Here is a 144179-nt window from a genome sequence, read left to right as displayed (position 1 = left end):
GTCCCAACACATGCAGTGTCGAGGTTCGGGGCGATCGCGGTATGGCGGCAGAGCAACGTCGTGCTGTGGAAAACGGTCATTGCACCTTTGTAACGCGCGGGCAGCGCCTCTTCGGTGGCGGATATCCCCACCATGGTCTCGCCGACCATGTATGAAAGGCCGGGGGATCTCCTCTTAGCCGCCCAAGCGTTGCGAGTGGAGCGATAACCCTTATCAACGTCGTCCGAGAAACAGGGGCCATCCGGCTCGGGATCGCGCGGCGCCTCCAATTTAGACAGCCTGAACTCGAAGCTGTCAAATCGAGCCAAAATCGTCTCCAACCCGGTGGAGGAAATCCCTGCTGTGCCGGTAGCGTCTTGCGGCTGCTCGTCAGTCTCCGGAAAATCCTGCCGCGGGAAGCGCGGCTGGTCATCGCCGCGTGGAGCGCTCGCTGACGTGCGGCGTGAAGAACCGCCAATCACCATCTGTGCATTGCCACCGGTGAGGAGCCCCGACGACGGTATACGATTGTATGATCCAGTTATGAGTAATCAATGAAGGCACCAGTTATTAAGGATCTTGATCCTCAACGTCGAATTTCCCACACAATCAAGAAACGATTGTCGTCGTTGTCGAGTGCCTAAGTTTGGGTCGGCGACAAAGACGGCAAAGGGAAGCGGCTGAGCGCGAGAAGTTCTTGCCGGCAGCCTTGAAGGTTTGTTTCTTGATGCAAAAGCAATTGAGCCAAAGTATGTTATTTCATAGATAGCGATCGAATGATATAGTGGCTCTATTTATGCTAAAACCCTAGGGTTGGTTCGACCTAATCCTAATTCATTCGGGAAAGAACCAACAAAGAAAACCCAAACGGGGCTTATAAATATCCCGACTCAATAATACTAAAAATAACATCCAAAAATAAGGAAATAAAAAAGGATTAAAAATAAGCAAAAGAAAACTAATAACTAATAAGTCGTTGCTAACGACTTTAAGACGCAAACTTTCTCGGCGGTTTGAGCCGATCTCTCGGCCTAAACTTCCTCCCCGACGCTGCTGTCGTACGCAGTGAATGTTGCAAGGCCGTGATCTCCACGTCCTCGGGGGTCTCCGTGCTCTCGACTTACGCCTAGACGTCCTCGGCGGTTCCATCGTGGGCGGTGATAGGCTCGCTCGTATCAGTTTGATGCATTTCTTAGGATAGTTGTCAGCGACGGAACTACGTACCGAACCCCAACCCCGCCTTATTCCTCCGTGCTCCGACCGATCTCCGCCCCTGATTAAGCCCTGCACTCCAACCGTCCAGACTCCACAGAATCCGCCGCCGCCGCTGCTGATTCTGCGAAATTGAAAAATTGTTGGAGAAGATGAGACTTGGGCTTATAAGTTTTGGGTCATTTATATAATTGTAGGGTTGCTTTTAATTTTTAGATATAATAAACTAATGATGCCCTTGACATAATTAGCCGATTCAGATAAAAATTTGATATGTAAATGTATATAAATTTATCAAATAAAATATCCTTAAGTGCATTGTGCAATACTTTTCATGTTTTTTATAAATTTTGTTTGCCCCCAAACCTCCTAATTTACTTGGTACTTGGATTCAGATCACTTGGTGGTTTGGTAGAATTAGAATTAGTAGTAGAATTTACTTGGTCCTTAGGACCCGTTCACTTTACTAGTTTGGTTATGGCCAAGATATAATTCTTGGGCAGAAATTAGAGGTGGGACCCACCATTAGAGAATTGATTACGTGTGTTCACTTAACAAGTTTTGGCCACCTGTTTTAGAAAAGGACGGCGCTTTTTTTAGTGTATTGACCAAAAAGCCATCACTCTTTCATCTCCATCTCACTGTGCCCATTTGTCATGCGGGGGTATATTTGTAACTAAGTCCCCATTTCTTGGGTTGATTATTTGTCCCAGATATAATTTCCACCTCATGCGGCAGATTTGTTTCTAGCATTTTTGGTATGAACAGTGCGGGCCTTGACAAAATTCTCGGGCTTGAAAAAATAAAGCTGAGAAACTGAACAACAGATATTGCCCCTAATTAAACTCAAATCTGGGCATTTCAAGTAAAGTGAACGGGTCCTAAAATTATTTGCAAGTGTTATACAAGTAGTAGTTAATAAATTTATTAGTAAGTGAAACTTATTTATGATATTTTTGTAAAATAGACCACTTGGTGGTTTGGTAGAATTAGAATTCGTAGTATAAAATTATTTGCAAGTGTTATGCAAATAGTTGTTAATAAATTTATTAGTATGTGAAACTTATTTAAGATATATTTCTAAAATAGAATGGGAGATGAATGAACTAATAATATATTAGTTGTATACATTGAGGAATATTTTTTTAAAAAAATTAGAATGAGACTATTCTTAGGCGATTTCAAGACATAGCGATTTACCGAAAACAGTTACTCATCCGCGAATAGGAGTCTCGTTTTTCCATTTTGGTCCGTCCGCGAATAGGAGTCCCGGTTCATTATTACTATAAATGGAAAAGAGGCATACATTCCACTAACTCAATCCACTCACATTTCATTTAAAACTACTAATATATAAAAATGAGACTCATATTCCACGAACTTTCTTCCACCCACTTTTCTTAACATTTCTTAAAACCCGTGCCGGAAGAAATGAGACTCCTACTCGCGGACGGAGGAATGTCACCTAGTGTGTCGTAAAAGCTGCACAAACATTACATGTAAAGTTAAATATTTTAATATTATTATTATTTTAAATATTTCAGCCCCGGCTTATTTAATTTCCTAGTCCCGGCACTAGTTGTTTTGAATGATTCCATTATTCTATATATATGTTTGTTCGGTTGAATTACGACTATAGTTAGCAACTTTAGAAAATTATGATATAGTGCAATTCTAAAATTGTTGTAACCAATGATTATAAAAAATGAGAAATGATGATATGTTATAGGTTAGAATTTGGTCTAATTACATTCTTAGAGAATGTAATTGTTCCCACAATTACGAGATACTTCTTCCGTCCCAAGGTAGTTGGAGCATTTCTTTTGGGCACGAGAATTAAGAAATGGAGGTGTTAAAGGCTAAATAGGAAAGAGTAAAGTAAAATAGAGAATAAAGTATGAATGTTTGGATCCTCCATAAAAAAATGTTTGGATCCGCCAAACTAGTATTGAATATCATATGTAAATCAAAATATCTGTGGTAGAAGGTTATAAAGATGACTAAAGTCACATTTTGGTCCTTAACATATAGCGTTTTTTTTATTTTGGTCCAAAACATTATCTTTTGAATTTTTCGGTCCCTCACAAATAAAAACGGGTCACATTTGGTCCATTTTGGACGGTTCCGTCAAATTTTTGACTGTTTTAATTACTGGGTCACAAATCCGTCACTAATTGGGAGAAACTGAGAAAATCGCCGACATCCGCCCCGGTGCCGCCCCGAAGTACCACCTCATCCCGTCGACCAGGATCACATCCCAATTTCGACACCAGGTACGCGCGAGAACACGATGAGGTCGTTGTGGTTGAGGGAATTCCACAGTAGGGTTTCGTGGCTAAGCCCGAAGACTAGGAGGTTGCAGGAGGCGGCACTGCGGCAGAGCATGGCGGCGACGGTGTTCAGCTCGTCGGCGGACATGCGGCCGATGAAGGAGGCGTTGAAGGCGGCGTAGTGGAGAAGTGCGTCGAAGACGGAGTTGGGGAGGCTGGATTTGGAATTCTAGGTTGGCGGCGTCCCTGGTGGTGAAGAGGGTGAAGGCAAAGGTGAAGATGAAGAAGAGGACGAAGACGAAGAGCCACGCACTGTGGGAAGGCCCCGGCGGCGCTCCGTGGTGGAGAACGATGAACTCCTACAAAAATTTGCCGTAGTGATGCCGCGGAGAAAGAGGGGCGGCGCGGCGGAGACGCACGTGTTTGTGCACGAATTCGATCGGGAGGTGGAGAGGGTTTGCAGCGAGGAATTCCTGTGTGGGGAGAATTTGGTGGAAACGAAAGATTTGTTGGGGCATTTCGTTATCGGAAAATTTGAGGATAATAGAAATAGGGTTAAATTCTACTCAGTTTCTCCCAATTAGTGACGGATTAGTGACGGATTTGTAACCCGGCAATTAAAACTGTCAAAAAATTGACGGAACCATCCAAAATGGACCAAATATGACCCGTTTGTATTTGTGAGGGACCGAATGATTCAAAAGATAATGTTTTGAACCAAAATAAAAAAAAACGATATATGTTAAGGACCAAAATGAGACTTTAATCTATAAAGATAAAGCAAATACAACAATCATACATAAAGTCATAAACACATCCACATAGATAAATTTGTCTCAAACAAAATAAAAAATACTATACTCAATGTTTATTAGGCGAGAATATCTTGGTAATTCTTGCGGTCCGAATTAACACGTTCAAGCCGGAATCTCTCCTGAACGGTGGATATATACTTGGCCGCCTTCGCGTCGATACCTTTTCGGCCGCGGCGGCATAGTAATTCTCCGTCCGGTCGCGATTCCTCTCCGCCACGATGAACGAGACTTTAGGCACTGGCTATGGAAAAGTGTTTAGTACAAACCATCCGATATCGAGAGCCTGAGAGGAAGTTGGAAGGAGTATATAATTCATGTACAACCTCAATCAGTTTGGGCTTGACCTAAAGCGGGAAATATCAAATTGTTGGTGCAGTCGACAATCCGAACAAGTGGTATCAGATCCAGGTCGAGTGAGGCCCAGGATGACTCAAGTTCAAGTCGGGCCTGTAATGTCTCGATGTGTCGACTGCGTCTGTCTGTTCCCGATCACAACAAAAAAACGCAAATTAGTGACAACAGCAGAATTTCATGAATTAATTACGGATAAGTGACTGAAAAGCATCAGTCACAAATTTGTGACAGAATAGTCCGCCACTGATCCGAATTTACCATGGCGACTACTTTTGATTTCCGTCATTGTAACTTTAGTGAATGATATGTCTGTCACTAATATTTTTTAATGACAAGCTTTGTATTGACTGATCTGTCAATACTTAATCTGTCACTAAATCTGTGAGGTGCCTAAATTTCGTTGATTAGTGAAGGATATCCTTCACTAAATTGTGAGTTTTTTTGTAGTGGATGTGATCTGGTTTGAGGGGAAGGTTTGTTGAGTACAAAATCATTCCACATCGGTAGTCTGAGTGAAGTTGGAAGGTATATATAATTTCTGTCCAATCCCAATCAATATGAGGCATTTTGGGATTGACCCAAAAACATATCCGTGTGGGCTTGCGGACAATATCAAACTACTGTTGCAGTCGATAATAAAATATGAATGAAATGATTTAGTGAAATGAGAAGTCTATTTACCAAATATAATAAAAGCGAAATGAGATTTTTATTGACTTATAGACGTAAAAAAATGATACGCAGACGGACAAATTTTTTTATTATAATGAAGTTGGGTAAATTTGATAATTTGTTTGAAATGTACAACTAATCATTTCTTAATTCCTACATTGGAGTGGCTGGTAATATAGAAACAAATAACACTAGTAATTAAACAAATTGGATCGATCCCTAAAGATAAGCATGCCAACTAGCCTCTTACGTTCAAAACCAATAAAAAGTTTTTAAAAAGACCACTATAATATTACTAAGTCAATGGATGCTTACGACAGATTAATTAAGTCTATGAAATTAATTTTCACTTGAAAATAATGAATTAGTTTATGTTATGGATATATAATGACACTTCTATAAAGATTAATACTCTCTTAGTCCCATGTTTACGTTTCAATACGTCCTAAATTATTTGTATTATTTCTGTTTGTATAAGAATTAAAGTATTCAGTTAAGATATTATAATTGATTAAGTATTTCTTTATCAATTTTTTCCTTATTACCCTTAAAATACTAATTTAATTATATTAATTAATCAATCTTTAATAAATAGCTTAGAAATAAAAGTGTGAATAGCATCAGACGGATCAAGTATAAATTATGAATCCATAAAATTAGTCTTTGTAGTTTGCCTCTGACATTCACACACATAAAATGGAGAAAAAATGAACGTATATTAATCTGATAAAATAGGAATTACTAACTTACTTTGCACATTCATATTTACACTTACCGTTGGATATGATACATCAATAGACTAATTAAAAGTGACTAGTCCTATAATGACTTATATCGTGACTCTAAGATAATGTTCGATTTCCTAAATAAAACAGTACTAAGATATAATCTAGGATTGAGTTGTGAGATTATTTTAGTCACAAGGGGTTAGCTATGATTAATTATCTCATTATTATCCATATTGGATTGAGTTATGAGGTTGAATCTCATGAACCAAACAGCTACATATTTAATCATGGGATACAATCTTGCAAACCGATACCTCCTTAGCTGAAAATAATGGTTTAATTATATTTATATATCGAAGGCTAATTACGCTTCTATTATAATCAATAATTATGGGATTGGTTGAGATAAATTAAACTGAATAACAAGCTTGACCTAATTCACGTAGTAGGTTATGAGTAACATCAATATGGTTTCATATAAATAAAATAATATCAACTTGCTTGCCATTTAATATTGTTTCACATTCAACAACTACTTGTAGTTGTGAAATCAAAATAATAACTATTCAATTGATATTGTTTCACCATCGAAATAATTCATTATGTATATAGGAATTCTAGAAATTTTATTAGAAAAATGTACTACTGTTATCAAACAAATGTTTGTTCTTTATATATATTAGCCATCAAATATGACCTCATGTTCATAACAAAAAAAAGGTCAATTGCAGCTCACTGATTCTAACAACCTTCTTGATTCTAAATAAACAATTCTAACAACTTCATAATTTCATAACTATTCAACAAATTGTTTATCCTCTCATAATATTTTCTTAGTATATTTGTTTTCGAGTCGTCGTCGCTTATTCAATGTAATTAATACGATGCTTATGAGAATAATAAGACTTTACACCTTCACATATAACTACCCAAATAAGAATCCAGTTCTAGTATTAAATGTATAGAATACAATACAAGTAAACATATTACCACCAGCAAAAGGTTTCAGGATTCAAAACATCACACGATCTGTTGATGTGATTATGATATGCCCATGACTTGTTCTCATATGTCCAAATCCAATCACAATCAATAGAAAAAATTGAATAGAAATTTTGTAGCTCAGCTTAGAAGATTTTGATTAATGATCTTAATTTCAGAGACCAATAAAATCAAATCGGTCAGAATTGGAGCACCAAGAGATGAAAATTGATCTTCTTTACTATTAATTTTTTAACAATAATTTCTTTACTAATATGGTAATTTTTTTAACAATAATTTGCATACGTTAGGATACAACTATAGAAAAATTCAAAAGTATTTTTTTTATTTTAGTGAAGATGAGTAAAACCGATAAATTATTTGAAATGTACAACTAATATATAAAACTCTTTCCATTTCTTATTTGCTAGTATAGTAGCTGGCAATATAAAAACAAATCAAACTTGTTATTAAACAAATTGGATCGATCACTAAAGATTAGTATGCCAGCTAGTCTCTGAGATTCATAAAGTCAACAGATTTAGAATATTATAGAACATTATAGATCTAGAAAAAAGTTAGCTAGAACAGATCTCAACTAATTAAATGAAGGCCAAATTCATCATCATTTTTGGCTTGTTTGTATACTCAAGTGTGAGCCTGGCGATGATTGAACCAGAGATAAGTACCAATACTGCGAAAAAAGGTATTTCCTATTAAATAAATTTAATCCATGTCACTATCAAGTTATTATCAGATAGTTGATTTTGAAGATCCATTGCTCCATACAATTTTATTCGAGTAGAAGTACAACTAGGAATTAGGATTCTGTTATTATTCTGTCATATTTTTACATTTTGATCTTTTCGAATTTGACTGTATATATAGCTTTGTGAATTTGTAGTTTGAAATCCCTTTTAACTTTGTGTTATCTTGAAAGATAAAGCAAGATTGAACCGGAAAATCAACCAAAACGATCCAAAGATAAAGAAGAAAATCCACAAAACTGAAGGTATTTTTTCCTTCGCAACATTTTAATAGGCCCCAAATCATTTCGATGCCCAAATAAATTACGATCTTCATAAATACATGTTGTGAATCGACGACTTGGTTATTTCGCAATATATGGTTGCATCCAAGATTTTAATTTTAACTTTATGTTATGGTATTTCATTTCTTTAAACGTTAATTTTTGTTATAAATAATTATTTTGACGGATTATTTTGCACAAATATATTTTCTTATGGCTATTTGTTTCTATCTTACTAAGTTTAAATGATACTAGTATTTCCTTCTTTACATCATAGTTGATGCATTTCTTTTTTCTGCACTGAGATTATGAAAAAGATATAATATTTATTAGATTAAAGGCCCAATTTGGTACTTAACATATTGAGATTTTACGATTTTTGTCCAAAACATTATCTTTTGAATTATTCGGTCCCTAACAAATAAAAACGGGTCACATTTGGTCCGAATTTGACGGAACTATTAAAATTTAACAATCAATGAATTTTAACAACATTTTGACCGGATTAAGTTAATAAATATATTTTATTAATGTCTAATATCTAATTAACCCAAAACTAAAATAAAAAAGATTGCCTCGCTCCAGGGGGGAAGGATTTCCAGGGGGTGATGTTGAAGACGCAGGAGAGGATGGTGCGGACGTCGGAGGGGGGGGAGGGGGGCGGCGCATGGGGCGGGGAAGGAGTTGTGCTCGAGGACGTCGCTGGCGGTGCTGGAGAGGAGGGGGTGTGGGAGAGGTAGCCAAGGGCGAAGGCGAGGACGAGGATGACATATGCCCTGGGTTTGGATGCGGTGGTTTTGAGGCATTTCTGGTAGGGGTTCTTCCGCCGCGGGTGGTGGTGGTGGAGGCTGCCGCCTTGCGGCGGCGGAGGTAATTGCTGCTCGCGATCTTCCAAATTCATTCCGGTTAATTGTGATTGTGAGAGAGGGGAACAGAGATATGAAATGTAGAAGCAGGGGAGCGATGAGAGTGGAGAGACGGTTGAACTGAATCCATTTTCTTTCTTTTTTTTATGTTATTAGTTTTGGGTTAATTAGATATTAGACATTAATAAAACATATTTATTAACTTAATCAGGTCAAAATGTAATTAAAATCCGTTGACTGTTAAATTTTAACAGTTCCGTCAAATTCGGATCAAATGTGACCCGTTTTTATTTGTGAGGGACTGAATAATTCAAAAGATAATGTTTTGGACCAAAATCGTAAAATCTCCCTTATACTTTTTTCCTCTTTTTCTCCTCCTTCTCATACTTTATCCACTTTTCTCCACATTTCTCTTACTTTATCTATTTTTCTCTCTTTTTCTTTTACTTTACCAATTTCTCATTAAAACTCGTGCTGTCCATAATTGAGACTATTTTTTGTGGACCGCGGGAGTATGTTTTAAATGAAAGGATCGTGAAAAGCTGGTGAAAATTGATTAGATACATGGTTTTTTGTGAAATTTATAACCATAGAAATTGATATATGGTTTTACTAGATAAAAAAAACTACTTATATTCTCTAGTCTAAAATGACAGAATTATATATTGGGTATCATGAAATAAACGTCAACTTCGTCATAAAAATTTAGGCCATTAAGCCTTTATGTACGTCAAGTTTTATAGTCTTGTTCAACTTTGCTTTGAGTTTGAATGATATCACAGTCATCTTATCAAATCACATATGCCGATAGGAAAATTTCATAACAACAATTTCATCTCCTTCTTCGTAGATTTGAATAGTTTTTAAATTCATGTGATTATGATGTTCAATCCCAAATCAGTTTTTCTTTACTAATAATGTATCGAATTATATCTAGGTCATTGTTATTTTTTAGCTACGAGTGCAGTTTGCAGATTAAGCAAGCAGAAATATGGTAGAAGCAGTCATTTTATCGTTGATGCAAAAGCTCAACAAATATCAAGAGGAAAGAACAGATAAGGCCAGGAAATATGAAATTGAACAAATGGAAAGGATAATTAAAGAGGTGAGAGAGATTGTAGATATAGTTAGAGATAAGAAATTTGGAGAGGGAAGAAGACTCAGATTTTTGGTATCTGATCTGGTCCACATGGCCCAGGATGCCCTCTACCTCTACAAACATCGCAAAACTCATGTGATAGAGTACAACTATAATTGGATTGGAGAGATCAAAATGCGGATGCTTAAACTGGGAGCTGATGGGGCTGAGACAGAGTCCAACTCAGAAAATGTTGATGAACATCATGTGGTGGTAGGCTTGGATAAACACATTGAAATGGTGCTCCGCACAATGATTTTTCATGAAACAGAATATCGTTCATGGGTGGTTATCAAAGGCATGTCTGGTATTGGAAAGACGACTCTAGCTAGAGAGATATACAACCATGCAGATGTCATTGATCGATTCAAGTATCGTGCTTGGGTATGTGTTTCTAATGTCTTCACTCTTAAAGAGATATTTATCAAACTACTTCTGCAAGTAGTAGTAGATGGTGAAAATCTTCACACATCTTCATCATTGGAGGAAATGGACAACCAAACCCTCCTATATATGCTTCACCAGCACCTGCAAGGACTGCCATATTTGATAGTTCTCGACGACTTGCCCAAACAAATACCCTTAGAACCTCTCTGGGAAGCTCTTGAACAACAAGGTAAGTATAATCTTATTATGATGGTAACTTAGGTTCCAACATATATAAATGAATATTGTGCTAATTCTAAATGAAGCAATTCTAAACATAAAATTACTAAAATACTTTTTCTTTTCTTTTTTTTTAAATAAAAAACACCCATAATGGGCTTACTAAAATACTTTTTACATAATGTAAAATTTGTTTGGCCCCCCCACCTCAGAATGTAGCTCCACCCTCCACTGTTTCAATTCTCTACCCTTTAGTTCTTCCCAATCCCACCATCACCTGTGCTTATACTAGTTTCAGAGACAGAGAAGAGCTGGTTTGAGAGTTGCCCTCTTTGACCGCCACGCTCTTCTCTCCCGTAAATAAGTACTCTCCCGTCTCACCGCAATTGATTAATTTCTTTTATTAAAACTTTGTTGATATTTACTTTTTTCAAAAAGGCTGGAATTGACTACTTCATAATTTATTTGATAATATTTTTTAAATATGAAATTTTGTTATTAAAGTTTCTAAAGAGATTTAAAAAGTATTCGGAATTTTAATAAATTGCAAACACTACTTAGTTAGTAGTATTACTTTTAAAAGTTATATATACCACATCTTGTAACAATTAAAATTTCCCTTCTGATTTTTCCTTGTGTGTTTGTTCTCATGTAAGAATACGGCGGAAGTAAATTGGTGGTTACAAGTCACATGACGCATCAATTTATAAAAACACGATGGCATGATGTTCATAAGATGGAACCTTTGGACCCTATTATGAGCTGGCAATTGTTTTATAAAACAATAAACAGTGGGAATAAATTGAGGAGTGAGCAGAAATTCCCAAAGGAGTTGGAGTACCAAGGAAAACTAATGCTAAGAAAATGTGGCGGTCTGCCATTAGCTATTAAAGAGGTGGCAAATCAGCTAGCCCGAAAGAAAGCCTCTACTGGAACTGAATGGGAACATCTTCTTGAGTCTGTTGATTTTGGATCAACACTGGAGTTATTGGAACCGTATTATCAAAAATTGGACCCCAAATTGTTGCCATATTTCATGTGTATGGCCTTGTTTAAGGAAAATACAACTTTGAGGGCGAATAAGTTGTTGCAGATTTGGAATGTAGCAGGAGGATCGTATTATAGTCATTCATATTTAGATGGTTTAGTTAATGAATCTGTTATTGATGAAGTCCAGGGCAAGCGCACACGGTATTGCATGAATCCCGTGCTACACAGATTGTCCATTAAAAAAGCAGAGGAGGGAATAGGTTTTGAGATCCTTGGAAGTACTCGACTCAACAGAAATCCACGCCATCGTGTGATCATTTGTAGCAGAGACAACAATTTCAGCTACTCAACGAATCAAGATGAATATCTTGTTTCTCTCTTCTTCCATGGAGGTGGTTATTTCAATGCTAGTCCATCCTATTGGAAAGGCTTTGAAAAACTTAAGATAATTGACTTGGAAGATTTTGGGTTGAAGATTTTACCTGAAGCCATCGGCACATTGACGAAATTAAGATACTTGGGATTGAGAAATAATTACATAAAAGAGCTCCCAAAATCAGTGGGGTGCTTGGAAAAGCTTGAGGTTCTTGACATAGCTCAAAACTTTATGGTGCAAGTACCAGATATTCTATGGGAAATGGGTAGCCTTTTCCATGTCTACATGTCTGATGTTATTTCCGAGAAGCCTTTCACGATAGATGTGCTGCAGCGGCTGAAGACCTTAACCTCGGTCTCATTTGATGATCTGATATATGATGATCATGATGAGCTCTTAGGGTTGACTTCGCTGGAGAAATTGAGTGTACATGATTTGGATGGAAACACAACTGTAAGCAAGCTCTTTGGGTTATTGTCCAACTTGGGATATCTTTTCCACCTAGTCTTAAGAGGGTACCGTTTTAGAAGCATGCCTTGTTTGGATGAGCTTGGTTCTTTACAAAATCTCAGAACACTTAAATTGGATGGACGCCTAGATAGGTTGCCAAATAGTTTCCCTTACATGCTGACTTCCTTGACGTTGGCTAATAGCTGTCTTAATAAAGATCCCATGTCACTACTAGGGAAGCTAACTAAGCTACATACGCTCATATTGCGGAATGCATATACAGGTCAACAAATGGGTATTCCTAAATTCGGTTTTAAAGCTCTTAAAGTCTTGTGCATCGAAAATTTATTGAATCTGAGGAATCTACAAATTGGAAAAGGTGCACTAGAACTTCTTAGGAAATTAGAAATCCGCAATTGTCCATGTCTGGACACCCTCCCCAAAGAGCTTCAGTCAAATCCTGTTTCTCTGGGAGAGTTCGAGATGGTGACAACCAAAACCATTTCAACAAAGATCAGGAATTCAAGCTCAATCTCCAAAATAAGGTTTGTGAATATCAATCCATAATAGTAGGCTCTATTCTTGTTGTATTGTATCAAGTTATTTTATAGCTGCAAATGCATTTTCATGATTATATATGCTGTTTGTTATACTTATAATGGAGGCTAGTTGGATTCTCCCTCCTCCATGCTTGCTAGTTTTACCTGCTTTGGGTATTAATTTGTCATGAATTGCCTTTATCCAATGAACTATGTATCATAAATTCGTCAAGGTAAATTGGTTACGAAAGCAAGAGGATTAGTGGCTTACCCAGCTACCATAATAACATAAAGTCATAATAAACACAGCCACATAGATAAATTAGTCTCAAACAAAATAAAAAATACTATACTCTATTTTTATTAGACAAGAATATCTTGGTAATTTTTGCGCTCCGAATTAACACGTTCAAGCCGGAATCTCTCCTGCACGGTGGATATATACTTGGCCGCCTTCGCGTCGACGCCTTCGTCGGCCGCGCCGGCATAGAAATTCTCCTTCCGGCCGCGGTTCCTCTCCGCCACGACGAACGAGACTTTAGGCGCCGGCTGCGGAAAAGCCTGCTCCTGGTTGACGATGATGAAGCCGACGGCTGGAGAAGGAGCCGGATTTGCGACACCGAATTCGTATGGACTTGGAGCCGGCGAGGAATTGGCCGCGCCGGTGGAAGGCTTCGCGGCGCGGTAGAGCGACTTGATTAGCTTCGATTTGGAGAAGCTCCGCCGCTTGCCACGGTTGGAATCCATCGCCTTAATTGGGATTTATCTAAATGAAGAAAGTGGGAAAATATGGATATGGTTTGTGGGGAGCAAATGATATTTTGTTGGGTATTTATATGCATCAGCGGGGGCATCGGCCAAGCCCCCGCTGAAGCGGTGGCTTGGCCTAGGCTATCTCCGTCCCTGCTTGCTAGCTCCTCTGTTGTAAATAGTACTTATATGGGATCTTCTATTCAAAATATCCAAAAAAATAAAGAATTTAAGATGCGAAATAATACCTTATCTTAACATAAGTACTACTAATATCTTATCAACTTAAATCGCTCTTAAAGACTAAAATAACTAATTACTATATTAATTACAAGTATATATAATTAAATCACCAATGTGCATGGACGTGTATGTCATAAATAATACTCATATAATTAAATCACCAATATGCATGGACGCGAAGTGAAATACACGTTGTCATAAGTATTTGATATAGTTTATTAGGTACTACTACTAGTTATGATATCAATGCTTAATTAAATCACCAATGCCACAATGTGCATATATGGACGTGAAGTGAATTTCAAGTTTTGATGGCTTTATCTTATAGATCTTTTTCCAATTGAAAGGTAAGTTCACTAGCTTCCTTTTGGAGACTAAATGTTCCACATCAGATTAATATCCTAACTAATCAAATATATTTTAATTAATTGAAGAATATTTGGTTTAATATATTTTGAAAGCTCGTCAAATGATTCTTTAATCATTAACTAGATAGAATAGTCTTTGTTTAAGTAGAATAACGTATCAAGTTATAGAACAGTCGACGATAGATGTGGCAAAAAACAAATCAAAGTACTAATTGTTAGTAAGTACTCCATTCCTTTTATAATAGATGTCACGCTTTCCTTTTTAGTTTGTCCCCATAAAAGATATCACATTTCATTTTTTAGAAAAAGTTCTCTCTTACATTAATATAAATATGTTGTTTTCTCTCTCCATCTAACACATAAAACAAAATCTCCTAAAATCTCGTGTCATTTCTCAAATGTGTCATTTACTTTGGGACGGAGGGAGTATGTTTTTATGGTTGAAACCTTCAATTCAGTAATTTATTGGTTTTGATAATAAATATCGTCTGAATCATACATATTTTACCAAATTTGTCATTTTACTCCTGCACGACTTTCAAAACATTTTGATTGCACCACATCTGGAAATAGGCCATTATATATCATCTTTTAACAACAAAAAGTAAATGTTGGTTCATCAGTAAACTATGCTGTTAATTTTACAGAAATAAATATACGCGGATTATATATACAACATCTATTCCACTGAATCATTCAAGCAATAATTCTTCATATATATTGTTTGATACTAATAAATAGAAGTATTAATTTGTCTTTAAAAAGAAACACAACTGAACTATCTCTCACTCCTAATCTGCATGGCATCAAAATCTATCAGATGCATATACAGTATTGTACTATTGTGGTATCAAGTGAATGGATAAGAACAACTTCATTTTCAGGATATATTCTTTGTTGAAACAATATTAATGGGTATATAACGAAATATTTTTTTATTGAAAAATGCCAGTGTTAATTCTACTCTCCGATTTCACTATTTTTCAAAAAAAAACTGAAAATTAATTATGAATCCTAATTGTAAATAATATAAACTTACTGCATGTGTCCCGCGCGTGTCCAACTTTTCTATTTTAGAACGTCTCATACTATTAAACATCTCATATTAGTTTTACTATTTTTATAAATAGACCTTACATTCCACTCATTACACTCACATACATGTTATTATAAAATTACTATGGTAAAAATAAGAATTAAAGTGAATCAACTTTTCCACTCATTTTATTTATAGTATTGATAAACTTATATTGGATCAAAGTGAGACAAGATGGGTACTAATTTAAATTTAGTGGACGACAAGAAATAAACGGGACATCGAAGAAGTATGATAGCTTTCAATGATGAAAGGATACAAAAATATATGAGATGCGGTTTGCTTTTTGAGACATGTACTGGACATTATAAAGTTTGAATGCATGTTTCCTATTGATGTAAGATAAGATATATATTCTGTGATTATTGATTTATAGTATATATATCTCACTTATTGAACCTTTTTTTCTTCCTTTTTCTCCCTCGAGATTCTAAGGAAACGTATCACCTATTTTTTCTTCTCCTTTTCCAATTCATTCCTCCTGTTGAGAAGATTCTATCATGTAAATCTACCTAAATTTAAAGAAAGTATTCGAGTACTCTAGTCTTTACAGTTTTTCCAGTCGTTTTATTTTTTACATTAGTTTTTTTTAATTTCTGCATTTTATTTTCTACTATCATATTGAGTGTGGCAATACTCTGGTGGGCGACTTAACTTTGTTCATTAATACATGGATAGTTCTATATAAGAAGTACTCTCCCTCCCTCCGTGAAATAATGTTCCATTTTGCTATTTTGAGATATCTGTGATTTAAAGTTCCATTTGTTTTTTTCATTTTAGGTAAAGGGACGGTCATTCACCTAACTTATTACACTCGCATTCTATTATAAAACCACAATACAAAAAAAATTAGCTTTTAGGGACATCAAAATTGAGACGCTGAGTTTTAAAAAATAACAACAATTTAGGATGCAAAAGAAAGTGTGTCTAAATTAAGGACAAATTAACTTAATTTTTTGTTTTTTTGGATGCTTCTATTTGCGTACTCTAATTTTAGTTGGGACACCAACAATAAGGACGTTTTTTGAAGCGTTGGTGGTATATTTAGAAACACAAGTTAGTGACTTTAATTGTATTAAAAATGTCCTTAACGGTTTTTTTTTGTGTAGTGCCAATGTATAAAAGTGGCGTGGTCCACTTTCCACTACTCCTTTCTCCATTTTTCGTTATAAAGTTAAACAATTTTCTTAAAATCCGTCGAATCAAAATGAGACTATAATTGGCGGGCGGAGGGAGTGTATTCAATCTATTGAGTTCTCTTCGTCTGGATTTGATAATCACTAAGCCAAAGCTGGTAAAAAAACAAAATTTTAAAATGCATGAGAATATGCAAATGCATATCCTTACATTACATGCATACGTATCTTTCTTGGCCACCATCAACTTTATATTTTCAAAATTTCACATATTTTCATTTTGCATTTAAAAATTACACATATTACTTGAAATTCAGTTTCATATTTTGGTTAACAAAGATTAAAATGCATCTGTACTTATGGAATCCTACGAATACAAAGAACTAACGTATCTTTTGAAAATATGTGACTACAACAAAAAGAACTGCTAAAGACATCTTTTGATGTTATTAAGGATGCTAGTTTACATTTCTAATTATATCACCAACATTTTCTAAAGTGTTCTCATTATTGGTGTTGCAACTAAAACTACGGGACACAAATAGAAGCGTCCTAAAAAATTAGGAGTTAAAAATTAAGATAATTTATCCTCGACACTTTCTTTTGAGGCAATTGTGATTATTTTATAGTATCACTCGACGAAATGATTATTTTTTGCCGATTTTAAATCATTTCATTTTTACATAGTATGTGTATGCATTCCACTTGTACAATGTCTTAAATTGAAAGAAATCAAACATGAGGATCCATTCCATCAACTCGAGAAAAATCAAAGATGAGGATCCATCAACACAAGATAAAAGAAAAAGATAATGATGATCCATTAAAAAGAGCTAAATAAATAAGGCATAGTGACCCAACATAAAGTAACCCATTATATATATGGGCCTGGCCCAAATTGATTCCATCCAAACTTCATATCCGCTTCCAAATTTCTGCTCCTCCAACAAATTTCATTCATCCAAAACCCTTGAAATCGAATTGATTTATGATATGACGACACGATTGATTCAATCTTTTGTGATCACCATTCAGTGGAATTAATCGAATCGTAAAGAGGAAATGGCGTTGACGAATTTCATACTGACTGTGGCCGGAGTGAGCGCCGTCGTGTTGCTGCTACGGAGCGATGTGAAGCAGTCCGCCACCATCTTCCGTCGCAACGTCCGCCAAATCCGAAACTGGCTCGAGGAAGAATCCGCCTCCGCCGCTAAGTATGCACCGCATAATTGCTTTATTTTCTACGAATTATTTCTGTAGTTATTTTGAGAATTGGTTTGCAATATTATGCCGTGTTTGAGAGCTGGAGCCTCCGTTTGCTATTTTGATCTCTGTTTAGCGTAATCTGTGTAGTGTGAATGAAGAAATTACTGATTTTTGTCGGATATTAAGTTGAATGAAGAATATAGTATATGAATTCTGATATTTTTATTTGGTTATTAATTTTTTGTATTGATGCAGTGAGATGCTAATTGAATTTTCTGAACAATCTAAGGGCTATTTTTTGGGAATTGATGTTGATTATCACAATTTTGTATTCTTTTTTGTTCATATTAAGCAATTATGTTGAAATACTGTTTGATATTCTGGAATACAAGTGTTAGAATTCGGTTAGTCTTTTTATCAATTTCAGTTGCAATTTGGTAACATGGAACTGATATGCTACTAGCTGTTTTTTTCTAAGCCGAAGCAAACTTTGTTTTGATCTTATTGCAGGGAAATAGAGAAGAAGGCAAAACCCAAGGAAATATCAGAGAAAGATATACCCAAGAAAGACTAAGCACTAGGTTCAGTTTATGCCTAGCAAAGGCATGTGTTTGATGTTTTTTAATGTTCCTATGTAGTTTCATGTGAAATCTTGATAAGTTTTATGTTGATTCATTTCATGTGAAATCCCAATAAATCTTTATCTTCAGTTTCAAAGAAACGTTTTGATCTGGTTCTTGCATCCTGTTCTTAATGTCTTTTTTTCCTAAGGTAGGATTATCCGCAGTGATATATTTAAAAGGGCTTTTACTGAAGAAAAACTGATATATGGTGGTAATATATTGCAGCTCCCATCTTTTTCTGATATTTGGCATCACGATTTAAGTTAGCTTTTGTGTAGAATCTCAGGCAGAGGAAGTGGAGATTTGATGTTGAGAAATGCAATTTTTTTTCCAAGTTGGTTGAGTTTTGGTGTGTTACTGTGACTTTGAACTGAGTTGATCAATATAAGTGCTTTTATTTTGGCCTTGTACCTATCTATGTCCATGCATCTCAGGATTGTCACGGCTCTTTGTGATCGTCACTTGCTTGTAGTTGTGTTTATCGGTGTTATGGTTGTGTACACTGGCATGGGTTTTAAATCGGATTTGATGATCGACTATTGGCAAGCTGACAATGATGATGAATTCATTTGCGGAACTACCAAAATTGGAGCTTGTTGAGATGGTCTGAATTTGAAAAGAGTTATGATGAGTTAAGCAGAGCAGCAGGAGTTGGATTTTCATGGTGAATAGTGGCATGCAAGGATGTTCATCATTCTTCTTTTCCATATTTTGCCTCAGTAGTTTTACATATGGTTATAGTTACTCATATTGGTATATAAAGTGGCAACACAAATTTTTGACCAACACGAGCGCCTGTGTTGAAAGTCTGTTACATAAAGTTGAGAATACTTTTCTAACCATAAATAAAAATGCATGGCATCCTCTAGAAAAGTATGAAAAGGAATAATGATTTATGTACGGACAAATCAAATTATACCAGCTACAAGTCCACATATGCATGATTATTATTGTCTTCAAATCATAATGAATAATGCAAGAACATCCTGCAAATCTGTATTATCTTCAAATAAGAATGATAAGACTATGTTCCGCCCATGGATTTTTACCCAGTCGCACCGAACGTTCCTATACCACTGTAATTTCATGACAATCGAGTATATACAAGTAATATTAATGGCTATATTTCCCCCCCTCAAAATTAAAAAATCAAAATCTTGACTAATTATCTAAAACTTGGAATAAATTAATCAATCAAGAATGTCTTCATAACAGAAATGAGAATTATCTACAACTACAAGAACTGCTTGAGAGAAAGAGAGAACTATTTCTGGTTGAAATATATAATAGACGCACTACACATATTTAATCTACATACAATATTCTTCTAGGATCTTATCACATGATATATATATGTATACTAACTAGAGTTTTACAATTATAGTTCAAAGAGGAGGATAAATCTGCATCTGGCTGAGAATTTGTTCGAAATTGTCACTTGGTTTTTCCACCGGATGAGTGTGGTTCCCTTCATATGTGGTAACAACGATGCTCTCGTCTCTCGATAGTCTTTGCACTTGCTTCTTCACGTTGCACCCCTCACGACTGCATCGGTAGTAACTTCTGCCAACAATAACACAATTTCTCCCTTTTATAATTCCTCACTTTCTTCCCTTTCTATCATAGGGTTGAGTTACGGTAAACACTTAAAATCACTATATTCACATTGACATGAATAGCAATCAGAGCATAACTAAATAAATGAAATTTTCAGCTCTCATGAGATTTAATATGGTATTACAGTCATCCAACATGAAGATGCATACTGTAAATATTCCGATAAAAAGGGTGATAATAGTTCTCCGTTCTCACTTCTCACAATAAAAACGGCTATGTGTAGTGTGCGCTTGTGATATATGTAACAAAAACAATTTATTATTGTGAGAGCAAACAACCATTTAAATACAGTACATCACATTGGATTGAATTTCACGAAGGGCGAATATTTCTATCTTTTTAACACAATTAATTTCACAATAAACTGCAATGACCGTCTACGTTCAGTACATGTTCTCGCATTCTAGAAAAGCATACATGAGCGCCTGTGAAACCTTATAATACCCTTTCAAAGAATACTACTAATGGCATTAGCTTTGTTGCATGTTTTGATGAACAATCCAGACAATTCCATTTCCAAACTATAAACAAGCAAATACAATCAAATCCTTACCTCAATTTAAGCAGCATCTATACTTTTAAAATCACTGATTTTACTAATTAGTTATAGTAGAAAACTTATTTTTATGACAACGATAAAAAAAAATAAAAAAAGAACACATATATACCTAGGAAATTTGTTGTTTTTGACTCTTTCTGGCCATACTTCCGCCAACGATAACCATCATCAAGAATATCAACTTGGCTTCTTGTCTGAAACGCAAATCTTGGCTTCCTCACTTTCTTCTCACCCTTCATCTTCTTCATCTTCTTTGCGGATATGTTCATCCCATCGTCGTTGTTTTCCTCAGACAAGAACCTCCCTGCTGCCGTGTTAGGTTTCTCAACCTCGTGGGATCTCGTCTGAGATGCACTAAAATCAACACTATAATTCTGTCTCTTAGACCCAATATGGAAACCCTGAGATGGATCAGATGTATTGAGAAAGAGTTTAGAAGCGTGGTCTTCCATTTTGTAGAGAGAGAGAGAGGAGAGGAATAATGAAGGTTGAGAGGGAAAAATATATGGAAGATCGAAGGTGTGGTCCAAATATAGGAAAATAGGGCGGCTTGAAATATATAGGAGCATGGAATTTAGTAGAACTGTGCGTGAATGTAATAGTATATATAGGGGGTGTCTCACTACAGTTATGATGGATTGTTATGTATCGTCTACCAATTTAATTATATCATCATTCTCCTATCACCTGATGTTACCCTCCACATTAATTGACCGATTTAGGATTGATACGAGTTTTACAATTTAGGATTGATACGAGTTTTACGAAATATAAAGTAAGTGTTTAGAAAAACAGCGTCTTATTTATGATTGATACGAGTTTTACGAAATAGAGTATAAAGTAGTGTTTCGAAGGAGAGTGTAGAATATGGGACTCACTAGCTTCTACAAATTTTACATTCCGTGTATTATTTCTCGACCTGAATAAGATGTTTTCAATGAAAATTTATTCTACATGGGCAATCGTAAAACGTTTAGATCATTTTTAAAGTTCGTGGCTAGTAGGATAAAAAGGCACACAAAAATTCACATTGATTTAGTTGCGGCAAGTAGGATATAAAAATGCACATGCACCAAATTTGATATGGCAGTTAACCCGTTAGGAGAAATAACGCAAGAAAAGTAAAGTTTGTGACTTTTTTTGGCTATTTTTAAAACTCGTGAAAGTACCATAATTAGATTATAGTTTGTGATTTTAGGTAATCGTATCCCAATATTAAATAGGTCGTGTGTGACAGATATTTTGAATTTTGAAATATAATAAAATGGGGCACTGAATGACGACTAACAAAAAATTTATGTATCTATAGTGAACAGTGAACTAATGGAAAAAATGATAAAAATTACTATACAATTAATTTAGAAGGATTAAAAGTTAACACGAATGAAGGCCGTGTTGAACTGTTGATTATGCAAACAAAGTCGATCTCAATTAAATAATCATACATCGAGGCTGGCAGCTGCGGCACAGCTTAATTTGAAACGTCGTTAAAGTGGAACACGTGAGATAAGACCAACTAAATTAAGGTAATAAAAAGTTACATACATAAAATAACAGAGTATAGTCTAGATACATGAGAAAAGTTTGTGGCGGCTTAATTGTGTCAATTACCACCATTATCTGATTTACTTTGACATACTGGACCATGCATAGAGGGAGAGAATTTTTATTTGTCTTTTCTTTTTTCTCAAGAATCATATAGTAGTATATGTTTGACTATGATGTTTTAAATTTTTTGTAAGTACTATATGTTTGAAAATGAGTACCATATTTGATTGTGTTGGATCCAATATTTTTGAATTGGGTGCGAGTTTTACTATAAATAATTTTAGTGGATACATTATAGTCTAGATACCACTAGTTTTATAGAAAGTTTAAATTAATATTTTATACTTTCTACATCCGGCATTAGCCATTAAGAGTCCTATTTGAAACTGAGACGGAATTTAAGAAATATAAATAAAAGTGAATAAAAAAAATAATTGAACACGAAACCTATTTTTATTAGTTTTATAATAATATGTGAATATAAAATACGAGTAGAATGAGTTAGTTGAATATGAAGTTTATCTACCCTTTAAAGCGAAAATGAACCGAAACTCTTCATCACAGAAGGACTAAAATGATAAACGGAAACTCCTAATGGCGGACAGTATAACCACGAAACAAAATATTGAAAAATCCAAACTAATACCAAATCATTAAAAATATTAATTATAGGAATAAAACAAACTGCCTAACTTGGATTAGATGATTAACAAAACAAATTGCAAGATTGGTCGCTGACCACAAGACAACCAATGTTTTTTTGATATATTGCCTTAATTGGATTTTAAGTGCTCCCTTAATCCCTTAAAAATATACGATATTTATCTCTTGGGATGTCCTTTAAAAATAAATCAATACTATTTCTATTTAAGGTAACTTTATCTTCACTAACAATACTCGAATGATTTTGTCTTTCTATCTCTATCATACTTACCATTAAAATTCATGTCATTTTAAACGTTGTCTACGTAATAATAACAAATAATAATAATAATAATAAAATAAATACTACATCTGTCCCATTAAAAATGAAACGTTTTCCTTTTTGAATTGTCCCATTATGAAACATTTCCTAAAATGAAAATATTTATATCTCATTTTTTTCATCTCTCTTACTTTACTTTCTCTTCATAAACTTACAAAATAATACTATATAAAAACCCGCGCTCATTTTCAAGTGTTACTTATTTAATGGGACGGAGGGAGTACATTAATGTTGCTTTTCAAAATGGGCTGCCAGGTGGTTGAGCTATAGCCTGGTAAAGTAGAGATGTTTAGTGATTTTTCATTCGATTGTCTATTCCTAATGTCGTTACATTTTTCAATGTACAATTCTTACACAAAAATTGCATTGTTTTTATTAATTTCCGGATAAATTTGTAATATCCGAGATCTTGTGGTTTTTGGTTCTTTAATTTAATGAATGTCTTTTGTTTTGTGTTTAATATATGGTGTGGAAATATTATTTGATTTATACTATTGTTGCGGATGGGGTGTTTTTTTACCTAGCATTAAAAGTGATTAACTAATTAAGCTAGAATTAAAATCCTAAATAACAAATTAATTTCCTCCCTCCCTAATTCTCTCGGCTTTTCAAAAAAAAAGAAACCCCTCCCCCTCTCCCCACTAATTTCTCAACCTCCCCCACTCCCTCTTAACCGATACATCATTCCCTTTCCAATCTCTCCCCACATCGTTTTCTCTCTTTTCTCTCTTGCAATTGCTCTCAACACCGGTAAGCTCCCTCTCTCCTTCTCCCTCTCGGTTCTCATCTTTTTCATTCACTCCCTCTCATCATCGTCTTGAATTCCTCAAGGTGATACCCTCCTTCGTCGTGAATCGGAGTCGGAAAAGGAAGTAAAGCTTTTGCGTTTCGTTTGAACCATCCGGGGAAGGTAACCCCTAACCCTTGTTTAATTCGAAAACTCATGCATATAGGACGTTTTTGGATGGGTTAGATGTTGAGTAGGATTTGTGGCTATGTGCTTGTGTTGAACATGTTTTTGATAGTAACTGGCAGTGGGTTCCGACCCCTTTTTAACTAAGCAAACGATCTCCGTTGGGTACGAATTTTGAACTGTGTAAAGGTTAATGTGTCTTTTGTGTGGTGTGTAAATTTCAGCTTCATTGGATGTCGTATGTTTTTACTATGATTTTTACAAGTAAACTGCGCAGTTCTGCGTGTGGTGTGTTCTGGGTGATGTTTTCATGTGCAATGGTTGGGTTTCTGAGTGTTATGTTTTTGTGTTGAATGTGGGTGTGTTTGGCCAAGAGATGGCTCGGAGAAATCAGTGTTTGGTTCGAGAGTTTTCGTGTGTGTTGGCCGAGAGTGTTGGGTTCAGCCTAGGGCAGATTTGTGGAGAGTCTAGAAGGGATGATCCCAGGTGTTTGGGTGTGTTTTGGGACGTAGAATGCGTGGTGGGAATGTCGTATAGGGTTTGAGAATCGGAAGTTGAAGGAAAGTGAGTGTACACGGAACCAGCGGCCGAGGTGCCGAACAGATGGCCGAGGTGCCGAACAGACGGCCGAGGTGCCGAGCATAAGATGCCGAGGTGCCGAGCAGGCGGCCGGGACGGTCGATCGAGGTGCCGAGCCGGACGGCCGAGATGGTCGGCCGAGGTGCCGAACAGGCGGCCGAGACGGTCGGCCGAGGTGCCTAGCCGGACGGCCGAGATGGTCGGCCGAGGTGCCGAGCTGTGCCGAGATAGGTGCCGAGCTATGCCGAGACAGGTGCCGAGCTATGCCGAGACAGGTGCCGAGCTGTGCCGAGATAGGTGCCGAGCTATGCCGAGACAAGTGCCGAGCTGTGCCGAGACAGGTGCCGAGCTGTGCCGAGACAGGCGGCCGAGGTGCCGAGCCAGGCGGCCGAGACGGTCGGCCGAGGTGCCGAGCCAGGCGGCCGAGACGGTCGGCCGAGGTGCCGAGCCAGGCGGCCGAGGTGCCGAGCCAGGCGGCCGAGATGGTCGGCCGAGGTGCCGAGCCAGGCGGCCGAGACGGTCGGCCGAGGTGCCGAGCCAGGCGGCCGAGACACCGAGCCAGGCCGAGACGCCGATCCTTTTTCCGAGCTTTTTCCGAACCTTTTCCGAGCCAAGTGAGCCGTTTGCACAGTAAGGGTATGCCAGGACTTGGAGTGCTGTGTTCGTGTGTCGTGTGCGCGTTTTGGGTACGTCGTTTGCGTGCGGGGTGTGTTTCGAACGTGTGACTTTGTGTGGTTGTTTTGTAATATGTTGTTAAGTGTATGTACGTGTAACGTGCTAGATGTTGAAGTCGTCCACGTAGGAATCATGCATTGTCGTTTAAAGTCTCGTCTCTTCTGACTCTAATCATGATATTATTTATCTTTCAAAAGGGTGATCTTTTTCGAGGAAAGTGTGGTTGAAGGGAACTGTTTTAAAAGCTAAGCAATCGAGGTGGGCTTTTCTACCCTACTTTTATGTGGGTTATCGTTAAATACGGACTTTGTTCCGGAAATGTTTATGGAGGTGAACTGTTTGTCTTGCCAATTTTTCGTTTTGAAACCTATCTGAAGTGGTTTACCACATATGTTTAATCGAATTCGGGTCTGTTGGGCTGCGAACCCTCAGGCTAGTGTACACGAGACTGGGTGCCATCTGAGAGCAAGTTGGCCGGTCTAGATGACCTGGGGTGTGGCCACGCCCCTTGTCATGGTTTGGATCAGATAGTGTATGATTGAGGGAATAAGGGTGGCAATATCGGAAAATGACTGCGCAGTCGAATTTATGAAATGTATTTTGTGTACTTGGGTTATTTTCATTATACTCAAAACCCCAATGTTACACTGTTATGGCATGACAAACTATGTTTTTGGCGTGTGTCCACTGAGTGCATAAGTACTCAGCCCTGCATGTTGTTTTCTTAATGTGCAGGTTGAGCGACGATGGGGATGACGGATGTTGAGCAGCCAAAGCTGAAATAGTATTTTTATTTGGTCTTTTGGATGGTGTCGTGTCGTCATACATGGCATCATCTGTCTTTTGATCTTTTCCGCTGCTTGTAAACCGTCGCGATGTTTTCATTTAAAACTCTGAATACTTTAACTTTTGTAATGTCGTCTTAAGTACAATGTTTAAAAGTGAACTTCCTTTTTAAATGTTTTGGGTCAAATATTCTTGTTACCCCATTTCTTCCCCGCTTCTTTATTCCTCCCCTAGTCGCGGTCCACCGTACTTCCTATCCTTAGGAAATGCGGGCGTGACAGAGTGGTATCAGAGCCAGGTTTTCTCTTTCTGCTCTGGACCCAAAAAAAAAAAAAAAAAAAAAAAATTCTTTTTCTGACTGGAGTAAGTTTTCAAAAGTGTCATTGGCTCAACATCCGACTCATCGCACTCAACCTGAAATGAGGTAATGAAAATTTCGAAATTTTGGAAAGTATATGGAAGTGGAGGAAATTGTGATTTTGGTGTTGAAAATGTTTTATGTAAAGTTTAAGTAAATGTTGAGACTTGTGGAAGGGTACAACGTGATGTGGAAAAGTTGGAAATTATTTGAGTTATGAACTGTTATGGTGTTATGAACTGTTGATGTATGATGAATTTATATGAAAGCATGTGGCTGATGTGTGATGATTTGATGACGTGAATGTTGATGTGAGCTTTTATGTGAGTATGTGTTGGCCTTTTGAATGTTTGAACTTAGACGTGATAGAATTTCACTAGTGCTTCTTGGACCTATGATAGATAAGAGCTTTTGGCCTTTGAACACCAGCGGGTTTGGGTTAGAACAGCGATACGTGCATACACTCTCTCTCTCTCTCTTCTTCGGTTATGTACTCTGTTTTTATACGCGAGGCGGTTGTTTCTGTTTTTTTCTATAGATGGCGCGTATGTTCCGAACCCCGCGACGGAGTGATCGCGATAGACTTAGGGCACAGAGGGTGCTCAGAGATTATAGAGTGTACCGGAAGAAGGATCATGTACCGTTGATCGAGTTCGTGGCACACTTCGACACCCTCTGGAGGGCAGCTCAGGAGTTCGGAGTGACAGAGCATGACGGCATTGAGAAGCTAATAGATTTGCTTCCCGATAGCTGGAAGGAGTGGGCCGAAAGAACGGCGATGAGGTACACGTGGCATGAGCCCGCTACCGATGACATGGTGGGTGACATGGCTGGCTTTCGGAAAGCCGTGTATTGTGCACTGGTGGACTCTCGAGAGGAGCAGCCCCCACAGGAGGTGGAAGAGAGGGTCGTGTATCAGGACAAGTATGTGAGCATGTACGAGGGTGAACAAGGGTATGAAGATGTTTATGAGGAGGCTCTGCCAGGGAACTCCGAGGAGGACGACGACGAAGACCCGGAGGAAGGGCCTATGGATGAGGATGATAGAGTCGTAGTCTAGAATTAGAATAGTTCGTTGTCTTTTCAGTTTTTGCTTTCAGTACGATCTACTCTTGGGAACAATGTTGGCCTTCTTTCTTTTAATGAGAATTTTGATTTTGGTTTATATCCTATGTGTTGCATCTTATACTACATGAAGGTTTTATAAGAAAATTTTGAGAAAGTGGTAATTTTGGATGAGAATTGTAGTAACACTTTTTGGATATTGAATCAGAATGCCGCCAAGACGTGCACGCCAGCCACGACAAGGACCCCACGTGGAGGCACCACCGCCACCACCACCTCCACCCCCGCCTCAACAAGAAAGATTCATAGTTACGTTCTCAAGGCAGAATCCCCCGAAATTTGACGGACAGGGAGACCCATCCAAAGCGGAAGAGTGGATACGCGGCCTCGAGCGTATCTTCAGGGTCATGGAGTGCACAGATAGGGAGCGCATTGCTGGTGCTACCTTTCAACTGTTAGGTGCTGCCGATTACTGGTGGGAGACTCGGCAGAGAACTATGGATCCTGCACGCCTGGAGGCGCTAACATGGGAGGAGTTTAAAGTAGAGATCGATAACAAGTATGTTCCCAAGACGTACAGACGGGCCAAGGTGGTAGAGTTCCACACACTAAGCCAAGGCCGAATGACTGTAACCGAGTATGACCGAGCCCTCGCGCAGATGGCACGATATGCGCCCGAGTTGATGGACACCGATGAGAAATGGGCGGTGAAGTTCCGGGCCGGGCTCAGAGATGAGATAAAGGCCGCATTGGCCTGTCGAGGAGAACTCTCCTACTCGGAGATCTTGACTTGTGCACTGGACGTGGAAGATGCACTCCCTAAGCCAAGAGTTGTGGCAACAACAAACGCGACACCTCTACAAGCTCAGCCGGGCCACCAAGAGAAGCGGAGGTGGGATGGTGACCAGGCTCAGTATGGTGGTAAGAGGCCACAACACATGAGGAACCCACCCTACAATGGCGGGAGACAGAATACTTTCCAACCGAGGGCAAACTTTCCGCCGAGGAACCCTCAATGTGGAAGGTGCTTCAAGTACCACGCCGGGGAGTGTCGAGACCCTAGGTGCTTCAACTGTGGTGGGAGTGGCCACTACATCCGAAATTGCCCAAACAAGCACATGGGAACGGGAACGAGACAGAACCAGCTAGGTTTCCGTCCACAATCCCAGGCACTACCTGCACCTCCACCGCAACAACGCCGCCAAGGATTACCATCGCAAGCAAGGGCCTACGCCTTGAGGGGGAAGCAGCCGGCAAACGGGAAAGAAACCTTTGGGCAAGGAAACTTGGCAGGTATGGGCACACTTCTCAATATGCCTATAGTTGTCTTGTTTGATACGGGTGCGTCGCATTCCTTTATATCAACGTCTTGTGTGGATACTTTGGAATTACCTACTGTTAAGACCGAACCCACTATGAGTGTGACCTCACCGGTAGGCGGGACTATAGATATATCCCGATCTTGTGCATGTGTGAACTTTGGAATAGGTGAACTCAGTTTAGTGGCTTATAATTTGCAAGTAATGACAATGGGTAGCGTAGACATAATCTTGGGTATGGATTGGTTAGCGGAGAACCACGTTACCCTTCATTGTAGAGATAGGGAAATCTCGTTTGAAACCCCCGGAAAAGAACCGATGAAGTTTCACGGAGTCCCAATGAGCCGACGCAAGTCCATTATCTCTGCGCTGCAAGCCACTACAATGATGAGGAAGGGATGTCCAGCGTACCTTGTGTATTTGAATGGGGAGGAGAAGAAAGACAGGAAGATAGAAGATGTGGCGATAGTGAGTGAATATCCCGATGTCTTCCCCGATGCATTGCCGGGACCCCCACCCGACAGGCAAGTAGAATTCACGATCGATCTGGAGCCCGGATCGGCACCAATATCAAAAGCACCTTATAGAATGGCACCAAAAGAGTTGGAGGAGCTTAAGGTGCAACTGCAAGAGCTATTGGAATTGGGATTCATTAGACCTAGCGTGTCACCATGGGGAGCACCAGTGTTGTTCGTAAAGAAGAAGGATGGAACGATGAGGATGTGCATCGACTACCGGGAGCTAAACAAACTAACGCTGAAGAACAAGTATCCACTACCAAGGATAGACGACTTGTTTGACCAACTTCGAGGGGCAGGAGTCTTCTCTAAGATGGATTTGAGGTCTGGGTACCATCAGCTGAGGGTTCGGCGAGAAGATGTACCCAAGACAGCTTTTCGAACAAGATATGGTCATTATGAGTTCGTTGTAATGCCTTTTGGACTGACGAACGCCCCGGCAGTGTTCATGGACCTTATGAACCGCGTGTTCCATCCATTTCTGGATCGGTTTGTCCTGGTTTTCATCGATGACGTGCTTGTTTACTCAAAGAACGAGGAGGAGCACAAAGAGCACTTGAGAACCGTCCTAGCAACTCTAAGGGACGAGAAACTATATGCCAAGTTCAGTAAATGCGAGTTTTGGCTCAAGGAAGTAAATTTTCTTGGACATGTAGTAACTTCAGATGGAATTCGTGTAGATCCGGCCAAGGTAGAAGCGGTGCAGGAGTGGAAGTCACCCTCTACACAAAACGAAATCCGAAGCTTTTTAGGACTGGCGGGCTATTATCGAAGATTCATCGAGGGATTCTCGAAGATAGCAAGGCCAATGACGCAACAACTGAAAAAGGGAGTCAAGATGATTTGGACGCCAGAATGTGAGGCGAGCTTTCAGTTGTTGAAGGAGAAATTGACCACCGCACCAATCCTAACTGTGCCGGAGCCAGAGACTGACTATGCGGTATATACGGATGCGTCGAAGGTGGGACTGGGATGTGTGCTTATGCAGAAGGGGAAAGTGATTGCATATGCATCGAGACAATTGAAGCCCCATGAACTGAATTATCCGACGCATGACTTGGAACTGGCAGCTGTGGTACATGCTTTGAAGATCTGGAGACATCATCTTTATGGAGTCCGTTGTGAGATATACACGGACCATAAGAGTCTAAAGTACTTCTTTGAGCAAAAGGAGTTGAACATGCGCCAACGTAGGTGGCTCGAGTTGGTAAAGGACTACGATTGTGGTATAAATTACCATCCGGGAAAAGCAAACGTAGTGGCCGATGCTCTTAGTAGGAAGTCTCAATCTCAGCTGGCCACCTTTCTTACTATCGAGGAGAGTTTAATCCAAGAGTTCAGTAAGATGCGGTTGGAAGTGGTGAGAATGCCCGAGACTGTGGAAGGGATAGTAGCCACGTTGGTGATGGAACCCGACTTAAGAGCCAGAATTGTAGAAGCTCAACGGCGAGATACGTTACTAGAAAAGATTCGCTCAGAAGTGAGGACGGGTGAACTCGGAAATTTTCGTGAGGCAGCGGATAATGGTCTCACATACAAGGGAAGGTTGTGTGTGCCTAAGGATGAAGGCCTGAGGATGGAAATCATGAGAGAAGCACATGAAACCCCATACGCTGCTCATCCAGGGAGCACCAAAATGTATCAAGACTTGAAAAGACAGTTTTGGTGGAACGGTATGAAAAAGCATGTTGCGGCATTTGTGGAGAGATGCCTAGCATGTCAACAAGTAAAGGCGCTACACCAGCGGCCCTATGGGAAATTGCAACCCCTCGAGATTCCGGAATGGAAGTGGGAACATATTGCAATGGACTTTGTGGTAGGACTGCCAAAATCCCAGCGAGGGAACACGGTGATTTGGGTGATTATAGATCGCCTCACCAAATCTGCCCATTTTGTGCCGGTTCGTGCCACTTATGGATCCGATCAGTTGGCTAAGGTATATGTACGGGAAATTATACGCTTGCATGGAGTCCCAGCGACAATCACATCTGATCGTGATGCTAAATTCACTTCTAGATTTTGGACAAGCCTGCAGCGCGAGTTGGGGACTAAGTTGAATTTCAGTACAGCGTTCCACCCGCAAACCGACGGGCAGTCGGAGAGAACGATACAAGCATTGGAGGACATGCTACGAGCCGTGGTGCTAGATCGAGGCGTAGGTTGGGAAGAAGTGTTGCCCGTGGTAGAGTTCGCTTACAATAATAGTTACCAGGCGACTATCAAGATGGCCCCATATGAGGCCTTGTATGGAAAGAAGTGTAGATCGCCACTTTATTGGGATGAAGTGGGTGAGAGAAGAATTCTCGGACCAGACTCTGTAGAAGAAATGGTAGAGATTGTCCGACAAATCCGTGGGAGGATCAAGGAGGCACAAGATCGACAGAAATCTTATGCGGATGTTCGAAGGACCGAGTTACAGTTCGAGGTCGGGGAAAAGGTCTTTCTGAAAGTTTCCCCTTCTAAGGGAATAACTCGTTTTGGAGTGAGGGGAAAGCTGAGACCCCGATTTATCGGTCCATACGAGATTTTGGATAGAGTCGGCGCGGTAGCATACAGATTGGCCCTACCACCAAGCTTCGGAAATGTGCACAACGTCTTCCATGTGTCACAATTGAGGAAGTATGTGTATGACCCCACACACATCGTTCACCAAGAAGAAATGATGGTCCTAAATCCCGATCTAAGCTATGAGGAGAAGCCCGAGGCCATTGTGGATCGAAGAGTGCAAGAATTGAGGAATAAGTCAATCGCTTCGGTGAAAGTACGGTGGAGGAATCATGGAATCGAAGAAGCAACATGGGAATTAGAAGATAAGATGAGAGAGAGGTTTCCAGAGCTGTTTGAGTGATCTAACAAATTTCGGGACGAAATTTTGTTAAGGTGGGAGGAATGTAATATCCGAGATCTTGTGGTTTTTGGTTCTTTAATTTAATGAATGTCTTTTGTTTTGTGTTTAATATATGGTGTGGAAATATTATTTGATTTATACTATTGTTGCGGATGGGGTGTTTTTTTACCTAGCATTAAAAGTGATTAACTAATTAAGCTAGAATTAAAATCCTAAATAACAAATTAATTTCCTCCCTCCCTAATTCTCTCGGCTTTTCAAAAAAAAAGAAACCCCTCCCCCTCTCCCCACTAATTTCTCAACCTCCCCCACTCCCTCTTAACCGATACATCATTCCCTTTCCAATCTCTCCCCACATCGTTTTCTCTCTTTTCTCTCTTGCAATTGCTCTCAACACCGGTAAGCTCCCTCTCTCCTTCTCCCTCTCGGTTCTCATCTTTTTCATTCACTCCCTCTCATCATCGTCTTGAATTCCTCAAGGTGATACCCTCCTTCGTCGTGAATCGGAGTCGGAAAAGGAAGTAAAGCTTTTGCGTTTCGTTTGAACCATCCGGGGAAGGTAACCCCTAACCCTTGTTTAATTCGAAAACTCATGCATATAGGACGTTTTTGGATGGGTTAGATGTTGAGTAGGATTTGTGGCTATGTGCTTGTGTTGAACATGTTTTTGATAGTAACTGGCAGTGGGTTCCGACCCCTTTTTAACTAAGCAAACGATCTCCGTTGGGTACGAATTTTGAACTGTGTAAAGGTTAATGTGTCTTTTGTGTGGTGTGTAAATTTCAGCTTCATTGGATGTCGTATGTTTTTACTATGATTTTTACAAGTAAACTGCGCAGTTCTGCGTGTGGTGTGTTCTGGGTGATGTTTTCATGTGCAATGGTTGGGTTTCTGAGTGTTATGTTTTTGTGTTGAATGTGGGTGTGTTTGGCCAAGAGATGGCTCGGAGAAATCAGTGTTTGGTTCGAGAGTTTTCGTGTGTGTTGGCCGAGAGTGTTGGGTTCAGCCTAGGGCAGATTTGTGGAGAGTCTAGAAGGGATGATCCCAGGTGTTTGGGTGTGTTTTGGGACGTAGAATGCGTGGTGGGAATGTCGTATAGGGTTTGAGAATCGGAAGTTGAAGGAAAGTGAGTGTACACGGAACCAGCGGCCGAGGTGCCGAACAGATGGCCGAGGTGCCGAACAGACGGCCGAGGTGCCGAGCATAAGATGCCGAGGTGCCGAGCAGGCGGCCGGGACGGTCGATCGAGGTGCCGAGCCGGACGGCCGAGATGGTCGGCCGAGGTGCCGAACAGGCGGCCGAGACGGTCGGCCGAGGTGCCTAGCCGGACGGCCGAGATGGTCGGCCGAGGTGCCGAGCTGTGCCGAGATAGGTGCCGAGCTATGCCGAGACAGGTGCCGAGCTATGCCGAGACAGGTGCCGAGCTGTGCCGAGATAGGTGCCGAGCTATGCCGAGACAAGTGCCGAGCTGTGCCGAGACAGGTGCCGAGCTGTGCCGAGACAGGCGGCCGAGGTGCCGAGCCAGGCGGCCGAGACGGTCGGCCGAGGTGCCGAGCCAGGCGGCCGAGACGGTCGGCCGAGGTGCCGAGCCAGGCGGCCGAGGTACCGAGCCAGGCGGCCGAGATGGTCGGCCGAGGTGCCGAGCCAGGCGGCCGAGACGGTCGGCCGAGGTGCCGAGCCAGGCGGCCGAGACACCGAGCCAGGCCGAGACGCCGATCCTTTTTCCGAGCTTTTTCCGAACCTTTTCCGAGCCAAGTGAGCCGTTTGCACAGTAAGGGTATGCCAGGACTTGGAGTGCTGTGTTCGTGTGTCGTGTGCGCGTTTTGGGTACGTCGTTTGCGTGCGGGGTGTGTTTCGAACGTGTGACTTTGTGTGGTTGTTTTGTAATATGTTGTTAAGTGTATGTACGTGTAACGTGCTAGATGTTGAAGTCGTCCACGTAGGAATCATGCATTGTCGTTTAAAGTCTCGTCTCTTCTGACTCTAATCATGATATTATTTATCTTTCAAAAGGGTGATCTTTTTCGAGGAAAGTGTGGTTGAAGGGAACTGTTTTAAAAGCTAAGCAATCGAGGTGGGCTTTTCTACCCTACTTTTATGTGGGTTATCGTTAAATACGGACTTTGTTCCGGAAATGTTTATGGAGGTGAACTGTTTGTCTTGCCAATTTTTCGTTTTGAAACCTATCTGAAGTGGTTTACCACATATGTTTAATCGAATTCGGGTCTGTTGGGCTGCGAACCCTCAGGCTAGTGTACACGAGGCTGGGTGCCATCTGAGAGCAAGTTGGCCGGTCTAGATGACCTGGGGTGTGGCCACGCCCCTTGTCATGGTTTGGATCAGATAGTGTATGATTGAGGGAATAAGGGTGGCAATATCGGAAAATGACTGCGCAGTCGAATTTATGAAATGTATTTTGTGTACTTGGGTTATTTTCATTATACTCAAAACCCCAATGTTACACTGTTATGGCATGACAAACTATGTTTTTGGCGTGTGTCCACTGAGTGCATAAGTACTCAGCCCTGCATGTTGTTTTCTTAATGTGCAGGTTGAGCGACGATGGGGATGACGGATGTTGAGCAGCCAAAGCTGAAATAGTATTTTTATTTGGTCTTTTGGATGGTGTCGTGTCGTCATACATGGCATCATCTGTCTTTTGATCTTTTCCGCTGCTTGTAAACCGTCGCGATGTTTTCATTTAAAACTCTGAATACTTTAACTTTTGTAATGTCGTCTTAAGTACAATGTTTAAAAGTGAACTTCCTTTTTAAATGTTTTGGGTCAAATATTCTTGTTACCCCTTTCTTCCCCGCTTCTTTATTCCTCCCCTAGTCGCGGTCCACCGTACTTCCTATCCTTAGGAAATGCGGGCGTGACAAAATTTCTTCAGTTTTTGATCGGGTAATTATTAATTAGTTTAAACTATTTTGAGTTAATAGAAAAACATAATGCTCCGTACTTCGTCAATCCACCAGCTGAAAATCAGTTGTCAAAATCAAATTTTCGCACCTCTCTGATACCGAACCTACGGTCTTCCTCATCGTCTCTGCTTGCTTCGAAACCGCCGATTAACAGATCGTCAACTGCGTTCTCATCTCCGCTTTGCTTCAGGTTTATATACATTATTTTTGCTTCAATTTATGGAAGATTAAACTCATGGCATAAAATTAGCATTTCAATTCTGTGAATTATCACCTGCTTCTAATTTTATTTTATTCGCATTGTTTTGTGCTTTCAATTTGCAGCTTAAATTCGAATAGAATTGGAGAGCGCAGAATTGCATGCGATTACCCCTGCTTCCAAATGAGTACGGAATTTCCTTGTATTGATGCTATGCTAGTGAAATGTGTTTCTGGGTTTTGTTTCAACTTCTAATGATAGTGATTGATTTAGGCAATAACTTTTTGATTTCATGATGTGAGTTCGGTTTTCATGATAAAATAAGGAGTTTACTATGTTTTACCTCCTTTTTTTCATTCAATAAATTCAATATCACACGAATTTGTACAAGTTCTAAATAAAAACGTTTTGGTGTGTGCTTTGTGTATACGTGCCTACAGGAAAGATTTATTTAACACTCCCAGTCAGTTGCATTCAATCAATTTTCACCTATTAGTTGTCCAGGATAGGCCAACAATTTAACGGAGATCTTGAGTTTTTCTGGATTTGTTATCATTGATTTCTCGTGTTCTTGTGTTGCAAGAATGCGACCTTTTAATCGGTGTGTCCATTTTTCACTGCGTAATTTGGCCATGTCTTGTGTAGTGGATCTTGAGTCTTTTGTTGATTCCTCTATTTCAGTTATCTGTATTCTTCATATTTCTATTTATCTTCATTTATTGGCTGGTTGTTTACTGTTATATGCAAAGGTACAACTTTAATGAAATATTACAATTCCCCTTTCCCGTCTCAGATAAAGGGTGTCACTTGTTGACCTCCGGGAACTGTGCTCACATGTAAAAGATGATAGCAACCAGACACCTTTTATTGTAAAAAATGGATGTGGTTCGTGTTGAAATCAATACAATTGATCGAGCAAGAACAAGCTATACTTTGAGAGAACAATATTGAAGAAGGTTTGGAGAGAATTGTATAGAATCTTTATTGAACTCAAGAAGAAACAAAATGGATCACGCACTCTACTACTTATACACATCAAGAAAACAAAGTAAGTGAGCAAGAGCTTCACTTCTTGATCAGTTACAACCGCCAAGAACTAATCTTCAAACGGCTACTAGCCGTTGGAATCTTAACTAACTTTTGAATTCTCCATCTTGATTGCGTGTTGTGCATTCCACCTTCACTTCTCATGCACATGCATTCTTCAACTAGTTAATCCTTACAACAGTTCGAATGGTTGAGTATGTAAGGTAACTGAGGTTGTGTGCTCATTTGAATATGACACTTGTATCATAAGAAATTATATAACTTTCTCTTATATTTTTACACTTGCAGATTGTTAGCCCTTTTTAGTTTTTTTTAAGTTATTGAAAATATCTGATATATTTGATTCCAATAAGAACTACCTAATGGATAACATGCAATTCTGAGAACCATGCATAAATTTAGAATTCAAGAGGTTTTTTATTGCTTTATGTTTTTTGGGCATTGTTGAGTGGTCATCATTCATAGTAATTTATGCGATTGTTGCCAATGATTTTTAGTGTCCCCTCTTAATTCCTCAACTGTAAATTGAAGTTCCTGTCATTGTAAACTGTTGAAATGATTATCACTTGGCAAATTTCCTTTGGCAGATTGCAAAAGGGAGCTACTTATACAAAAGAGGCATTATAACTATGCTCAACAGTAACACTAATCCTTCATTTTAGATCTTTGCATCTTTAATCTAGTTGACTGCTATCCATTTTCAGGTGAAGAGATAATGAATAATGCATTGAAATGAATGTTTGCTTGTCAAGCATTACCCTGATAGTGTATAATTGTGTTTGATCCAACCTTGATTCTTGTTATGCATCTCCATAGTTGGCACCTCTGGTAGATCAGTCTGAAGGGAGCATTAAGGAGAGAATCCCTGCCTATTTGATTATGTGTCTTCCCTTTCCAATAAACTAATGCTTCTGTAATTAAGGTATGAGATGGAGATTCTAATTCTGTACAGTAGTCTGCTGCGAATTGTGAAATTCATATCATAGTCTCATTTCAAGCATATTCAATTAAGCTGGAAGCCTGGAAAATAAGATGTGCAACTAATTGCAGCTAGGACAAAGTGATCTTCGTGTTAATTTCCATGATGATAGCCTCACAACAATCAACAAACGGGAACCTGTTTGAAACCTTTGACATGCAGCTGACAAAAGTTACAAAGACCTCAAATATGATACTATTCTAAGCTTTCTGTGCAATGTAATAGTCATACAAGCACTCAATGCATTGAACATAATACTAGCTTTTAGTACAAACATTGCATTGTTTTCGATAACTGAGTTTTACTTGTAAAGAAGAACGAGATACAACCATACAGATAGCATTACCATCCACTACCATAGCACTTCACAGTAGATAGCACTGGCTAGGAGAAACTCCTAGTTTATTTCTTGCTAACCTATTCAGTTCTGACTTCACTACTGGATAAATTCACAAACACACATACCCGAGCAAACTCCACCCATGGAAGTCGAATTAAACTTGGATGCCCGCCTTGCTTTTATTGTTTCGGTCCCTACAACTCCAGGACCAAGTCTTTTAATTTAGATACCCGAGACAGGAAAAGAAAAAATGATTTAGACAAGTGTATGTAATCAAGAACAGAATGCATGTTATTCACATTGTCTTGTAATTTAGATACCCGAGACAGGAAAAGAAAAAATGATTTAGACAAGTTTATGTAATCAAGAACAGAATGCATGTTATTTCACATTTTAACTTACAATCAGAATCTGTCTTAATCCAGTGCCCTCCATTAGTTGTTGAAGAACCTTTGCAGATATCATCTGAAGATAATTTCTTACTGTTTTCCTTCGTTTTGCTGGGAGCTGGACCAACCATCTTATTTCCATAATCTACTTTGGTCGTAAAGACATCTTGATGGGGAATGTGTTTACCAGTCATATCCTCAGGGTGAACCTTTCTTTGCAGCATTTTAAGAACCTGCATCCAAATCCGGTATTGGAAACTTAATCTACTATAAAGTTTAAAAACTTATGCTCGGAAATTTCATTTATTTCTCAATTGAGCCCTCAGCCTGAGCAAGTAAATGTGTTGTACATGTTTAATTTATGGTCATAAAGATTACTTAAATCAACTGCTGGTATTTGTAGTAGCTGCAAATCTAGAACTATAGATGATTACCTAAAATCCACAGGAACCAACTTTTATGCTGGATGTTTAATCAACATGTTGCCTGTTATTTTTTGAGTGCAGAATATCTTCTCCTATGTATTGTTTAAGCAGTAGCTAAAATAAATATAATGTAACGTATTTGGTTCCAGTTCGCTGATGCTTGTAAGTGCCTCAGATGTGCTTATGAACAACAAACCTTCAGTTATATACAGCATGAAAATTGTTGTTTTACATCTATATATCCCCTTTACTGCAATGATTATGCTATGAAATAGTAGTATTAAATTCAACTATATGTGCAAGATTGTTTACTGATCCCCCAAGAGACACTTCATGAGTCAGAATATAAAATATTTAAACTATCATGACATAATGAGAGCTTATTTCATCTTCAATCATTATAGTAATTATTCTGCTTAATTCAAACAAGAATAAGTAAATTAGTTTAACAGGAAAGGTACCAGCAATTCTTTTAGAGGTATGAGTGTAAACTAAGAATGTCAAATCATCTCAGATTAATTTGGAAAGTACTAGGATTATTTAAGCTGAGGAACTTCGAAATGGTTCTATTCATATTTGAAATAAGAAAAAAAAGGATAAATTATTAAAAATACTACCTCCGTCCACAAAAATAGAGTAAGTTGTAAATGACATGGGTTTTAATGCACAGTTAGTTAAGTAAGAGAGAGATGAAGAAAAGATAGTGTAAGTAGGGTTAGTGGATTGTGGGTCCATATTATTAATTGTATTAAATTGTTTAAAACTTTCTATATTTTGAAATTGGTCTAATTTTGATGGACCCCCCAAAATGGTAAAACTAGTCTATTTTTTTTTAGACGAGGTAGTAGTATACAACTTGACAACCTGCAGTTCTAATAAATTAGCATGTTTTCTAGTGGTGACCTTTGTAAATGATTAATAGTTTATGGTTTTTCCTATTGAAGTGGTGAAAACAGTAACAGAAAGTAGAAGTTGATATTTAGTAGTACTCCTTATCTTTAGGCTGATTAGCAGGGGTAAGCTAACCTTAGAGAGCTTTTTCTTCATTGAGATGGGCACAGTATCTCCATCCTTAGAAGTAGCTGATGAGCTGCTGGATGAAGAATGGAACTTCTTTACCACTTTTTTCATGAAACAAGTGACATTTCTTTTCCTCGAGCGCTGTTCTGCTCCTTTGAACTCCCTTGCTGGATCATTGTGGGCTATGCTGTTCCTCCTAAAGAGATCTTCAAGGGATGTCTTTTCTTTCCCTGTCTCATTATATGTCTCCGCAACTTCAATTGAATTGGCTAACAGATAACTTTGGAGAGGAAAATCTGTGAAGAAAGTCTGACCATCAGAATCTTCTCCCTCTATCGGCTTATTGCTGAGGGTTATTATGCTTGCTTGACTACTCCGTCCAGATGTCTCATTAGCTAACTCTCTATCCTCAGCTTCAAGAAACTTCTCTAGCTCATAGTTTATTAGCTGAAGATCGTTTTCCATTATCTCTATCCGATAATTGGTCAAATCTTCGGAAGGCATTGGCAGTGTTGGTGTTGGGGGATCTGTACCTTGTAATTCCATGCCGAAGGTTCCAATTGCAAGAAATTCAAAAGGCTCAAACAGTTCCTCTTGGAACAGCTGTTCAACTTCATCAGTTTCAAACCTGTTTGAAGACTTGTGATAGTTGTTTTTTGAGAGACAAATTCTTAGTTGGTTCTACATGATAGTTTTTCTCGTTAAAATATGTCTGCACTGAAAAACAGGCACAATGGTTTCCTGAAATCATAATAAAACTGCCAGTCCTGTTAGTAAAACCAATCTTTTACTATTGCATTCTCTTGCATGGGTGTCACTTGTGTTAAAACGGAAACAGGCTACTAGATAACATTTCCAACCAATGTATTCAAGGGTAGGAGTTTCCTTAATTATAACACATATATGCAAATTATTCAGCTCGAGCTGTTGGCATGTTGAAACTCTTATAATCTATTCTGCATTTTATTAAATAGGAATATCTGATGCCGCTTAAGTTACCTATTATGGAATTCTTCATTGGCTCCATACTGTTCTGCGTCAACTTACGATGCATCCAACTCAGGAACTGTAACAAATGACAAAAGTTTAACATTATTTCATTCTAGGCTTCTTGTCATTCCATCAAGACATAGGACTCCAGTGCTTACCGTCATATTGAGCTTTCCTATGAAAGCTGGACCAACTCGAGATTGAATAAGGCTGTGGATATTGAATAGATGAATCTTTTTTTAAAGAGGATATTTAGAAGACGCTATATAGAGAGGGACATATTGAGTTCATTTTCGTCATCTTATTTTAAATGGGAAGTGTAGACTTCCTAGAAGGATTCTAAGTTGGTTTCAGCAGAGAGGGAACATTGGCAAGATTCCAAGACTATGGTTGGATATCCTCTATCAACATTGTATAATGGGCCTCAAGACCCACAAGTTGTTGCTCTATTTTCCACGAGCATATGTAATTTCTCAGAGTTGGTGGCATGGCAACTAATAATGTCAATTTAAATAGTCATTTTTGTACGTGACTACGGTTTTTTTTATCATGATGATTTGATTTATATTGTGTATTTACCTAAATGCACATCCATGGTTGCCATATGAATAATAGGATTGGCCGTGGGGAATTGCTTATCGCATACTCTTTGCCAATCACTTCATTCTGAAGTTGTAGTTGGTAGGGCTACACAGGAGGATTAGATACTCATACCAAAAGTAGTTGATAGATATTTCTACACTAGGGCCATGTAAGGGACTCATGCTCACTGACAAATTGGCTTGGCAATCAACGTCAATAAATTTTTATTGAGCTCTTTGTTTTACACTTATTAGCACCTTTCCCTTACTTTTTTTTGGGGTGATGTAATGCTATCAGATATTTTTGTCCAACTTCTCGAGCTATTTCCTCATCTTCGGCTGAGGCATTGAGATGTATGTTATGGGATGGTGCAAGTATCACCAATTTGGATTTCTAGATTGCAGCAAAACTTGTGTGAGATCGTCCCTAACATGGTATCCTTACTTGGATTCAGACGCATTATGCGGTATATTTGTATGTGTGTTTGGATCCGGGCTCGCCCTTCTGATTGTGTTTTGTGGAACCCAAATTAATGGTATACTTATGTTACATAGAAAATAGATTGTAAATGTGCACCGAAACTCAATAGTCGTCCATGTATCAACACTTCTCAAAAACACTTGTTTGCGCAGGGACAGGAACAGAAGCATGTAGTAGAAATTCTTGGCCACATGGATAGTGCTGAAGAGTCTGGTTTAATTAAGAAGTCATTTTTGAAATTACCTGCTGAAGAGAGTGTGTCACACTAGACAGCTGTGTGCAATTTAAATTACTGTTATGTTACATGACAAAAATATTTTTTGGCTGCTAACTACAACCATGCACTGCCCATGCTCAATGTATAAAAGGTGCATATCCTTAGTTGCTGCTATTGCCCTATCTTTGATTCCTTGTATGAAATTTAATCAGATTTCCTTATATAAAGTTACTACTTGAGAATTGTTATCTTCAGAGTTTGATTATAGAAGGTTCCCTCAGCTGACTGTGCTGTCTTGCTTGCAACTAGTGTTCTATCAGAGTTCTCAAACTAAATGCCCTAGTCTGCCCCTAGGATATGATGTTAAACACTCTATATTCTTTTTTTCTTTCTATAGTTGATCTCAGTTATTAGATCTATACCGAATCAGAGTGGCATATTATATGCTTTACCTTATTTTAAATGGCAATCTCTGAAGCTTGGATTATGACAATTTGATTTAATCCCATTACTGAGTGCTGATGCTTTTGGACTTTTTTGCTTGTCCATACTCTGACACCTTATTGTGAATGCTATCTTACAAATATTAATTGTTATCAGGAAGTTGGGTAGTCATATCATGTTGTGATATCATTGTGGAATATCTGGCTTAATGCTCTCTCTCCAACACTCACACACAAACACGAGCGCTTGTTGTGCTCGTATGAACTACATATCATGACAGGTTTGCTATACCTCGTCCATTCAAGTGTCGACCATTTCTAGACACTCACCTCTGTCATGTTGTGCCTGCTAATAGATGCTACTCACCCCATTTCCCCTGCTCAGGGTAATCCTAGTTAACGAGCCAGGTGTATGACATGTAGTTAGTCGATAATATACCACGTAATACGAATCCCACATCGGTTCCACGTGAAAGCGTGGAATGTCATATAAATGGGAGTCAACTATTTACCTTCGACTATGATTTAGTTATGGCTCCTTAGCTTGTATGCTTAGTAGTTATTACCACCATGCAGGTTCCATCTAGTTTGGAGCACAGTTGAAGCAGCAGCAACTTGTTGTGTTATAGCTGGATAGCGACTCCACGGGTAAGCAAACGAAAGTCGATTCATGTTGTTGCTCAACGTGTTTCTGTATAGTATACGTGTTATAGGTCCATTATTGCAGTTATGGAACTGGTGAGACAAATATTAGCTAAAATAATAAGGCATGGGGGATCCTCGTTTTGAGCTAAGCTACAAAAGGCTAAGAAACAGAAAATGTTGCCTTTTTGGTTGGACAAGAATGAGTAGGAGTAGGGGAGTATGGGGTGATGAACAAATCCATACGAACACTAGCCTCCACCATAGCTGGGATTGTGAACTCACTAGAACTTTACCGAGAGAAGAAGAGAGTGGCTGTGGTTCCCACATTGTGTTGCTAGTATGGATATTTTATTAGATTATGATGCACTTAACATCTCTCTAGGTCTGATTTAGCCTATTTTTGTTGAGTTTGAGTTTAGTGATCGTCTTCTTTTGTCGAACTTGATAAGGAGTCAGTGTCTAAGCTGACCAGACCAGATTGCTTTATCGCACCGTGCTACACCTAGTTATACAAGTACTGAAGTACCGCTAGCTACGAACACGCTCCATCCCCGTAACAAGTGTTGTATTTGAAAATAATAATAATAACTGCTCTATTTCAAAATTTTATGGAAAATTAATGTCAAACTTTCCGTTTTATATGCAAATCCTTTATTATTTTTTATGGTACGATAGCATTTGCATCTGTGATGTGTCAACATGGTACACAAAAATTTAGACTTTTTAGTATAACTGAAACTTTTAATAAAAACAATTCAGACTTGTCTTCACAAAAGAGGACATGTATTCGTGTGTATCTGGATCTAGCAAATATGACCAGTTTCTGATATTTGGATTGATAGGCTTAAACTGTCTCATAAAGTGAATATAACTGATTGCTGCTGGCTTTATATGCCAAGAATTGCATGACCAGCAACTGGCTCAAAAATCAAAATTGGTCAAAGCCCATTGATTGATCTTGAACTTGAGACCTAAGGGCACCCGCAACGCTGTGCCGTTGCGGTTCCTATGCCGTTCCGGCGGAACGGTTCCGCGGCGGCACGCGTTGCGGGGTGCGTTCCGTCGCCGTTCCGTGCCGTCGCCATTCCTATGCCGTGCCGCGTTCCGTTCCGGAGGAACGCGGAACGGAACGTTCCGCCACGCGCCGAGGCGACGTGGCGGCCTCCCATTCGACGCGTGAAGCCCACTCGCTGCCCCGCGAGTGGGCTTCGTCCGGTGACACAATAATTAATTTTTTTTTTAAATTCGAATTTAATAATTTTTTTTTTGCAACGGTAATGAGACCGTTTTTTTTATATCTGTTTTTTATTTTTTTTAAAATTTTTATTTTATTTATTTACTCTATAAATACTCCTATTTCATACTCATTTCAATCACAAACACACATCTATTCCTCTCTATTTCCACCCCAATTTTCATCTCAAATCAAATTTTGGCGGATGAAATTATTAAAATTGTGTACTTTTATTTTTTTAGGATTTTAATTGTGTGCTTTTTATTTTTTTAAGTTTAAGTTGTAATTTTTTTTAATGTTGTGTGTTTTTTAATAAAGTGTGTTTATTTTTTAATAAAGTGTGTTTATTTAAATTGAATTGGGTTGGAAATAAAATAAAATAAAATTGAATGAATAGTAATTTAAGGAACGGTTAAGGAACGGAGGGTTGCAGGTTCCGTTCCTTAGTTAAGGAATGGAGTAAAAAAGTACAACGGGGCCCTCAAATAGTGGTTTAAGGAACGGTATAAGAACGGTATAGGAACAGCGTTGTGGATGGCCTAAGCCTTAAGCCTTCTACTTTTCACACTATATATTAAAGGGCGATTCTGTTTCTCTACATGGCTTCCATTTTAATCTTTTTTCAATAACTATTATGAATTCCCCACTTTTTCTGATTCTTAATTATATTGAGCTGCCAAAACTACGACCAAAGCTACGTAAACTCATCTAGTAATCCAATTGTTTAGCTCCCAAACAACTCAAAGACAAAATCATATAAAATCATGAAGTGAAAACAACAAGAATGGAAACCAAAACAATCCCGGATTTTGAGGCTATCGGACAAGAATGAGCACTTGCAGGAAACCAAAACAATCCCGACGGTGACCCACTTTCCTTTTTCGTCCGTACCAACCAAGATGAACCCCTTTCTTATTTAGGAAATATTTAAAATACTCAACTATCTTTTTTCTTCCTTACTTTATTCATCTCTCCTACTTTTAAACTCCCAACAACCTTTTTTCTCATTTACTTTTTGCATCTCTCCTACTTTTAAACATCAACAACATTTTATCTCTCTTACTTTATTTATCTCTCATACTTTTAAACTCCCAACAACTTTCCCTCTCCCTTTTTAAATACTACTCCCTCCGTCCCGGGCTACTCGCTCCTTTCCTTTTCGGCACGGAGATTAAGGAATGAGTGTATAGGAAAGTCAAAAATTACGGCTGTAGGTGAAAATTTTTACTAAAAATGGAAAGAGTGCAAGTAACTTGGGACGCCCAAAAAGGAAATAAGTGCGAGTAGTGCGGGACGGAGGGAGTATAAAATTAGCATGCATAAAATCCCGTGCCGTCCCAAGAAGGGGTCATCTTCCTTGGGACGGAGGGAGTATTTCATTATTAACCATCTCATCACCTTCACCCCAACTACTTTAATTCCAACAAACATCATTTTGATTTAACGTATATTGTAATTTGTCATTATTATATTGTCTAATGAACCGAACGCCATACCTATGGATACTATTTGAAAATTATAGCAAAAACAAAACCGCCAACTGTTCATTTATCATGGATTTATTATTTTAGTTTTGTTTGTGTTTTAGAGCAAACCTTTTTACATTTGAAATGTCCTTTATTTTAAATATATTAGAATAAACCCAATAACATTTTCAGAATAGCATAACTGGAGCTTATAATGAATTAGATGGAGTATATATTTGGAATATTATGCTATGTTTGAAGATGTGGGTCCTCAATTGGTTGTCAATGCATGTAAGGGCGTTTTTGCAACTCCCGCTTCAACTGTATTTGTCGAGCAAGTGACGCAAGCACAGATGTTCGAGGTTAAGTGCAGCGCCATCGCCTGGGAACTGAAATGGAGAGGTAGACACTCCCACCTGGCGGCCAGGTGAGTTATGGCACCACTCCACCCGGTCAGATGATGCACGATTTTTGCTTTTTTTTTTTTTAAATCCTAGTTTCATATTTCCCTTTTTCGCATATGTATAAATATTCCTCCCTTTTCCTTGCACTTAGTTTTTGATGTTTTGAATTGTAGCTTCATAGTGATTGTTCTCCCCTATTTGGTTATGTTTATCCTTGGAATTCGATGGCTATGGTTGCATTATTGACTTAGCCACTTTTTATGAATATTAATCCCGCGCTACAACTTTTGGGCTAACTATGTATATGAAGATTCACACTAGCAAGTTTTTAACATATACTCCCTCCGTCCGCGAATAGAAGTTCCGGTTTTTCATTTTAATCCGCCCGCGAATAGGAGTTCCGGTTCATTTTTACCATAAATGTTAGAGTGAACTACACTAATAGCCTCTGATCTTGTCGAAAAATGCACCAATGGTCCCTAAATAAATTTTATAGACTATTTGGTCCCTAAAAATTACATTTTTGGTACTTGTCAGTCTTTTATACCCCTCTGTATTCGAAAAATCTCCTAAATGCCATTGAGGGCATTTTCGGTATCTGAAAATTAAAATTTTGGTACCTCTTCAATCATGCAATTATTTTGGACATATATAAAAACACCTTTTACAACAAAAAAATATTTTATTTTGAATTAATTCACTTAAATTTTTTAAATAATTACTTGAATAACGTATAGATTAAGCTTTATAATAAAAAATAACTATAAGTCACTTTAATATTTTTAGTAAAAAATGTTACTGGCAAGAATTCGCTTTAACTTACGTTAGATATAATTCACTTAAATTTTAATTATTATATTAAAAAATATTTTTCACTATACTATATTTTAATTAACATAATTAAAATATTTATTTTTCACTTAAGTACAGTAATATTTAAATATTTAAGTAACATTTTTTAAATAAAAAATTACTATAGTTCAGTATAATATTTTTTCTTCTCAAATAAGAAAAATCTAAGTAAAATTTTTAAGTAAAAATAAACCCCACAAAGAATTTTCTATAATTCACTTGAATATTTATATTAAAAAATGTTACTATTAAATATAATTTTTTCCTTCGCAAACATACAGATTAAGCTGTATAATAAATAATATTTAATTTTAAAATAAATAAGGTATAATTAAAATTAAAACATTTGGTTTCTTATTTAAATTTTTGAAATCATAAAGCATCAAATATTATTTAAAGGAAAGTATAATTGAGTTTATAAAAGAAAATGGTGATGGAAGAAAAAATGAAAAAAATTAAAGGGAGAATAGAAAGGTTTAAAATGCCCTAGAACTTTAATATTCACACTAGTGGTGTGTAGGGTTACTTTAGTCTTATCGTACTAAAAAAGATATAAAAAAATTTTAGGGGCCATTGGTGCATTTTTCAACAAGATCAAGGACTATTAGTGTAGTTCACTCTAAATGTTAATAGGGTCTCATATTCCACTAACTCATTTCACTCACATTTCATTTAAAACTAATATATACAAGTGGGTAGGGATGTCAATCCAACCCGAAACCCATGGGTCGGCGCGAATAGCCCGATAAAACTAGTAGGTTAGGGCTATAATTTTGTAACCCAAATACAAAACGGGCTAAACGGGTTAGCCCTAATGGGTTGGCGGGTTAAACGGGTTGACCCGAATGGGTTGCATCTTTCAATTAAAAAATATTAAATTTTAGGGGGTTTTGCATTTTTGAATTTCATGTGGCACTTAGTAGTCTTCTTGAATCATCATTTTACATTTTTCCATTCGATACTCACACTATCAACTTAACCCGATGGGTTAGCCCGAAACCCGGCAGGTTAGGGTTGAATATTTATGACCTGAAAAATTCATAACCGAATAGCCCGCACCCAAATAGCTCGAAAACTTGAGTGGGTTGGCAGTTAGCCTGATTGACATCCCTACAAGTGAGATTAATATTCCACTAACTTTTTTCCACCCACCTTTCTTAACATTTCTTAAAACCCGTGCCGCCAAGAAATTAGACTCCTAATGGCGGATGGAGGGAGTAGTGTTTATACTCCATTGTAAACTTGTAATTGTAATTTATATAATTATTTTCGTTATGAGTTTGTTTATTATTTAAACTTGCAATATGTAAACATTATTCTTTTCATTTATTACTTCTTATTCTATATTTAATTTTCATATCATGTTGTGTTGATTTATTAAATAAATAAAAAAATTTATGAAAATTAAAGAAATTGTTGATTTTGAATGAAATTAGTGAAAACCCGGTAAAATAATGATTTTAAATTGGAATCGGAGCCATCGGTTTGGTTCAAAACTGGGACTATCGTTGAAACTACCTTTTTTTTTCTTTTTTTTTAAACACCATAACGGTGGAGGGTTCGTGGGTCCCTCATCCCTGTATTAAAGACAAAATGTTGTACAAGACATAGCCGCGCCCAAAAGTGGCACCCTACACCAATCAAGAGTAGTACACGGTCCGCAACAATAAGTCCCAGAACTCATCCTACTCCATACAAAATTCACAATTACATGACTTCCCATGACCTTCGAATGCGACCTATCGAGGAGACCAAGAATACTAACCATATTACCCCTTTCGCTTACCGGGTTACTCTTAATCGTCATCACAAATTCGAACATAGGGTGTTCCAATCCGTTCGAGGAGAATGGTGGCCCTGAGTAGCCTTGGTGCTGATCTTTCCTTGAAGTCTTGAGCCATCGGAGCATCGCATACCATATGAGCTAGGAGGTCCGCTGCCTTGTTGCCATCTTGGTGAACAAAGGAGGCTCGGCATCTACATTCGCGCTGAATGAGCCGAATCTTAGTAAGGATTTGCCGGATACTTGCCGGGCCCCAAGCCCCTGATTTGATCAAGGCTGCCGCCTGGTGTGAATTTGTCTCGATCCAAATAGGAACATTACATTCCCGTGCTCGGGTGAGGCCCTGAAGAATGGCCTCCATCTCGGCCTCTAGATCGGATAGAACAATGGCTGGTGCGAGGAAAACCGACACCATTCGGCCCCGGTGATCACGGAGAACTCCTCCACATTCTCCTCGATTTGCGGATGGGCTAAAGATACCCTTGGTGTTGAGTTTGATACCAGGCTGACTATGGTTTCAACTTTCGTTAATTCGGAATTGTCTCATCGAAAATACCTCAAACTTTGTTAGGTTGGTTTTAAACTAAATCACATAATACAAACTGCGAGTGTTTTAGGGCTATACATAGTAGTAGTAGTAGTAATTTTACTAATTTAAATTAGAATTTATAGGAGTACAATGGAGTATTAGTATATTAAATACTCCCTCCGTCTGCTATTAAGAGTCTCATTTTACGGATTTTAAGAAATGTTACAAAAAGTGGGTGGAAAAAAATTAGTGGAATAGAGGCCCCACTTATATATATTAGTGTTAAATGAAATGTGAGTAGAATGAGTTAGTGGAAGTTGGACCCTATTACCATTTATGGTAAAAGTGAACCGTGACTCTTATTCGCAGACGGACTAAAATGAAAAAACGGGACTCCTATCCGCGGACAGAGGGAGTAATTTCTTAATTGTTTTATTAAATGAGTGGTTATAATAGTAAAATGAGACGTATAAATATAAGTGATATTGGCCCTAATATCATCCTCTTAGAACTTTTAAAAAATTAATTTTTTTCCACGAACTTTCAATTTGACAAATAATATTACGAATTTTATCTGTTGTTATTTTTTACAGCGATAGACGATAGATTCCGGCTATATTAAAATGACATGAATGATGAGTTTTAATATAGCCGGAATCCGTAATCCATGAAAAATAACAAATAATAAAATTTATGATATTATTTGCCAATTTAAAAATTCATGAAAAAAATAATTTTTAAAAAATTTCATAATATTAAGGGTTCAATATTCGTAAATAGTAGTACTATAAATATCGTTGTGTGCACTTCTACGCACAGGATTCTGCATTAATTATTGTGGAGAATTGTTAAGAGTTCTAATTATTTAATGCTGGTTATAATTTAAACGTACTTCATAAGTAGATTACAACTGCGAAGCTCTTATCCTAAAAAAAATTGGTGCATCTTCCCAGAGTTATGGGCCAAATCCATATATAGCAATATGGCAGTCTATGTCGATAATAAATAAATAACTTCGATAAAATCAAAAATTTATCCTCTCAATTTGTTTAATGGAATCATACACATTCCCTGTAGGCTGCAGTTGCCATCCTGCAGTGACCCCTCCTAACTCGTTCCTGCAATATCTCAATCAATAATCATTTTTCCCTTATCAAATTTTAAAAGTTCTTAATATTCCCTCACCCTCTGCCGCCATTAAATATTAACCTTCAATTCAATACGGATTTTAAAAAATGCTATTAAAATTTGAGCTCTATTTGTACGATCATTTCGTCTCGTACTTTTTATTTTCAATCATCTCATAAAAATATGTCATTTTCATTTATGAAAAATTATCCTCTAACATATTATACATACTCCTATATTAATTTATTTATAAATTATACCACTATGACTCATCATTATAGCTCATTAAACACTAATATAATAATATAAGTCTTGTTATTCACTATTATTTTAACTACTATGGAATATAATAAAAAAAATTATAAGAGGAATGAGTCGGGTAAAATATGAGGCTATTAGAGCATCTCCAAGGGGAAAGGTATATTTCTTTTTCACATTCTCAAAAAGGTTGTTATACATTCTTAAAAAGTAATGGACTCCAAGAAAAGAGGGTAAATTAAAAAGGTAAACAAAAATAACTAACTTTTTACATTTTCTATTAAGAAGAGGTAAAAATATCTTCTCAAAATGAAAGAAGATATAATACCTACTCAAATACCCTTTCTATTGGAGCAAAAAATTTTATAACAAAAAAAAGACAAATATGATAGTTATTTGTATTTACCTCTTCATTTATCCTTTTTCTTGGAGATGCTCTTATCTCGGAAGTAAATGAGACAAGTATTAAGGGAAGGTAAAAAAGCAAACTAGTACTCCTACTACTGATTATCGAAGAAAACCGCAGCGTGCAAACTGGAGAGAAAGTCCCCCCCGCATCCCAATTCCCAATGAAATGGAGAAAACGACAAGAAAACGAAAGTGAGATAGTGATATATGATATATGTAACCAACCCCTTTCTTTCCTTTCATCCATTTCTCAACTACCAAAAACAACACACCCATTTCTTCACTCTCGATTCTGTAATTTTGACTCAATAATGGGAACGGCGGCTGCGGCGGTGGAGATATCCGAGCCTCTGCTACAGCAGGATGAGGCTGCCCCCGTCGATTTGGACGAGCCAATTCCCGACTGGAAAGAGCAGATTACCATCAGAGGACTAGTTGTGAGCGCCGTCTTGGGCGCTCTCTTCTGCATAATCACGCACAAGCTCAATCTCACGGTCGGGATCATTCCGTCGCTCAACGTCGCCGCCGGTTTGCTCGGTTTCTTCTCCGTCAAATCCTGGACCAGCTTTTTGACCAAATTGGGATTCTCCACTAGGCCATTTACCCGCCAAGAGAATACCGTTATTCAAACTTGCGTTGTGGCTTGCTATGGACTCGCCTTTAGTGGTAAATTTTCATTTTTTTATTTAATTTTTTTTTAAAAAAAGTCACTTACAATTGGTATTCACTATCTTTTAAATTTATTCCTAATATAGCTGCGAGTTACGGAATAGTTATGTGATTGTTTAGGAGTTTATAGTTTCAGAATTGTTAATGAATCAATACTAACTATTAGGGGAATTTGGCTTTGTGTTGTGTTATTGGATGGGTTGAGGACTGTTGTGACTACTGTTGGCAGGGGGATTTGGATCTTACTTGCTGTCTATGGATGAGAAAACGTATAAATTGATTGGTGAAGATTATCCGGGTAATCGTGCGGAGGATGTGAAGAACCCTGGGTTGTTGTGGATGATGGGCTTCATCTTTGTTGTTAGTTTTCTGGGGCTGTTCAGTCTCGTCCCTCTTCGAAAGGTAACCTTTCGACATAGTCTGACTGATGCAAGAATGAGTTGATATGGGAGATAGTAACAATTTGAACCTTGCTAGTTAACACTGGAATCTACTTCTGAGATTGAAACATCATGGCTAACTGGAGTAGCCATGATGCTGTGTAGCTGATATTTTCCTGTTTATCTTACTTTAATTGATAAAATTGGCTGCAATCTGAGCTGCACATAGGCTTGTTAATGCTTGTTGAAGGAACTAAAAATAGTATGATACCATCACAGTGTATTTAAGGTCTTGACATATAATCATGCTTAAAACTTTTGGTATTCAAATGATTGTAGGTTATGGTGTTGGATTATAAGCTCACCTATCCGAGTGGAACTGCCACAGCTATGTTGATTAATAGCTTCCATACACACACCGGAGCTGAACTTGCCAAGTATGTGCCTACCCTGTTTTTCCGTTGGCTCTTTGGACTTTGACATCTATTCGCAGAAGGCTTCAGTCTGACCAATTATTCCATTATTTTTTCCCAGAAAGCAGGTAAATAGCCTTGGGAAATATTTAAGCATAAGTTTCTGTTGGAGCTTCTTTAAATGGTTCTTTAGTGGCGTTGGGGATTCATGCGGATTTGATAACTTCCCCACCTTTGGTTTGGCACTGTTCAACAATACGTAAGTTCCTTTTCCCTTGCAACATCTTATAGAAAATCCATCTGCTACATCCAACACGTACTTTCAGTGAGATACCTTGTTTGATGATTTATTCTAGATTACTGATGTTGCTTAATGTCATACTCCGTGTATATGAATATTGGGATTTCCTGCAGGTTTTATTTTGACTTCAGCCCTACTTATGTTGGATGTGGACTAATTTGCCCTCACTTAGTCAATTGTTCTGTTCTTCTTGGAGCCATCATATCATGGGGTTTTCTTTGGCCATTTGTTTCTTCGAAAGCAGGTGATTGGTATCCAGCGGGTCTTGGAAGCAATGATTTTAAAGGTCTCTATGGCTACAAGGTACGTACTGAAATGTGTTTTTCAATTATTTACGCACATTTAAGCAATCGCCCTATTGCAATTTTATGTGGCTTTCTTCTATCCAACCTTACAATATTAATTGAGAGAGAGACCGTGTAGAAAAAGTAGCGATAAAGTGTCCTTTCTGGACCCTGGAGTATATTCTCCACATGAATTTAGACTGGTTCCTATATAACCCATTTTCTGCGCAGGTGTTTGTAGCCATTTCCCTTATTCTTGGAGATGGGATCTACAATTTGATCAAGATCATATATGTAACTGTAAAGGAGATGAGTACCAAACGCCAAAGTCTTCCTACCATTACTGAAGTTATAGGTAGACTTATTTATCCAAATTTGATCTGACTAATAGTTTATGCTGTTTATTGATGGATCGGCATGAATTTTCCACAAATTATTTTGCTTCCCATTTGAAATACTGTGTCCCACAAGAACTGGAAATTTCATGATCCATAATGATATGCCACAAACTCATTGAAGTTCACTAGATAATTCTGCTCTTTAACTTGTAGTTTACCTGTAACTTTGAATCTAGTTAGGACAAAAACAAGGGAAATGGATGGGAAGGAAATTAATTTTTTTAGAGAATGTTTTCATTCTTATTTCATAGGTCCTTTGTGTTGTGTACTGCTGCATAATTAGATTTATGGTAATGGTCACATCTAACTGCAATTCAGATAGAAATGTTGATGTTCCATTCCATTCTCTTATATTGTTTCTGTTTCTTTGAATTTGACAGATAGCAACACTTCCAAGCTGCTATTGGAAGAAAAGAAACGTGATGAAATTTTCCTTAGAGACCGAATACCGTTTTGGGTTGCTGTTGCTGGATATGTTTGCTTGGTGGCAGTATCTATGTCTACAATGCCACTGATCTTTCCACCTCTGAAGTGGTATTTAGTCCTTTGTTCATACATAATAGCCCCAGCCCTTGCCTTCTGCAACTCATATGGTACTGGACTAACAGACTGGAGCCTGGCATCCACATATGGAAAAATTGGTCTTTTCATTATTGCCTCAATTGTGGGAAGCAATGGTGGGGTTTTGGCTGGTTTGGCAGCTTGCGGGGTTGTGATGTCCATTGTCTCCACAGCTGCTGATTTGATGCAAGATTTTAAAACTGGTTATCTTACAAAGTCATCAGCTAAGTCTATGTTTGTGAGCCAAATAGTTGGAACAGCCATGGGCTGTGTGATTGCACCCCTCACGTTTTGGATGTATTGGACTGCCTTTGACATTGGATCACCCGATAGTCCGTACAAAGCACCATATGCTGTTATTTACAGGGAAATGGCCATTTTGGGGGTTGAGGGCTTCTCTGAACTTCCTCAGCATTGTCTAGCCATCTGTACGGGCTTCTTTGTAGCTGCCCTGGCTATAAACCTTTTGAGAGATCTAACCCCGAAAAACATTTCCCAATACATTCCCATCCCAATGGCAATGGCAGTGCCATTTTACATAGGAGCTTACTTTGCAATCGACATGTTTATTGGTACTGTGATATTGTTCATATGGGAGCGCATAAATAGAAAGGAGGCTGAAGATTATGCAGGCGCCGTTGCTTCTGGCTTAATCTGTGGTGATGGGATATGGACAATCCCTTCTGCCATTCTCTCAATCTTCAAGGTTGATCCACCCATCTGCATGTACTTCAAGCCTTCCGGAAGTAGCTGAACGAGTAAGTTATGTTTGTTTCAAATCCTTCGTTTCGTAAACAGAAAAATCTTGGCCTGTAAATACGCAATATTTTCGTGTACTCTCTCAATCCCTTACCTGCAAATGGAAGTTATTCGCCTTTCAACATCTGTTTCTGCAGTTTAATTTTCATGATATTTAGGAATGATCTTATTGCATTCATCGTCGCGACGATAGATTTGTCTACATTTTTATTAATACATGCAGTCACTGTAAGTGCATATGCAGAACAGAAGTTAGACACTTGGGATATTAGAAATTGAGAATAGTAAAGAATGATTTATTGAAAAGCTGTGGAAGTTGAGTGAAAATCTTTCGAATTTTCTATCTCATTTATTCCCACCTTTAGCTGCATCATCCTAAATCTTGAGAACTCTGCTGTTTTTGTACCTATGCTATTTTATTTCAGGGTAAATATGTGAATAAAGCTAGTGGAATATGTTGTACCACTATTATCTGATTGTTGATTGAATGAAAGATATGTTCATGGTTCTTATGTTTCCCCATCAATAGTTTTTGTAATATCTATATATTTTGTTAGGGATGGGATGAGATGTTGTAGCAAAAATTATTCATGATTTGTCGTAGGGAATCTCTGGTGTGCTACGGGTTTATTGATACTACACGTGAATACGTGATGAGATACACCGAGTGTGGTATTGGTCGATCGAACACATTGTATTTTGCAATGTTGTTATGGAATTAGTAATATTGAAAAATTAGGTATGATGAATTTTTTGTAGGTTATTTTGCAATGTCTCTTTTTCTTTATGACCTTTTCCTTTATTCTTGCTTTTTACTATATGTTGTATGTATAATATTTTTTCTATGTCGCATGGTTCATTCTTTGAAATATAAGTGATTTGTATACATTTGATAAAAGTTTATTTTGTGTATGTAAAAGTCAGGATGCTGTCCAATTTTTTCATTGCACATGGAATTGAATGGAAGAAATTAAAGGGATAAAAGGCACTGAAATCAATCACAGGCCAATAATTTTTTTGACTCTTATAAATGGAATCTGTTGACGTCGATTATCTGTCTGTACATTATTAGGCAATCTACCTTGGCAAAAAAGAAAAAGAGCCATTCAATTTCATTGTACTCTCTGTCTTTCCTAATCATTAATGTGAATAGAAATGTGACAAATGCCTTTCAATTATGGATAAAATTTTCATTTGGTTAGATCCTATTGGATTTTCATTTATTTTATAAAATGTGAACAGCCAAATTCAATAATAAAAAACCACCTCAGGTGAATATTTTAATTGGAGGAGTGCTAGGCACATGTCTCAAGCAATGCAATGACCTACACACATACCTCCTTATTATGATAATGATATTAGAAAAAAATTGACGAATATATATACTCTACAACACACAAATAAATTATACTCCATATTCAAGAATATATATAGCTACCTTCATCCCATGTCATGGGGCTCCTCACACTTAAATAAGATTAGATTATATTCCTCCAACTATTTTGTTTCTCAATCTTAACTTTATGGCCATGATTGTTGGCGTGGATTAATGTGATGCCCCTATAAACAAGAGATGAGATTTGTGTGATCTACGATAGCCTTTTTTTCCTTAAAAATGAAATTGACATCTCCACTCTATGTAATTATTTAACTCCAATCATTGGAACTAGCTAACTTCTCTTCTATGGAATATAAATTATTTCAAAATTAAATCATAACATTTGTTGTCTCTATGATCATTTTCTTTTTTGTCCTTTATCAATGAATTTGAATACCGGCACCTAAATAATTTTTTAACTATGCATCACTCTCCACACTGCTCCACAGTGCACATATGTTAGGGATTTGGATTCCTGCTAGGCACAGGCAAGGAGTGTTGTTTGCCTGTGCCTCACAACATAATGTTAATTCCTAAATTATAATATTCAAATGTTAAATATTTTTTCAATAAAAATTAAAATACTAAGCTGTGAGGAACAACACTTTTGTTGTACTTGGCTTGGGGATCCAAATCTCATATATCGTGTTCGATGGCATCATTAAATTGAATATAATGATAAGATTTACAAAGTTTCATATTTATTTTGTAACCCATTTTCTATTTCCCCTTACAATTTAAGGTACTGTGGGTCAACAAACTCAATACTTTTAACATTAAGACTATATGTGTTTCCCCCTAACACCCCTTTGCCTTTTTATTCAATAGATGATAGTGTGAATCTTAAGGAACCTTACCTCACAATCCCAATCGTTTCATACAAAGTGTTTTTAGGGAAATAAGGTATGGCACTCCACTGCATGTACGCATGTCCTACGTCCCTGTTGCCGCTTCATACGTGAGCGCTTGCCATTTACTAAATGTGCATGCCATGTACGCGTGCAATTCACGGTCAGTCGCATGGCGTACGTGTTGTGTTGTCCATGCAAATGGGCTAAAAACTAACCGATTTTTACTTTTTTATTTTAATTTTTTTCCTTTATACCGTTAAAGACAACAACTATCATATTTTTATTTTTTATTCTCTTTTTATCTCATCCCTTACCCTTCTATAAACACCTTCACTTCATTCACACCCAGGGACGAACCTAGCATGAGCCAAGCCACCGCTCCAGCGGGGGCTTGGCCGGCGCCGGTCTCAGAACCCCACCATCACAGTTGGCAGTAGTAGGGCCCTTTTTTTTTATGTAGTGATGAGAGGAAGGGGAAGGAGTTAGAAAATTAATTACTCTCATTTACTTTACAGTTGGCAGTAGTAGGGCCCTTTTTTTTTATTATGGAGTAGTAATTGATTTGGGAATATCCGTTTTCTTTTGTATGATTAGGATGTGGGAAATAGGAGTACATTATAATATAACTCTAATTGTGTGTTTTTAGTGATTTATCAATATACATTTTTATTGGAGGAATAATGTTGTGTGCTATTTATCTTGCATTTAGTTTAATATTTATGTTTTAATATAAAAAAATGTTACTAATAGTTATTTAAATTATGAAATTTGGTCCAATTTTGGTTAATCTGTTAAAATATTAAATCACGAAATTTAGATTGTTCTCAATTGCCTCATTTAAGTAAACAAAGTCATAAAATGTAGACATTTATTATACTAATGTGGTAGTAATTAAGAAAAAATGAAATTTTGTGATTTAATATTCAAATTAATGTTATATAACTTTCCAAATATTACTACTTCTGTCTCATATTAGTTGCACTTTTCATTTTAGGCCATAAACTTTGGATTGATTTTTTAGTATGATTAAATTAGTATTTTAAATATAATGAGTGATCACTAAATAAATGAACATTTAACCAACATAAATATATTAATTAAATACTCTAATTCTTGGTTAAAATATAAACAGTGTAAGTAGTTTGGTACGAGCCGAAATACAAAAGTGCAAGTAACACGGGACAAAGGGAGTACTAAACTTCATAATTTGAATGAATATTATCACATATAAAAATATTTTTGCATTTAAACTTCATTATTTATTTGTGTTTTATCATTTTATAAATTTATAAAAATAAGTAGGATAGGTAAGATTTTTTGAAATACTATTTTAAATATATATATTATTTTAAAAATTTCAGCACCGACTTATTTGGATTTCTAGTTCCGTCCCTGTTCACACCTCAATACTATCTTCTTGTTCAATTCCTTCTCATTTTTCTTCCAAACTCTCCCATTTCATCATATTTTAACAGATGTGATTGTTAGAAAATATAATGCGGAAAATAAAAGATTATTGCGGAAAGTAAAAGACGGGAAGAACTTTAAAGACTACATTGTGAATGACTTGAATTCTATTCTCTCCATGGTTACACAACTATATATAGACTCTAATTCTAGCTAAACATGGAAAATATATTCTAATTATACTAATATCCTTTTTATTTGATTTTCCATAATCTTCATTGATTTCCTTCTTTATTCTTGCCATATCTTCATCACTTGCCTTCTTATTCTCCAATTAATTAATTTACTTATTCCAACACTCCCCCTCAAGTTAAGTATCGAGTTTTTCGACACTTAACTTGCACGATCTTTAATTTGATAAATAATTTATACTCGTATTTAAGAGTTCTTCAATTTCCATTGACAGTTTATGCTCGTATCATAGAGCTTCTTCAATTCATCATTGATAGTTTATACTCGTATCAAAGAGTTATTTTTTCTTCATTGAAAGTTTAGACTCGTTTCAAGGAGCTCTTCATTCATCATTGAAAGTTTAAACTCGTTTCAAGGAGTTCTTCAATTTTTCGTTGACGGTTTTAACTCGTGTCAAGGAGCTAATCTAAACAGTTTTAACTCGTGTCAAGGAGCAAATTTAGACCGTTTTAACTCGTGTCAAGGAGCAATCTAGACAGTTTTAACTCGTGTCCGGGAGCTTGTCTAAACAGTTTTTACTCATATTTAGGAGCTATCTTAGATAGTTTTAGCTCGTATCCAGGAGCCATCTTAGATAGTTTTAACTCATATCTAGGAGCCATTTTAGACAGTTTTGACTCTTGTCGAGGAGCTAATTCTGACAGTTTTGACTCTTGTCGAGGAGCTAATCTGACAGTTTTGACTCTTGTCGAGGAGCTTATCTGACAGTTTTGCTCGTATCTAGGAGCCATTTTAGACCATTCTCGGTCCATTCCAAACTCAAACTATGAGTCCATTATTTTCATTTCTTTTCTTTCTTGAGCCTAATAACCACATGGCCCAAATTTACTTCTCTAAAAATGAAGACGTGAAACCATCAGTCTCCTTTATGTTTCTTCATGGGTTTTTTTCCCCCGGTGACATACTCTCAAACCATGCAACCTCCACCAAGTTATTGCCGAACTCCGTGGTGAGAATACTTCTCTAACAATACTTTTGGTCGTCCATCCAAAGTCTGCTCTTTCTCGACGGTGAGAATTCTCCCGCCACTCCTTCAATCTGGTTTCTGATTCTTCGACGCTTCGCGGCCATTGTGCGTCCCTCATCTATGTGTGGCGACACTATTGTCTCCCATTGTGCGTTCCTTTAAGAAGGCCTCATCTTCTCTTATTGGCTTTGGCTTTTCCCGCAGTTGTTCCTTTAGCATCATCTCATGGCAATGGGTTCTCAACGTCCTCTTAACGACATCTCATTCCCACCAACTCTTTACAGCGGTTGTGTGGCGGCGACATTAGCTCTCTCCCCCTTTTTGCACAGACATTGGCGCCGCCTTTGTCCTCGGCAATTATCTCCTTGATTCGGAGATTGAATCGTTTGGCAGTGGCTGATATCTCCCCCTAGGCCAAACGCTTCATCCATTATAACATGAGTTCGCAGGCTCTCACGGCTGCCACCTCTTCGGCAGTAGATTCTCCTTTCTCGGTTGCTTCTTCTTCTCCGAACCATTTCTGCCTGAAGCTATCTTCTCCTCTCTGGCATAGGCGCTACTCCAATCATCTCGAATAATTATCCGGTCGGGGCTAATCTCTCCCCCTCTGCCGGATAATTCTTTGACTGCTTTACCTTTCCGGGTTGTCTTGCTACCAATCTTTCCTGGCTCCACCGACATATGGGCTGCGCCTTTGGGTCATCTTTGGCCTTCACGACTATTATAGATTTGGAGAGGAGTTGTTCGGTCGCATTCTTCCTCCCCCCCTCGGCCGGACAAACCGTGAACTTCTTTTTTCTTTTCTTAACTTGATCGAGGAGAGGTGTCGGGCATGCAGCCACCTTTCCCTTCTCCAACAGGGCTGATCTGGCCTCTTTGGTTTCACCTTCTTTCCAACTCCAATTACCTGCCTGTTCATCGGCACTCTGATGCGGATTCGCTTCCACTCTCAGATAACGATGGAGATCTCCTGCTTTTCTTCCCGGAGACAGATTTCCTACCCTTCCTCGACCTAGAATCATCGGATTCAGATGCAGAAACATCCGATTCAGATTGACTCTCTCTCTCGGTTTTTTAACTTCTGCTTTCAACACCTTACTATGTTTCTCATCTTCACCTCCAAAATCCTCTTCCGAATCTGCATCTGCATCCGAATTTTCATCTGGTCCCCTAGGGGGGCTAGGAGTGCAATTCCAAATACAATTTTTCAGCGACTTTCTCAATTTTTGATGCTTCAGCATGTGGTACTCTTCGTAGGGGAGGCCTTTCAATTCCTCATCAGAATCAGATTCAACATGCTGTTCGTTTCTATTATCTCGATCTAGATGAGATGTTTTCCTATTATCATAGCTATAATTCCTTCTCTCGCCCGAATTTCTGGTGCCTTTGATACTAGGGTAAGAGTAATCCGGAGAAGAACGACGGTACCTGTTATGACCATTTCCGGTGGGGCTCCGGCTGAAACGACGGTCGCGGCTCGGACCTCCCCTGTGGATGGGGCTAGGGCTGCAGCTGCAGCTTCGATTGCGCCAAGGATAGCTGCGGGAGTCCGGTGAATATCCACCATTGCGGCGGCGGCGATAGGGGATTTCTACGGCGGAGGAAATTCTTCCCATTGCGGATTTCAGAATGATACGAAATAGGGAATTAGGGGTTTCTTGCTTTAGAAAGGGAATTAGGGATTTGAGGGGGTTTTTTTTGGATTTTTTTTTGCTATAGAGGTAGCGATCGATCCTAGCGATCGAACCTGCTCTGATACCATGTTAGGAAATATAATGTGGAAAATAAAAGATTATTGCGGAAAGTAAAAGACGGAAAGAACTTTAAAGACTACATTGTGAATGACTTGAATTCTATTCTCTCCATGGTTACACAACTATATATAGACTCTAATTCTAGCTAAACATGGAAAATATATTCTAATTATACTAATATCCTTTTTATTTGATTTTCCATAATCTTCATTGATTTCCTTCTTTATTCTTGCCATATCTTCATCACTTGCCTTCTTATTCTCCAATTAATTAATTTCCTTATTCCAACAGTGATGATCATAGTTTTTGTATCTTCTGCAACCACTTTAAGTTTCAACGGAAGAATAAATGCAAGTGGGGCGAATATTTTAACAGATGTGATGGTCATGAAGCAAGGTGAGAGCAAGAAGACTTTCAAATACGTCAAGACTTGGGAAAATGTTTGTCACTGCAAAAGTGGGCGGGCCGGGCTGTGAAACGACAGAACTGAAGAAAACGAAACACACCTCTGAAGATATATATCAATAGATGGGCAGGGACATCAAACTCCGTTAATATATCAATAAGTTAATAATGATATATTTATATTCGTGTATTACTATAATTTGTAAACTTCAATAGATGCGTTGAATATGGATAAGTATTCTTCAATATCACAATCAATATGCATGTTTTATTAAAAATATCAACAAATGTATTATATATACGTATTAATATACGATCATTCAACTATCAGTAAATGAGAACACTACATGTTTTCAGTTTAGATGAGAATGAACGAAACTCGTGTTATCAATATAGATGTGAATGCACAAAATCGTGTAGCAGAAAAATAAATATTGATTATATGGAATATATGAATAAAATAAGGATATTCCATAGTAACATAAAATCGCATAGATTATTTAGTATTGTAGTATTATATAAAGATTGAGAGATTAAGGTATTTAATAACTACCATATATATTGATGACATTCTTACCATTTTTGAATAAAATAAATTCTACATAACATTATTATGTTATTCTAAGTCGTTAGATCACCAAATTTAGTGATAATTGGTCAATTTTTAGTGTTTAGATCATAAGTATTTCAATATAACTATATACGCCAGGTTAGAGTATATGCCAGAGTTAAGGATTAATCTAAATCTTATATCAAAACTAAAGTAGAATATAATTCATCGATAAAAAAATATAAGGGATAAATATAATTTATTACGTGTTTACTACATATACACGAACAAGGCATCACAAGAGTAAAATTGCAAGTGTATTACTTATACATATATACAATTTAAAAATACACATAATTTTTTTTACTGCGGTACTTATATTATTAAACTTAGGTCGTTATATACATTGTAGTTGGGTCATTATATCACTGCAATGTGCTTCATTGTGTCATATTCATTATTGCAAATTCGAAGAACCACTTACATACATTTTTCCGACATTGTATACATTGAACTTAAGTCATTATATACATTTACTTCGATCATCGTATCACTTCAATGAAGATCATTAAACTATATGTCAACATAAATAGATATGAATTATTGCATTTTTTCGTGCAAAGTTCTTCGTCCAAATATACGGTATATGAAAAATAATTTAAATCAATATTGTTATAATATTGAAGTTTTTTGATATATTTAAGAATTGCCAATTATCATTTAAAATGACATGTGGTATTAAAAATTCGAAAAATCTACAACATCATAAAAAGTTTATCGACTTCATTATATACATTACATCTACAACATTGTCGATTATTATATAAATACAAAAAGATTAACTCTCCAATCTATCATTGTTACATAAAATAAATCTTATAAATTTGCTATGTGTCCAATTAATTATCCTACTGTAGAGGCTATCTTTTAGTATGATAGTACTTAGTTATATTCTGTTCCATTCTCCATCTATATATATATATTTTTATAGTAATTAAAAAATAATTAAATCCTAATGAAATGAATGCTTCTTAAAAACTTTATAATTATTGATTTTGTGTTTCACTATTGATGCAATCAATAATTACAGTTCTATATAGTACTATAAAATAATCTTGCAAACTTATAAATTTAGGCTGATTTGTAAAGAGAAAAAATGTTCTCATCCAAACAAGAGAATAGCGGCCAAAACCCTGAATAGGAATAAGTGAACAGTGCAAAAGTGGCACTATAAGCAGCATCCAGTTTTATTTTTTAGAGGAACCTTTTTTTTTCACAAACTTTAAACTTTGTCAAAGTATCATTGTAGATCCGTGAACTTTGAAAATATCATTTTAGGTCCGTCAACTATGAGTTAATATCATTCTAAGTACATTTTTACTATTTCCATATTTTTTTGGACGAAAATACCATCAATACCTTGAAAGGTATATATTTTTAATAAACTTATCATATACTCATATTTTTTTATGAATATCTTTACAATATATTTTTTTTATGAATTTCTAAATATAATTTAACCTTTAATATTATCACTTAATTTTGTGACACGCAAGAAATGTTCCTTATTCAACTTTTTATAATTAAAGAATTTCAAAATATTTTAAAGATATGTATACTCGTAAAATTAATGTCCCAGTTAATAGACGATACTTGAGTACTGATATATTGATATTATTTTTAAATATTTTGATAATTAGTTTTACGAGTATACATATCTTAAAAATATTTTAAAATTCTTTAATTATAAAAAGTTGAATAAGGAACATTTCTTGCATGTCACAAAATTAAGTGATAATATTGAAGGTCAAATTATATTTAGAAAATTCGTTAAAAAATATGAGTATGTGATAAATTAATTAAAAATATATATCCTTCAAGGTATTGATGGTATTTTCGTCCATAAAAACTTTGAAATAGTAAAAAAGTACTTCGAATGATATTAACTCATAGTTGACGGACCTCAAATGATATTTTTAAAGTTCACGTACCTAAAATGATACTTTGACAAAGTTCGTAGAAAAAAAAATGTTTCCGGTTATATTTATTTCGAACAAAGATGCCATTTCTGCCTTGGGATTTCAACATTTTACCTTTTGTCCTTCACATTCCTTTAGCAAAAAGATTTCAACATTTTACCTTTTGTCCTTCACATTCCTTTACCTTTTGCTAAATAAAAATTAAACCTTGAGTAAATCTACCACTCAAAAATAAAAAATAAAAAACTCACACAGCTTACTTCCCCTGTTTCTATTTCCCCCTTTTCTCCTTCAAGTCTTCCCACCTTCTTCAATCAATCAACTCCTCACACACTCCAAAAACTTCACCAAAATTTTCACCCAAAACGATGCTCGAATCTTGAAATCTCACACAAGTCTTCTCTCTGCTGCGATAAATCAAAAAGGGTGAGAATAAAAAACATTTCTTGATGGATCCGAAGAGCTCTAAGCTGCCGCAGGAGATGGTGAACAACAACAACGGAGAAAACAGAGCCGCAGAGGTGAATAATTTCCAGATTGTGGTAGTGGAGAAGGACGACTCGAAGAAGCACGCGCTCGGTCCCAAGCGGAGCTCCAACAAGGATCGCCACACCAAAGTCGAGGGCCGCGGCCGCCGAATTCGGATGCCGGCCCTCTGCGCCGCCAGAATCTTCCAATTGACCCGAGAATTAGGGCACAAATCCGACGGCGAGACCATCCAGTGGCTGCTGCAGCAGGCCGAGCCCTCCATAATCGCCGCCACGGGGACCGGCACCATCCCCGCCTCCGCCCTGGCCGCAGCCGGCGCCGCGATTTCCAGCCAGCCCACCTCGATTTCGTCGGGCCTTCACCAGAAAATCGAAGAATTGGGCGTGAATTTGGGCGGGAGCCGGAGCCCCTGGCCTATGATTGGGGCCAATTTGGGGAGGCCGAGCACGGGATTATGGCCCCCTCCGGGGTTTGGATTTCATACTTCCTCATCCTCGTCTTCATCGTCTGGTCCGTCAATGGCGGCGGCGGAGAATCCTAGCTATCTCCCGAAAATGGGTTTCGCCGGATTTGAGCTGCCCGGGGGGAATATGGGGCCCATGAGTTTCACCTCAATTTTGAGCGGGGGCAGCGGTCAGCAGCTGCCCGGATTGGAACTTGGCTTGTCACAAGATGGAAATATCGGAGTGCTGAATTCTCAAGCATTCGGGCAGTTTTATCAGCAGATGGCGCCGGCGGCGCGTGTCTCCCACCACCATCTAAATCATCAACACCAGCAGCAGCAGCAGCCTCACCAACAACAGCAGTCGCCGAAGGATGATGATTCTCAAGAATCAGGACAGTAGATTTGTCTGAAAAACTAAAACTTTAATACTGAAAAAAATGGTTGCTTTGTTTTTTTTGGGAATGGATTGTGAGGGTGATTGGTTTTTCTTTTTTCTTTAATTTTTTTTTGTTGCATTAGTGTAAAAAATATCAAGAATGATAGATATGTTCATCCTACCCTCAGATAGATACCGATTTATTTTAGTTTCTGGCTCTTCTTCTTCTTCTTCTCTGCAATACATCCAATTTGTTCTTGTCTTCTTGATCATGTATGTGTAAATTACTGAGGTTTTAGATGTTGATGTTGTTACAGAATTGGCTCTGGTCTAGAATGTTAAGGCATCAATTAGTTTGGTTTTTTGAGGTTATTTTCTTGTTTGGTTCAAGGCATCTTTCTTTCACATATAGGGAAGTGAAACCATAGAACAAGAGTGTTGCCATGTTTTTCTGCAAATCTGTCCTAGCTTTTTAGTTCAAGAAGACTCATGCTGAGGCAGTTTCTTGTCTCCCCACTCATCCTGCCACTTCAGGTTTGTTCTCTTAGATTTTGTGTGTAAGTTTTGTGAGGATGGTGTTATTTGAATTAGGCTGCATTTAGGTGCTTTGTTGGTTCACTACATTATTGTATGATGAGAAGTTTATGTGCAGTAAACATGTCTAAATTGGTGCAAAAGAGTGACCAGTGCCTAATTCCACACAAAATGTTTATACTTTTCTGGGATATTAGTAGTGAATCTTGAGCTAATTGTAACAAATATATGGTCTTGTCAACATGTTGCTCTTCGTTCTTGGAAAATGCTCGACTGGGATGATGGACATAGTGAATGATCCGATTCTTGATCTTCTGTGTTTTTGGACCTAAGTAGAACCCTTAACAGCTTGCTTCCAGCAATAGACTCCGATTAAACCCCGTGTGGAAGTATTAGTTGTTGCTTTCATTCATTCGGGTAGGCTTGATCCACACGATAGTCCCAGCCTTGTTGATTCTGGAAAAAGGTAAGCTTGTGTTTTTTGCGCTTATTCTCTTTCAACGGCGCTATATCCATCTCTCTCAATGGCACCAGAGTGAGTGATTTCTTGTTTACTAGTAGAAAGAGTGATGTTTTGATTATCCATTAGGTTTTTTTTGTTTTGCAATTTTTCACATTATATCTCTAGATGAACAACTTTATCCAAGAATAGAAGCATGTGTGAAATTCAAACTTCCCAAAAGCCAAAAATAGAAAGAAGAAAACAATAAAAAATGGTCTGTTTGAAACAGAAACTGGGACTGAGAAATCAAGAAGATGTGGGTGTCATTGTTATTTGTGGAGAAGAAGTTATGATTTGTTTCTTGAGTTCATGTTTTTCCCCATTAGATATGGGCACACATCTTTCAGATGTCTATTAATTTGAATGTAACAGATTTTAATGGAGAGAGGATGATGGTGCATTTGCTATAAATGACTAGTCCTCTTCATTGCATCAATAAATGCCAAGGTATTATCTTTAAAATATATGGTGGCTCTCCATATTGAATCTGCATAGAGTTTTCTTTTCCCTTTTCAGTTTTAAACTTTTAATTATGTCAATCAGTAGTAAATGTTTTATACTTTTATTCATAAAAAGGAGAAGGGGACTTCTTTGGGATGTTGATTTGACTAAAAGTCTTGCGAGGTCAACTCCAGTTGCTGAAAGTCAACCTAACTATTAAATCTTATTCTCAACGAGGCGTGAAATTGAGTTGTATACACAAAATTGATTAAATTTAAACATTCTAATTAAGAGGATTTGGTTCGTGTTGAAACCACGCTAAATTCAATGGAAAAGGTCTAAAGATTGGGTTCCTTATCTCAAGATTCAAGCAATATACAAGTGGATGCAACCGAATTATCCAATCCTATTCATTCAGAAATGTCCTTGCTATTTATTGAGAAGTCTAATAGCATCCCGCGAGCTGGTAAGTGAAGGAATGACATGGAGAATTGGTGATGGGAGAAAAGTTTCAATTATTGGCGCAAAATGGATTAATGGTCTGCCTCCGACAGCACCAAAAACTTTCCAAGATTTAAAAACATCTTTCTCGTTGGTCTCTGACTTAATTGACCAACAAAATATGATTTGGAAAGAGAATGTAGCATACCAGCTCTTTAGTAATGAGGAAGCAGATCGCATTTGTACTATTCCACTAAGCACTCGATTGTCGGATGATAAGCGAATATGGGGATATGACAAGAAAAGATTATATTCGGTTAGGACGGCCTATCATTTGGCAGGCACACTTTTTGACAAAAGTCATGAATATAGAGCATCCTCAAGTCAAAGGGAAAAAGGTTGGAAAAGGTTGTGGCATTCAAAAGTCACACCTAGAATTCGACACTTTTTATGGAGGGCCTCTGTAAACAGCTTGCCCACTAAAGATAACCTTTCTCATCGAGGCATTGATGCAAGGTCTATATGTGTATGTGGCTTAAGCTGTGAATCAAGTGACCATCTTTTGTTACAATGCATTGAAGTTGCAAAGATTTGGAGGTACGGTCTTCTTCGTTTGAATCTCAGTTCCTTAATAATTTTTCATTTAAACAAGTGGTTTGGTCACTCTTGGAGAAATTACCTCAAAAAGCCTTTACACTTTTTACTTGTATTGCATGGAATATTTGGAAGAGGAGAAATGAATTTTACTTTGAGAAAAAACCTTTTCATTGGAAAGAAATTCTTTTGAGGGCCCACAAAAGTTGGATGGAAATGTCTGATACTTTTGAACAAGATACGGAAAATAGAGTTGAACATCACAGGTTGCAGAGATGGAAACCTCCTCCAACGGGCACTTTTATTATGAATAGTGATATAAATATTCTCAATGATGGCCAAGTTGGTGGATATGATATTTAGAGATGAAAAGGGGTGGTTATCTTCGCATGCAAGACTGAAGTTAAAGCAACTGGTTCGACCACGTTGATGGAAGGTATTGTTGTTCGTTATGGTTTGAATATGACCCTTTTACAAAATATATCCAATTTATATGTGCAAAGTGATAACCAAAATTTGATCGGAGGATTACATGTGGATGTTGAACTTGATCCTTATAGTGAGGTGATAAAGGATGATATCTTGACAGTTGCAAGAAGAGTTCACGTCATCGAATTTAATTTCATCCCTAGAGCATGTAATCGTGTTGCTCACTTGTTATCTAGGTGTCCAAATTTTGTAGGTGTAAATTTTATTCCTAAAAACATTTTGACTATTGTATCAAAACAAACATTTTAATATATATAAAATATTTCTCTTTTCTCAAAAAAAAATAATGTCCTTGCTATAGAATGTGACCGGTTAACAGACCATTGATGAAAGTTGGAAATTTACTATTAAGTCAAAATCGTGATCGGCCGATCAATTTTCTTCTTTTTATAATGGAGTTACTAAATTATTAAAAAAACACAATTAGAAAGTAAAGACTGAAAAATAAAGGAAAATAACTTCTATTCAATTTAAATAATTAAAGTTAGACTAATGAAGTTAGTGACTGCACCTTCATTAGTGACTGCACCAATATCATTAGTTAGCTAAGATAAGTGTAACATAAGACGGATATTATGACATTAAATAATAAACAAGTCTTTTTATGTTGTGAACTTCCTTATACTAATTATCAAGAAATAGACTAGTGATCTTAAATCTACCATGCAATCTACAATATAAAAGATGGAAGTTATTTATAAATGTAATGTGAATCGGTGACAAATAACTTTATTATCATATAAATCTTGTATCATATTCCAGGTTAGTTAAAGTTTTTTTTTTCAATATACAAATTTTAAAATTTCATTGTAACTCATGCATGGGGCATGCCACTTTATCTTTTAGAGTGAACTACTTAGATACCCTAATGTTTTCGTTTGTGACACTGCAGGTCCCTAGAAGAAAAAATATCGCTGGAAGATTCTAACCTTAAACTTAATCACATATCTTGTTTTTTAGCTACTTTTCGGACCAAACTACCCAAATGCCTTGAAGGGCATTTCAGTCAATGTACCAGCAAGCTGCAGACCTACTTCTGCGCAAACCTACACTACCTGCAGACCTACCATGCCTTTGTGTCAAATGATATCATATTTGATATTTCAAAATACCCAAATTTCCCACGATGTATGATTTCCGCTATATTTCAAGGATTTTGCTTAAGTCATTTCTTTTCTCTCACCTCAATTCATGCTCTCATTTTGGGGTTTTGCTTCTCATTTTCAGTCGTTTTATTGAGTGTGCTCCTACCGTCGTATACTCACTCGTTCATCCTTATCGGTGATTTTGACATCGCCATTTAGGTAACTTGCACTGTGTCGTTTATGCAGCTGAATTTTGGGTCGTTTATGCAGCTGAATTTTGGTGTATTCAATTTAGGGTTTATGTGTTATAGGTTGTGTCGTGCAATTTTTTGGAGCTTTCATTTGACAAATAATGGCGTATAATTTTTTAATATGTTTTGGGTTTTAATTTTCAATTCAAGTTCTTGTTGCAATGTCTTCTTCTAGTTCTCGATCGTACGAGTCAAGTTTTAATTGGAATTAGCCTCGTCCAGAGATTGTGAATTGTAATCATGATCTTGAGGTTGAGCTAGTGATATCTAGGAGGGCTGCTAATCCTGGTCGACGTTACTATCGCTGTCCAAAATGGAAGGCATGGAACAATCATAAGCAAAATGTTCCACTTAATTTATACGAATACGAATGTAATGATATTATTACACATGAAGATGATTGCAGATTCTTTCGCTGGGTTGATGCGGGTCTTTCCCAAGTCAAGACACTTGCTTTCAAAGAATCAAGCTTGAACGAGACAAGTTTGAAGAACAAATCCGATGCAAAAAATTTATGGACGGTGTTCTTGAAGATAAATTGCGTATGAAAACTGACGAATGTGAAGAGTTGAAGTTGAAATTGAGCATAAAAACTGAGGAGAGTGTAGGTCTTAAGTTACAAATTGATAAAACCACTAGAATGTCCCGAAATATGAAGATTGCAATATTGTTGTTGTGCATTGTAATTATTCTCCTTATGTAATGTTAACTCTTTCCTTGAAATGATAACTCTTTCCTTGAATCATTACCAGTACCCCGCAGTGTTTGAAGTACTAATTTGTTGTTGTTAAATTCCACTGTGTAACAAATAAATCAAGCATCACGGTGATGTCCACATAATAATCTTGTTAACATTTTAATAAATCACGAATGAAGTACCAGAACTTTGTATGGAAACACACATTACGTACAATCACGGTGTTCGAAGTTGTTAACAAAATACGAATGAACTACTACATCTTTTTGTAAAATAACAAATAACGTACACTGTTCAAATAACACACAAAATACCATGTATGTAGTTATTAACAAAACAAGAATGAACTACTAAATATTTTTGTGAAATAACAAATTACGTACAGTGTTCAAATAACACACAGGGTTTGGAGTTTTATAATCACGAATGAAGTATTACAGCTTGTGTGGAATAACACACTACGTACAAGGTTCAAAAACCATTCGCAGTACCTCATTCATAAAAGCATAGAGTAGATAAAATGACATACGCAGTTAACAACATCCCATCATAATCCACCAAAATATTGTCTGTGTATTCATACATACACAAACCATAGTCATAATAGCATAGTCATAATAATGTTTGACAAAAAAAGCTTGAAGCCCCTAACAAAAACCAACACCCATTGTTTTAGACTTATACATAACCCAATCCTGATCCACACGATTACTCAATCCTGATCCCCGCGACGGCCACAGCACTGCGGAATAGTCCTAGTCCGACGTGTGCTAGGCCTCAGAGCATTTGGATTGGTCTACAACAAACAACAAAGTGTTCAAATTGACGATCAACGGGTAGGATATGAAATACAATATACATATATTGATTCATACTGAATCCTACCTCTTAGTTTTGCCGCTGGCTGGAGGCTGCATCCCTAGTCCGCCGTGTGTTAGTCTGTCTCTGTCCCCGAGGAGCTTGATTGGTCTGTAATATACAAACATTAAAATATTTTAATAGATGCCCAACGGGTGGGGAATTCATATATTGGTGGTAATGAATAGTACTTCTTGGTTTGGACGCACGTTGGACGACTCTGCCTTATTACAACCATCCTTCGTAGGTGGTTCACTCGTCTGTGACGAACTCTGACCAACTTCAGTACGAGCATCTACACGGGGATCATTGGTGCATGTTCTCATGTTATAACCATCTTGTCTGCACCGACGACATCTCAGTACAAAGGTTCACCTTAATGACTCAACTCCATTCTCATGATGGCGAACCTGGGGCTCTTCGCGCCTGAGTTTCTTCGGCAGTCCACGCTGTCGCTTTGTCCTCGAGGGCGCCAATTCCAATCCAACTTCAGAAGTCTTAGGACAACTATCCATCCCATTGATTGGGTAGAGGACATTCTCGTACAGAATCGACATTGTTGACCTTAAATAATAACGAGAGACGTAGTCCCATACATCCTTCCCATTTTTGTTGATTGTAGCGATAGCATGAGTGCAGAGGGTCCCAGTCAGCTGCCATTATCTGCACGAGCATGTAAATTCTCGCATGTTCACTACATACTGGGCATACGGTCCCGACACTTGGTACGAATCCTCTATGTTCCATGTTGATCTCCAAGAAGAAGCCCTCACGTACAACTTTTCCACAATCTCTTTGATAACGGGCGGTAGTGCGTGATCGTAGGTCTTGATCCACTGGCCTCTAATCTGAATCCTCTCCATCTGACTCGTCTGAATCTCCTCCAACATGGTGATAATGGCCAACTCTCGAGCAATTGCTATCTTCGAATTGAAGGTCTCGCAGATATTGTTGAGGATAACATCACAACAAACATATGAGGAGAAATATGTCTTCACCCATTTTTCTTTTGGAGCAACGCCGAGTAGCCATTGATGTGCTTGGGGATATATAATCCACAACGCATCCATCCACTCCACATATCTTTAAAATTTTCCCCGATGAATCTCTTCTTGAAGTTGTTGTAATGTGTTGAACACAGAAGCGATGCTCGCTCTGTGGGAAATCCTCAAGAATGGCTTTTGCAAGACCCTACAAATGAAACACAACATAACACCCATTAGCATATTCACCAGTAACAAGAAGTCGTAGTACAACTTGTAAAAATTCTCTAATCACAATTGACGTATTAATCTATAGGTCAAATCACATCCAAAGTCTAATTATTTCAAAAATCACATTTGCAGTATATACTTTACACTGAAATCACATAACCCATACCTTTTGTTGATCAGACATGAAGATGTATCTAGCGGCATTCTCATGCAGTTGAAGGTCCTCGACTAGGTATGAGAGAAACCACTTCCATTGAGCGTAGCTCTCGGCCTCAGTCACCGCCCATGCAATAGGCCACCAACCGTTGTTGGGATCAATTCCAATGGTCGTCATCAGTTAGCCCCTGTACATACCTCATAAGAAACACGCATCTAGGAAGATAATTGGATGGCAAAAACGCATCCAACCCTTTTTCAAAGGCCCCAAGCAACAATAAAACCTCAAGAATCTAGGGCCTACAACCTAGGATCCCTGAAATTCTCATAGTGTATGTGCACACTTGAATCAGGGTGTGTCCGTTCTAATTCAGATTTTTAGTAGAACAGCCTTCGGTATTGGAGTCCCGCCTTCCCGAAGATTCCTTCTAATGCAGTGTCTCTGGCCCGATATGCCTTCATCCTACCAACTTCCACACACTGTCGTATAGCTGCCAATGGAATGTGAGGATTGACTTTGATTTTCTCCATGTAACGCTCAGCCAGCCACTTGGCCGTGAGCCATTTCTGATCCAACACTTGCAAGCATGTGTGAGCATGATCCCTCTGCATATTCACCACCACATAATCAGTATTGTTGTGGGTTTCAATCTTTCTTGCATACACATACCACTCGCATGTCTTGCCTTTACATATGGCACAAAGTCTCTTTTCATCATTTTTGTTCACATGCACACGTCGTCTCGTAATTATTGCGTACTGCCGCATGACCTTGTAGAAGAAATCTCGATCCTTAAAAATATCACCAGGCTTCAAAACTGGAACCTCATTGGTTAGCTTGAACGGAGTGTACTTTATACCCATTCTCTGCAACCCGTCCAAATCCTCTAGATCTTGTAGCTCATCCACGGTTTCTTGCTCGCAAAGTGGGTTTGTATCCTACGAGTTTCTTTTTTCCACAACAGGGGAATACTTTAGCCATTTCTTGGACCCTCCGCTGCCTTCACCATTCTGCCGTCCAGACCCCTCTCATTCGGTCTCCGGCTCGGCACTCCACTCCTGTCCATCTTGCTGTTCCGGTTCTTGTTGCTGACATAACGACTGGTAGTATGAGGTAAACAATTGTTCATCTCGACACATGCTGGCCAACGAAATAAAATGGCTGACCTCATCCTCATCATCATCAGTTGTATATCCCTCATTATGAAGATGACATCCGTCCGGAACATATTCGAAATAAGGACAATAAACATCATCTTGGACAACTTGTTGGGGTACTTCTCCTACAAGTGCTACGGGTTATTCAGACGCTGCTTCAGTTGGAGCTGATTCATGCACATGAGTGTCAACATCGGACATGAACAGTTCATGGGTAATGTCCTCAAGGATCGGAAAGAATTCATTCTCAACCCGTATGTTCGCCTGTGGTTGACTTCCACCGTCCATGACCGGTTGGTACACATATTCATCTACAAATGACGGTCTAGGTACATCCTACAATACACAAATGTACACAAAATCACAAACGGGGTACTAAATCAGTTATGTAAATCACATCTCATTACCTCTGGTACATGTGCATGGAAGTCTCCTCCTCCAACTTTTGTCGTAGCTTCAACCTCTGGTATTGCTTCTGGTATTGCTTCCTGCATAACTTCAACCTCAGACAATGCAGCTTCGGATAAAACTGCTGGTATTGGATCTCCAACTTCTGACGTAGCTTCAACCTCTGGTACTGCTTCCCTAACTTCCAACATAACTTCAATCTCAGACAATTCAGCTTCGGATAAAACTGCTGGTATTGCATCTCCAACTTTTGTCATAGCTTCAACCTCTGGTACTACTTCCCTAACTTCCGGCATAACTTCAACCTCAGACAATGCAGCTTCTGATAAAACTACTGGTCTTGCATCTCCAACTTCTATCGTAGCTTCAACCTCAGAGACCAGGGCATCGGATGGTACTGATTCGGATGATACCGCTTCAAATGCTTTCTCCAAATTTTGACGAGCTACCTCTTCGTCCTTTTTCCACTTAGCACGAACATCTTCTAAACTTTTTGTAAGATACTCCTCGAACTCAACATCTCTATCATACTAGCCAACCATCAAAGGCTTATTCTGCTGCAGTTGCGCCTGCTCCTGCCTCCTCCTCCTCTTTCTCGGTTGACGCTTTGGCACATTTGGTTGTGTTTCTTCGATCTCTTCAATAATCACTCCTCTGGGTTTCGACGCCCTGAATTTGAGAAGCTCTTGCGCTTCATCTTTCATCTTTTTTAGTATAGCGGCCGCCCGGGTTATCTCCACAACGTACATGTGAACTAGCTTTGTGCTAGTAGCCGCCACTTTGAGGAAATCATTTAGATGCGGCTCCTCAAGAATGGGCATCAAAGGGTCTCATATTACAACGCCCTCGCAGTCATGACTATACTTCGGATCACAGTAATAAAACTCACATATGGTTTTTATATCATATTTCAACTTCAACACCATACTCGACAGGTCTATGAGCTCGAACTAGTTAATGTTGCAGAAGTCGAAGAAAGTCAAATAACCCCCAACATACTTCTTCTCCTCTTTGGTATCGAAGAATGAACCATCATGATGGAAAGCAATGGAAAACATCCCAGGATCTTCCTCTGTTAAGTTTTTCGGACAAACAAAAATCAAACAAAACATCTAAAAAAATTCCCAAAAAATTCAATTTCTGGGCCCTAAATCACAAACTGAGGACATCTATCAGTGAAATTCTAAAGTACGGATGAAATTAAAACCTAACTTACTGTATTCATCTTCGGGAACGAAAAATTCCAGTTCAAGATCTCAGACATCCCAGGTTTCTTTATCTACATCGATGACCTCCCGAACATGTCTAGGTGGCGGTGGCGGTGGTGTGGGTTCTTTTTTACGACGAGAGGAATTTCGTGAGGAGGATGCGCCTGAGGATCCAGCGCGCTTCCGTTTTGGCACCATTCATGCAAGAGTCTTCGAAGAGGGAGGGTTTACAGAGAGTGAATGTTTAGGCGGGTGTGGGAGTGAAGAGTGAATGAAGTTGTGAATTGTTTGAATTTTTGTAAGAAATAACACTTAGTGTAGTGTTATATGTGGTGTGTAAAAATAATAATAAAACTTAGAATGCGAAACGATTCTGCACAGACGTCACAATCTTACCAATCCCTGACATGAACAGTGATGAAGAGTACATGTTGTGCAGCATGTAGGCCGCCACTGCTGCAAGTTCTAATTGATATGACCAAAATGCCCTTTTAGGGCTGAAGGGTCGTTTGGTTAGAAAAAAACAAGATATGTGATTATGTTTAAGGTTAGAGCCTTCCAACTATATATTTTTGTTAGGAACTTGCAGTGTCACAAACAAAAACGTTAGGGACTATCTAGGTAGTTTACTCTATCTTTTATACAATGAGATTTTTCTATTCTTTTTTTATTTTAGAAAAGAGAAGGGATCTAAATCATTCTTGTTAAAGAAAGACCTTCACAGTTTAAATATTTATAAAGAACTACTATAATGGAAATTTCATACATTTCAGTTTTTATTACAAGGAAATTAAATACTACCACATACCTTATATGAGCATCTTATATAAGCACTGCTTTTATTTAATGCATGTTTAGCGCTATTTGTTTTGTTTATATAGTATTTATTTAGTTTTATTCTAATACATCAAAAAATATTATAGATATTTTTAATTTAAAATTTTCATAAAAATCAAGCTTGATTTGTTGGTTTTTTTTGTTATTTCATTCATTTACGTGAAGTTATAAAGAAAACGAACAAATCGAGCTTTGATTTTATTAATTTTATAAAATTATATTGTGAAATAATTTTTTTTTAATATAATAAAATCAAATTAAATATAAAAAATAAAATAAACAATGTTAAATATGCATCTTACAATGTTGGTGCTTAGACACAACCTATCAGTTCTCTTTTAATTACATATGAATATGATATGATAACTATCTGTTTTGCCGGCCCACAAGAAACTCAATTTGTGGAGTAAAAAGAAGCCCATGAATCAAGAGATCTAAAAAATGCTATGTTGAATAAGTCCATAGATAGTAGCCCAAATTCTACATACCAACTAAAATATAAAATAAAAGCAAATGCTATATCTTATTGTACGTACTCATTTTCATCTCAATGTCTAATGCTATCCCCTCCTTCAACCCATCAAATTTTTTGTGTTGATCAAATCAACTACATAGAAAACAAAACACTAATAATATATTTTACTTAAATAATTATCATAAATTCCATAACTCTTGTCCTGCAGAACGACTTTGCAAATAACAATTGTATTTAGTATCAGTATTATTTGCCGTGCTATAGAGTTTATATAAATTGACTATTAAAAATGTCTCAATCAAGAAGGATAGAAAAAACACAATGGATTGTGTCGGCTTTAGTTCTTATATCTATAATACAGGTATTAAAAGGCCAATATCATTAAAACAGAAATATCTTTACGAATTCAATAAAAAGTCTTGGTCATCTCTTTAGAGATTAGGCAAGATTCACATAGCTTAAATTATTGGGGCCGCCGCTTTATCCCCATTATAATCCCACTAAATATAGCCAATGTTTATCCAACTTCATTTTCTAATTTCTTAGTGTTTACTTTATTTTTTATATTATTATTTCGGATGCTTTAGAAACACCTCCAACGAATTGAATTTGTAGAACTTTTACAATTATAGTTTATTTTGTGAATTTATTGTGGATAACGTGTAAATAGTCGGAATATATGCGGATGGTGATTGACTTAACAAAATAAATTTGTGTAAATTGGTGAAAATAGGACTCTCCTAATTTACATTTAATGAACTTATCAGTTTAACAGTTTTGGGTTTCTGATTTTTTGCTCGCATGTTACCATACTTCTTATGCGTACTATAAAAAACAATAAAAACCGATGCAAATTAATTAATTTTAATATAGATATTTAATTCGTTACATTATTTCGTAAAGGATCAATGATTAAAAATAAAAAAATTATATTATATTTCAGAAAAAAATAATACACTGCGCGTGATTTAATATCATTTGATAGAAGATATAAAGAGAGAGAATCATATGTTTATTAGGTGAAATGTAATAATGATCGATAGGTCATACAGTAAAATTGTGGAGTAAATAATTGCAGAAAGTGTGGATTTAAAAATAGGGTTCTACAGTAATAAATAAATGTGCATAAATTTACAAAAAAATTAAAAAAATTTGTTTTATGAGATTGATGGAGTCATGGAGTATGATTTTATTCGAGGATTATCACTTTTTATCATTTATTGATACGAGATATTTATAGTGTTTGATCCGTGACTCTTCCATTTTGTCCTGTGTTGAATATCTAATGAAATAAACCAGTTGTTCGAAGCGAATTCGCCTAAGTCATATCAAGAAGATTTGAGACATATTCGGTAGATATTAAATTGTGTAAAGAACAAAAATGAAACAAAGTAAAAGCAAATATTTAATAAAACAAATAAATATCAGATAGTTTATGCAAGATGATCTGTTGAGTTAAAAAATCTCTAATAGATATAACAAATAGTACTATATCATTAAATTAAGATTAGTCTAAATTTGAATAATTATATTTACCTTGTACTAGTTTGTTGTCGAGTAAAATTAATAGGGATATAATGAAGATTGTTTAATGGAGCAAGACTCGGAATGAATAACAAAATTTTAAAATTAAAAGTATTATTGGTCATGTCACATGATCATCCTTCATGTTAAATTATTTTACACGGTCATTTCATTACTTTTGTGTGGTAATGAAAGATACACTTTGCTTGAGTATAGTATAGGAATTGATGTGAGATATTTTCCCCCAAAAAAACATCATAAAAATATTGTTCTAATTAAAAATATAAGTGCAAAAGCGACCGAAATAAAGCGGTGGGAAAAATATAGAATTATTTTATTCATTTGAAATGGAAAAGCAGCCGCTGATGTTCACACCATTGCCGCCAAAACTGACACACTCAAAGCCACGTGCGCTAATCACTTGCCACGTCATCCTTTTTGATGGTGTCCTCTTTTATATTTTTAATTTTATTATTGAAATACTAGTCAATAATCAATTAATGCTTCTACTGAAAACTAATCTAATGGTAAATGGATAATGCCACGTGTGCCGTCGACAATACTCCATAGAAGAAAATTCCGACAGCCAGTTGCCTCTTGGGGTGTTGGGACCGCCGCACCTGCTGCCAAACGGTCCCCAATTTGGGAACGACCTCATACATCTTATAATAAATTTACTTTAATTTTATTTACTAAATAGTTATATCAATAATTCGTAATATTTCATTTATTTGTAGTTATAATTGATAAAAGTCTTGAGCTAGCACGAGTATGAATAGAGAATGATGCTTTTTTTAGCACCACATATATAGCCTTATAAACATGATATAAATAAAATTTTAGAGACTATTCACGTTGACCTTGATACATCTATTATCACACTCAACAAAACACTTTTTTTTTACAAGCTAAAAAACGTTGATCATCATATATCGAATCTAACCATACTTAAAAAAAACTCGATAATCCTTTAACCTCATGATTACTAGAAGAATTAAGTGGCCACGCCTCGAATATCTCGTAATAGATATATTCTTCACAAAAGTTTGATTCTATGCTTAATTCTCCAAAGATAAATTCACATATAGTAGTAGAAAGTAGAAAGTTTAAATAAATATGAATGTTTTATTTGGATGCACCGAACCTGTACATAATTAATTAATTAATTAGGAATTAAAATGAATTAGGAAGAAGGCACGTCGTAGGTGGTTACTACTCTTTGAGGCGAGTGAAGGGTCGCCTGCCTACACAACTAATTCTCACTCCCTACTTTCTCTCTCTTCATTTTTCTGCAAATATTCTTCTTCCTCACATATTGGAGAAGACTCTGTTTTACAGCGCATGCGCACTCGCATTTTCCCTCCCTACTTTTCTCCACTTCAATTATCTTCCTTTTCTCAAGGAAAATTTCCTCAAAATGCTCCACAGATTTGAAGAAATGGATGATGAGTTCGCCAAGCTTCTCCGTAGGATCAATCCACCCAGGTTTGCTCTATTTCATTTCAATTTTTTTATTTATAATATTGCTAGGGCTTTTTCTAGTTTGATTGTATCCGATTGTATGCTGGATTTTTTTTAATTTCCTGTGAATTATTCGTATTTTCTATTTTTTTCGCGTTGGAACTGATGTGTTTTGGTTTTTGCTCTTGGTAAATTTAGATGATATTTCAATTGCGGTGAAGAGATTGATAAAACTAGATGAATCGCGTTCCGTTAGTAGTTAGGTTATCACTGAGAAATTTAGGGCTAGGTATCTAGTAATAGTGTTAAGATGCTCGCATCACACACATACATATTGAGTTCAATATTGTGTCAAAATATTGATGTTGTGGAGTTATGTTTTTCGGCTTGCTGTTATTTTAGAGACATTCATATATGTATGAGGACTTAGTTATTGATTTTTATTGCAGGGTTGTGATAGATAATGATGCTTGTGAGGATGCAACTATAATACAGGCATGCTTCGTCCCTTGTCCCATAGAAATTTAGAGTTTTTTTTAAGCTTTTGAGTTTTAGACTCCCATACCAGGATAATGTTTGTTTTCATCATAGTAATCTCTTCTCAAAAATCTTATTGGTAGATGGTTTTAATTTGTCTAGGTTGACAGTGTCAATAAGCATGGAATCCTCCTTCAGGTGGTCCAAATTCTGACAGATTTGGATCTTGTGATTAAGAAAGCATACATATCATCTGATGGAGGATGGTTCATGGATGGTAAGCTTCATACACTGATATTTGGAGGTTGGGGAGGGGGAGCATGGGTGATGAACTGAAGTAATGTACTTGACTTAAGGTTCTAATATTTCTTCTTGCCAACAATATATCTAACCCAATATCATACAGTGTTCAACGTGATTGACCGGAAGGGGAACAAAATTAGAGATCAAGAGATCATCAGCTACATCCAAGAGGTATAAATCTTCCTTTTCTTTTTAATGACTGAAATGTGAACCACTTTGCAGTATATCATTTCTTCAAATAAAATGCTTGAACTTTTTATTATGTTGGACGTGCATTGGTTGCAATTAGATCTTAGAAATGTTAAAGCATTTTACATTTTCTGCATCCACTGGGATAAATTAGATCTATCTCATCATTCTTTGTATGAAGAAAAAAGAATGCCGGGCTATGTCTAAGCACATGAAATATATTTGAGGAACATGCGTTAATCTAATTGGATATAGACTTAAGAAGAACTTTACTGGATGTTTTATTTTTTTAGCACATGTAAATTGTGCCAAATTGCATAAGGAAGTCTGCATATTATATTTCGTTCGGGATTTCTGTCCTCATTTATTTTCTATTTCTCATTACCACTTAACTATCTGCAGAGGCTTGAAAGCAATGACGATTTTGTTGAACCTTCTTTGAAAGAACTGGTTGGATTAGTACCTTCTGAAGAGCATACATGCATTGAGCTAACAGGAAGAGACAGGCCTGGTTTATTATCTGAAGTCTGTGCTGTCCTTACTGATCTTGAGTGCAATGTGGTGAATGCTGAGATATGGACTCACAATGAGAGAGCTGCAGCTGTGATTCTTGTCACTGATCATACCACGGGATTTGCAATTGAAGATCCAAAGCGCATAGCAGCAATAAAGGAGCTCTTGTGCAACGTTCTCAAGGGAAATAGTGATCTAAATTCTGCAAGAATGACACTTCCACCACCTGGTACTACCCACAGGCAAAGAAGGTTGCATCAGATTATGTTTGCTGATCGAGACTATGAAAAGTCCGACAAATTGGTTGGTGGAAAAGTCCATGCCAAGACCACCAGACCCCATGTAATTGTAACAGATTGTGCAGAAAAAGATTATACAGTCATCACGATGAGATCAAAAGATCGACCCAAGTTGTTGTTTGATATTATCTGTACTCTGACTGACATGCAGTATGTCGTCTTTCATGGGGTAGTCCACACAGGAAGAATGGAAGCATATCAGGTACATTTGCTCAGTGACTGCAATTTCTTGTAAATGTGATTTATGCTTTCTTCATAGATGAACTGAGTGGTTGCTCAGAGCAACATGCTGAAACTAAAGGTCAATTCTTGGTGAACATAGGAATACTATATCCGGCACATGGATGGGGTCCCTATTAGTTCAGAAGCTGAACGAGACCGTGTGATGCAATGTTTGGAAGCAGCCATTGAAAGGCGAGGCACTGAGGTACAGATTTCTAGCTAGACAAAAGTGTGTCCTATGAGTAAACAGATTCTGATAATTGAGTGCATTTTCAGGGTCTAGAGTTAGAACTATGCGCAGAAGACAGAGTTGGACTTCTCTCCGACATCACCAGGATATTTAGGGAAAATGGTCTGTGCGTCAAAAGAGCAGAGATCTCAACTAGGGGCGGGAAAGCTAGGGATACATTCTATGTCACGGATGTGACTGGCAGCCCCGTAGACCCAAAGACCGTGGACTCCATCTGTGAACAGATTGGTGGAGGCGTTTTGCATGTCAAATGGGACATAAAGTCTTCCCCAAAACCACAACAGGGGAGCACAATTAGCTTCCTGTTAGGAAGCTTCTTCAGATCTCGAACCTTTTCCGGTTGAAGGAGGAATGTGGAAAGTAAAAATAGTGTATATAGATGTATGGCTTAATGGCAATGTTCCTCAGTAGGAGAAACCACCCCATACTGTTAATAGGTTAAAGAGGGTGGTGTGGTCTTGTACATGAATATATATACTCTCTACTGAGGAAGCTAAACTCTTGTACAGTATATAGAAGCAAAATATATGTCAAACAGTATCGAAGCATATAATAATATTAATGAAAATGCTTCCTGTGTATAATGTGGTGAGTTCGATGTCTGCAAAATACAAGTGGTTTTTCTACTTGCAATATACTACTACATTGCTCAACATCCACTAAATTTTAAAACCTCCAAAAAGCTGAAAATTTATATGGATGAAAAGACAAAAAAGAAGGAAAAATGCATTGAACAAACTTCTGCGCCAACAAATCTCTACCGAAATCTATCACAACACCAGTTCCAGGTGGATATGAAATTACAATGGGTGGGAAAAAACACAAATAATGCAATAAACACTTGGGAAATAAAACGTGTTTCCATTCAAACAGAAGCAAAAAAAATTGCATAGAAACAAAAAAACAAAATTCATGTTGGATGTAACAATGGCAAGTAAGATATCTTAGATTTGACACTATTAACTAATTGGCAAACAAAGACACAAGAACTGCTTAAGTCATCCTCTGGGCAGCCTCCTTGGCAAGAACCCTCTCCTTAGCCTTGGTCTTTGCCTGTGACTTTGATCCCATGACACCACCTCCCCACTTCTTCCTGGTCTCATCGTATTTGTCGTTAAAGTTGGCCTGTAACAACAGCACATTAAAAGAATTAGAACTGTCACTAAACATCCAAACTGAAAGGCCATAATGATGTTGGTCTATATACCTTTATAGCCTCAAGGATTTTGCTGAATTCCATCTTGTCCTCATTCTTTACTGAGGTCAAGCACAAAACTGAGGCAGTTTTCTTGTGGACGATCTGTGCAGAACAAAACAGTATCATAAAAGGCTAAAACTAATGAAGATCAGTATCATATCAGGCTAAAACCAATGATGATCAGTATCATATCAGGCTAAAACCAATGAAGATCAGTATCATATCAGGCTAAAACTAATGAAGATGAAATCCAAATTACGCAGGTGAGGTGCAACTTACGCTTCCCAATCTAGCTTTGCCCCTGACAATGCAGTATGGGATCTCCATCTTCCTGCACAAAGCAGGGAGCCAAACAACCAACTCAATGGGATCGACATCATGAACGATCACCACCAACTGAGCCTTGTTCTGTACACAAAGAACACACAAAATCAGTAAAAAACACAGCATCAGTCAAATAAACACAGCAAATGGGAATAGGAAGAGAGCAAAACCTGCTCAATCAGGTAAGTCACATGGTTCAGACCATACTTGACCACAATTGGCTTCTTGGTCTCAGGGGTTTTGCCCTCAGCCTCAGCTTGAGCTCTCTTCAAAAGCCTGTCTTTGTGCTCTATCCTCAGGCCTATACTTGAGAAGCATCTTGAAGAGGCTAGTTGCTAAACCAAGCATCATAATCAATATATAATGTCAGTCTAGAGTAGTAAAAAGCACAAGATAAACCACTTTTAAATTGCTATGCAATAACAGTTTCTTGTCAAAAACTTTTGTAGACATTCAGAGACAAACCACATAGAAATTTATAAAAAGTGAGTGCTTCGATCCATAAAATATAAAAACTAGTAGTAATTTGAAACAATCTAAAAACAAGATTTCAACCCTGGATTGAAAATCACAGAACCTGTTAAATGTTTTTTTGATAATGTGGGAACAGCTTCTCAACAAAGCATTATAGATAGACCTTACTCCTACTAAATTGAGATACATAGCATACCAGGAAAAATGGCATTCACTATAGTAAACAAAAACTCAATCAAACGAATAGCTATCCAATCCTAGATAAAACTAAAATAAAACTGAAAATAGCTTAAAACACAGAAAATTAGAAAGGGGGCAATACCCAAATTTTTGTCTAGCGTTTTGGAGAATTGATGAATCGGCGGCGGCACCTTCAAGCGCTGCTTCAAGATCATCTTTTTGCGCTGAATCCGCACGACTTGGGGCCATCTCACAAACCTGTGAAGGTCCTTCTTAGGCGGGAGGGCGCCACCGATTCCGAACTGCTTCGGCCTCTTCTCGAAGAGTGGGTTGACAACTTTCTCCACCTTTTTCTTGGAGGCGACTGGCTTCACACCCTTCTTTGGAGCCTGAAATTGAACATAATTAGATATGAACGGAGGAGGTGAGAAGATCACGGCGACAGATAATCGATTTCTTTACCATTTTCTTCAGCTGCTGGAACGAAAGAGTGAGCCAAACCCCTAAATTCTATAATACGGAGAAGACTGTAGTTGAGAGTTCATAACTTATAATCAACGAAAATTGGGCCCAAATAGTTTAACTCAAATGTGTTGAACATCATTTCCACCGTATATCAAATCTTATTTTTGTGTAGAAAATTTCTTCAATCAAGTCGCATCCATTGTGTATATATATATTTTTTGGAATAATACTAAATATAGAGCTACTGCAAAAAGATTGGTAAGACTGTATACTCAAACAAAAAGTGTAAATTTGAGTTTGGTGTGAACGATTGGAGTTAATTAATTTTTAGGAAGACGTATACTCAAAAATAAATTTAAATTTACTTTAAATGATTGGAAATGGCGCGGGTATAAGAAGAAGGGTCAAGAAACGCTTAACGAAGACAACTAGAATGTCTTTATGAATTACTCCCTCCGTTTCACGAATAAGAGTCTCATTTCTTTGCGGCATATGTTTTAAGAAATATTAAAAAAATGGGCTGAAAAAAGTTAGTGGTATATGGTCTCACTTGTATATATTACTTTTGAATGAAAGGTAAGTGGAATGTGAGGCCTATTGTCATTTATAGTAAAAATGAACCGATACTTCAATTTGCCGACAAACTGATATGAAAAAGAGACTTCTATTCGCAAACGGATGGAGTACTTATTAAAATTGAGAAAATAATATTTTTTTGTATTTAAAGAAAGTGCAAGTGATTTATTTTTAAAATTGAATATCTATCTAAAATAATTGAAGTTAAATACTTCCTACATCCCAAGGTAGTTGAGGCATTTCTTTTGAGCATATGAGTTAATAAATTGATGTGGTAAAGGTTAAAGTAAGAGATGAAGAGAGAGAGAGTACAGTAATAAGAGAAGACAGAATTTTTGCAAAAAAATAAAATAACTCAACTACCCTGGGACAATGAAAAAAAAAATATGACTCAACTACCCTGTGACGGAGGAAGTATAAAATAAATTAATAATTCAACTGTATTTGAAAATATTGCTAATCAAATATCTATAAATATCATTTATGTAAAATGAAAAAAGAAGAATTGTGTTCGCCTAAAAGTTTTTAGATGAAACATTAAAAATGCTTGATCACCCGTTGCTAACTACGGACCCAGTTTGGGTCGGCCGACCCAACTGTTGGTCGATGAGTTCCGCTGGAAAGCTACGTAATCTGAAACTTCACCACTAACCCCACCAAGATTGGCGAAATAGAAAGGAATACAAAAGTAGCAATTTTGTGGATTAGTAAAATTTGGGAATAGAAGAAGATTATGCTACATTCCTCTCAAAAGAGTATACACTTTCTAATTTTGAAAACTCTTTTTACTCTATTGAGATGAGACTCACTCTCCACTAACAATACTTTAATTATTTTTTCTTTTGATCTCTCTTATACTTTATCAATTGTGCATTAGAATATGTGTCAGTGCATACTCTTCTGGGATAGAGGGTGTAAAACACAAGAAGCATATATAGCATACTACTATCATGGAGGAGAAATTTTGTACAAGAAAAATGCAAATTTGCTGGAAATAAATTGTGGAGAAGAAGATGCAGGTTTGTTTTGTGATAATAGTATAAGAACATCTCCAACAATTTATACTAAACTCAAACACATTTTAGTGTAAATGTCACGTAGTTAGTTAAAAGTTTCTCTTTTATCTTAGTTGTTATTTCCTTTATTTCTCTTGCTTTTGTAAAGTACTTCCTCTGTCAGCCATTTATAGTATCATCATTTTGACTTATCACAGATTTTAAGAAATCATTTCATTATATGAAGAAAAGTGGGAAAATGAGTTAGTCAAATGTGGACCCCACTTTTATACATTTGTTTTATAATAAAATGTGAGTGTATTGAGTTAGTTGATGGTAAATCTGCCAACCTAAAATGGAAAAAGCAAATGAGACTTTAAATCATGTACATCCTAAAATATCAAAATGAGATTTTAAATCGTGGACAGATGGATGACTATAATTTCTTTCGCCTTTCATCTTCATTTTGCTTGTGATCAAAACAATGCCTCACTTCCACGTCTGCAACCCAAACCCTAATTTTTTGAGTACGGGCTATTCGGGTTATAATTGTTTTGTGTTTTCTTTTCAAATTGAACCCTAAACTTTCAGGTTCCAGAATAACACATCAGGTCAATCGAGTTCAAGACAATTTAGAATTCTTTTTGCTAAGTACTCCCTCCGTCCCAGCTTAAGAGTCATGTTTTGCCATTTCCGTCCGTTCCAGATTAAGAGTCTCATTTAGAATTTATCATATTTGGACATAAAATTTAACCTTATTGTTGATGAAATTTACACTCAAATGTCATTACTTTAATAAAAATAAAACAAAACAAAATCTTGAACATACAAATAGTCAAAAGGATTCCACTTTCGACTACCTTACTTCAATTATTACACACTCCAACAATCACTATATCACTTCAATTATTACACACTCCCTAACTAAATATTTATATTGATGATTTTATATCTATAATAATATATATAATTGAGTGTTATTTCAGCTCTAAACTAATAAATGCACCTAGCCATTTGTTGATACTGAATTCAATGTTAGGCCCGACCAGCACAACCTTCATTGAAGATCGGTGATAGATTGAGCACATTAAGTTTTAATCTGTGGTGTTTGTTTAGAGCATCTCCAATGGCGGCGAGCGGGCCGGCTAGCCGATTTCCGGCGCTCGCCGGTCCGCTCGCCGAACCATTGGAACCAGCGAGCGCCATTTCGGCGAAAAAATCGGCGAGCTCTGGCCGATTCGCGAGCGCTCGCCGATGCGCTCACCGGTCTGCTCGCCGCCATTGCAAGCTCAGGACCAGCGAGCAATCAGCGAGCGAATTTAATGTTTTTTTTTTAATTTTCGAAACATTATATATACGCGATTTGCACGTCATTTTCATTCGCACCACTTGTTTTAACGAGTACTCTCTCTATCTTAATTTTTGTACAAGATCAACAACGGGAAATTAGCAACGTTGGTGGTAGTAGTGGTGGTAGTGGTGGGGATGATGAGGAGTACGATCGTCGAATGAACGAAGCGTTAGAGGCCTATACGAACCGTGAGATTGATCGGCTGCTGCAGAGGGCCATGCAACCGGCGGTACATCGACCACGACCAGTTGTCCACCGCCGAACAGTGATTGAACGTGATCACGTAGTTGCACATCAGCGCCTATACGCAGACTACTTCGCATAGGAGCCGCAGTTCAACGACAACCATTTCAGGCGCCGTTTTAGGATGAGCAGAGCCCTGTTTATGCGTATTGTTAACGCCTTGGAGCAGCGATATCTGTATTTCCGCTTCAGGCACGATGCGGCTGGCATACCCGGCCACACACCTATTCAAAAGTGCACTGCGGCAATCAGGCAGTTGGCCTACGGAGGCGCGGAAGACATGTGGGACGAGTACCTCCACATCGGTGAGTCGACTGCCCTTGAATGTATGAAGTATTTCTGTCAGGGCGTGATTGAAATTTTCCGTGATCAGTACCTTCGAAGCCCTACTCGCGAAGACTGCCAGTATCTGATGCAGATGCACGGGGAGAAGCATGGGTTCCCGGGTATGTTAGGCAGCATAGATTGTATGCATTGGGAGTGGAAGAACTGTCCCGCTGCCTGGAAGGGGTTCTACACGACCGGCTACAAGGGAAAGAATCCCACGATGATCCTGGAGGCCGTTGTTGACTACCGGCTATGGATTTGGCATGCATATTTTGGGATAGCTGGGTCGAACAACGACCTCAACGTCCTCAACTCGTCGCCCCTTTTCAACGAGCAGTGCCAGGGCGTCGGTCCGACCATCCGTTTTGTCGCCAACGTGACCCAGCATGATATGGGCTACTACTTGGCGGATGGGATATACCCTAGGTGGCCCGTCTTTGTGAAGACGATCAGATGCGCATCGGATCAGAGGAAGGCCTACTTTGCAGAACGGCAGGAGTCGGCGCGCAAGGACGTGGAGCCCGCATTTGGTGTGCTCCAGTCTCGATGGGCGGCAATTAGGGATCCAACGCGTTTGTGGCATATCGACTGCATTGCTGATATAATGTACGCATGTATTATCATGCACAACATGATTGTCGAAGATGAAGGTGTACGACTGACTAGTTGGGCCAACGACGATAATGAAGCCGGTCCAAGCCACGGCATAGCCGCCCCCAACGTACGAAATGGGGTCCCGCACGATGAAGTCGGCCTCCTCCAAGCACATGCCGACATGCGCCAAACGGATGCTCATATTCGACTCCAAAAGGATTTAATTGAAGAGTTGTGGGCGCGGAGGATTGCACGGCGTTAGTTTTTTTTTAATTATGTAATTTTTTTAAATGACTTTTTTAAAATTTAAATAAAATAATTGAATTTTCCTGTATCTGTGTCGTAAATTTAATTTCGTATTTTGTGTGATTATCAATTATTTGTTTTATATAATTAGGGGTAATGTGGCTAGGCTATTGCTGGGCTATTTGCTTGTCCTATTAATATAGCAGGAGGATTTTTAGTGCTAATGATGTGACAGGAGGAATTTGTGGCTGAGCTATTGCTGGACAAAAGCCCCTGGAGATGCCCTTAAGCTATTGTGTTTATACGCCTAGAGCATCTATTAATGGTTCTTTCTTCCTCATTCATCCGCCACTCTGGATGAATAAAACGCGTAGTTAAGAAAAAATTATTGAAAAAGAAAAGTAATGAAGGCCAGCTGCATTGTGGATGCCATATAAATAGTCTATTGCAATAGTACTGCCATCATAAGTAAAAAGTAGCATAGCAACAAAAACCAAAATTCATGTCTAATGTTTAGTGAAACAATGAGATGCAAGAAATATCTGTTTTGATACTATCAACTAATTAGCAAACAAAGACACAAGAACTACTTAGGTCATCCTCTGGGCAGCCTCCTTGGCAAGAACCCTCTCCTTAGCCTTGGTCTTGGCCTGTGACTTTGATCCCATGACACCACCTCCCCACTTCTTCCTGGTCTCATCGTATTTGTCGTTGAAGTTGGCCTGTAACAACAGCACATTAAAAGAATTAGATCTGTCACTAAACATCCAAACTGAAAGACCATAATGATGTTGGTCTAAATACCTTGATAGCCTCAAGGATTTTGCTGAATTCCATCTTGTCTTCATTCTTTACTGAGGTCAAGCACAAAACTGAGGCAGTTTTCTTGTGGACGATCTGTGCAGAACAAGACAGCATCACATCAGGCTATAACTATTGAAGATGAGATCCAAAGTAAGTAGTTGAAGTGCAAGTGCAACTTACGCTTCCCAATCTAGCTTTGCCCTTGACAATGCAGTATGGGATCTCCATCTTCCTGCACAAAGCAGGGAGCCAAACAACCAACTCAATGGGATCGACATCATGAGCGATCACAACCAACTGAGCCTTGTTCTGTACAAGAAGAATACACAAATCAGTAAAAAAACACAGCATCAGTCAAATAAAAACAGCAAATGGGAATAGGAAGAGAGCAAAACCTGCTCAATCAGGTAAGTCACATGGTTCAGACCATACTTGACCACAATTGGCTTCTTGGTCTCAGGGGTTTTGCCCTCAGCCTCAGCTTGAGCTCTCTTCAAAAGCCTGTCTTTCTTTTGTGCTCTATCCTCAGGCCTGTACTTGAGAAGCATCTTGAAGAGGCTAGTTGCTAAATCAATATATAATGTCAGTGTAGAGTAGCAAAAGCATGAGATAAACTACTTTTAAATTGCTATGGAATAGCAGTTTCTTGTCAAAAACTTTTGCAGACATACAGAGACAAACCACATACAAATTTATAAAAAAGTGAGTGCTTCGATCCATAAAATATAAAAACTAGTAGTAATTGGAAACAATCTACAAACCATATTTCAACCCTGGACTAAAAATCACAGCCTATTAAATGTTTTTTTGATAATGTGGGACTAGAAACCTCGTAAAACAGGTAACAGCTTCTCAACAAAGCATAATAGATAGACATTACTAAATTGAGGTATATGGCATACCAGAAAAATTATCATTCACTACAGTAAACAAAAAAAACTCAATCAAACGAATAGCTATCCAATCCTAGATAAAGAAAAATAAAACTGAAATATATCTTAAAACACAGAAAATCAGAAAGGGACAATACCCAAATTCTTGTCGAGTGTTTTAGAAAATTGATGAATCGGCGGCGGCACCTTCAAGCGCTGCTTCAAGATCATCTTTTTGCGCTGAATCCGCACGACTTGGGGCCATCTCACAAACCTGTGAAGGTCCTTCTTAGGCGGGAGGGCGCCACCGATTCCAAACTGCTTCGGTCTCTTCTCGAAGAGTGGGTTGACAACTTTCTCCACCTTTTTCTTGGCAGCGACCGGCTTCACACCCTTCTTCGGAGCCTGAAATTAAACATAATTAGATATGAACGGAGGAGGTGAGAAGAGAGAATCGATTTTTACCATTTTCTTCAGCTGTTGGATTGAAAGAGTGAGCAAAACCCTAAATTCCACTTATAATGCGGCGACGAAGGGGCTTGAGTAATAATCATCGAAAATTAGATATACGCCAAAATTAAGCCCAAACCCAAAATTGAGCCCAAATATTTTACAAAATTTTCAAGCTAAAGTTAACATGCAATTGGAATTAAAATAATTGGGTAAATGGAAAAATAAAATAAAATAGTTTTCTTAAATTCTGATGCAAATTTAAATTAAGGTTAATTATATTATAATTATGATATTTTTAAAAATTGTTATATAGATTATGATTTGGGGGAAAGTTAATGAGGCAAACAAAAAAATACCATGCCGACAAAACATTCAGCTTTTTAAATAATATATTTAATCAATTACTCCCTCTTTCCGCGAATAGGAGATCCGTCCTTTTTAGTACGTCCGTGAATAGAAGTCGCGGTTCACTTTTACCATAAACGATAATAGGTTATCGTCTTCTACTAACTCATTTCACTCATATTTCATTTAAAACTAATCTATGCAAATGTGACCTCTATTCCACTAATTTTTTTTCCAATCACTTTTCTTAACATTTCTTAACACTTGTGCTGCTTATAAATGGGACTCCTAATAACCAACGGAGGAAGTATATATTTAATTTATATATATATATGCATTACATTGATTATTTAAGAAACATATCATGATAAATTTTTTGTTATAAGATACTTGGGAAAATATTAAAGTTATGATATTATTTGTCCTTTCAAAAAAGATTATTTTTAAAGGGTCATTGATTACAAATTTACGGGATTGATTTAGAGCATCCGAAACGCGGCGCGGAACCGTCCCGTGTTTCGTGCCGGAGGGACAGAACCCCCGCGCAACGCGTTGCGACACACCGTTCCCATCTCGTCCCGTAACCCGTCCCTGCGAGACGCGGGACGGGCTGTCACGCCACGCGCCATGGCGACGTGGCGCGCCCCTGCGTCATGCGTGACGCCCACTCGCCGGCCCGCGAGTGGGCGCTGTCACGATGACGCAATAAATCTTTTTTTTAAAATTCGAATTAAAAAAAAAATTGTGAACATTAATATTACCGTTTATATCGGTTTTTTTCTTTTTTTAAAATTTTTTTTTTTACTCTATAAATACTCCTAATTCATCTTCATTTCACACACAACTACACATCTATTCTTCCTAAATCAACTGCATTTCCTCTTCAATTTTCATCTAACATCTCATCACAAAATGTCCGGCGACGGCAACTACGGCGGTGGCGGTTTCGACGGGTGGGATCTCAACACGTTTAACTATTGGGAGACCATGTACAACACACTGGGTGGTTCCGGTTCGTCGACGTCGGGCACCCAGGGTTCGGCGACGCCGGGTGGGCACCAACCACCCACTTTTGACGTGGATGCATACGCTCGTCCCTCCGCTCTGCGGTATTCGCAGGGATTATCCCAGGTTCGGGAGGATTTCCCCGTTGAACCCACTCTGGGAGTAGGCCGAGGCGGTGGAAGATCCAGGGCGGAGTCAGAGGCGGGCGAGGAGGAGGAGGAGGATGAAGAGGAGGATCTAGGCCGACATTCGTACATCAACAACGAAACGATGGCGGTGTACAACGCCTGGATCACCGTCTCGTATGATCCCGTCGTCGGGAATCAACAACCCAACAAGTGCTTCTGGGAAAAGGTCACCGAGATCTACCACCAGATTAAGCCGAAAGGGTCCCGGAAGCGCACATGTAAGATGCTCCGCTCTCACTTTGGCCGAGTCGACAAACAGGTCAAATAAATCTGTGGCATCTACTCGACCGAAGCGGCGCACCACCAAAGCGGAGCTTCGGGAGCCGACATTATGAGAGCGGCTTTGCGCGTCTACAACCAGGACACCGGTAAACAATTCAAATATGTTGATATTTGGCAGGTCGTCAAGGACGAGGAAAGGTGGGCCGGCGGTGTCCGCTCCAGCTCGGGCTCAACCTCAAAGTGCACGAAGCACACGACGAGTGGCCAATACTCGTCTGGTGACACCGGTGAGGGCAGCGGCGCACAAGAGGGTGCACTGCAGGAGTTTGCGGGCACGGCCAGCGATGCCGCGGTATCCAGCCGTGGGCGCCGTCGGCCGCAAGGGACGAAGCTGGCGAAAGCGGCTAGAGCGAGGAAGGGCCGAGGCGAATCAAGCCAGGCGGGCTCAGGATCGGGCTCGGGGGAGGCTCGAACACCCTTATGGCGGTGTACATGACCGCACTTCCCGCTTCTCGCCCTCCCAATACCAAGCCTGGTGGAAAGGAATTGTGTATATGGCAGCACAACTTGGCCTTCCGCCTCCTATTGCACCTCCACCGCCTTCGGGGGATGATTCACCGGCGGAGTAATTTTTTTTTTCTTTAAATTTGTATTTTAAATTATGCAACGTTTAATTTTTTAGGATTTTAATTGTGTGTTTTTTTTTTATTTTAAGTTGTACTTTTTTTTATGTTGTGTGTTTTTTAATGAAGTGTGTTTGTTTTAATTGAATTGGGTTAGAAATAAAAATAAAAAATGAAATTGAATGAATAGTAATATAAGAAACGAATAAGGAACGGGGGGTTGCAGGTTCCGTTCCTTAGTTAAGGAATGAAGTAAAAAAGTACAGTGTGGTCCGCAAATAATAGTTTAAGGAACGATATAGCAACGGCGTTGTGGATGGCCAACATCCGCAACGGATGTCACGGTGGACTTTCCAAAAACACATTCGGCCACGTCATAAGCATATCCCACTGCACAATGGCGGACATCCACAATAATAAAAATTCACAAATATGCAATTTACGGAATTAAAATTTCGACACGAATACGGGAAAAATGCAACGCTTTTATTTAAATAGTAAAAAACATACATAGTTATTTATAAAAAAATAAAAAAAAAATCAAAAACCAGGACGTCCGTGGGGACATCCGTCGTGTCACCGCAATGGCAGACGTCACGACAGACGTCCCGACGGATGTCGCCAAAAAGCCGCGGATCTGCGATGTCCGCAGCGAACGTCCGCATCCGTCCCTCCCACACCTAATGGCGGACGTCCCTCGCGGACATCCGGCACTCCGGTCGGACGTCCGCCTGGAAATCCACGAGTTTCTCTAAGAGCATCCACAATAACCGGCGTCACCACCGCCACGCCGATTTTTCGCCCACGCCGGTTTGACGCCGAACCATTGGAACCGGCGTGGGCGAAATCGGCGTCAAAATCGGCGTCGCCATGCCGATTCCCGCGCTGACGCCGGTTCCGACGCCGATCCTCACGGGCGCCATTGTGCGTCCCGGATCGGCGCCAAACCGGCGTCGGATTTAAATTTTTTTTTTTTTGAACACACTATATATACGCGCGTTGAACCTCATTTTCATTCGCACCACTTGTTTTAACGAGTACTCTCTCTCTACCTTACTTTCTGTACAAGATCAATTTAAGAAATGAGTAATGCCGGTGGTAGTGGTGGGGATGCGGATGAGTACGAGCGTATGATGAACGAAGACCTAGATGCCTATACGAGCCGTGAGGTTGATCGATGGATGCAGAGTTATATGCAGTCGGCGGCACCTCGCCCACGACCAGTTGTCCAACGTCGACAAGTGGTGCATCGTGATCATGAAGCTGCACATCAGCGCCTGTTCACAGATTACTTCGCAGAGGAGCCGCGTTTTGACGCCAACCATTTCAGACGTCGTTTTAGGATGAGGCGGGACTTATTTATGCGTATTGTTAACGCATTGGAGCAGCGATATCTGTATTTCCGCTTCAGGCACGATGCGGCTGGCAGACCCGGCCACACCCCTATTCAAAAGTGCACTGCGGCAATCAGGCAGTTGGCCTACGGCACCGCGGCAGACATGTGGGACGAATACCTCCACATCGGTGAGACGATTGCCATCGAATGTATGAAGTATTTCTGCCAGGGCGTGATCGAAGTATTCGGTGATCAGTATCTCCGAAAGCCTACCCCCGAAGATTGCCGGAATCTGCTGCGGATGCACGGGGATCAGCACGGGTTCCCGGGAATGCTAGGCAGCATAGATTGTATGCATTGGGAATGGAAGAACTGTCCCGCTGCCTGGAAGGGGTTTTACACGACCGGCTACAAGGGAAAAAATCCCACGATGATCCTCGAGGCCGTGGCTGATTACCGGTTGTGGATTTGGCATGCGTATTTTGGGATAGCCGGTTCGAACAACGACCTAAATGTCCTCAACTCGTCGCCCCTTTTCAACGAGCAGTGCCAGGGCGTCGGTCCGGCCATCAGTTTTGTCGCCAACGACAACCAGCATGATATGGGCTATTACTTGGCGGATGGGATATACCCTAGGTGGCCCGTCTTTGTGAAGACGATCCGGTGCGCATCAGATCCGAAGAAGGCCTACTTTGCGACGCGGCAGGAGTCGGCGCGAAAGGACGTGGAACGCGCATTTGGTGTGCTTCAAGCTCGATGGGCTGCAGTTAAGGGACCAACGCGTTTGTGGCATGTCGACTGCATTGCTGATATAATGTACGCCTGTATTATCATGCACAACATGATCGTCGAAGATGAAGGTGTACAACTGACTGATTGGGCCACCGACGATAATGAAGCAGGTCCAAGCCACGGCGTCACCACCGCCAACGTGCGAGGTGGGGTACCGCACGATGAAGAAGCCCTCCTCCAAGCACATGCCGACATGCGTCAGACGGAGGCTCATATTCGACTGCAAAAGGATTTAGTTGAAGAGTTGTGGGCGCGGAGGATTGCAAGACGTTAGTTTTTATGCAAATTTATGTAATTTTTTAAATGTAATTTGTTTAATTATTGTACTTTTTTTTAAAAATTAATGTACTTTTTAAATTTTAATATTATTATTCGAATTTTCCGTATTTGTCTCGTAAATTAAATTCCGTATGTTGATACGAGTGTAAATTAAATTATATAATTGTTATTAGTGATGTGGATAGGTAGTGTGAAGGCTATGTGAGGGCTATTTGATGTCCAGTTGATGTGGCAAACTGATGTGACAGGAGAATTGTAGTGCTGATGATGTGGCAGTGTAAAGGCTATTTGATGGCTATTTGACGTCCGGTGCTATTGGAGATGCTCTAAATTGTTTTACCTAACATCTTTTGTTGTATTTGTAAGATTCTTAGAGGTATTTATTCAATACATTTTTGAATTGTGTGATTAAATGAATCATCAGTAGAGGTTGCTCGGTTTCAAAGAAACAAACGTCGGTTAAATCAGCTGATATTTTTTTATCTTGTGCTGGTGTTCATAGCCGGAGCGTCGTCGTTTGTGACAACGGCACCGGTGTAATTCCCCTCATCTTCAACCACCTGCACATTTCCGTTTATCGATCTTTGATTTTATTATTATCGCTTGATCGCTTCCCCCGATCGATGCTGCATGTCTAGCTGATCCTGCAATACTTTTAAGTTTTATTGGATGTTGATCTGTCCTGTTAGTGTTAATTATATATTTTTATTACTATGTTTTTAGGGTAATTTGAGTGTGAATTGCATCAATTTTGCTGTTACGCTTTTGGTCATTACCGATGCTCATGTCATAGGTTTTGTATGAATTGATTGCAGTATGTGAAGTGTGGATTTGCGGGAGAGAACTTCCCAACGTCTGTGTTTCCTTGTGTTGTTGGAAGGCCAATGCTTCGTTATGAAGAATCTTTAATGGAACAAGAGATCACGGTCAGCTTGTTACTCTTTTAATGCATCTTTAGTGTTTGTCCTATTTTCAGATTAAATTTCGCACATGAACGCGTGTGTAAGTTGTATTAATATCAACTAGAGTATTAATTGAAATCGATTCCTAGACGGTCAGGGACATGGTGGGCTATTCAGTATCTTGTAGAAAGAGAAATTCTATAGTTTGCACCATATAGGTTCACGAAATAAATGTTGTATTCAGTTCTTTATTGGTGGGACGGGACTCACGGTCAATGTGGAGTGGATAAAGGTGGATCAATACATGTATGTATACCCTTAATTAAAACAAGTTGGCAAAGTACGACTAGGAGCCAAAGGAAAGGTTGGCCATTCCCATTAGTAAATTTTGAGTGGTACCACAAGGCTCATTGGAGTTCGGAAGCGAAATAACTGGATCATTAATCATTCCCTACCCCCCACAATCTCAATGCTATGGTTCAGATGCCTACTTTTAATTCCTATCATGATTCTGATGCCAACTCTTGTCGTGCTGCGCCAACTTATTGCCGACTCAGTTGGATTTTCGAATCTTTTTGTTCCTAGGACACTCTTGTGGGTGATGCTTGTTTAAAGTGGAGACACCAATTGGACATATCTTATCCTGTAAACAACGGAATCGTTCAAAATTGGGATGATATGGGACATGTGTGGGATCATGTATTTTCTAGCGAACTAAAGGTTGTTTTTTTTAGTTTAAGTACGTGCAATCTCGTTTAAGATGATATCTAATTTATTCTACTGTTTTCTGTTTGAAGGTAGATCCCACGGAATGTAAAATCTTGCTTACCGATTCGCCTCTGAATCCATCTAAAAACCGTGAAAAGATGGTAAGCTGACACCTTAAAAGGATATGCTTAGATTTGCTTCTAAATGTTCAATATTGACTGATCTAGTTTCCACGTTGTCTTTGTTTCAGGTTGAGATTATGTTTGAGAAATACAAATTTCAAGGTGTTTTCATCCAAATACAAGCTGTTTTAACATTGTATGCTCAAGGTGCTTACACGAATACTTGATTTTTTAGATGTTAGAAGCAGAAGCTTCTATTTTTAACTGCTGAATCCAGGCTATTATAAATCAGGTCTGGAAGTGATTAACTAATGTAATCTCTTGTTAATGGGTTTGTTTAATGAATTTGATGTCAAAAATTTTGTCTCAAATTAAGATTTCATTTTGGATATAAAAGTTACTATGTTCTTTTAATTCTTTCTTGACCTGACTCAGGTTTGCTTACGGGACTTGTAATTGACTCCGGCGATGGAGTTACTCATGTGGTAAGCATCATGCAATGTTGTCCTTGTGAAATGGTTTGGAGGTAATAGAGGACGCTTGATGTATCGTACATTCAAAATAAATTGCAAAGATAATTATAGCATTGTGAAGTTGGTCTCTAGTTTGATAGTGCCAGATCAAGTCGGAATTTTTTTAATCTGTCATGATCTAGATTCATGTGCATTTAACTGGTTATGTTATACTCTGAAAATGTTAATGAAACTTGTATCCCAGGTTCCAGTTGTTGATGGATACTCATTTCCCCATCTTACAAAACGAATGAACGTAGCCGGGCGCCACATAACTTCATATCTTCTTGATTTGCTCATGAGGAGGGGGTAAGTGTTCTTGAAATTTCAGAACTCAGTTGTTGCACTATGTTGGCGGGGCTGGGAAATTTGGCATTTTTCTCATTAATGGGACGCCTTTTATCTGTGAAGGTATGCTATGAATAGAAATGCTGACTTTGAGACAGTAAGGAATATCAAAGAGAAGCTTTGTTATATAAGGTGAACATGCATTTACTTCTTTAATGACCTGTGACTGGATATACAGGTTTTAAAAGTTGCGTAGTTTTCTGCAGTTATGATTACAAAAGGGAGTATCAGTTGGGACTTGATACTACCATCCTTGTAAAAATTATACTGTAAGTTGTTTTGCTAGTTCTTGTCATTTACCAAACTTATAGGATAATGTGTAGTGTTGGTGTTGATATACCTATAATAATTAGCTCCCAGATGGAAGGGTCATTAAAGTTGGGAATGAGCGGTTTCAAGCACCAGAGGCTCTTTTCTCTCCCGTAAGTATGTTTATGTCATATCAAAGCTATGTAGTTAACATTATTTAGTTCTATATCAATCTTCTGGATTACTAATTATGATGAAACATGATGTTAGAGAAGGACTCATCTCATCCACTTGCAGACACCTGCCATGTCTTAACCAGTTGCATTACGATTAGCTTAAATGTTCTAATCCAATGCCTAGTTGCCTACTTTCTAATTTTGGCGTCCATTATGTGGTGGTAGGAGTAGGATAAGAAATGTTGTTGGAAACCTAATCTTTTATTCACATCCCTAATTATTCCTTTTCTTAGAAATCTTTCGTGTTTGTGTTTGGGGACACTGGGGGGTGGGGGGATAATGAAAAGTTTTTCGTTTAGGATGGTTGTCAATTATGTTATGAGTACCTTTTGATCCCCGCTTCTTGACTATTATGCATATAATCTGTTGTTGTAATTCAAACAGGAGCTAATAGATGTCGAAGGAGATGGAATGGCTGACATGGTATTTCGTTGCATCCAGGAAATGGATATTGACAATAGGATGATAGTACTCATATTTTTTTAAACTGCAAAGCACCTATGTGATACATTCTGCAGTTTATGATGCACTAGAATCCTTTTCCTTTTGCAGCTTTACCAGCACATTGTCCTCAGCGGTGGAAGCACAATGTATACTGGATTACCTAGTCGGTAATATATCATATCCCTCTCTTCACTTTCAACTAGACAACGAGAAACATGATCGATTCATAATATACTAGTGTATATTCTTGAGAAAGTCCATTAACTTAATTTTGTTGAGGATAACCTATTGTGTGGGTTCATTGGTGTAGACTATTATTGCTCTGAGATGCGGAGAGAATATCATGCTTTCTTATCTTTATTATAATAACAACTAGGCTTTTCCTCAATCTCATAAAAGGCTGTGGCTGGGAAAGGTTCCAAGTGATGCCAACCCTGTGATACCATGTGATGTAGTACTACATGCATAGATCGCCTTTTCAAAAAATTTAATGTGATGAAGGGCCTTTTAATTGATAAATTATTTATCCGTATAGCTTTTCATACTGTAATTTTCTATAGATCTGACTGCATCAAAATCTCATCTTTGCTTGTTAGTTTTTAGGTTCTTTGTACACATATTATGCTCATTATAATAGTTAAAGTTAGTGCAGAATCTTGCTAGTTCCTGGTGGATTTGTTAGATTAGGATTGGGTTTTTTGTTCAATTCTCATGAAACTTCTTTTAACTTGCTTATTTATGCCATGTTATTACCAGCTCGGAGAAAGAATTATCGTAGCGTTATCTGGATTCTGTGTTAAAGGTAAATAAGGACGGATTGAAGGTAAATTAATGCTAATTCTGCTTCTAAGCTGGTATCATTTTCAGTCGAATAAGGACTGTTTGAAGTTATTTAGTAGCAATGCTTAAAATTTAACATTTCTAGTAAAATACATAGCAATCATATGGTAAAATTTATCTCTCTCTCTCTCTCTCCTTGACCCATTTATAACCTTTGGTCTTTAATATCAATTAGAACAACCTCATCAGGTCCCGATGTGCAGCATAATTAGTGAGGTTGTTGTTTGCAAATAAGACCTGACTCGATCTTTTGAGAATTCCCAGGCTCAGTCTCATATACTCATATTATTAATATGTTGATATTTGCATTAGTAAGATGCTACTTTGTTTTTACCACACTAATGTCCAAGATCTGTGGTGTTTACCAATGCTTGTTATTACAGTATCTTATAAGTAAGCAATAGTTTGACATCCTCAAGTACATGTCACAAGACTTTCACCACGGCCAAGTAGAGCCAGCATATTATAGTTGCTTTTGCTCCTTATTGTCTAAAATATGAATTAAATGATATTAGTATATTTATTGTTGGGCATTGAAACTAAGGTGGTATCATATACTATGTGAGTATCTATGACTGTGTTTAGCTATATAGAAAATTTTATTAATAAAAAGAAGGTTGTGCTTGTTTAGGATGTCCATTTCACAACATTATGTCAGTGTTTTCTGCCCTTGATACAAATTATGACTGGATTAAGGTGGAAGGAACTAGGGAATTGTGAACAACTTTTGCATTGTATATTGGGTTTAACTGTACACCTGTTGAAAAAGCAAGTAATCTTTCTGATGCAATCTTATGGAGATACATAAACGTGTGTGTGTGAGAGAGAGAGAGAGATAAATCTGTGAGCTGTATCAGGACAGGAAAACAAAAACCTTAAACAGATGTACATTTTACTTGAAATCTATACACACCAAATTATTGATGAAGTACAGTAGTACACACAACTGACTAATCAAACAAACCGATTACTACATGTAAAGATTGCAGCAAAAGCTTCAAGAAATTCCAAATAATCATAGGGATGCATGAGAGGGGGAAAGAGTTGTGGTAGAACCAATTTATTGATTCATGCCCCACATAGAGAGATGTCTCTCTTGGATGGCCTATAACTCAATGCATTGAGGCTGTAAATGCACGTATTGGCTTGTTTCGATTTGATCGAAATCTGGTCAGAAGTCGACTGGAAGCTGGGGACTGTGCAGGCCGGAGACGACGTCGAGAGCAGAGTCGCTCGGCAAGTGCTTCCTACAGCCTTATCCCTAGCACATTCTACACCATCAACAGAAGGTACCTCCAGCTTGTAGATACCATCCTTATTTGTTGTTCTGTTCACTGAAAATGATATTTGCTCAGCAGTAGTAGGAGAAATTGCCTTGAACATGCAATCTATTCTATAACTCCAACTCCTGTTACATGATAACAAATCAACAATGTATTAAGATTGCAAGAAACTCCCCAAAATCTTGCAATTCCAACTTTTTTTCTTTCCAGAAAACAGAACCCAACTAAGACAAAACCAAACACATCATAAAACAAGACCTTCATATATAACAAGATGCAATCCTCTGATTGGAATGTTGAAACAAATAAAATGGGCCAAAAAGTATATGCATTTTGCATATTTCTGCTCTAACTGTTGAAGTAAGTATTGTCGAGGGTATTGCAAATTGGTCATGGTGAGTTATTTGATTGTTAGAATAGACAATTATGAAATTATCATAGTTAGAGGTGATTGTAATTGTATAAAGTTATTCTGATTTTAAGCAGCTTTCATTCAATTTTACATGTCCCTCTTTTGCACTCCACCCAAACCAACCTCTGTATATGTACATATGCTAGTCAATCTTATGTAAACGTATATATCAAAATAAAGTATATTATAGGTATGTCAAAATTTATACTATAAATAAATAGAAAATTTTACTAGTACTATAATAATTATAGTAAGTAGTATTTATTTTTGTGCAGATATGGATCATACGCTGATATAGTAGTGTCTGGAGTCGGCCCATTTAAAATTGGAGCCAGTTTATAGTGCGTACCCACGCCTATTTCATGAAATCAATAGTAATATGAATTTAATCGATTATATGCGTTACTAATTATCTCAAGTTTTCTGTTTTTATTCGAATAAATAATATACTTGTGCGTTAATAGCATGCACTTACCCAGCAAAAATAATCTAGTCAAAAAGTTATGGTTCAAAATTTTGGATGGAAAAATTCTGAAATATTATCGAGCATATAAATGCTTGACATATTTAGCAAGCACTTTCTGAGAAAAAAGCAATGATTCAGTCTTTTTTCGAGCAAACAAATCTAGAAAACTTGTACTCCTCTTTGGCATAAAATGGTGCTCAATACAAATCCCAAGCACCAATGATTATATCCTTATATGCTTTTCGTAATATTATTATATCCTTGCAACAATGTTATTGGAGAATTTACATGCTTAATTAAATGATTTTAGAATTATGTACTAAAATGCCAATTCCAATAATCTAAATACTGACATTTTCTGCATACAAAATAAGAGTCCAATAATTTTATGATTTATAGTCTTCCTTTTGGATGATAATTGATATATACACACGAAAAACAAGGGACGATTATTCAATCTATAATCATTATTTAATGATTTGTGGAAACTTATGAATTTCATCGACACACATGAACATATATATACAGAGCCATATTCATTCTATTTATCATTATCTACTATATGAATTTCATCGAATGAAACACTCAATCATAAACAAAGTGATAGTAACATCATTTATATTCCTTTTAGTAGTATCTATAAAAAAATCTTGTTCGAAATTATTATATATAATATTAGAAATATTTATACATATGGACATTAGGTAGAATCCACCAATAATTCCGCGATCCAATAAATAAAGTCATGAAATCTATATTTACTAGTATAATTATGTATTTGTCTTTTATTGAAATGGAACCAATCAAACCAAGCCACCGACGTTCTCTAAACTTAGGTATGTGCTCAAGCGATGGAGCCAAACTTATAAGTTAGGGATAAATCCATTTCTTTACTCAATTTATTCCAACAAATTTTCATTGCACTCGTCGCTTCTAAACATCAGATTTGTCGTTCCTATAAAAAAAATTAAATGAATTTCTTCAAATGAGCTAGCTAGATGTGCCTATTCAAATTCAGTTAGATACTGATAATGCATAATTTAAAACGCTCACAAAATAAAATATACACTTCGTGTGCTCAAAATTTGTGATGGTAATAAGAACTGAGAATTAAGGTGCTCAAGTTGAATTTTCTTTAATAAAATAAGATTAAAGTATTGATTTGGATTGTTGAAACTCTTCGTCAATATCATAATATTGAAATACTCCACCAAATACAATCTTAAATTTGATATATATGTATCTATGGAGTTCTGTTAGGTTGTTAACTATCTTAGATTGCTAACCGTTAACTATGCTAATAACATAACATATAGTATCTCAGAAAGACATTTGTATGTCAACTAAATTTTGTTAACACACAAATGTTTTCGTGTTAACATCTATAGCATATGTTGTTGACATAGTTAGTAGTTACTAGTAATTAATTATATCCCCGTAACTATGCATGTATAAATATAAAAAAAATAATGTAGAATTGAAGACGTCGCCCATCCAATCCAACCATGGTGTTGCTGGAGAGGTTTCAAAAACTATGTAGCAATAGAGAGAGAGAGAGAGACAAGAAGTTGAGTCCTTTGGCAAATCCAAAGAGTAGGCGGTTGTATCAGACGATTTCTTCAACGTCCAACTCTTTTTGTCATCTTCACATACGCCTAAAAATAATTACTACTACTACTACTGATTAATAATATCAGATTCGAGTAATCATTCCCCTCTCTTGTTACAGCAAAGCAAACTTCTTGTTAACCACACAACAAAACTTATTTAGAAACAATCAAAAAACCAAAAAATTATTGCATTCTTGAGATTAACAAATATTTGGAGATACGAACTAAGAGACTAACCTCCAATCATGCTACACTAGAAACGGGATTTGTCCCTTTATCATTTTCTCCCTTTTATGTCTCGGTTATTCTTCATCTTTCCCTAATTTGTGTTTTTAGGAATCGATATTCATAGTTGGAAACAATTCAAGTAGTCACCACGGTTGTCTGTTATTGTATGTCACCATGAATAAGCTTTTTTTTAAATCTTTAATTATTTGTGTTAGACCAGATCCAAAGTTTTAAGATCACGTGGATAGACCTCCGAATAATAAAGGGAGCGATACAAAATTGTTTATGATGGAATTCGCGTACCAATTCATATACATATATTTTACAACGGTCCTGTTAGGTTGAGATTTTTTAGCTTAATTGAGAATTGGGATGTATTTTCAGTCACTCATCCACAACATTTTTGAAATGTCAACTGCAAGTAGATTATGTCAACTCGGGGGTATTATCGTCAATAGCATGCACATCAAATGTCAACAACTTATAGTTGACATTATATGTGTATAGTTGACATGGATTGTACATATAGTTAACATTATATGTGTGTAGTTGACATGAATTATATATATAGTTGACATTATATGTGTATAGTTGACAAAAAAATAAAGTAAAAAAAATTAGTTGTGGTCAGGTGGGGAGAGTGGTGGACCCTACTATGGCCGAGCTCCTTAGCTTGAGAGAGGTGCTTAGTAGGGTCAAAAGTAAGGGATGGAAAAGGATAGAGTTCGAGATGGATGCTCAGACAGTAGTACTAGCAGTGACAGGTACACGGAAAGATGAATCTATCTTTGGGGCAGTGGTGGAAGATTGTCGTCAACTGTGAATCCTCTGTGAAGTTTGTAAGGCGATCAGCGAATCAGGTTTCTCATACACTTGCTCTGGCATCGGGTTCTATAGCTCATAGCAAGTATTGGTTAGATTATGTCCCAATTTTTATTCATGATGTAATCACTTTGGATTTGGTTGTATAAAACACTATATTTGGTGTAAAAAAAATTCATAAAATTTAGTTAAATTCTGGTCTAATATTCTAATTTTAAAGTTCATAGAATAGACGAGAATTTGACTGAACTCATGATTGTAAATGGCTATTATCCCAATTCATAAGGCACTAGTTTTCAGTCATCATACGCCTACGGATCGACCCGGGCAATCCCACCCTACATAAGTGCATGTTTTAGATAGCTAGATATAACTAAGATCACAAATTTACACACCCTTAGTGCGAATACTTTGTCATCGCCATCGGGAATTCAAATTTTGATCTTACATTTTTTTCATTCACAAAAATCCATGCCAGACTGTTTAATCATAAGATGAATTATATTTAATATTTTCAAAGCATATGAAAATATAGGTTCACTTTCATTGGCATTCAAAAATTAAAATTTATTATTGAATGCTACTATGATTTTATATTTGGACCAAAATTTATCTATATAACAGTGAAATGTTCTCACGGAAGATTATTCTCCCTCTGGATTGAGTTTTAAAAATTGCTTGATTTTATATTAAATGAGAAATATATTGAATCTCACTTTGGTTGTTATGCTATTTAATTATTTGACTTTATTTATTTTAATATTTTCATTATGCCATTAATTAGTGTAATAAGGATGAATAGTAACGATAAAATTTATTGCCATTTAAAGTAAATTTTAAATAAGACTTTTAATGGAGATCGAACCAAAATGACCAAATGTAACTGGACCAAACGGAGTAACTCTGTCCAATCTTATGAATGGAGTTGGATGAAGTGGGGGAGGTCTTAAACCCCCCCTATTAAACTACTTTTTGTTTTCCTATATATACTATTATTGTCAAATGTTTGGTATTTTGTGTTTCATCATGCAAATTAAAACCCTTATTACTATATCAAAATTCCAAACTCAAAATTTAGAAAGTATAGCCCCATCAAAATAAATTTTTGAATTCGCCCCTGAATTTGGATGGAATTTCAGCCCGGTGCACATATTTCCCCATTCTCATTTTGTCCTTCCCAACAAGACAAACAATTGACCTCAATAAAAAGAGGTGTAGCCACAAAAACCACCTTTAAATTTTCTAAATTCTCAGACAAGAAAGCAAAGGTTAGGAAGATAGAGAGACGGCATGATTTCATACATATAAATAAAATCCAATGATCAACCCTTGTAGTCGGAGCATGGGAAGTCTGATCAAGAGCGAGACAAACACCATCAAAACCGAGATGGTAAACCTCAAAATCTCCGAACCATGTCCCAAAACCGAGACCACTTGTTGCACGAAGCACGAGCCATCATCGTCATCCTCATCCTCGTCACTCAAGAAAACTCCCTCCTCGTCCGATTTCGACACCCATAGCTTAATAACCCCCGTGGCCAGCCTCAGCAGCCTCCTCAGCCATCCGAATCTCAACGTGCCGCCTCTCAAATACGAAGAAATCCAATCCCCCGATTACTCCTTATGGGAGTCCATCTTCTCCGACCATGTAACCGACAACGACTTCATGATCTGCTCACCCGTCAGAAACATGCTCTCGCCACAGACCAACAACAACCCGGGCGACTCGTCTCTAGGCCCGGGAAAGGGGAAGGGGCTGAGCCCTCTCCACCGCGTATTCAACTCGCCGAATAATCAGTTCATGCAGGTGGAGAGCCTCGCCTCGTTGGAGACGCTCTTGGATGACACCTACGATGCTGCTAAAGACGATGATTTTGTCGTCTTCTCTCCCATGAAGATAGCTGGCGGTGAGACCTCGGCCGATTGCTATGCTGGGCTAGACACGATGCCGGAGCTTCTGGACTGCCTTACGATGGATGATTCGGGAAGGTTTGTCGATCAGGAGGCGCCGGCCGTTCAAGACAACGGTGTTTATCAGGTACTGCTGTCGCAGCAGTTGCAGCAGGAGCGGCAGCGGGAGGAGGACCGCCACCGCCACTTCCAAAGACGGATCCAGCCACCCAACGCGCCGCTGCACAGATTGCATCACCAACAATCTGCTCCTGAGCAGATTCATCAGCAGATTCCGGACATGCACAATACCTTGATGGTGCCCCTGCCTGAACCTGAGCAGGTGACTCATTTAACTAGTAATTTCCATTCATTACTACCATTTTTTTGTCCAACTTTGTTTGTTATCTTCCAGCTTTGTAATTGCAGGAACAAGATAGTGGACTGCAATTGGTGCACCTTCTTTTAGCATGTGCCGAAGCCGTCTCGAAGGAGGACTACATGTTGGCACGGCGGTATCTCCACCACCTCAACCGCGTCGTCTCTGCCATTGGCGACTCCATGCAGCGCGTCGCCGCCTGTTTCACCGAAGCCCTCAGCGCAAGGCTCGCTGCAACTCTCACAAACAAACCTTCCACCTCAAACTTAGTACCTTTCAACCCTTTCCCTCCCAACAACCTAGAAATCCTCAAAATCTACCAAATCCTATACCAAGCCTGCCCCTACATCAAATTCGCCCACTTCACCGCCAACCAAGCAATCTTCGAGGCCTTCAAGTCCGAGGAGCGCGTCCACGTCATTGACCTCGACATCCTCCAGGGCTACCAGTGGCCTGCTTTCATGCAGGCCCTGGCAGCCAGGCCCGGAGGCGCGCCCTTCCTCAGGATAACTGGGGTGGGCACGTCCCTCGAGGCAGTGAGAGAGACAGGTAGGTGTCTGACCGACCTAGCTCTCTCTCTCCACGTGCCCTTCGAGTTCCACCCGGTCGGGGAGGAACTCGAGGACCTCAAACCCCACATGTTCAACCGGAGGGTCGGCGAGGCGCTGGCTGTGAACTCAGTCAACCGCCTCCACCGCGTCCCGGGAAACTGCCTTGGACCCCTGCTGACGATGATCCGGGACCAGGCCCCGAACATCGTCACCATAGTCGAGCAAGAAGCGAGCCACAACGGGCCATACTTCTTGGGCCGGTTTCTCGAGGCCCTCCATTACTACTCTGCAATTTTCGACTCGTTGGACGCGACGTTCCCTGCGGACTCTGCGCAGAGAGCGAAGGTGGAGCAACACATCTTCGCCCCGGAGATCGGGAACATTGTGGCTCACGAGGGGCCGGAGCGCGTGATGCGGCACGAACGCCTCGAGAAGTGGAGGAAGACCATGGAAGGGAAGGGGTTTGAAGGGGTGGCGCTGAGCTCAAACGCAGTCACACAATCAAGGATTTTGCTAGGGTTGTATTCATGCGATGGGTATAGACTGACGGAGGATAAAGGTTGCTTGCTTCTAGGGTGGCAAGATAGGCACATTCTTGCTGCCTCTGCATGGCGGTGCTGATTGCATGCATGCAGAGATTTTACGTCGACGTGTTTGATTAATTATTGGGGTTTTTCTTCAGATGGAGTAGATTGATTTAAAATTGATAATTGTTGAAATTTGATGTATAAGTGTTTTGAATTACTATAAGTTTAAGTATTTGATCATTTGAGGGGAGTGAGGGGAAAATATATGTATTAGCTTTTTAGTTTCCAAAGGTATCCCTCCTACCGACAGTTAGAAGACTAATATCTCGTCCCAGCGGTCAGCACACTAAGCGGTAGGGACTGGCCAAATGGCTTACTCCATTCACTTGGGCATAATGTATTAGTCTTTTTATTGTATGTAGAAGTAAAAAAAGGCGATGATCGAATATTGGTTAATTTACGTACGATTTGGTTGATAATAAATTACTTAGATTTTTTGTGTTTTAATGTTATTATCGTGGTCTATTCCGTAATATATCAGTATATATACATGACGCTCATCGCTCACATGTAGATATGAAAATAAAATACTAACATATTTCGTTCATAAATACAGCTATGAATGCTGCACTAGGTTTTGATTTCACATGACTCATTTTCCTATATACATACTAAGGTAATGATAATATTGGATGGGAGTGATTGTAACAACAAAAGAAATATGACATTTTCATATTTGGATCCAATGAATCAAGTGATAACATTAAATTTTACCTGGTGGCTGGTGCAGAAGACTGAAATATCTGGATCAAGATCTGCCAACCAGAAAAATAGACTAATATAAATCACCTCCTAAATCAAGAAATACAAGTTCTCATCAAGAAGAGATTGTAGACATGCATCACAACCAACCAGAGGCCACGAACGGCTGAAAATACTCGAGTGGTCGGTGAATGTACATCGTCTGTGGAGATAGAAAGAAATTTAGCTAAGAAAGTAGGGTATAAAGCTGGTTTGTGGCTCAATAGAGGTACAATTAAGGAGTTGCATTCACAAGAATTTCCATATAGTATTGTGGCCAAAGATGTATTCTCATAGTATGTAAAAGTTCTGCACCTACACATGTACAAGCAGTAAATTTTTATAGAAACAAGCATACATGACAATCAACTGTTACACAGAAATGCTCTCAAACATACAGTGAATAATGACTGTTTACAAATTATTGGGTTTTTCCGACTTCACAATCTGATGATGGCGCAGGTGAACTCCCTAGAAGTCCAGAAGATAAAGGCTGAATTAAACTTCCACTTCACAAGATGGAACACGAACAGACGTTCTTCTTGGGAATCTCATCAACCTTCTTCTCTGTTAACACAATGGGAACTTTCAGCAACTAAGCAACTATATTGGGGAGAGAGAAAATTCAGGCCTTAATCATAGCATCAAAGAAATGAGATTGCATTTGTTACAAAATCCAGACTTTTCACAGGAATATATTATATGAAACCGAGACATGAACTGCGATGTTAGATTTCAGGGTATCATATAGTAAAAGGAAAATAAACACTGATAAATGAAGGTCTGATTTGTGATGAATTTATTCAGTAAGTTATGATTTTGAAATGGAGCATAATTTATGCACAAATATACATTCTATCATAAAAATTAGTAGATTGGAATGGACTGAGGTCTGAGCATTGCGCTTCCTGTATCAATGACATTCACCAGTAACTGATTCCTCCAAGCACTTCATGAATGTACTTAGGAAACAAAATTGCAATTTTATCCCATTTCCTCATACCAAGTTTTACATAAGTTTTCCTAAAGAAAAAGAATGGGGAGGTATGCCAGGGGAGGATGAACAGACAGAAATTTAAGCTCTGGAGAGTAATTCTAGATCCATGAAAACCCAGAAATAGGCTACAATTATGCACGAGAGCATGCACTCTATATTTGGCTAAATTCTTCTCTACTACTCGTACACAACATTATGTCATCATCTTTAACCACCCGAGACCTATATTTCTCTAACTATCAATATCCTACACCAAGATTAGGATCATTCATATTATTGAACCTTTAAACTTCCCAAGAATTTCAAAATCCACATTCAACTGTATGCTTCTATTCTCACTGTAATATTCCCAGGATCCAACAATCGAACCTTGATGCCTCCCAAGAATCTATAGATTTTACCATCCCCTGTAATTGAATCCCATTTTTAGGAGTTATAAGCCATAGCTACAATTCTAATGTGATCAACGTTACAACTCGCATGATAAACAAATTATAAACCAATATAAAAACATGCCAGCAAGTAACTGAAACCATAGAGTCGCATTTGCAGGCAGATTATGTTATTCACAAAACCTATCTGCAAAAGTTGTGTAGTTCCATGACTAAAATCTCCAATTCTGAGTCAAAATATTGTAGGAAATATTAATTAGGCAGGAAGTATGAAAGCATAATTAGAACAACCAAACGAGTTATGAATAACAAAGTAACAATCGGATTTGCAGCACAACGAAAAGGTAAAAAAGTGACCTGTCTTAGCTTTTGCTACCGATGGCTGTACAACAGCATGCATGGTTATAACTCCTTTTGGCAGCTCTCCAAATGGCATCTTGCATTGTGCAACAGTCTTGTTATTCTCCAAAATTTTCCCAGCACTTATTAATTTCACATCATTTGCTGCTTTTGGGGAAACTTTTTTATCTGATAATAAGCAAAACTACTCCAATTATACTCGCAATAAGCATGCAAAAGAGCAGGAAATAAGCTCTCCACTACATTTATGATTAAGGTATGCATTAATGAATACAAGTCTCTGAAACTCAATTTCTCATATGCCCCAAAACCACAATTTCATTCAAATTTGCTCTGCTTTACACTCTTACAATTGCACGAATTCTGCAGTTACTCCTGCCCCAAAATCAAAGGGCATTTAATCATAACACATTATCCAAGGGAATAATCTCAAAGATATATAACTACGCTAAAACTCAAAGTTAAACTTCACTAAATAGTTTACTGTATGTGCCCTCAATCAAACGCCAATAAGAAAAATGGAACATAAGAAGACGATAAAATCGAATTGAACAAGCTCAAATTCAAGCAACAAAATTAAAAGAGAGATTCAATTTTGTGAGGAGTTAAGCTAACCTTTAGGCCACTCTGCCACAACTCTTTCCTTCAGCATAGCAACAGTCGACGCCGGCGAATATCGGAACGGACCGATATCTGATCCATCGTACAATCTGAACTTCAGCTCCACCAAATCCTCCTCCGGCATTTGATTTCCTCACAATTCTCTAAAACCAAACCCAATTCTTTTCCAATTGAATCAAAAACCCTCGAATTCCCCCAATCCTTCACCCGCCATCCGCAAGTTAAAATTGGAGGTGCCAACCGAGTTTTTAAACGAAATGCGTCAATTACACTTTGAAATTGAGGAACCCAAGACCAGATCTTGATGATTTACGCGCCGCTTTAACTCTGTGTGCAGTGGTTTCTCTCACTTCTTTTTGCAGTTTTTTTTTTAATCTCTATCGAATTTTGAGGGGTTTTTTTTCACTTTTTTTCATTTGTTTTACCTTTTTCTTATTATTTCTTTTCCTTTTCAAACTTTTGCTTGCTTTTAAGACTTTCGTTTTGAATTTTGAGTTAAAATTCCTGAAAAGAGAGAACATTTCAAAAAAGCAAGCAAGAACATTTCTAAAAAGCAAGGAAGAACATTTCATTGATACGGATTTTACATAAAATTTGCATATAATTATACTCAATATTTCCTATATGAATATTCACTTTTGATTAGACACGATTTTATTACACACTTGATAAAATAAGAGATGGTAGAAAACAAAAGTAATTAACACATTGCTAGTGGAGAATGAATCCCTCTTCATTAAGAAAAGAGTTTCCAAAATAAAAAAAAATGCATATTTTTATGTGACGAAGTTAGAAATAAAGAGTGTATTCTTGTGTAACGGAGTAAGTAATTAGGTTCAATTATATGATAACGGCTTGGTTAAAACAAGAAAATTATACTCTGTAAATTACTTGTAGGAAAACGGTTGGTTCCACATACAAACACAAGTCATTCCGATATGTTTTGTTCTCACTTCTCACTTTTATGCTCCATGAGAAACTTTCCCATCTCCGAATTGCTCCAAATATTAACATAGTACTATGTCTTTCTGGTGTATTTTGTCCTCACTCGCACGCTTCTTGAGAAACATTTTAGGGATAACCCATCTTAAAATTACTTAAGGCTAAATACATTTAAACTTGGAGATCTTATGAGATGGACATCAAAAAATAAGATATAATGGTATGAGTAGAACTTATCAAATCTATTAGACTCTCATCAGATATGCAGTCTTATACTTACACATTCTCAAAATCCATCAGTTTCTTGTGTGTTTTTGGTTCATTCATATCCTCCAACAATTTACAAGTAGGAGTCATTCATTCTCTATGCTCTATGCATCGACGATCACTCCCTAGGAATCACTCATTTTCCATATCTATGCATCGGTGATTAGAGCATCCACAATGGTCGGATGATCATCCGCCCTAGTGATCACCACATCCTAGTGATCACCACATCAACATTTCTTAGTCTGGCCTTTCCTTTTATAGTGGTTCTACCCTAGTGTCCGCCCTATCAGTTACCTATTTTTTATTTAATTTTTAATGTTATTGTTTTTTAAGTTTTCACATATTAGAAATAGCAAAATTAAATACTAAATGAAAAGCATGGATTACTTAATTTAAAAAAGAAGTTATAAATTTTATATTTAATTTATTTTTTTTGTTTTCAAATAAAAAATAGCAAACTATAATATACATACAACACAACAAATACAAATAAAATACGTACATTAATCGAATAAAATGAGAAAGTATAATAAAAGTAAAAATTAAAAATAAAATGTTAAGTTTAGGGGCTTGAACCCACAACCACCGTAATTTTTCTAGGCACATTTACAATTAAGCTAAACATATATTTTGTATTGAAACCAAACAAAGTTTTACATAAAGCAGCAAAAACTCTCTTTTAGTGTAAAACTAATTATCCCACGTCGAAATCATAAAGAAATTTGGAGTTAAAAACATATCTATAAAACTACCATTTATCCCACATCGAAGTCACAATGTCTATAAAAGGTTTACTCAAGCAATGCAAAACTTGCTTATTTAGTGTGAAGGATTATATTCTACAAAATATATTCTTTCACTAATTCACAGATCCGTCTTTTAGTATGGATCCGATGTGTCGGACGATGCCTCGGGCGACCGACCTAGACGACCAAACTTTCGGTTGTCCCACTCGTCCGCGAGTGTTAGGATTGGTATACTGAAAAGTGTATTTTGAGCATGTTGCACGGATAGAATTGCTTGTATACAATCCACTTTTAACCCAAGGCGAGAAGAAATATTTTTATTGCATTGATGTTTGCTTGTGCATTTATAAGATGTTTCTCAAATATTTAAATGTATAAGAAGCAAACAAGTATAATTCTTCTACATTGTAGACGGGTAGTGAACGACGTTCACAGAAGGTGATGCAGTCGGTTCTTTGTAGAAGAGAAATAGAATTTCACAACCTAGATAGGCTTTGGCTACCTATCGCGAAAGGTTGCAGTGTCAGTCCGCATGTTTTCTTGCCTTAGGAAATAAATGACATTGGTGTGGTATAGCACTGAATGATCTAACAGTTGAGATAAGTCTTTCTTGCTATTTACTGAAAGACGAGGTCTCAGTGATTATTATTTCTTAATCATTGTTGATATAACATTGAGCATACAATATTGATTATGCACTACTTTGATTTATCAAAAAGTGCGGATTTTTCGTAATCCAAGAATCCTGATATCTTGGGTAGTGGTGATCAATGTCTAGAGGTGCTAGTATTGTTATTGCAATGAATCGTGTGTTGGGTGAGTCCAGTTTGATAATATCCTCAAGAGGTGTTCGAAAAAGGTTTTATTATTCAGAAACCCGGCCGGTTGGAATTTATTCCAGAATAATAAATAATAATTATTAACTAGACAACTCTTGGAAAAAGATATTAATTAATTAAAGTCAAATAGCAGACTTAAATTAATTAATGGATATTTATATCTTAAACACGGGAAATAATAAATTAAAGAGGTAAAGCCCGGATTACTCGTAATTTAGAATTGGACGGGCAGTCAATATTATTATACTATAGTGGATGATAATAATATTCTATTTGGACTTGTATTAAATAGGGGCTCAATTTAATTAGTAAAAGTCCAACAGGTTTGACCCAAGTCCAACCTCCATGGATTCCTAATCTGGCCCATCATAACTCTATATAAAGGAGACTAAATAGAAGACCAATTTAATGAATTTTTATCATTAAAATTTGTGCCCTCCTCTTCCAGGGAGTGGACGAAATTTTTAGTTTCACGGAACTGAAGTTCAGTCTTCTGTCTAGTCAAGTCCTTTAGATTCTGACAAACTTTGTCCACCCAAATGTCAAAATCTGAGTTCGGGATACAAATTAGAAGATTCCTGGTTGAGTACGAAGATCTTCATGTGGAGAAGGCGCAAGCAATCGTCGATTCTTCAGAGAATCTGTTCGGTAATTCTAAACCATAGGAATTCATGAATTAGGGTTTTTATTCCTTATTTGTGAATTATATGTGTTCTAGCATGCAATTGATTGTTTAGCATGTGATTAATTGATCACATAATCGGTCAAATAGATCCTTATATGTATTATTTATTTGTGAATGCATGACTTCCGCTGTGCAAGGGGCACCAATCCCCAGCAGCGAGATCGTCCGCGGTCATGCAATGGGTGGACGATCACGGACGAGGACTATCTCCCGAGATCGGGCGGATGATTTTTGCACCATTGTGGATGGTATTACTCATTACTTTTGACTTGGATATTAAAAAATAATAGTATATATTTATTTATTGTTAATATATTATATTTTGTTTTACTGTTATTATATAGTAGTACTATTATATTTTGTTATTTTAAATTTATTTATTTAATATTGTTTATATTTTTCCCCTAATACTTCATGTATCTCATATTACTCGCACTTTTCTATTTCGATTCGTCCCAAACTACTTACATTGTTTTTATTTTAGAAAAGAATTCATATATTTAATTAATATATTATAGTTAATTAAAGGATCTTTCATTACACTTAAAATACTACTCTCCTCGCCCCAAGTTAGTTGAGTCATATTCCTTTTTGGTTTGTCCCAAGATAGCTGAGTCATTTCCTTTTTTGATAAATATTTTATTCCCTTTCTTATTTTACTCTATCTTCATTTCTCTTATTTTATTCTCTCTCTTACTTTACTCTCCCCACTTTAACATTTCACAAATCAATTTCTTAAATCTTGTGCTAAAAAAAATGCATCAACTATCTTCGGACGGATGGAGTACTACTAATTTAATTATACAAAAAAAAAACAATTTCAAATTTATGTAGTATTTTTAGTACCGTTTTTACAATTGTTGCCATCAAGCATTAAAAATAAACCATTCAATATTTTCTAAACAATACTTCTACAAATACATACTCCCTCTGTCCGCGAATATGAGTCCCGTTTTTTCATTTTGGTCCATCCGCGAATAGGAGTCCTGGTTCATAATTACTATAAACGGTAAAGAGGCTCACATTTCACTAAATCACTCCACTCACATATCATTTAAAACTGATATATACAAGTGGGACACGTATTCCACTAACTTTCTTCCACTCACTTTTTTTAACATTTCTTAAAACTTGTGCCGAATAGGAATGAGACTCCTATTTGCAAACGGAGGGAGTACTAATTTCTCGATTGTAATGTAATAATTTAAATAGTACTACAAATATTTAGGTAATTCAAGTTTAGATAACACTATAACGATTTAGATAATTTGGTGTGAGATAATATACAAATATTTATTAGTACCACAAAGATTTTTTGTCATTAAAAAATCACAATAAAAATACATAAACATTAAAAAATCACAAGTTTGGTGCCCTCCTCAAATAGCTAAATGGAAAAATACACCCCTCAAGGGCTGAAGGGTAGAATAGTAAATTTTGGGACTAAATTTGAGATTTATGGAACTTTTTGACTAAAAACGTGATTTTATAAATGTTGGGTACTAAAATGGCGCAAAATCCATTTTCCGAGTACTAGTTTTGTAGTTCACTCTAAAAGATAGTTTCATTTGTGGACAACATGAATATTAATCATAAATTGGTAAAGTAAGAAAAAAAAAAGGAGAGAAAGAGGGTACAATGAGAGAGAGAGAGAGAGAGAGAGAGAGAGAGAAAAGGGGTACAATGAGAGAGAAATAGAAAAAGTGGGTAAAGTATGAAAGAAAATTTCAATTTTTGAAATGAGATTATTTTTTATAGACACCTAAAAATGGCAAAATTGAACCTTTTTTCTTAGACAGAAGTCGGAAGGAGTTTATGTTAAACTAGCGACAATTATACTATAATTAAAGAATAAAGATAAATGTACATAAATTGTACTATGTGTACATAATGTTAACTCCTAAATGTTAAATTTAATTAAATTGAATTATAAATTAATTAGTATTAGTGTATATTATTCTATATCATTAAAAAATGATATTGAAATTTGTGTCAAATTTTCAACATGATTTCGAGTTTGCTTAAAAATAATTATACGAATTTTTACAAAAATATTTTTATTAAATCTGTAGATTTATAATTTAAAAATATTATTTTTTCTTAAATCATTGTAGAATGAATAGTATGTAATTTATTTTAAATTAATTAATATTTATAAATTAAATTTTGTTATAAAATATCTAAAAAGTTCAATTATATATATACACTCAATTTATATACATTTATCACTATTTACAAAAATATATGACATGTACCCATATTTATGCTAAATGGACGATGCCTTTAAATGTTTATGTCTTAAACATTCGATCAGATGTACTTATCTTGGAAAAAACATTGGAATAATCTATGTAGAAAGTTACCATTTTAGATTTCGGAAAAAAAGTATGCATGAAAAAGTGGGTGACGGGATAATTTTATAGACAACGGGATAAATCTGTATAGCAGCCGGAATTGTGGGTTTATACGGAAAAATACATTATCCCGCCGATGGGATAATCACGTTAAATTTGTTGGGATTTATTCAATAAATCGAAGGTCGGTGGATGGCTTCGATCCATTTGATTTAAAAAGTTTCGAGCTATCATTATAAGTCAAACATGCCGGAGAAATTCTTTGAAAAGTATACCTTTTTAGCTGTGTTAGAAATGTATAGGAGATGATCTTCATAATTGGAAGGGAATGTTTTGATATATTATTACAAAAGTGGATTAATTAAAATGTTATGGGCAAATTGCCATAAAAGTAAATGAAATTTGGCCCAATTTTGGTCAATTTGGCAAGTTTGAAAATCATGTTTAATGCGACAACAAAAAAATATTACATGGACAAAATGTACTGCTATTTAAACGACGTTGTTTTGTTTGTTATATTAAATTGTCAAAAAATTTATAAAATTTGGTTAAATTATAGTCAGTCCTGCAAGCTTCAAAGTCAGCCCCTAATATCATAACTTTGTCAATTTTCGCAATTTTCCTAAGGCCCAAAATTTATGTTACCTAAGTATCTTAAATGTAAATGTGGCACATGCATGTAGCACAAATGTACAAAAACGACATCGTTTAAGTACGTGAAATTAAATTGAAAATAATGAAAAGTATGCAAAATTTTCCTTATCTATGTAGGATATCAAGCGTCATGGGCAATTGTGAAAAATATCAAAATTATCATGTTAATGACTGATTTTGAAAATTGCGAGATTGACTAGAATTTGACCAAAGCTTATGATTTTTTTTTTAAATTAAATTAATGACATTAGTACATGTATACACTACTTAGTGTGTGTGCCACGCACCGGCGGAACTACATATACAGAGGGAGGGACTTTAGCCCCTAATGAATTCATTTTTTAAACTTTTTTTCATTATAAAATTCTAAATTTTATTCATATTTTATCCATATTATTATATAAAAGCCCCTATAATAATCTAAATTACCTACAAATTTACTTTTAAGATAAATTTTGAAAATTTAGCCTCTACTTATGTTCATTTCTGCGTCCGCTACTGATGCCACGTCATAAATTTAGGACACATGTGTCACATCAATAATTTCTGTTGATCAAAATTTGTGGAACAGTTGCGAAAATGATCAAAAGTCATAATATTAGCAGTTGATTTTCAAGTTTGCGAGATTAGCAAGAATTTGAACAAATTTCATACGAGTACATAGTTTTTCTAATAATTTGTTGTTATTTATTTCTCTCATAATTTTAAGAACAGAACCTCTGAATTTCACATATAACCATATGTAGTGGTGGAGTGCCAGCTAGGGCTATTGATGCATAATATTACACTAACTCTTAGAACTTTTAATTTTTTCTACTCACTTCGAACTTGGTAAATAATATTATGAACGGAGGGTCACTGCTAAATCTGTTGTCGTTGTAGGCGATATCGAGACACCGATAGTACAGAAAAAGGTCGTTGTGAAGAAATTTTAAGATACTAAACCAAGTGGCAGTGTCACTTTATCATTAGTTAACTTCAAAAATGAAATCTTATCTTCCTACTCATTTTACATATGTCAACTAGTTTTAAAAATGACAACTCATCATCCACATCATTTCTAATAAGCTGAAATTTGTTGCCCGTGAAAAATTAGCATCCAAGACAAAGTTCATTACCAAGTTTAAAGTTCATAAAAAAAGTACACTTATAAAGTTATGTGACAATTGGCGGCAATATAATACATATGCATATATAAAATTGTAATTTCTCATGTACACAAAATCCTAGCTCCGCCACTATTCGCAGATTTTTTCTTTTTTTTGCCGGTTCATGGTATTTTCAACACAAGTACTTAAAACAACACATATTCGAGTTTGAAGGAAAACCAGGAAAGAGATACTATATTATTATTAGCACTATAAAATTAGAACTACACGAGATCCTAGTATTACCTAGAATTAGAAACTGGTTTACATAATGATTAAATGAAAAAGAAACTTAATGATACTAATTAATCAGAGCCAGAGCGCGCCGGCCTCTTTAAGCAGCGGCACAAGCGAGCCGTTGATATGAGATGCCATCACACTGTCGATGGCGCCGACGAGCCTCCCCCCGATGAAGACGGTCGGCACAGGCGCTGCCCCTCCGTGGAGGCGCAGCAGCGCCTTGGAGAGGTCCTCCCCCCTCGGGTCCTGATCGATCTCGTAGATCACTGGGCTCACTCCCAAGCTGCAGAAGAGTCGCTTCGCGGTGTGGCACATGCAGCACGTGCTGTCGCTGAAGATCACCACCGCGTGCGCAGCCGCCATCCTCTCTATCCGCTCCATCGGGTCTGTCGCAACGCTGCGTTTTAATGGTACCTTGCATGACCCTGAACCTGTCTGGTAATGCATTATTTTCGACTTTTTTACGTGTTTATGTTTGTGGAAGTTTTTTTTTCTCTGAGTGAGGGTTTTGGATTTTCCGAATGTGTGTGTGTGTGTGTGTGTTTATGGAAGAAATGAGGTTGGGAGAAGAAGGGTATATATAGAGGCTAAGAGATAAATGGGAAATTAAAGGTGATAATAGTTTTAATTTGTTTTTTTTATTTTATTCTATTTATAGATAGCAAATGCTTTTTAAGTACAAAGATAAATGAGAGGTGACGTGTTTAGTTACTTACTATAGATTTGACCGAATTTAGTTTTACCAGTGTAGTTCGGTTGCATAAATTTGGTTCTATACTAATTTCGGAATATTACATAAATTTGTATAATACTATCAATTTAGTTCAATCTCGGGTAATTTTGTCTTCATTCTTCATTTCATTTTATGTGAATTTAGTCGCGAGAATCGAGATATTATCGTAATTGATAAATATATTTTTAAAAGTTATAGTAATTAATTTAAATTGATCGTCACATAACATCAATCTCGGGTAATTTTGGATCAATTTAATTTCGAATAATCCGTTGTGTGACGTATAAAATTGTCTTGCGCAAGTTATAAAATAATCATCGGCTGACACTATATTGGTGCTATATATATTATGGCTCGGAATATAGTAGCGTAAAATTTATCAAATCAAAGGTTAATATTTATGACACAAATTGAGTAATTGAAATGAATAGGATTTAATGTGACAACACAAATTCGAAGGAGGGTAACGAGTTAGAGAGAGGAGAGATAAGTGGAGAAATGGTACATGCTCAAAAAGGAAATTCCTCCTTTTTTCGTATTTAATTTAAGACGGTTGCTTTGGTCCTTGTCGGCCCCTACTTGATTCAACTATCCACTCACTCTCTGTTTAGATACTTGTTAAATACATAATAAATGAACGTGAAAATTAAAATTAACAGATTTTTTAAAGAAACTATGACTATATGCTTATTTATTAATTTAGGTCACCCACTATAATAACATCTACTTTGAGAATCTGTGTAATTTTAATGTGATCATCTTTGAGATTCTGTAAATTTTCATTTACATACAAAGTTACAAATTCGTTTCCAAATGTTACCGACAAACTTTCAAACTCCATATCGATTGTAATTAATTCCGTTTCAAGTTATAGGGAAAAAATGATGATTTCATATGACATTGGTGAATGTTGTAATTTGTCACTTAATTTTGAGTAATGTAATGCACCGACCACATATTTATCTTTCGGTTTCCATTCAAACTTCAGATAAAATCTGATCTCTCCCTCGTAAATTTATGATAAATAAAAAAGGACACTGTAATTAATGGGGCTTACTGTTGGAAATAACAGGTCGTTTCATCAACTTTTTTTTTACTAAAACCGTTTTCCAGATTTTATTATTATTGGGTTTTATATTGGTCTCGAGTTGATCCCGTTTGTAAAGTGAAGTGATAACAAATATTATCACCATAATAAAAATTATTTCTACTTAATTTATTCAATTAAAAAAAATTAAAATCATAAATAAGAATGCAATCTCTACCATTCCAATTCGAAAGTATCGATGACCATATCAAATACATAGAAACATAAATTAAGTATTCAAATATTATGAGAAATGATAGCATGTTATATTATGTGAGCATCATTGTGAGCATTATGCTAGTTTAATGCACGTTTGTTATTGTTTATTACTATGCTTTACACTATTTAGTTTAATTCTAATACATCGAAAATTATTATTTACATTTTGAATTTTATAATTTTCATAAAATACAAACTTGATTTGTTCATTTTCTTAATAATTTAAATAAATAAAATAAAATCAAGCTTCGATATTTTTGAAGATTGTAAAATTAAAAAGGGATATTGGTCCCTAAAACTATGAACTTTTGTCAAATTTTGGCATTTCCCACGAACTTTAAAATTGGTCTAAAAATCACAAACTTTACATTTTGTTTGTGATTTCCCATGGCAGCCCAAATAAGATATCTTCGACAAAAATCGTATTATATGTGGGTAACCGTGAAATGTTAATGATATTTTAGATTATTTTTTAAGTTCGTTACAAGTAGGATAAAAATCTACGTGGAATCACGTCGATTTAATAGTGCCAAGTATGATAAAAAAAATGCACGGAAGTTGGTTGGATATCGTGATTGACCTGCCATTAGAAATAACAAACAAAATGTAAAGTTTGTGATATTTTAAACCAATTTTAAAGTTCGTGGAAATACTAAAATTTGATCAAAGTTCATGATTTTAGAGACCAATATCCCAATTAATATCAATAATAATTTTTAATATAATATTAGAATCAAACTAAATATATAAAACAAAATAAAAATACTGTACGTTTATTAAATAGGCTTATATAATGCTCACATATGGTGTTCACAATAAAATATGTAGCATATAATTTTCTAATCAAATTATTAATAAAGTCTTAAATAACTTTGAACGATATAAGGACTCTTAAAAGAAAATATATATCTTATTCAGACCAAAGAAAATATATACTCATATTATAAATTGAGGGATGATTACGAGATTCAGTTTAATGAACAGTTAATTCCGAATGTGTACTTGTTGAATCATTAAGATTGGCGGTGGCTGGTCGGGAGTATTTTTTTTCGGCTGTGATGTTTTGGGCGGTTAATTCAGTTTATTACCTGACAACATTTTCATCATTTTAATTATTTAAGAATCCTTCAAAACAAATGCTAGCTCATTTATGTGCGCGGGGGCATGGATTAATTTGAGCATCAGTAAAAACTGGGTTGGAAATATTAATTGTGAATTTGTGATGAATGGTGTTCGTTCATTCAAAGGTTGATTATTTTTTAAATAATCTGAAGTGGTTTTATACGTTAATTACTTATGCAATACTAATTTACGATTATAATTTAACTGAAGTAATACTCATTTTCTGTAAATTCTTCAATAAACAACTTCGAACAATAATTTATACTCTACTTTGTAGCATTAGCATGTCTAGGCTCTTTCTTCGTTTAAGTTTCATTATATCTCAATTATTCGCCTTTAATCATAAGTTCCAAAATAATGCTCTAGAGGCAAGTATATGACTTCCAAGTGTGACTTATTTTGGCATTTTAGTATCTTCCACTCAATAAAAAGAGAAGGATTGGTGCGAAGACATGTGACATCGGAGTCCTATTAGTGGAGTTTTCTGGCAATACTCGTGAGTCAATGGTGTGGTCGGTCAAACCCTGCTCGACCCCTGGTGGTAGCATCATGACGTAACTGGCTCACAAAGTTTGAAATCCACATAAGAAGATAGAGCATAGTAGATGGTGATGATTTCAATAAGATAATCTAGCAGTAAGCCGAACATTGTGGTTGTTTGGTAAGAGGTTTAGGGTTTACGAATTAGTATCTTCCGCGCAATAGACTATTTCCGGAAGCTAATAGGTGGTGATGATTCCAATAAGTTACTATTCCCTCCGTCCCACGTTACTTGAGGTGTTTCATTTTGGCACGTGATTTAAAAAAATGGTGTTTAGTGAGTTTAATAAAGATAAAATAAAGTAGGAGATAATAAAGTAAAAGAGAATAAAGTAAGTGAGATTTTTTTTTTCATACATAGGAGTTCGAGATACATTCGGCAAGCGAACTAGCCCGCCACAGCCCCTCGTGGCTCGAATACTTTAGCTTCCCTCCGACGGGTTCGGGCGTGAACGAGCCAATGTTGGAAATTAATCCCAAAGTCGAGCCATCCAGGAGTTGAACTCAAGACCTCCAGGATGTTGTCATATCCTTGCAACCCTTCTCAACCACTTGAGCTAGGGGGCTTGGATGAATAAAGTAAGTGAGATTAAATGTTTTGTTTTTAGCTAAAAAGAGAAATGACTCAAGTAACTTGGGGCAACCTAAAATGGAATATGACTCAAGTAACTTGGGATGAAGGGAGCATATCAGGAAGCCGAACATTGTGGTCATTTAGTAAAGGGTTTAGGGTTTAGCTAGTATCTTCCGCCCAACAGACTATTTTCGGAATCTAATAGTTGGATCAGCCCATTTTAAATTTTTTGCCAAATAACTAATTTAATTTTTAGTGGAATAATAAAAAAAGAAATTCAAGTGAAATGAAGGATAAAGGAAGCATTATATTTTAGAAAAATTTATATTCCACATATAATACTATATCATTCTCCCCTAAGAAAACACATTATCAAATAAGTTACATTCAATTGGATCACATGTTTACCCTCTAATCCTATACTAATAAACAATGTTTTCGTTGGTCCCCATTAAATGTCTCATATTTTCTTATTTGGTTAATTCAATAAATGTATCATTTTACTATTATTGTTATTAATAAATGGACTTCATATTTCACTAACACATTCTACTCACAATTTATTAGTATAAAACTATTAGTATTATAAAAGTAGGGTCCACATTTCACTAATTTTTTTCAATCATTTTTCCTCACAAAGTCAAATACTCCATTTGTCTCACGTTACTTGACACACTTCTTTTTCACACTCTCTACATTATTTTCTCTCTCAATTTACCTTTTTCTACTTTAACTATTTATTACTATGAAAAATGCCTGCGAAAAAAGTATTTCAAATAACGTGAGACTTAGAGAGTAATTTCTACACTAGTCAAATATCGTACTAATCTATTGGGACCAGAGTGAGTAGTATTATATATTTCATTTCTCATTACACTAAAGAGTGAATAGAACTGAAATTTCAAGGTCGACTCACCTTAAATCAATGAGGGCCTAAGCCCTACAAACTAAAAATTATTTTTATGTATATAACATAATCGGAAATAATTTGAAGGAATTATTGTCCTAAAGCCGTTATCATCATAAAAGAACATATGAAAATTATTGTCTCAAAATTGAAATTTGAAACAATCGCTACCAAGATAAATTTCTTCCGTCCGCTCCCTCTACATTACATTCCTTGGATTTGTATATCAAATGGTTGGGATATATTATTCTTTCTCACCAACAAATGTCATTTGTAGGAATATTTATTCTTATATGTGACCTATGTAAAGATTGGTTTAATATTAAAGATCAAGTTCAAATGTGTCAATGGGATTCTAATATTAAAGACGACACCGTGATGGATCGGTTTCGATTAAAGAATTAGAATCGGGTGTATTGATAACCCTCCTTTCTTACCTTGTTATTGATATATATTTGTGTATATATATATATATAAAGCCTAATATATATGTATGTATATTGGAGATTGTATGCATAAATGATGGTTTATATATGTATACATGTGGCACCGAGAATTAAAAGAAATGGAAAAGGTGTCAGTTGTTAATGATAAAGAAGTTATCACTTCTATTTTATCTAATTAGCAACGGTTGTAATATTCAATGTACATATATATAAATTTGGGTGTAATGCATTTATAACCGTAATGATAAGGAAGTTGATTTCTTATATAAGAGGAAATGCAATTCTCTTTATAGCAATCAACGTATCTTTGGTTAAATGAAACGATATGATTCTTCATTCACGTCGTTTGAACGTGTATAAATATGTGCGATGGTTTCAGCATTAAGAATCAATCAAATTCGTGTTATACACACAGAAAAGTCACAATATATATATACACATTATATACAAAGTTTTGATTCTTTGTCCATTAAAAGAGTCATTGAAGGTCTGAGGTCAAGGAGAGGATAAACATCAATAGCAGCTTAAGGGGAAACATCAAATAGTGGATCCAACCCTACATCAAATTAATAAGCATGGATGGAGGTTGGTGATTTTATCCCCTCTTTATAGTGTGTTAATATGGTTGAACTAATTCAAATCTAGAATGTGATTTCAGTATAGAGATCAGTAAAGAATGGCTAACAGATGGTATCAGAGCCAATCTAGATTTGGCTAATTCACCATTTATGTGTTTTTCAAAATTGAAATTTAAATGGTATTAATTTTCGATTTTGGTTAAATTTGCTTCCGCTTATGTGTTGGGTATTGTTTTATGAAATAATAAAAATAATGTTTTCTACCCATTAAAGATTTCAATATTTAAATGATATATGACTTGTTAATCACCAAAGTGGTCTTGTTATATTGCATTTAATTATTGAGCATGATGAATGTTAGTTAATTGATCATGATTAAAGAGATGCTATAAATGACATTAAAGTTTGATTGATCAATTATATTATTATTTATATACTTGGAGATCACCCAAAGGTGGATCATTGTATACATTTAATAATACGAAAGGGATTAATCATGTCTACTTGTGTCTTATGTAGTATGTATACCCAAAGGCAACATGCTTATTTGATATATGTATGATTTGATTAATTATTAAAGAAATTTTTTTAGCATCGTTGAAAGTATGTGTATTTTAAGTATTGCCCAAAGGTTACTTGAATGCATGTTATTTAAAGTTTTACAGTTATCTGAATCGGTGTTTAAAGTTCAAAGCACTAATTGTAAGCATGTATAAATGTTGCAGCTTCATCTAATATATATGCATCTGCAAACTCCGTCGTAAAGTTCAATGGGCAAAACTATGGTGAATGGTCAGAACAGATCCGGTTTTCATTGGGTATTATGTCACTTGACCATGCCATACTTACGGAAGATGAGCCTGCAGCCATTACGGAAGAAAGCTCCGAAACGGATAAGTCTCGATATGAGACTTGGGAGCGCTCTAACAGGCTAAGTCTCAATCTTATGAGGATGACGATGGCAGAAAGTTTCAAGCCATCTATGCCTAAGACAGAGAGTGCAAGGGAATTTATTGAAAAGATAAAGGAGTGTTCACAATCGGAATTGGCCGACAAGTCAATTGTGGGGAGCCTAATGAGTGAGCTCACTACAAGAAAGTTTGACTGGTCTAAGCCGATTCACGATCATGTAACACACATGTCAAACTTGGCAGCAAGGCTCACGACCTTAGGAATGGAGGTTCATGAACAGTTCTTGGTTCAATTCATCATAAACTCTCTTCCTATTGAATTTGGCCAGTTCCAGGTGAATTATAACACCATAAAAGATAAATGGGACCTTAAAGAACTAAAGGCCATGTTAGTTCAAGAGGAAGGGAGACTAAAAAAGATGGGTGACCAAGTTGTGAATCTAATGGGTCATGGAGGAGCAAGCACCAGTAAGGTAAAGGCAAGTAAAAAGGACAAACGTAAAGAGTCTTCTTTTCCTAAAGGCCCCGAAAAGAAGATCCAAAAGGAAAGGAAATGTTTCTTCTGTAGAGAACCGGGACACTTCAAGAAGGATTGTCCAAAAAGGAAGGCATGGTTCGATAAGAAAGGTAAACATAATAGTTTCGTTTGCTTTGAGTCAAATCTTATTGAAGTGCCTAATAATACTTGGTGGTTAGATTCTGGTGCTACTACTCATGTGTCTCACATTGAACAGGGATTCAGTACGATCCAACCTATAAAAGGAAGTGAACAATACTTGTTCATGGGGAACAGGATGAATGCACAAATTAAAGGCGTCGGGACCTATAGACTGATCTTGGACACGGGATGTCATATAGATCTTAAGGAATGTCTCTATGTACCAGATTGTGCTAGAAATCTTGTATCTGTTAGTAGGTTGGATAGATTAGGATTTAAAATCAAGTTTGTAAATAGTGTATTTACATTGTACAGAAATGATTACTTCTATGGAAGTGGTACTTTGTTTGATTCACTCTACAGTTTCAATCTTGATGCAAAGTTTTCTGAATCATTATTTAATGTTGAAAGTAGAGGCATAAAACGTAGTGTGTCAAGTGAAAATTCGGCTTTCTTGTGGCATCAAAGACTAGGTCACATATCCAAGGAAAGGATGATGAGGTTGGTAAAGAATGATATTCTTCCTCAATTGGATTTTAGTGATCTAGATGTGTATAGATTGCATAAAGGGGAAGCAAACTAAACACATAGTAAAGAAACAAGCCACAAGAAGTTCTCAACTTCTTGAATTAATTCATACTGATATTTGTGGCCCGTTTGATGCACCTTCGTGGGATGGTAGAAATTATTTTATCACTTTTATTGATGATTTCTCACGGTATGGTTACATATATCTATTACGTGAAAAGGCTGAATCCGTGAATGTCTTAAAGATATTCATAGATGAAGTAGAAAGGCAATTAGATAGAAAAGTTAAAGTGGTGAGATCAGATAGAGGTGGTGAATTCTACGGAAAATTTAATGAATCTGGACAATGTCCGGGTCCATTTGCAAAGTACCTCGAAAGCAAGGGCATTTGTGCACAATATACAATGCCCGGTACTCCGCAACAGAATGGTGTAGCGGAAAGGCGAAATCGTACTCTTTTGGATATGGTTAGATGCATGTTAAGTGGGTGTAATTTACCTCTTTCGTTGTGGATTTATGCATTAAAGACTGCAACGTATATGCTTAATCGGGTTCCTAGTAAGGCAGTTCCAAAGACACCTTTCGAACTGTGGACGGGAAGGAAACCGAGTTTAAGGCATTTACGTATTTGGGGTTGCCCCGCAGAAGTAAAGTTGTATAATCCGCATGAAAAGAAGCTGGATTTAAAGACGGTCAGTGGATATTTCATTGGCTATCCAGATAAGTCAAAAGGATATACATTCTATTGTCCTAACCATAGTACGAGGATAGTTGAGACGGGTAATGCTAGGTTCATTGAAATTAGTGGGAGTGATGAACCTCGTAAAGTGGACTTTAATGAAGTTCAAGAAAAGGTTGTTCATCCACCTTTTGTTGCACCTAAGATTGTTGTTCCTATTGAACAACATGAAGTGCATAACCCACCTGTTGAGATTGAAGATGAACCAGTCATAATTCAAGAATGGAATGATGAACCAATAGAACCTTTAAGACGATCAGTAAGGGAACGACGATCGGCCATATCGGATGACTATGTGGTATATTCCGTTGAAAGTGAATGTGACTTGAGCATTGATAAAGATCCTATCTCATTCCAACAAGCCATGGAAAGTGACAATTCTGAAAATTGGTTAAATGCAACAAAGGATGAGATGAAATCCATGAGAGATAACAATGTTTGGGACTTAGTAGAATTGCCTACGGGTTTTTAAGCCATTGGTTGTAAATGGATCTTTAAAACAAAACGTGATTCGAAAGGTAACATTGAAAGGTACAAGGCTCGCCTTGTTGCCAAAGGATTCACTCAAAAGGATGGCATTGACTATAAAGAAACCTTCTCTCCAGTTTCAAAGAAGGATTCTTTAAGAGTTGTATTGGCTTTGGTGGCTCATTATGACTTGGAGCTTCACCAAATGGATGTAAAGACGGCCTTTCTTAATGGAGTACTAGAAGAAGAGGTATACATGAAACAACCCGAAGGATTCATGATAGAAGGGCAAGAAGGCTTAGTATGTAAGTTGAGAAAGTCAATATATGGACTCAAACAAGCTTCTAGACAATGGTATATAAAGTTTAATGATATCATTGTTTCATATGGCTTTGTAGAGATCATCGTTGATAGATGTATCTACATTAAAATCAGTGGGAGCAAGTTTATCATATTAGTCCTATATGTTGATGATATTTTGCTAGCCGCAAATGACATGGGTTTACTACATGATGTAAAGAAGTATCTCTCTTTAAACTTTGAAATGAAGGATATGGGTGAGGCATCTTATGTGATCGGAATAGAGATATTCCGGGATAGATCACAAGGATTGTTAAGTCTGTCTCAGAAAGGCTATATCAATAAAGTTTTAGAGAGATATAGAATGGATAAATGCTCCGCAGGAATTGCTCCAATTCAGAAGGGAGACAAGTTTAGCTTAATGCAATGTCCGAAAAATGAATTGGAGCGTAAGGAAATGGAAAAGATTCCCTATGCATCAGTGGTTGGGAGTTTGAACTATGTTCAAACATGTACACGACCAGATATCACCTTCGCGGTTGGTATGTTGGGTCGTTATCAAAGTAATCCCGGTATGGACCACTGGAAGGCTGCAAAGAAGGTTCTCAGGTACTTGCAAGGCACCAAAGAACACATGCTTACCTATAGGAGATCCGATCATCTAGAGGTGGTTGGATATTCAGATTCAGATTATGCCGGATGCGTTGATACAAGAAAATCGACGTTTGGATACTTGTTCCTTTTAGCCGATGGAGCAATATCATGGAAAAGTGGAAAGCAGTCTGTCATTGCTACTTCTACTATGGAGGCAGAGTTTGTGGCATGCTTTGAAGCCACAGTTCACGGATTGTGGCTGCGGAACTTTGTTTCGGGACTTGGAATTGTCGACACCATAGCCAAGCCGCTGAAAATTTATTGTGATAATTCCGCAGCTGTCTTCTTCTCAAAGAACGATAAGTACTCGAATGGTGCTAAGCACATGGAGTTGAAATACTTATCGGTTAAAGAAGAAGTGCAGAAACAAAGGGTGTATTTTGAGCACATAAGAACGAATATGATGGTAGCGGATCCGTTAACTAAAGGACTACCACCCAGTATGTTTATTGGCCATGTAGAGCGTATGGGTATTATAGACAAAGCCTTGCTATTTTAGTTGTGGACTCATGTATTGTGTAAACACTCTTGTGAATTCAATAAAAGTTGTGTTTCTGCTTGTTTATATGTTATCATTAAAGTTGTATACAGTATGGTTGTTTAGATAGCATATGTTGTATTGAGAATTAAAGTACATCTCAATGAAAGGTTATTCATATAAAGTTAGAATTGATTTGTGATGCATGGAAGGAATCATGTCGACTAAATGAGTGTGTGACCGCCATGATCCAATTGAATCTAACTTTATAGGTATTTAAAGGATATATGAACTTGGTTGTAAAGTGCGCATAAAGGTTATTAAACCATTGAGAGCTACAAAGGTCAAGTGGGAGAATGTAGGAATATTTATTCTTATATGTGACCTATGTAAAGATTGGTTTAATATTAAAGATCAAGTTCAAATGTGTCAATGGGATTCTAATATTAAAGACGACACCGTGATGGATCGGTTTCGATTAAAGAATTAGAATCGGGTGTATTGATAACCCTCCTTTCTTACCTTGTTATTGATATATATTTGTGTATATATATATATATATATAAAGCCTAATATATATGTATGTATATTGGAGATTGTATGCATAAATGATGGTTTATATATGTATACATGTGGCACCGAGAATTAAAAGAAATGGAAAAGGTGTCAGTTGTTAATGATAAAGAAGTTATCACTTCTATTTTATCTAATTAGCAACGGTTGTAATATTCAATGTACATATATATAAATTTGGGTGTAATGCATTTATAACCGTAATGATAAGGAAGTTGATTTCTTATATAAGAGGAAATGCAATTCTCTTTATAGCAATCAACGTATCTTTGGTTAAATGAAACGATATGATTCTTCATTCACGTCGTTTGAACGTGTATAAATATGTGCGATGGTTTCAGCATTAAGAATCAATCAAATTCGTGTTATACACACAGAAAAGTCACAATATATATATATACACATTATATACAAAGTTTTGATTCTTTGTCCATTAAAAGAGTCATTGAAGGTCTGAGGTCAAGGAGAAGATAAACATCAATAGCAGCTTAAGGGGAAACATCAAATAGTGGATCCAACCCTACATCAAATTAATAAGCATGGATGGAGGTTGGTGATTTTATCCCCTCTTTATAGTGTGTTAATATGGTTGAACTAATTCAAATCTAGAATGTGATTTCAGTATAGAGATCAGTAAAGAATGGCTAACATCATTCTCACAAATCACCATCATGTCGCTATGTATATGTATAGGGCAATATCTTGAACATCTCCCTATGTGTAAAAACGATACATGATTAATTTCACTTGCCTACATTATTTGTGGAAGGTAAAATAAATTGAATTAACTTGTGTTACTTGTCTAATACTTCAACCAACTATTACTGTTGTCGAAGACTTAACAGAGTCACAGGGTACCCCACCAACAAAACATGCAATTAAATTTGTATTAATCGTGGATCCCTTCGTCAGAAAATGCTCATAAATGATTGACTCTATATACGTATAATGCAACCTAACATTGGAGTTTCATTAAAGGGAAATGTGGTGACATAGCATATGCTGAGATTTTAATTAATTTGATTCATTTTCACTCTTTAATTGTAGCTACCAAATTGACAAAAACACCCTTAATAGAGCATCAACAACACATAGGGTTTGCAAGTCTCGCAGTGATGCACAAGGGGCGTGTTGGAGACGGCGGTCTCGACGCATGAAGTGATAAAATAGTGGGAAAAAAAGATGTGGAACCCATGAATGCAAATATTGGAGTGATGAGATAATATTATGGGACTTGGATGTCCTTAATGTATTTTAGAACATATTAACTCAATGACAAATGTCATGATGCAAGCAAAATATTTGTAATCCAAATAGAAACAAACTGAGATATAGTTTGGATTTTTTGAATTTCGGTTCCAATCAAAACTATTTTTCATCCAAATTCAGATTTTGGTTCTATCCGAATTATATTTAGTACTACATGTGAAATTTAAATATTTAATGTAATATGTATAATAATTAAACATAACTATTCGATAGTTCAGATTTTTTAAATTTAATTAAAATGCTACCCCTAATATGACATGTGCTTTACTTCATAAGGGGGAGGGTAGGCATGCACACGGTTCAAAAACCGCCGGTTCCGGTTCGGAACCCGCGGTTCACGGTTCAAAAAAATCATGAACCTGAACCGGTCCGCCAAGGGTTTAGGCAGTTCCGGTTCAAAAAACCACCGGTTCGGGCTACGGTTCAAAACCCCCGGTTCTTGGCCGGTTCGGCGGTTCAGTTTTTTTTTTTTGCATTTTCTTCTTTATTTATCTATGGAATGTGCGTAAATAAAATTCAAAAAATCATGAAGAAAATTGCTTTATTGATATAAATGTAAACGAGGCTACAAGTTGCAACAATTACAAATCACTAAAGACTTGAAGTCTTAAACAATAAATTTAAATATTGGTTGCTTTTATAATCGTCTATTTTTATCATTCTTATACAAATTATATTAATTGTTATTTTTTTACACATTTTAATCAATACATTGAGAAAAATGAGTAACATACCTACATTTAAATCCAATTATTTGAACATGTCCACATTCTATAAATGTACAAATTATGAGCAACATGCCACATTCAAATTTAACTAAACTATTATAACTAAACTATTCTAGTTGATGCTATTATTAACTATAAATTTGTCTTAGAAAACGAATTACGACAAAAATAAATATAAAAATAGTAAATAATAAAATGTAAAAAATAAAGAAAGTTTTGTCTTCTACATTGGAAAAAGATTAATGAATGATCTAAACATATAGTTATAAAAGAAAATACTTGAACATATTTTGTCCTACATCGAAAGTGAAACATAAAATATTTAAGGATGTCTTTATAAAAGAGAAACAGCCAAGAATGGTTTCTTAGAATTCAGAGGCCCAACAAATAAATATGAGATATTATGAAATTTTTGTATTTATTTTTTTGTGAAAATTAATTTTGATATATAATAAATATTTTTTTTATTTGAACCGCCGGTTCGAACCGCTGAACCGGCGGTTTCGGTTTCTGAAAATCGTGAACCTGAACCGAACCATCTGACGGTTCGAACCGCCGCCGCCGGTTCCGGGTCCAAGTTATGAACCGACGATTCAGTTCGATTCGGTTTGGTTTGTGCATGCCCAGGGGAGGGGTCCATATTCATGGCATCATAAAATTTAAACAACTCACATAAATTAAAATATATATATATGATACCGAATTTCTTCATATAGGTACCTACCTACTTTGACTGAATAACCCTACGAAAAAACCTATATATTTTTGTCAGACTGCAATTCTAATCTATATAGATATAGAGTAGCTCTCAATTTGCAAATTAATTTAGCATTTAGCACACCCACGTGCTTAAGCTTCAGCCTTCAACAGCGGTCTCATTCATTTTGTGTTCTTCACGTAATACTCCCTCCGTCCCGGACTACTTGCACTTATTTCCTTTCTGGGCGTCCCAAGTTATTTACACTTTTTTCATTTTTAATAAAAATTATCACCTACAGCCGCAATTGTTGACTTTGCTATACACTCATTCCTTAATCTCCGTGCCGAAAAGAAAATGTGCGAGTAGTCCGGGACTGAGAGAGTATTATTAAGAAAAAAGTACTTCCTCCGTCCCATATAATTTGACCCAGTTTTCTATTTTGGGCCGTCCCACATAATTTGGCCCATTTCACTTTTACCATTTTTGGTAGTGGACCCCATATTCCACTAACTCATTCATACTCACATTTAATTATAAAACTAATATATAAAAGTAGGACTCACGTTCCACTAACTTTTTCAACTCACTTTTTATTACATTTCTTAAAACTCGTGCCCGGTCAAAGTGTCCCAAATTATGTGGGACGGAGGGAGTAATCTGAATCAGACAAATAATGAGGGTTTTGCCTCAGCTTTTGCTTCCGATCGAAACCTTAAAGCTTACGTATTTATGTTTGGCCTCATTCAATCTTGTTAACTTCCTTGTTTTCAGTGAGGAAATTTTGCAAATTTTGTTATAGGAATAGTGAAAAAAAAAAGAGTCCGCAATTTCTCCTCCTCAAATAATTGCAGGACTCAACTGTTTTACTTTGTCGGATATAAGAACTAAAAACGGAAAATACTACTTCTATCCTTCCATGTTAATAGAGGTATTTATTTTCGGTATGGAATTTAAAATTAGTGTGTCAAATGGATAGTGAATAAAGTAACTGAGAATAAATAAGAGAGATGAAGAAAGAATAAAGTAAGAGAGATAATTACTTTTTGTCAAAAATAGAAATGACTCAATTTTGAAACTTCCAAAAATAGAAAAATGACTCAATTAACATGGAACGGAGGGATTAACATTAATTTTCTCTATTATTATTTCCGATTAATTTTGTGAATACAAAGGCGATGCAGGTACTTAGACAAGAATTCCTTGTTCCAGAAAATATAAGATAACAGAAATCTAAAGTCATTGAAACAATGGTGGATTGTCTTAACACTGTGTTATCTATCAATCAGGTACCAAACAGCCCAGGGAATGTCGGATTTCTTGTAATTTAATTTGAGAAATATGTTTTGCTTTTAGGGATGTCAATTGGGCTAACCCGCTCGGTTTCGGGCCAATCCACTCTGGTTGTCGGGCTATTTAGGTGCTTATTCGGGTTGTGAATTTTACGGGTTATAAATTTTTGGCCCTAACTCTAAATCTTTGGGTTTCGAGCTAACCCATGAGCTATTCGGGTCTAGAGTGATCTTATGTGTTAGTACTTTCTATCCAATCCAATATTCTAATTTATAAAAAAAATTGATAGTCACAAATAGTAAAGTATTATCAAAGTGATCAAGAAAAATAAAATAATAGCAATTGAAATTAAAACAAAATATATAAACATATCTCTAATTAGTAGCACGCGTGAATCTGACTACAATTAAATGAAAATTATGCATGTGAAAGGAGTTGAATGACATTTTTAATTGTATACCCAAAAAATAAATTCTAAGAGTTAAAAAAGATAGTATAGATAGTAGTATGTCAAAAAATAACTTTTGAAGCTTCAACCGGATCATTGTCTTTTAGAGGAAAGACGTAATGCGGCGTTTAATATGAGTACATATTAATAACACCTATATCCTATATAACCCTAACTTTCAATTTGAGAGAGAAGACATAATTTCCGTATATACTTCTAATCAATGTTGCGTTTAGTATTGTAATTACCATATATACTTCAGTCAAGTATATTACACAAAATTTTAGTTAAATTTTAATTATAAAGGCTCAACCCATGGGCTAACCCGCAACCCACCCGGGCCAGCCCGCATAACCCACCGACCCGAATGGGTCAGCCCGTGTAGCGCTATTCTGTATTTGGGTTGCGATTTTCCGACCCTAACCCTATGATTTTATCGGATTATTCGGATCGACCCGCGGGTTTCGAGCTAGATTGATATCCCTCTCGTAATACTATGATTTAATTACTCCCACCAGCGAAATCATTCATGACTTGCAATGGAACCAAAGAAGTAGGTACAGTATTTTTATTCCTACGTCTTAATAATGCATGGTAAGATTTTAATGCAAAGATAATAAAATATGGGAAAAAAATATAATACAATCTTATAAAAAAATCACTCCCTCCGTACCATGGAAGATGATCTCTTCCTTGGACGGCACGAGATTTTATGCAGTTTTATTTTATGTGTAAAGTGGAAAAAATAAAGTAGTATTCATAAGAGACAATGAATAAATTAGAGATAAAAGAATTTCTATTTTTAATAATGAGTCATTTTTGGTGGGATGAATTAAAAAGAAAAGTGAATCGTCTACCTTATGTTACCAAAAATAAAAAGGGATAATTCTTTCTATTAGAATTATGATTTCTAGATTAACATAAATTTCAAAATTAGTTAAAAGAAAAAATAGTACAAACGCGGAGACATGTCTAATCGCGATCTTTTGTTAATTGTTTATTAAATAAAAATCAATCCATCAAACATGGCCTAGATTATGGATACAATTTTAATGTGATAAAATGTAACGGACTTAAAATAGAAACTTTCCCCTGTAAAAGTCCAATCAATTTGTTGAAATTAAGTTACAAACAACCTAAACTACATTGGGTAAATCACTATATCCAATCCGAATGGTTCCATATTTCTACTTTATAATGAAACAAAGCTTAACAAGGTTTTTTACACCAAACAGACACCTAGCCGGACTGCACCACTGATTCTACCGACGGCTCATCGGGGCCATCGGTAAGGATGGCTGACCGTAGAAACCACCTTCAGGTGGAAAATTTTGGTAACCATTCGATGGAGGACCGAACGGAGAAACTCCGGCTGCTTATGGGCCAGCAGGAGAGTAACCAGGTGGGGGTAGTGGTGGCTGTAGGCTCGGGTTGTAGGTGTACTGACCGCCCAGGATAGGCATCGCGGTTTGCATGTATTTGGGCACCGGGTATGATTGCATAGGTGGTGGCATTGGTGGTGGGGGAGGCGGAGATGATGGCGGGGGTGGGGGTGGGGGTGGGGATTCGTAGGAGTCCAACCCATGAGAGGTGACCGGCAGATTTTGCTCGAAGGCTGGAGCCGGTGCCTGGGAATTCTGAGGGATGTAAGAAGGATGTTCATTCTCGAGCTTAGCCTTCTTCTCAGGGGGGGCCTTGATGGAGCTTCCGATCACTCCTTCTGATGCAATAGACGAGAGCACGAAAGTCAGCATCTGGGTGGAAGACGGCGATGATGCGAGTTTTGCTGTCACTGCAGCTGCTGCAGATTTGGGATCGTCATCAATGTGGCTAGAGTTTTCGGGAAAGGACACCTGCCGGGTGTAGGTCACAGAGGCTGTCTGCTCCTCGGAAGTAGGTGTCAATTTCAGTAGCATCTGAGATGCTGGAATTGCGTTTCTATTCTGTTCGACGAGAACCTGTCTGTGACCATTGCCACCAAGAAGTTTGACTGCCTGCTCGGAATGTGTCTGTGCTGCCTGAGAAGTGAGAATCCGGGGGCAGTATGGTTAGAAACAACTATCTGTAAATTGTGTACGTGCAGATAATGAAATCTGCAACGGTGAAACAATCCGGAAGTTTCTTAAAATCACTCCAAACAGTGGAATCATTGAGTAAGTTCAATGATGATCCAGTTCTAAGCATCCATATATATGTAAATTAACTATAAATGTAAAGTTCAGTATCGTTAAACGAGCATCTTATATACCTGAAGTTGATCTCGAACTTGGTCCAGCTTATAAACCTATTAACAATACGAGTAGTTCAAAGTTAGATATAAAACAAATTGCAACAAAAAGATTAATTTTTGTTCCGAAATATACCTGCTCCTGCAGAGCCTCCCTTAACAAAGATACAAGATTTGCTCTAGCAGATTCAACAACAGCGAGTTGCTCGATGCAGTCCCTCAGAACTGCATGCTGCTCCCTGAGCTCATAACCAATACCACCCTTGACATGGCCTGCTCAATAGTTTTTCCACGTAAATGTCAACTCTTAACCAAGATTATTATTATTAGCATTATAAATCCGGCCTCTGAAGTTAAAATGATATGATCGCTTAATCCTTGCTCAGAAAAAATTGTAAAATAAATGGGCAAAGTAACTTATATACGAAGGGTCAATTGCTAAAGCCTCCTGACATAGAGCAGTTTGAAAGGTAAACTGTGTACAATTCAAGTATCCGAAATTTACTGGCATACGAAAAACATGAAGCTTCCCAAATAGTTTGAGATATGTCTGTTTCACAGAACGCCAACCATATGCAGGACTAGTAATTGTATGATAAATCTTAGTAAGTTAAAAGGTAAAATGTGCAAGAAAGGAAAAAAGATAGTGCATTCTAAACAATAAGATCCACCGGACTGACAAGTACGTACTAAAAGCCTATGAAAGAAGACGATACACTACTTATATTCGCAGTATCATGTACATTAAGTCAAGCATAAAAGCGACAGAAGAACTTCGGGGTTTTATCAAATATGGTAAACAATGGCGCATGAGAATGAAAACAAACATACCTAATCGAGAATCACTGTCGACTTCTTTATCCACTTTTTCAACAAAGGTTATGGAATTTCTACATTTTCTGAAAATGGCATCCTCATCCAAATGACTGCTAGATACAGCTTCGTAACCAGAAACTAGTTTTTTCAATAGATTCCCGCCAGCCAGCTGCTGTTTACAGAGGAACGAAAAAGCAATTACTGGAAATTAAAATACACAAACCAGGTGTAGCTGTTACAAGATTTGCCATTTCAAATGTACCACTTTAGGTCCGTTAAGGTTCCGAGTTTTATTGCCATTGTCCAATTGCCTCTTTACAAACGCTTCTTTGAGAATTTGGCCTCTCGAGCCAAATACTTTTCTCTCCTCCCAGATACTAATCTGCATATGATGGAAAAAATCAAACAGAGTAAGACTTTCAAGAACAATCGTTTAGATAATTCTAAGAACTTTGTTGTAATAGAGAAGATGAATACCGACAGAATAAAAATCCTAATCACATTTCACCCTACACGCCTTTCAGTTGTTGCAGAGCAAGATGCATAAAAAGAGTGCAAGGAGGAGAGAAAAAGGCATGGAAGAGAACTAGCACAGCTGCACAGAGATTCGAAAGCATTTGAAATAGATGAAATATTTAACAATCTCTTTTTTACATGGTGAAGAAACCTATAAAACCAAAGTGTGGGATTATTTTAAGAATTATATGGAAGCAATATCAAAGAAATAAAGAATTTGGAAAATGCCTCAACATCATTTTTTTTCATGCAAATATGCAATCTATGTACAGCACATGCATGATATACCAACAAACTCGAATTGAGCCATTTGAGTTAGAAAGTAAGATTGCTCTTACACTGAATAAGGAGATGCAAGATTGCTCTCAGAAATTTCTGTTCACCTTCTTAAGCTTTTATTTGTACTGTTTGTTCACAGAAATTATGCATTTACCATTACCACACCAGATCTTCTTCATCTATCATAGACATAACATCCTATGGTTAAGCCTTCATAATTCACAATCATTTCCTTGACAACCACCAACAGAAAACAGCATCCACAAAACAAGAATGAAGAAAAGATGCACATACCAGGCGTAAAGCAGCACTCTTTGCATTTTCATCTCCATGTTCAATAACATCATGAAGAGAGTCGGGTAGAACCTTCCAAAACTCTGCAACAAACTCTGCGCCCTTTCGTCTGCTGTTCTGGAGAATGTCGTTTGCAAGATATAGAAAAGGTAGGCGCTGCTCACGATGAGCACAATGAAACTGCCTATCCCAAGTTTCTACGACTTGTTTTGCTTTGTTCATATGAAAAATGCACCAGTGTGATAGAGCTTAGTAATGTCAAGGAAAAATTTAGCGAAAATCTACAATGATAATCCTCCATCACTAAGTAATATATGTTGCGACTTGAGAGATTGGTTCAGCAAACACACGATTAGCATTTGTGTAGTGTATGGAATATCCTAACCCTTGAGAGCATTAGATTAATACATTCTAATAAACAATAAGTATCGATTTTATGAGTAAAACTGATAGCACCAGTGGGTATTACTTTCTTGGGGCAGCAATGTTGTGACTGTTGTCGATGGCGTACCGCAACCGACCCAAAAACCAACCCAGGGATATGGCAGGTCGGCATGGCAGGATATGGCGGTCAATAAATAAATAAATAAAATGTTACTATTAATATATAGTACTAGTATATAAGATATGAAATATAAAATGCAAACACTAAGAATATAACAAAAATATAATATCTGAAATCTTAGAACAATAATTAAAGCATAAAGTCCTAACAATTACTATATAATGTCTAATAATTAAAATCTTACCTCAACAATCAGATAAAATGTAGTAGTATCATAATACATATCATGTCTACATTACTGGAGGTTGGCGGCAATTCTGAAGGCAGGCCACGGTGCTGGCGGCTGAACAAGGAGAGTAATGATATGGTTGAGAGAGAGAGAGCAAGGGTTTTTCTACCAATAGGTTTGAGATTTTAAACTTAAAAGTCTTTTCTTTAAATTCGAATGCGGGCCGGTTATGTGGATAAACGGGACATGTTACAGGTAAATGGGCTAAAAATTGTAAACTAGTGCCATAAAGGCCATGGGGACCACCACCAAAAACTGCCAAAAGCCACCACGGCGTTGGAAGTTTGCTTAAAATCCGCCATGATATAGCGCCATGCTGCTATTTAACAACATCGCGGGGCGGAAACTCCTAGAGGTAATAGGGCAACAAAGCATATAACTAGCAAAATTTAGTAGTAATAATAGCTATGAGAAGATCTTGAAATAATTGGTAATCAATAACATGGCAGGATACTCTCAATGCTTTGCTGCGAGCTGTTGAGCTTTAACAGCTTGTCAACCAGTATCTGCGGATTAAAAGTGCTTACCATGCTGTCCTGCTCAAAGTCTGCTAAGTCAGTGAGTCCCTAGCAGACCACTATACAAAGTGAAACTGATACTGCAATTGCGAAACGAATCAAAACACATGTAAGCCCCCAATCACATTGGAAATAACCCCACACACGCGCAAACATGGAGAGACATAATGAGAGGTAGTGAAAATAGTAATTATAGTAATACAGGCAATACCCACTTAAGTAATGAAAATAGTTGGAAGTTCATGCATGACGTGGAGATCAATTTCTAAAAATCTGAAAGCTAAAAGGTTTACAAAGATACTACTAAATCTTCAAACATCGTTTCATTATTGCATGCATTCACGCGATACGATCTACTTCACTATATCACAACCACTTCAACTATCAGTACATCAAGTCATCAACAATAATTAAACACAAAAGTATTTGTTTCATCTCCCTGCTCGAAAAACATGCACATAGAAGCTCATCTAGATAATCTGGGTACAAACACTTTGTCAAAAGAACCCTTTTCTGGTTAATTTGACAAAATTGGGATATCCACCTAAACTCAGCATATAGTAAAAATTGGATGAAATCTGATAAAAAGCGAGGAATGCTGTGAACAACTAGTTTTTACCAAAAATGATCAATTTACTCCTGAAATTGACGGACAGAATTTAAAGGCCACATCACATAAATAATTAACAAAACCAGAAAATTAGCACATAAAAATAACGCACTTTTTTTAGTTAAATAAGGAGATAGAATCACAGAATACGAAAGAATATATGCTGATTATACCCAAAGAAACAAGCTACGAATTGAAACTAGGAAAGATGACTTAAAAAAAAACCTTTAGACGAAATACGAGCCTCTTGCGGTAAAGGTTGAATTTTCTTCAAACTTCATGCTCAATTTTCATGTCCAGTTAAGGGATTCGTCAATCTTTTGGGTTATCAGGCGGAATTTAGTAAGCAGAGAGGTGATTTGAATTGCAAGAATTTGAGATTGAATTAGGGTTTGTAATTACAAATTGGATTTGAGGATTGATATCTCGCGGGTCAGGGAATCAAAGAATCAAAGTAGACTTGCAACGGCGCTACTGCTGTTTTCCACCGCGCATCATTATTTTTATTACTATTATTTATTTTATATTATTATTTTTGAAATGTGAATATTTAGTCAATCAACTGTGTTAATAAAAATGTTTGTATGTTTGATTTGATGTTTCATTAATCAAAAGATGGAGTACTCGTAACTCTTCGTGCCAAGTTATGTACGTTTCTCTTCGCATATTTAATAAAATGATTGGGCTTTAGTTATTTCAATTGTTGATTTATGAATGTATGTGTCGTTGACTCCCTTTTTCATATGGCACCACTAATATTGTCTATTTGTTGGGAATTAAGAATCACTCTTGAAGTCTAGATAGAGATGTTGGAATCCTGGAATTGATGAGAATATGTACTTTTTTTTTTATGAATTTAATCTTTTCCGGCATTAGGATATCGGGTTGTATGTTTTTGTCGGGTTGTATGTTTTTGTTGCTGTTAACGTTGAGTCGTTCTTAATTTTTCTTATTTTAAGGTCATTCTATATTAGAGGTTCTCGAAATAGGAACCTTTTTTAGTTTGTTGCATAAGTAAAAATACATTTCAAATACGCTTGTATACTTAAACACAAATCGAAGTTTAGAAACATATAGACTTGGTTGTGCACATTTGGTCACGTGGATAGCCTAAATACTAGGGGTGTGTTTGGTTTTATAGTAATGGCAAGATAGTGACCTGTAACGTTACATTACTCATGTTTGGTTTGAATGAAACATTTTCTGGATGGCCCGCGTATTGGGCCAAGGCCCTAGCATCTGAAGCTGTGATTGTTGGTTTATTTATCGGGGCAAATGCCTATGATACGTATCTTTCCAACCAGTGTTTTAAAAACTGGACCAAATGCCTATGATACTTATCTTCCCAACCAGTATTTTAAAAACCGGACCGAACCGGCCGGTCAGACCGGTTCGGCCGCGAACTGGTGCCTAGTCCAGTCCGGTTTGGACTATTAAACCAGTTGGAGGTTTGGCCATTTTGGACCGGATAAACTGACCGATTCAGCAGGAAACTGGGAACCGGTTCGACCACTTTTTTCATTTTATTATGATTTTTCAAAAATTATAAAACTGCTCCCCACAAGAATAACCTTAGACCTCCTTGTCATTAGACTGTAACCTCCACCACTCCACCATTTTTATTGATCTGACATAGCACGAACTTTAATTATAGTTATATCAATACCTAAACTGCCGAATTTTACTATCCATACTGTAATCAATTTTATATACGAGTCCCTAAATAACTAATATCAACCATTTATGTATACGTAATTATTATAATTGCAAATTTTTTAAAATATATATTTACATATATTTTTTTAATCAATTAAACATTATGTTGCAATGATATACTCCTATAATCTAATAAATTATCATTTTATAATTTTTGTATAAATTTAATCATTTTATGTATAATAATATAGTAATTTTATTTACCAACCACTAATGAAATTATGTTTATCATTTCTAAGTTTTAATTATAATATTATATATAATTAAATTTTAATGTTCGTATATGATAATATATACATATAATATAATTTAATCATTTTTGTATAATAATATATATTTAAATGATACTAAATTTATTTTTTAGAGATATATATATGATTTATGATGTGTAATTAATACAATATTTGGTCATATATTAAATTATAATATTTTTTATAATATATATTTATTTATGTACCGTATTCCGGTTCGACCAGTGGTTTAACCGGTCAGATCAGTTAAACCATGAACCAGTAGCCTCACTGGTTCGCTTACCAGTCCGGTTTTTAAAACATTGTTCCCAACCATGTAATGACCCATGAATGACCAATTTACCCTTCTAGTCTAAATTTGTTGCTTTGTTTTTAGAATTTTATCTTTGTGTAGGCATGCACAAACCGAACCGGCCCAGCGGTTCGCAACCGCCGGTTGATGAACCGGAACTGGCACCGGCGGTACGACGGTTCAAGCGGGCCGGTTCAGGTTAGGGAATATGATGAACCGTAACCGGCGGTTCAACGGTCCCAACGGGCAGATTCCGGCTAGGGCATAGGGTTGCAGGCGAGGTGTGCAGAAAAACCGGCGAT

General features: G+C 37.1%; 10 protein-coding genes, 2 long non-coding RNA genes and 3 pseudogenes across 27 annotated transcripts; 8 read left to right on the top strand and 7 right to left on the bottom strand.

Moving 5' to 3' along the window:
- The first annotated feature begins 7513 nt into the window (after positions 1-7513).
- On the top strand, positions 7514-13103 carry LOC121761075 (probable disease resistance protein At1g59620). Of its 4 annotated transcripts, XM_042156666.1 has the most exons (4): positions 7514-7717; positions 7952-8023; positions 9845-10661; positions 11308-13103. In XM_042156666.1, the coding sequence occupies exons 3-4, from the start codon at positions 9899-9901 to the stop codon at positions 13032-13034; spliced, it is 2490 nt and encodes an 829-aa protein (XP_042012600.1). In that variant the 5' UTR covers positions 7514-7717; positions 7952-8023; positions 9845-9898; the 3' UTR covers positions 13035-13103. The 4 variants fall into 4 exon arrangements, with proteins under 4 accessions (XP_042012600.1, XP_042012602.1, XP_042012601.1 ...); XM_042156668.1 differs by lacking the exon at positions 7952-8023; XM_042156667.1 differs by lacking the exon at positions 7514-7717 and having other exon boundaries at positions 7775-8023.
- Positions 13104-17525: 4422 nt separating this feature from the next.
- On the top strand, positions 17526-18547 carry LOC121761165. Its single transcript, XR_006041944.1, has 2 exons — positions 17526-17813; positions 18316-18547. It is a non-coding gene; the product is annotated as an uncharacterized LOC121761165 (long non-coding RNA).
- Positions 18548-19593: 1046 nt separating this feature from the next.
- Positions 19594-21135, bottom strand: LOC121761239 (annotated as a pseudogene).
- A 14014-nt stretch (positions 21136-35149) lies between these two features.
- On the top strand, positions 35150-43944 carry LOC121759959. Of its 6 annotated transcripts, none has more exons than XR_006041806.1 (5): positions 35150-35312; positions 35447-35508; positions 36115-36369; positions 41726-42641; positions 42810-43944. It is a non-coding gene; the product is annotated as an uncharacterized LOC121759959 (long non-coding RNA). The 6 variants fall into 6 exon arrangements; XR_006041805.1 differs by lacking the exons at positions 41726-42641; positions 42810-43944 and adding exons at positions 36956-37072; positions 37185-38000; XR_006041804.1 differs by lacking the exons at positions 41726-42641; positions 42810-43944 and adding exons at positions 36956-37290; positions 37419-38000.
- LOC121759958 lies at positions 38040-41363 on the bottom strand (annotated as a pseudogene).
- A 7225-nt stretch (positions 43945-51169) lies between the features above and the next one.
- Positions 51170-54827, top strand: LOC121762882 (probable metal-nicotianamine transporter YSL6). Its single transcript, XM_042158899.1, has 7 exons — positions 51170-51606; positions 51839-52011; positions 52329-52426; positions 52524-52661; positions 52817-53006; positions 53219-53342; positions 53766-54827. The coding sequence occupies exons 1-7, from the start codon at positions 51252-51254 to the stop codon at positions 54698-54700; spliced, it is 2013 nt and encodes a 670-aa protein (XP_042014833.1). The 5' UTR covers positions 51170-51251; the 3' UTR covers positions 54701-54827.
- Positions 54828-64547: 9720 nt separating this feature from the next.
- On the top strand, positions 64548-65766 carry LOC121763070 (transcription factor TCP20-like). The gene has a single exon (XM_042159131.1). The coding sequence runs from the start codon at positions 64698-64700 to the stop codon at positions 65580-65582; it is 885 nt and encodes a 294-aa protein (XP_042015065.1). The 5' UTR covers positions 64548-64697; the 3' UTR covers positions 65583-65766.
- A 13880-nt stretch (positions 65767-79646) lies between these two features.
- LOC121762285 (ACT domain-containing protein ACR6-like) lies at positions 79647-82728 on the top strand. Its single transcript, XM_042158110.1, has 7 exons — positions 79647-79915; positions 80341-80386; positions 80531-80645; positions 80775-80842; positions 81263-81874; positions 81995-82099; positions 82171-82728. The coding sequence occupies exons 1-7, from the start codon at positions 79848-79850 to the stop codon at positions 82486-82488; spliced, it is 1332 nt and encodes a 443-aa protein (XP_042014044.1). The 5' UTR covers positions 79647-79847; the 3' UTR covers positions 82489-82728.
- Positions 82729-82985: 257 nt separating this feature from the next.
- On the bottom strand, positions 82986-84906 carry LOC121762286 (annotated as a pseudogene).
- A 4638-nt stretch (positions 84907-89544) lies between these two features.
- LOC121762690 (60S ribosomal protein L7a-2-like) lies at positions 89545-91351 on the bottom strand. The gene is made up of 6 exons (XM_042158650.1): positions 91259-91351; positions 90952-91198; positions 90317-90486; positions 90102-90230; positions 89922-90014; positions 89545-89839 (listed from the first exon to the last, which is right to left on the bottom strand). Exons 1-6 carry the CDS (start codon positions 91259-91261, stop codon positions 89708-89710), a joined length of 774 nt encoding a protein of 257 aa, XP_042014584.1. The 5' UTR covers positions 91262-91351; the 3' UTR covers positions 89545-89707.
- Positions 91352-96422: 5071 nt separating this feature from the next.
- On the top strand, positions 96423-101482 carry LOC121762166 (actin-related protein 2-like). Of its 8 annotated transcripts, none has more exons than XR_006042174.1 (13): positions 96423-96572; positions 96852-96962; positions 97524-97658; positions 97736-97807; positions 97897-97975; positions 98204-98253; positions 98486-98589; positions 98692-98760; positions 98835-98897; positions 98989-99050; positions 99498-99536; positions 99666-99724; positions 100314-101027. XR_006042174.1 is itself a non-coding variant. In XM_042157963.1 (13 exons), the coding sequence occupies exons 2-12, from the start codon at positions 96921-96923 to the stop codon at positions 100355-100357; spliced, it is 786 nt and encodes a 261-aa protein (XP_042013897.1). In that variant the 5' UTR covers positions 96423-96572; positions 96852-96920; the 3' UTR covers positions 100358-100380; positions 101380-101482. The 8 variants fall into 8 exon arrangements, 3 of the variants coding, with proteins under 3 accessions (XP_042013897.1, XP_042013896.1, XP_042013898.1); XR_006042171.1 differs by having other exon boundaries at positions 98982-99050; XM_042157963.1 differs by lacking the exon at positions 99498-99536 and adding an exon at positions 101380-101482 and having other exon boundaries at positions 98982-99050; positions 100314-100380.
- A 5005-nt stretch (positions 101483-106487) lies between these two features.
- LOC121761535 (GRAS family protein RAM1-like) lies at positions 106488-109037 on the top strand. Its single transcript, XM_042157178.1, has 2 exons — positions 106488-107451; positions 107538-109037. The coding sequence occupies exons 1-2, from the start codon at positions 106537-106539 to the stop codon at positions 108657-108659; spliced, it is 2037 nt and encodes a 678-aa protein (XP_042013112.1). The 5' UTR covers positions 106488-106536; the 3' UTR covers positions 108660-109037.
- Positions 109038-109614: 577 nt separating this feature from the next.
- LOC121759891 (membrane-anchored ubiquitin-fold protein 4-like) lies at positions 109615-112144 on the bottom strand. The gene is made up of 3 exons (XM_042155459.1): positions 111731-112144; positions 111113-111283; positions 109615-109933 (listed from the first exon to the last, which is right to left on the bottom strand). The coding sequence occupies exons 1-3, from the start codon at positions 111858-111860 to the stop codon at positions 109878-109880; spliced, it is 357 nt and encodes a 118-aa protein (XP_042011393.1). The 5' UTR covers positions 111861-112144; the 3' UTR covers positions 109615-109877.
- Positions 112145-119541: 7397 nt separating this feature from the next.
- LOC121761361 (glutaredoxin-C1-like) lies at positions 119542-120148 on the bottom strand. Its single transcript, XM_042157018.1, has one exon. It carries the CDS (start codon positions 120059-120061, stop codon positions 119684-119686), a length of 378 nt encoding a protein of 125 aa, XP_042012952.1. The 5' UTR covers positions 120062-120148; the 3' UTR covers positions 119542-119683.
- A 16489-nt stretch (positions 120149-136637) lies between these two features.
- LOC121763059 (regulation of nuclear pre-mRNA domain-containing protein 1B-like) lies at positions 136638-142115 on the bottom strand. The gene is made up of 8 exons (XM_042159111.1): positions 141844-142115; positions 140945-141088; positions 139697-139944; positions 138870-138989; positions 138623-138779; positions 137928-138064; positions 137813-137848; positions 136638-137582 (listed from the first exon to the last, which is right to left on the bottom strand). Exons 2-8 carry the CDS (start codon positions 141018-141020, stop codon positions 136941-136943), a joined length of 1416 nt encoding a protein of 471 aa, XP_042015045.1. The 5' UTR covers positions 141021-141088; positions 141844-142115; the 3' UTR covers positions 136638-136940.
- Between the last annotated feature and the right edge of the window lie 2064 nt (positions 142116-144179).

This window comes from Salvia splendens, chromosome 13, assembly GCF_004379255.2.
Source record: "Salvia splendens isolate huo1 chromosome 13, SspV2, whole genome shotgun sequence".
NCBI classification, from domain to species: domain Eukaryota; kingdom Viridiplantae; phylum Streptophyta; class Magnoliopsida; order Lamiales; family Lamiaceae; genus Salvia; species Salvia splendens.
The sequence above is the reverse complement of the archived record's forward strand: the minus strand, read 5'-3'. Positions and strand labels throughout refer to the sequence as shown.

Coding starts and splice junctions, on each gene's coding strand:
- LOC121761535 (XM_042157178.1), top strand. CDS start 106,537: ATGATCAACCCTTGTAGTCGGAGCATGGGAAGTCTGATCAAGAGCGAG. Junction 107,452..107,537: donor CCCTGCCTGAACCTGAGCAG/GTGACTCATTTA, acceptor TTGTAATTGCAG/GAACAAGATAGTGGACTGCA.
- LOC121762166 (XM_042157963.1), top strand. CDS start 96,921: ATGCTTCGTTATGAAGAATCTTTAATGGAACAAGAGATCACG. Junction 97,808..97,896: donor CTAAAAACCGTGAAAAGATG/GTAAGCTGACAC, acceptor TCTTTGTTTCAG/GTTGAGATTATGTTTGAGAA. Junction 98,761..98,834: donor GAGAAGCTTTGTTATATAAG/GTGAACATGCAT, acceptor AGTTTTCTGCAG/TTATGATTACAAAAGGGAGT.
- LOC121762690 (XM_042158650.1), bottom strand. Junction 90,231..90,316: donor TGACTTACCTGATTGAGCAG/GTTTTGCTCTCT, acceptor CTTCTTGTACAG/AACAAGGCTCAGTTGGTTGT. Junction 90,015..90,101: donor GCAAAGCTAGATTGGGAAGC/GTAAGTTGCACT, acceptor TGTTCTGCACAG/ATCGTCCACAAGAAAACTGC.
- LOC121763070 (XM_042159131.1), top strand. CDS start 64,698: ATGGATCCGAAGAGCTCTAAGCTGCCGCAGGAGATGGTGAACAACAAC.
- LOC121763059 (XM_042159111.1), bottom strand. CDS start 141,020: ATGGTAAGCACTTTTAATCCGCAGATACTGGTTGACAAGCTGTTAAAG. Junction 138,780..138,869: donor ACCTTAACGGACCTAAAGTG/GTACATTTGAAA, acceptor CTCTGTAAACAG/CAGCTGGCTGGCGGGAATCT. Junction 137,583..137,812: donor AAGTTCGAGATCAACTTCAG/GTATATAAGATG, acceptor CTCACTTCTCAG/GCAGCACAGACACATTCCGA.
- LOC121761361 (XM_042157018.1), bottom strand. CDS start 120,061: ATGCATTACCAGACAGGTTCAGGGTCATGCAAGGTACCATTAAAACGC.
- LOC121762285 (XM_042158110.1), top strand. CDS start 79,848: ATGCTCCACAGATTTGAAGAAATGGATGATGAGTTCGCCAAGCTTCTC. Junction 80,387..80,530: donor AGGATGCAACTATAATACAG/GCATGCTTCGTC, acceptor TAATTTGTCTAG/GTTGACAGTGTCAATAAGCA. Junction 80,843..81,262: donor TCATCAGCTACATCCAAGAG/GTATAAATCTTC, acceptor AACTATCTGCAG/AGGCTTGAAAGCAATGACGA.
- LOC121759891 (XM_042155459.1), bottom strand. CDS start 111,860: ATGCCGGAGGAGGATTTGGTGGAGCTGAAGTTCAGATTGTACGATGGA. Junction 111,284..111,730: donor TGTGGCAGAGTGGCCTAAAG/GTTAGCTTAACT, acceptor GCTTATTATCAG/ATAAAAAAGTTTCCCCAAAA. Junction 109,934..111,112: donor GGTAGCAAAAGCTAAGACAG/GTCACTTTTTTA, acceptor TTGTGTTAACAG/AGAAGAAGGTTGATGAGATT.
- LOC121761075 (XM_042156668.1), top strand. CDS start 9,899: ATGGTAGAAGCAGTCATTTTATCGTTGATGCAAAAGCTCAACAAATAT. Junction 10,662..11,307: donor GGAAGCTCTTGAACAACAAG/GTAAGTATAATC, acceptor TTCTCATGTAAG/AATACGGCGGAAGTAAATTG.
- LOC121762882 (XM_042158899.1), top strand. CDS start 51,252: ATGGGAACGGCGGCTGCGGCGGTGGAGATATCCGAGCCTCTGCTACAG. Junction 52,427..52,523: donor ACCGGAGCTGAACTTGCCAA/GTATGTGCCTAC, acceptor ATTTTTTCCCAG/AAAGCAGGTAAATAGCCTTG. Junction 53,007..53,218: donor AAGGTCTCTATGGCTACAAG/GTACGTACTGAA, acceptor TTTTCTGCGCAG/GTGTTTGTAGCCATTTCCCT.